We start from the raw sequence: 144,179 nt of genomic DNA on the forward strand, positions 1-144,179 counted from the left end.
AGAATGTATACGTCTGAGAGAGGAAAATTGAGTCTTGAAAAGCATCAGATATTAATTTACCTGTGGTCCTATTTCACAGATTTCTACTTTTTCATTTTGGTGTCAATCCATAATGCGTCATAATTAACATTTGGTCACCTTACACTAGTATATGTTGTATCTTGACCCTATCACATCAACCCAAAGCAGAGGTCAAATGAACTGACAGTAACACATGAGATTCTGCTATTCCAGTTTATTGAAATGAGTAAATTTATAGCTTTCTTTGCATACAGAAAAGTGCACAAGGAAATAAGTATGTACAAAACAATTGTGTGGCTGGTCATCAGTTTCAAAAAATTTGTCCACTTTCAAAAATTCAAACTATCTAGAAATAATTGCCTCCAGTTTAGCACATTTAGGTATTTGGACATATAAAATATTATTTCAAGTTTGTTGATAATAACTGAGTAGAAAGTCAGACATTGCCATACATGATCAGCTATTACCATTCAACATAAAACCATAGGACTTTAGCTTGGACTACTTGGGGCTAATCAACAGAGGTTCATGAGGCCACCATCTTGTTTTGATCCTGAGCAGTCATCCTCTTCTTCCACCTAAAGATAACATTGTATGTGGTTGATTAACACCCACAAGAACCTGAGCACTAGGGGTCAAGAAATAACATTAGAAACCCAACATAAACAAAATAAAACAAAACTCATTATGGCAAGAACAAACCTTTCAGATCTCTGCCAACGACAGGACTGAAAATGAGCTGGAAGAGTTTCCAAGATTGTGAGGAGAAAAATACTGCCTACATTAAATTTTTAATGATAACACCAAATACTTGCTCTACAGAATCCACTCCCCGCCCCCATTTATCTTCTGACTGTGAGACGGTGGCATCAAGAAAGCTTTCCAGTTACTTGATAAAGGTCTGGCATGACCCCAGATAAGCACCTATCATGTTTGGCACAATCACATTTAACTTTGTGATGTGCTTCTCTTAGGAATGCAGTCCTTCATTGCTGAGTAGAGTTCAATTTTTCTCAACATGAACTGTTCTGGAACTTCAGCTCAAGAAGATAGCCTCTTATTCCATAGAAAGGATAAAGGTTGTGTGCATTTGCAACTCTAGTTACTGAGATTAGCGATTACTGAGAAGGTAGAGTATAGAGGCTTCAGACTTGTGAATCATTAGATTTTTTTGCCCCATAAAACTCTATTGTTTATGAAAGAGAGAAGCCCAGGAGCAAAAATGACTGAAAAGAGAATTGGAGGTAAAAGAGATGAAAAATGAGTGTTCCCTCCTTTGCAATAGCTAGCAAGAGATAAGAGAAAGGACAATCTCACCCTTGAGAGAAAATGTATCTTCAGAAAGAAAAGTTGTATCCTTAAAAACATTCGTAGGTGTGTCAGATTCCAAGGAGATTCTCCTAAGGAGAAATTGCACTTGCTTCCATTTTACTTTAAAAATGCTCTGTAAGTGACAGTCTGAAGCAAGATTTAAGAAGGTGTCTTGTTCTACAATCTTTGGGTTTAATGCTCTGAAACAGAACCCCCAAACACTATGAACAGTAGGGATTTCAAAATTTATTCAAAACAGTATAATCTGAGGGGTTGTGGTGGCTGCATCACCCAACCAAAGGGTACATGGGTCACATGGGTTCCAGAAGGTTCCAGGGTCACAATAGACAAGGGTCCAAGTAGGAAAACTACTTCGCTTACATTCGGCTAGCGAGTTTAGGTTCTTAATTTATTTAAAGCCATAGATTCAGTTTAGCGAAACAGAAAGTAGAAGGTATTCTACAAGTGGGAGAGGCAGCAAGAAATAAGGCAATTGATAATATGTCAAAGCTAAAACAAGGGCAAAGGTCAGGACTTGTCTGCCAATTAGCTTTGTCCTTGACTACCAAGGCCAACCTCTTTGTTTCTCTGGACAGTCAGCATGCCAAGTTCCTAGAGAAGTATGGAGAAGAAAAAAACCCATGGTTAGAATTCTGGGGTCGAATATTTAATGTGTTAAACAGTAAGTTATTATCTATGTTAATTATAGTATCTCCTAGGACTGATTCAAGAGGATGAAACAACTGATGTAGAATCTGTAATAAAGTGATTAACTCAAGTGCTCAATAATGTTCGCCGTTTTGTCCCACGGTGGTTCTTCTACTCACTCCCCAAGCTACCATTTAGTAGGTTAACTAGAATTACCCTTCCTTCATGACCTAAAGAAGGAAGGGCTTCCAGAGAGACCTCTAGTCAATTCAATTAGGTGCAAACAATCCTCCTAGACTTTTAGTGCATGTTATTCCTTTTGCTTGGTTCATGGGTGCCTCCCCGGGAGAGGAGGCAAGAGTGAGTCCCTGTTAAGATTCAATATATCATACCATTTTATTACATTGCGATTCATCTGGATACTTGCTAAAATAAAGCTTTTCCTCAGCACCAAGGGGGATTCCTCAGGGCTAGGGCCCAGGAATTTGCCTTTTCAATAATCTCACTCTGTAGCCTATTTTATGGAAAAACATTTTCAGAATGACTGTAATTATAGAAGTGGAGTGAGGGAGATAATCCAAATAAACTCAAATCTTATTGTTAGTATCAAACTTAAGATATGTATCTATTTAAAATAATTAAGTTCTATGTGGGTTGAGAGAGAGTTGGAGTCGAGAGTTTGGTAGTCCCACGTGAATGGGGGCCAGGGGGCAAAACTAGGGAAAAAAAATGGGTTTGGGTTCTTTTCATTCTTCCTATTTTTCTCCTCTTCCAGCTATCCCTTACTTCCTCTAAAATGCAGATAAGCCTCTTCTCCTCCACAAACTGCAATCTTTTAAGATCAGATAAAGTTGCTTCCACTAACTGGTGAGAAAGAAACACACTCGCATCTTCACTCCCAGATCTCAATCTAAGGTGCTGGTGGTGGTTCAGTTGCTAAGTCGTGTCCGACTCTTGCGATCCCAAGGACTGTAGCCTGCCGGGCTCCTCTGTCCCTGAGATTCTCCAGGCAAGAATACTGGAGTGCGTTGCCATTTCCAAGTCTAAGGTGGTAACCCACAATAACTGACTGAGGATAAAACCCACCAGTGGACTCATCTGAATTTGCCTTTCAAGGGGTTACTGGAAGCTGTCACCACTTTGAGATTTAATACCGCCAGACGATTTCAGACCAATTGTGAGGCCCCCTCACAAAGAAATGCATATTGAATTGAATGGCAAAAGTGTAATCATGATTTGTTTGGCTGACCTCTTTGGTGGTTTCAGAAGGCCTTCAGAATTTGAAGCTTCTATAGAAAACTGAGTAGTTACTAGGAAACTTTGCAATCACTTCAATATGAAGATCAAAAATCTAGAAGGCTGTTATGTGTTATATGGAGTTTTACTTCTATACCGAAGTGAAATGTTAAAAACACAGGATAGAAACCTATATCCATGAGTATATTACTATTTTTTTTAATATGTGTAAGAACTCTATTCATAAATGCTCAACTTAGTCATTATTGAATTAGTTAGGCATAGTGTTCCATATCTTTTACTTCTCCATTTCAGAAAAATTTTTTCTTTCCATTTCTAAAATTCAAATTTCACCCTTATTCTCTGTGCCACCCTTTCTTATGAAGCCTAAGCTTAGCAGGATCTTCTACTTACAGAAGTTAGGCGAAAGGATTTCCAAATGGATCTCTATATATATCGGATGATGTGGGTTGAAGAGAAGCCATCTATGGAAACAAAACCAGCTAGTCAATAACTATAATTACAATGATAAGAAAATACCTATAATTAAGACTTCTCAGATTCCTTTAAAAATCGCTTAGGTCACAGACTAATCAGATATTGTATGGGTCTACAATGATTTGTGTTTTCCTGCTTGTGATTGATATATATTTAATATTTACATCAAAAGCAAGATTCAGAATTATGTTTGCTCCTCCAAAATGCAAAATATTATTTTTATGAGCTAAGTAATTTTGCGTTAGGAAATTAAACGTTTGAAAGGTTTTTAAGCATAGTGTTTTGGCTCAGTTTTCTTCCAAAGGGCTTTCCCAGGCTAGATTAAGTGAGAGACAAAGGACTTTTCTATATGATATTTGCTTCTCAAATTCAAGAGAGTAGTTCTTGTAAAAATAATCTTTCCCCAGTTTGAGTTGAGGTTTACACTGCAGTGGTTCTCAGTGATAAATCTTATTCAAATGTCCTTTACCGTCAGAGATACAAGCAAGGTTCATTCAAGAGGTGATAACTCTATGTGGAGTGTACTTTGGAATATCAGCTTCTAATAGTTGGTACTTACAGAGGCTGGTGATGAGCGGAAAGAATCTTTAGAGAAGGGGTTCTCAAACGCATTGTCAGCAGATTTGGTAACTGGCGGGGTACTGTGTCGGGGAGCTGGCTTTGGTAGATCTAGAAGGTGAAAAAGTAGTCAGTAAACAAGCTTTCCTCCAGTGCAAGCCCAAGTCCTCCAGTCAGGCTTATCTTAGAAATTAAGTTCCGTATTTTTGAAACTGACATTGACCAAACAAAGATTATCACACCAAATACCAGGACTCCCAGTGACGATTACAAGCAAATTCATCCCTTATTGGAAAAGGAAGCCAGGCATATTCACTTGAAGTGGAAGAGATTCAGAATTCCCTCACTTAAAAACACCTACATGGCAAAACTTCATTAAGCCCTGAGGCCAACACAGACATAGAGACTTCTAGAGATTCAATTACCTGATAGATTAACTAACTAATAAAAGTACAGCAAGCATTCAAATACTGGTTGCATTTCAAAGCTCGCTCTTTCTACCAGGCCTTTTAACTTCCCTCATTAGATGGGTAGTATGATCCATGCATATCTATTAATGAAAAAAATGAGCCTACAGCCCTACATACCTACCTGCAGTCCTCCGGGTGCCACAACCCATTGCATTCCAATAGCTCTCGGCAGCCCTTTTAAGAGTTGTCACAAGAGGGCAGCACTGGGCCAGTCCTTAGAAGTAGCTAACCAAGGTACCCTGTTAACTCCATAAGCTAAGTGGTTAAGTTGTCTCCATAACCCCTGATAGATGAAAAAAGCAAGAGTACAGCTATGGGGGGTCTGGAGAAGGTTCTGAGAGACTCTCTGGATTCATACGACTGAAATCCTTGTGGGTGCAGTTGCCAGAGAAGTAGGTAGCTTACCATTGATTTTTCTCAACAGTTGATTAGCGTCCAGATCATCATGGTCTGCATTCTCCTGAGGAATGCCAACTTTGCTGTTGAAATAACTGGAGAAGGCACTGGAGGTCCCAGAGGAGTTCTGCTCTCCCTTCCTTGCCGGCACAGTAGGTGGTTGCCGCAGTTGGAAGTCCTTAAACATTTCTTTCACTTCCTTGACTTCTCTGTCCCCAAGAGGGTCCAAGGCAATGAAGGCATCGCTGGGGACATCCTTTGGAGGGCCAGTTCTGGGAGGTGGTTGGGGAGGAGTGACCAGGAGAGAGGAGAGCATAGAAGGGGGCTGGGCGGACACAGCAGGAGCTGGAAACACATTGCTCTGAAAAGGGTTCCCCAGAGGGCTGTTTGCTGACCATGTATTGGGTGTTATGGATGCTGATGTGCCCCAAGCTACAGGGGGTGGAGAGGAAACTGAGACCGCGAAAGAGGAAGGCTGGTTCCAACCCGGAACACTTGGGCTTGTGGTAAAGACGACTGGCTGACTGAATCCTGAAGGCTGACCTGCCATCACAGCACCCGGGACCACTGAAGGGGACTGACTGAAGACTAAAGGTGTTGGGCTCCATGGCGCTGCCTGAGCAGAGAGAACTGGCACACCACCTGAAGGAAGGAAGCGGGGTAGAGGACTTATATCAGAAGACCAGCTGGAAGAGGATTCTTGAGGTCCAGAAAGTCAGCTCTCTGGAGAGCATTGATAGAGAGCATCTACATGCCAACCTTTATTAAGCCTTGAGGCTGACATGGTTCTTATTAGATTAAATCACTCTAAAGATGAATTGGGCTTCCCTGGTGGCTCAGATGGTAACAAACCTGCCTGCAATTCAGGAGACCCAGGTTCGATCCCTGGGTCAGGAAGATGCCCTGGAGAAGGGAATGGCTACCCACTCCCGTATTTTTGCCTGGAGAATTCCAGGGACAGAAGAGCCTGGTGGGCAAAGTATCAGACTCGACTGAGCAACACTTTCACTTTCTTTTCAAAGATGAATTAGCTGTAGCATATATTCAAATGTTTGTTGCACTTTGAAGTCATTTTTTTCTACCACATGTTTTTAAATTTTCCTCATTAGATAGGTAATACAGTCCACAAGTACCAAGTCATAAAAGAAAATGAGCCCTTTTCATACATACATTGATGTAATTCAAACAGCTAGAACAGAGCCTGTCAGTAGTATGAATCTACATGTTGAGTAAATACATTGACATATATAAGCCATGCTTATTATGAAGTAGTTAATTAAGATAATCCATTGGATACTCGAGTCATTGATGTACTCTTTTCATTTGGCAAATGGCTCAGGTTTGGAGTCTTATGGAGACTAGCTACTAGGCATATACATTAGGCTTTAATATGCTTACATCTTGAAGAAACCATTTCAAAGTTTCTTTTCTTTTAAATGTTGCCAAGGTTGACACAGCTATATAAAAGGATAGTAAAATTTGGTTTATGCCAAGATAGTTTTAGACTTTTACATACAAAGATGGAAGAAAAGCTGGTTATCCTAGGAGAGCTGTTTCAAATAAAAGTGCTTCCTGCCATGTGTCAGTCACTAAACTCTGCCAGAAGTTAAGAGGGAGAGGAGATAACATGAAGGAAAAACAAAGACAAAACAAAACAACCCTCCCCCAAACAAACAAACAAGAAGCAAAAACACTTGCAATGTGAGTAACTACACCTGTCCAGGCATCTTCTCTTGGTGGGGAAATGGCTCTATCACCAGACTCCTGCCATTGTTGGTCTGTAATTAATTAAATCACTAAAATCTAGGTCTCTTCAGTGCTCGCCCTCCTCTGTTTGAGAAGCTCATTCCTGACATCTTGTTCTAATACGTAGGACATTTTCTCTTTTGTGTCTTCCCCAGTGTATTAATAATCCAGTTAAACTGTCACCACTAACAGAAAACCTAAATTCAGCCTCATACTGCTTCACAAACGATGTTCTGCTCTCAAAAACCTACTTGCTTTGGGCTTTGGAGCAGAGCAATTCTTTAGTAATGAACACTTTCTAACCAAAGAAGGAAAAGGCCTTCAGACTTGGGTTAGGAATGTTTTTGTTTTCAGAGGGGGAGATATTTTGAAATGGTGTTCAGGGGCTGATGGAGCAAGATATTCTATCTCGAATTTTCTTAGGATTGGTGCTTAATTGATTGGTGTTAATTGATTCAGCTCTGTCATCACAAAGCCCCTCCATCTGACCATGAACACACAAGGTGTACTCATGAAGAGTGAGTGGCTTTCAGTGGTGGCTCATCTTATTAAATTAATATGCTTACTTTTGAGGTGAAGAAATTGGGTAGAAGAATATTAATTATTAAAATTGGGAAGGTCAGTCTGTGATAGAGACCAAAACTCACACATACCACTGATTCCAGTCCCTACTCTCCTGTTCTGTCTCCTTGACATCAAGGAACAGAACTATTTTTTATTGGAATGTTAATTAAAATACTCATTTATTATTCTTGGCCACACTGTGTGGCATGCAGGATCTTAGTTCTCCAAGCAGGGATCAAACCTGTGCCCTTGCATTGGGAGCACAGAGGTGTAACCATTAGACTGCCTGGGAAGTCCCTCAAATACTTATTTACATGTATACAGAAATTAGACTTCATTTACACCAAAGAATATGCACACAGGCAGACCTTGGAGATATTTCAAGCTTGTTTCCAGACTGTCATAAAAGGGAATATGACCATAATGTGAGTCAAGCAAGCTTTTAGGTTTTCCAGTGCATATAAAAGTTATGCTTATATTATACCATAGTCTAGTAAATATGCAATAGTATTATGGCTAAAAAAACAAAGTACATACCTTAAGTTTAAAATAATTTATTGTTAAAAATGTTAACCATCATCTGAGCCTTCGGCAAGTCATAATCTCTTGGCAATAGTAACATCAAAGATCATCAATCACAGATAACCATTTAAGAATCAAATGTTTGGAATACTGCAGAAATTACCAAAATGTGACAAAGAGACAAGAACTGAGCAAATGCTGTTGGAAAAATGGTGCTGATACACTTGCTTCACTTATGGTTGCCATAAACCACCAATTTGTAAAAAAAAAAAAAATCCACTGTCTCCAAAGTTCAATAAAATGAAGTGTAATAAAACAAGGTATGCCTGCATTCCTTTCACAACCAATCAAGGGAACGGTTCTCTTAGATTCGATAATACAGGCTTCTTGAAGTAGGTTGAGTTTGAACAAAAGTTATTGCTATCATTAAAAAAAAAATAATTTAAACTTTATTAACTGAAGCCAGAGTCACTCACTAATAATTTATTCCAACTGGATGTACAAATTGGGTAAAACTGTACATGCCTTTCTTACAACCACCACATGCCGAAGAACAGAGCTGGGCTCAGAACCCTGCAATTTCATTCAGTGCCTTACACTTGATTCAGATTTCACTTACATCCCCTCTGAGGTGTGTATCCCTTCCAAGAGGGGCATTAGTTTAACAGGGGATAATAGGGCTTTGATTTAATAACGACAAGATTACATGGAAGACATGCATTGTTATTACTTTTTCAAATGGAGATGATCTCAACACCATTTCTCCAATGAAAATGGTCTGAGCTTCAGAATCCCTTACACCTGTCTTCAGTAAGCCATGACAAGTCAGTTCAGGTAGGTGCAACACTTGGAAACAGATTTCTTCTCACATGCCAACTCAAGTCAAGAGTTCCGAATGGAGGTGGATCATACAGAAGTAAAAGGGGAAGAAAGGCTCCTTAGGATGCTCAAATCATATGCCCCAGGAATTCCTATGGATATGAAGTGCTTCCTTCTATGAATTACCATCTGATGAAAGCAACAGAGCCAAACCTAACTCCATCTCTAAACACCTACCTAGACCCAGGAGGGGCCCCAGTTGGGCAGGAGCACTTGTTTTGAAGAGATCCAGAGGGTTGGTCTGCAGGGTTGCAGGTTGTCCTGTAGATTGTCCTGGAGGTTCTGAGATGGGAGGAGCAAAGATGTCTGCTGCAAGTAAATCTTTTGCTGGAGACTGATGGAACAGAGAGGGATATGGAGGAGTTACTCAGGAACAGTGAAATACAGCTCCATTCGGTTTCCTAGTCTGTAACTCGACTTTGGGTACACAAAAAGAAAAGAAAACCTTTTTCCTATTATTGATAAATTACTATCAAAAAACCCCCAAAGACAAAACAAAACAAAAAAGACACAGATCTGGGCAATGGACAGAATATTGGATCTTGGTGACTGATATAATGGAGGAGACATAAAGTGAAATCTAATTTGCTTGTTCACACATTTGTATCTGTCTGACCTCCTTATCAGCTAAAAGCTGGACGCTGGCAGTGAAAGGACAACTATAAGTGAGTAGCTTAAATATTTCGGTCATTCTCCTGGATTTAAATCATTCTGCATAAAGATGATATAGTAGTTTAGTCATTGAGCCAGCTTGCATATTCCAATGAGATTTTTTTAAATGAAACTTACATAAACCACATTTTAAATTGCTTTTGAATGAAGTGGTAATAGTAAATATATAAGTTTCTTTTAAGACATTGGATTATTCTGGCATTAGTCAGAGGAGACAGACTCAAGAATTTTATACCACCACCTGGACAGGAATGCAATACAAGGGGCGGGGGATGTGGGGGAGGTGTGGGTTAGTATGGGGAGGGTACAAGGGGAATCACAGGAACCCTGTCCTCCCCTCCCATAACATGACGATCAAACTTACCAGAGGTACAGAAGCATAGCAGCATTAAAAATGGAAAAACTTGTGTTTAGTTAATAATACGTGACAAGACATGCAAACGGAAAGCAGAGGGTGACAAACACTGCCGAGTGAGAAGCTTAAAAAGGGTGCTGATTAGAGGAAAGTGTTCCTGGAGAACGATGTGCCTTATCCCACCTTCTATTTTACAGCCACACAGGAAACTACAAGAGCAGCAGGAAAGAGAGCTTGCATCACACCACCCTTTGGTACCGCACATGCATTCTGCCAATGGCTATGTGGAGAAGACAATTCACCTTAGCAGTCCTTCTGCCTCTTCCGGGTTTGGTACTTTGTGGAGGTGGGATAATGGCTATGGAGTCATGTGGTGAGGACTGGACAGAGCTTTCCAAGTCCTGCTTTACGCCATTCGGGACAGGCAGTCCTTTGGGAGGGCTTCCCACAAAAGGGTTCGGGGAGGATTTGATATGGAAGCCGTTCTGTTCTCTTTCAGATACCTCATTGTGAGTTCTCACTGCTGGCTGTGTTTGCGTACTTGGTAAGGGCCATGGGCCTGCCTGAGCTTCCTGTTTGCCAGTCCGGTTAGAGATCTGGTCAAATTGCTGACCAAAGTAATCAACATCCCCATTCAGGGGCCCATTACTCAGAGGGGTAGACGAGCTACTCAAATTCTCTTTCTTCTGATCTGGAGATTTGAGAGAATCAGACGAAGAGGGTGTCGATTGGTCTGGCTGTGCAAAAGGATCATCACGGAAAGGATCAGGATTAGGGGTGGGAAAGAAGTTGAGATTGGCAGAAAAGGCATTTTCAGGCAGGAAAGATGCCTGAGGCTTTGGTCGAGGAAGAGAGCAGGAGGTGATGCCATTTGTTAAGAACAGATTTTCTTGTAAAGAATTCTGATTGGTGTCGATTTCAGAGTTTAGATCCACTAACAGGATATCTTTGCTTTCCTATCACATTTGGAAAGAAAAAAAAAGAGAAAGGGTTAGTCCATGTTGTGACTTCAAATGAGAAAGCTACATACTGATGACCAGGATTATAACAATTTCCATTATATTTCAGTCTTACTGGTTGACCCTTACCTCCTCCCATCATGCCCCTGAATATATAGAATAGGTCCTCCTTGCACCTCTCAGGCCCTTTTAATTACATTTCCACTTCATTCACCCTTCATTCAGTGACAACTTACAGTTGTTTGTTTTACACGTCTCCCCTCACCCTTTCAGACTGACTGAGCTCATAATCATTGTTTCAATTTATGCCTTTGAAAGTCTTAAAGGGAACTGATTGCAAATCATTGCAAGTGACTAAGTATAATTGAACTTAAAGGAAATGGCCTCAGACACCTAAACCCACTTCATACCTGATGTACATTTCTTATTATACCCCTAGAGTCACCTTTCTCAATAAGTGAATTCACTGGCTCATATATTCATATTTTATAGTTTTGGCTGTGATAAAGTTTAAGGTTAATATATTTTCCTATAACTGGGTTTTCTTCTGGGAGGTGGTAAAAAAATATTGCCCCCTCCCATCACAGTGGGCTAGTTATACCTCTTTAAATACTTAAGGATCTTTTTGAAGGTGCTGCCAAGTTGGATCTCTCATTCTCATCATATGAGTCTCTCTTTTGGACATAACTTTTTGTCTACATCCTTCTCAGAACATGATACTCAAAATACTGATGTAATCTAATAATTATATATTTTTTCATAATACAGCTTAGCACTGCTTGTGTTGTGACAGTAATCTCATCTCTTTTTGTTCAGTTGCTAAGGCGTGTCCAACTCTTAGGGACCCCATGGACTGCAGCCCACCAGGCTTCCCTGTCCTTCACTATCTCCTGTAGTTTGCTCAAACTCATGTCCATTGCTGTCAATAATACCATTAAGTAATCTCATCTACTCAGTGGATAAATTCAACTAATTTTAAAGTCATCTTTAATTCATGTATAAGGTGGAGACATGGGTTTAAGAGTTAATTTGAAAGACACACCAAATTCTGTTCCTTCTCTATCATTTTTTCAGATATGTTAATTATTTGAGTTCTCAATTGTCAGATAAGACATATTCTCAACATAAAAGCAGCAAATTTGATAAATCTGACATGTCTTTATTCAGGTCAATGACACAACTAATTAAGATTCACCCTAGGATACAGATGGCACACTGCACATTGATAGCCCTTCCTTCTGATTGACTGATCACTTAAATACTTAACTATGTTAGCCATAGAAGAAAATAAACAATAAAAATTGCCCAACTGAAATGGACGCTAATTTTCTATCATTAGCCTGGGCAGATTCTTAAATATTTTGGTCATTGGGACAATGATCAAGGCATCCTCAAGGGAATATAAAATCCTCAAACCAGCAAATAAAAACGGAGATTGAATAGGCTTTCTCAGCTTTAAGAGAAAAGAATAAATTTTTAAAAATTTGAGGTCTAATTGCTATTTATTTTTTGGCTTCCTTTACTGTTAGGGATAAAGATACAATTTGTAAAAAGCCATTTTTTCTCCTGATAACCAGAAGAACTTGTCAGAAGAGAGAGCTTGTGATTAAAAAAAAAAAAAAAAAAACTTAAAAAAAAATCAAAGAAATTGATTGGAAGATCTCAATGTAGCGATCTTTAACAATCAAAAGGTAGGACAAAATGTATTACAAAAGCTTGTGATTTCAATATTTATTCATTTATTATGAGCCACCTCTGGATTAGAACAGTTGGGTGTTCACAGCTGGTAGAGTTCTCCTTCAAATACTTCAGAAGAAGTTCTGAGGACACGAAACAGGAGCCACAATGTTAGACTTCTGAATAGTCACCCTATAAGTAAAATGTATAAGGCTCTCCTCAGGTTGCATTTGTTGTTAATTCAAAATTTAAAACCCACTTCTTAGACTACAACTGGAAGATGTAAGAGTCCTCATCTACCGCCTCCATCAGCATTTATTTAATTTTGCACTGGACTGGCAGCTGTAAACACTTCATCCGCTTGGCTGTCACGTAGGCACCTGAGAGATAAGAACTGGTGATATGAACATGAAATATAGTCCCTGCGCTTAAGAGGCTCCAGTGAAAAGGGCAAGCAGGCAACCAAGAAGGTGTCTGTGCAGACCAGGTTTTAGATGCTGAGTTCAGTAGACTAGCTTTTCTTCAGCTAATTCATCTTGCCTAACCATTCCAGCCTACCAAACCCTGGGACTACCTGCTTGAAGCCTTTGGGGACTTCCTGCTGCTCCCCTATATCAAAATAAACTTCATTAACCAGACTTTCAAAATGACCCACAATGGAGGTGGGTCACTTGCTTTTAGCCTAACTATTACTCTCTACTCTCCTACATACTTCAAAGACCTAACTCAAGTTCAGATTCTTTACAAAGCTTTTCCCCACTGGTCCTTCTATTTCAGCTTCACTTGTGCCCACCCACTGCATCTTATATATACATGACACTATGTCTTGTGCCCTGATCCCATCCCCATATCAGATTTGATGGGGGAACCACATCTTATGCCTTTTTTCTTAATAACAAGGCTTTCAATTGGTGAAGTTTTTAAAGTAAAAGGTCATTTTTTTGTTCTTTTTTTTTTTCCTTTCCTTCTTCTTCTTTTGAGATACAGTACAGAAAAATATTGTTCAAGTGATTTTGTGATAAAAATTATGTTGTAGGCATGTCACTTAGTTTTCAGCATGAGTTTTACTTGAAATGCAAAAAAATATTCTTATAAATGTTGGAGGGAGGCACAGATGGGTTAAGAAACCACTCATAAAGTCTAGGTAATTTACATTTCTGCCTCTCTTCATCTCTTTCAGAGCAACTGCTGTGAGATTTCAAAATTTTTAAACAGGTTGGTTTTATCAAGTAGAAATAAATCTATTTTATGACTTATGAATATGGAGTCATATGTAGAAACACACTGGCAAAGTCTAATGAGCACGTAATTAGCACCATTAACATTCTTTTAACAGATATGATCACTTTGATGTTATTTATCACTTAAATTTACTGTTAGTTTAACTAAAACTTGCATTTTATTTCTACAAGCCAAAAATTCCTAGAATGCACAAAGTCTAATATAAACAAGACTTAAGATTACTCCTGTTTTTCTTCATTTTTTTAGAACTTTGTAGAAGTCTACAGAAGCACATTAAACATTCACTGCTTCCCTGCCTGTCTCATCTCAATGGAATTCTACATACATTGAGTGTTTTGACCTCTTCCAATATACTAGTTGTTTGAATGTTGTTGGAAGGAAGGTTGTTCAGATGTCAATTTACTTTGGGAAGGAGCTTCTCATGAAGGAGGGGCAAAGTTGCCTAGCAACCAAACAGCCTCAGAGCAAGGATGGACCTTTCAGGATTATCTAATCTGGTATTTCAAAAAATTTATCTTTACAATAGTAACAAACATTACAAAGGATGAAAGGTTTCACAGACAAATGAGTCAGGACTTCTTGCTTGGAAGAATATTAAATGAGCTTCTCTATTGCAAGTGTTTTAGGGTCGCTAAAATGCTATGTTATGCATTGTGATTCTCATAAAGGTGGGGGTAGAGATGAACATCTGCAGCCTCTGCTCCTTCCCATCTCACTGGGCCTAGGTATTTGTGTGAAATTTCATAAGCATGCCATTCTCTACAGTACTCCACCAAGCAAGATGTTCACCACTTCTCAATCCACTGTTGCTCTAGTTCCTACGACCTTCTTGGTCACAGAGGTTTGCTTGACAGTTCCTACAGGAGACTCCCAGATAAACATTCTTCCCATCATTCTAGACCAGAAACTCACTTACTCAGAGGCATTATGTAAACCTTTAAACTAAATAAAAACCTTGTAAGTAACATCAGCTCTTAGGCTTTGTGATTATTTTAACATTGATCTCCCTACTAGACATTAAACTCCATGATGTCACTGAATTATGAATCTCACTTCTGTGCCCTGCAAGCAGCAAATACTCAAGAAACTATTAAATAAATAAAAAAAGTTTTAAGAAGTCATTCAAAATTACAAGTAATTTCACTTGAAGCCTGTTTTGGAAGGTCTGAGACTTAGGCTTAAGCCTTGAAACTGAACCTCTGCTTGGGTAGATGAGAGGTTTTTTGAATCACCATTTCCTTATTTGTAAAGGAAAAAATCGCTCCATTCTCAGAGTTGTTACAGATCAATAATAAGATTTGATATACTTAATATCCTGTAAGAATGAGCATCTTTTTAAACAAAGACAAGCTTTGCTTAAACATAACTGAGCCTCTTAACTGTTTGGTTTTACTTTATACCAAGCTTATGCTGCCAAATTACAACAAAAGAATTAGAAAAAAAAGGAGAGGCCAGGAGTCTATACAATCAGTCATCTAACACATATTTCCTTCAAGTTGGCTTACACAAAGGATTAATATTCAGCTCCTCGTTCTGATTCTAAGTAATACAAAGATGGACTACATTGCCTGACCTATTGCTCAGAATATGTATCTGATGTAGTGCTGATAAGCTCCTATGGTGATTTAAGATGCAAATTTGTTCTAGTAGCCATTTATAATTTATGCAGAAAAATCAATAGTCACCTTCCAAGTTTCAATGAAATGCTCAAGATTTCTGGTTAATTGCCAATTTGAGTTATAGATGCCATTTCCATTACATTGCAAATTTAAAAACAGACACTTACTGTTGGACTACTTAGGTCAGGAGGTGTAGACATGTCCCCAAACAAATCCATCTGGTCAACACCCTTAAAAAAGTATTTTGATTAGATTCAGATGTGTCTATTAAAAAGGATTATTTTGTATATTGTTGTAATTGTTTCCTAAGCTAAAGTTTAGGAAAATAGTTGTCACAATTGGATTTTCACTTATCCAACATAGATTTGATATTAGGTTAGTTAGGTCCGGTAGTGTAGACAAGTCCCCAGACAAATCCACCTGATGCATACTTTTAAAAAAGTATTTGGATTAGATTCAGAAGATTTTACTAAAAAGATTACTTTGTATACTGACATACATATTATGCTGACGGTTAAAGAGTTGTCACAATTGGCTCTTCATACGGATTCCATACATATTCGGTACTAGCAACATCTTTAGGAAGTAAAACTTGTGTTCAGGTAAGTAAGAATCATAAGAATTCACATACATACCAATTTCAATTTGCAAGGTGGGTCATCAAGATTCATTAGGGCATTACTCCCATTCTGAAAAGATGGCAAATATTAAAGATTCAATTGGTGAGTTTTCTCTATGCAATTTAATTTCCTAGTGTATTAACTTACTAGCAGTTAAGATTTTAGCACTAATCATTCAACTCTACATCTTCTAAGACGAGGGGTCATGAATGCACAGTAATAAGCCAGGAGGAAAGTCTGCTTGGGTAGATGGCAAATGGGGCTTATACATATGGCACATGCAGTTCACAAGAACAAAAGATGCTCTTTTACCTCTACTGTTTTGTTGGCTTCTTCCATCTAAAAAGAGAGACACAAATTCAATGATCTTAATAAATTAGCAGTAAAGTGATTTCAAAGTGAGAGTGACAGTTGCTCAAGTCATGTCTGACTCTTTGCGACCCCATGGACTATACAGTCCGTGGAATTCTCCAGATCAGAATACTGGAGTGGGTAGCCTATCCCTTCTCCAAGGGATCTTCCCATCCCAAGGATCGAACCCAGGTCTCCCACATTGCAGGCGGATTCTTTACTAGCTGAGCCAAAAGGGAAGCCCAAGAATACTGGAGTGAGTATCCTATCCCTTCTCCAGCGGATCTTCCCAACCCAGGAGTCGAACGTGGGTCTCCTGCAATACAGGTGGATTCTTTATCAACTGAGCTATCAGGGGAAGCCCAAAGGAAGTTCAAAAGGAGAATAAATATACCTATGGGTTCACAGGCATAAGGCATAAGAGACTCTTGCATTTGATTTCTGCCCACATTCCCTGCCCTTCCTCATATCAGTACTGGATTTAAATAGAGCTATTACACTTGGTACTCATGTACAGTCCTTGGGATCTATGTGAAACTTATAAGGAGAAAAGACAAGAGTCAGGGACTGGAAATCAGAAGGGCTTAACTATAACACTCATCCATTGCTCTTAGGAAAGAAGAGAAATACATTTCCTTACATTTTACATGTTGCAGAGCCACATGAAAGCCAACTTTCCAGAGAGGACATATGTTCACATAATGTTAGACACAGTCTTGCATATTGTATTAAGTTTAATAAGGTCTGTATGAGACAGTACTTGCCTTTTTCTTTTCTTCTTCCTTTTTCTTTGTATTATAGATAACTTGGAAAAGGTCTTTCAGATCAATGACTAACGGCTCAGCCTGAAGCAAGACAAAGCATCTTTATCAGCATTTTAATCTATTTTCTTCCTTTGTTCCCCATCACTTCTGCTTAGTATTAGTTTTTTCCTTTCTCTTAAAGCTCCTTCCCTCTGGTCTGTGGGAGATCTCCACCACTCTCACCCCTATCCCCAGAAACATAAAGTATATAGATAAAACAAGAAGTATTAATATAATCTTCCAAGTCCTTTCAAACTTTCTGGGAATAATTCACTATTGTTCTAAAATCAGCAATGACCTTATGACAAATTCCATTCTGACAGCCCTGGTGCCACACATTACATGGGTATCAATGACATTGAAAGATCCCTTAGACCAATTAAAGAGAGTCATCCTCTGAAGCATTGTTTAGTCCTCCTACATCCAACTGTTTCCAGCAAGTTCTCCAGTTGAGAGACAGAAACCCTTATGCTTAAGTCCCCCTCCAGGCATACCTCAAGGATCAGAGCTTACCTGTTGCCCTGTTTTTATAGCAAAAAACTGGTGTTGGCCTTCTCCTCCACACACATAACCAAATGCTCGGTTGTCTGTCACATCACGGGCAATGAAAGAAATCTTATTTACTGGATGTTCATGTTCTATTACCTTAAAAAGGAACATCAAAAATGATGTATTGAGAAAACTAGAATCTATTTGCAAGCAAGCATAACTGAGTATCAGATACCTAGGCATATATGAAAAGACTAAAACATCTGAATATTTTTCCCTCCTGGTTGAAGGCCACATTTATCCTTGCTAGGAAGAGGTCAAAATGGGGAACAAACAAATAACAACCAACCAAACCAAAAAAAAAGGAAACTAACAACAAAGCGTAGAAAACAGAAATAGAAAGAATGATCCTTCTAATACTTCTATACTTGAGTCTCTCTATCCCAAAGACATGATGCCAAATTGCAAGGAAGAACTGAGGATTAGAAGACCAAGATTTTCTAAAGCAAAGATGGGGCATATAACCTCTAAAGCATTCCAAGTAGGTCTACTTTCCAAGTTCAGTTCACTTCAGTCTCTCAGCTGTGTCCAATTCTTTGCGATCCCATGGACTGCAGCACGCAAGGCTTCCCTGTCCATCACCAACTGCCAGAGTCTACTTAAACTCATGTCCATCGAGTCGGTGATACCATCCAACAATCTCATCCTCTGTCTGCCCCTTGTCCTCCCACCTTCAATGTTTCCCAGCATCAGGGTCTTTTCCAATGAGTCAATTCTTCCCATCAGGTGGCTAAAGTATTGGAGTTTCAGCTTCAACATTAGTCCTTCCAACGAGTACTCAGGACTGATCTCCTTTAGGATGGACTGGTTGGATCTCCTTGCTGTCCAAGGGACTCTCAAGAGTCTTCTCCAACACCACAGTTCAAAAGCATCAATTCTTTGGTGCTCAGCTTTCTTTATAGCCCAACTCTCACATCCATACATGACTACTGGAAAAACCATAGCTTTGACTAGACAGACCTTTGTTGTCAAAGTAATGTCTCTGCTTTTTAATATGCTGTCTAGGTTGGTCATAACTTTCCTTCCAAGGAACAAGCGTCTTTTAATTTTATGGCTGCAGTCACCATCTGCAGTGATTTTGGAGCCCCCCAAAATAAAGTCTCTCACTGTTTCCATTGTTTCCTCATCTATTTGCCATGAAGCGATGGGGCCAGACTCCATGATCTTAGTTTTCTGAATGTTGAGTTTTAAGCCAACTTTTTAACTCTCCTCTTTCACGTTCATCAAGAGGCTCTTTAGTTTCTCTTCACTTTCTGCCATGAGGGTGGTGTCATCTGCTTATCTGAGGTTATTGATATTTCTCCCAGAATTCTTTATTCCAGCTTGTTCTTCATCCAGCCCAGGGTTTCTCATGATGTACTCTGCATATAAGTTAAATAAGCAAGGTGACAATATACAGCCTTGATGTACTCCTTTCCTGATTTGGAACCAGTCTGTTGATCCATGTCCAGTTCTAACTATTGATTCTTGACCTTAATACAGATTTCTCAGGAGGCTGGTCAGGTGGTCTGGTATTCCCATCTCTTGAAGAATTTTCTACAGTTTGTTGTGATCCACACAGTCAGAGGCTTTGTCATAGTCAATAAAGCAGAAATAGATGTTTTTCTGGAACTCTCTTGCTTTTTCAATGATTCAATGGATGTTGGCAATTTGATCTCTGATTTCCTCTGCCTTTTCTAAACCCAGCTTGAACATCTGGAAGTTCACAGTTCACGTACTGTTGAAGCCTGGCCTGGAGAATTTTGAGCATTACTTTGCTAGCATGTAAAATGAATTCAATTGTGCAGTAGTTTGAGCATTCTTTGGCATTGTCTTTCTTTGGGATTGGAATGAAAAGTGACCTTTTCCAGTCCTGTGGCCACTGCTGCATTTTCCAAATTTGCTGGCATATTGAATGCAGCACTTTCACAGCATCATCTTTCAGGATTTGAAATAGCTCAACTGGAATTCCATCACCTCCACTAGCTTTGTTCACAGTGATGCTTCCTAAGTCCCACTTGACTTTGCATTCTAGGATGTGTGGCTCTAGGTGAGTGATCACACCATCATGGTTATCTGGGTCATGAGGATGTTTTTTGTACAGTTCTGTGTATTCTTGCTACCTCTTTTTAATATCTTCTGCTTCTGACTTTCCCAACTCAGACTCAAGTGAATGGCATATCTAAGCTAGAGGGATGTTCATAAGGATCCTTTGACAATGGCTCAGACAGGTCAGAAAATCATCCTAAGTATTATTGGGACAGTTATCCCCAGGACATTCTGGAAGTCACCAAATTCTGTCACAGTGAGACAGACTATCCTCACTTAGATGTTCATGTCATTATCCAGGAGCATCATGTGAAGGGGGCTTATTGATTTAGTAGTGCCTTCCTCTCAGTTCCCTACTCTAGTTTATCTTGATCCTTTCAAGTAGATAGTAGGGCTCAACTCTTGAGTGCCATTTGTAGGTGCCCAGGATGTACCTTTGCTTTTGTTTCTCAGTAACTAAGGCCACTGAAAGTTCATATTGGGCATATTGGGAGGTTTGGGAATAAGAGAATGCTTGTGAGGGAAACCTGTCACTATTCTCTGGCAGCCTTATGAAAACAAGAGTCAAAAGATCAGGGGCAGTAGAGACAGCAGTGCATGAAGGTAGCAGGGTGGCTAAGCTGTACCAGGATCCCAGGGCCCTAAGTCTGACCAATGGATTTTTGCATATTAAATAAGGGGAATCTCTAGGAAGGGTTGAATAACAATGGAAGATCTCCGCACAGTATCCTGATACAATAAACTATTGTGTAGCAATGAAAACCCGTTTTAAATCAATGAATCTGATGTTATATAGAGTAGAGGGAAGAAAAAAAAATCCCAGAACACTTGAAGTATGATAGTTTTTTTTTTAATAAAACTCATACAAACAGAAATTAAGGAAGACTATTCATGTGCTAGAATAACAGCAACCACAGAAAATGAGCAAGGTTACACCTATGGGGTGAGAAGGAAGGGGAGAGGGAAAAAGAAAGGAAGATGTTTTGTTCATCAAGTTCACCCATGACCAATAGATTAAAATAGACCCATAGATCTATGACAGAATCACAAACAAGGGGTAAGGATTAATCTCTTAGTCCACAAAAATACCTGACTGATACTGGTATCTATGGTATACCAGTGTTGAGGTTAGACTTATTGACTTGAGGTTCACATCTATTACAGGAAATAAATTTCAAAGTAAAGTACGACTCCTCACCTCCTACCCTGTCTGTTTTTTGCCTGTTACTCCTGGAAAATGCAGCAATATGTACTTTTTTTTTTTTTCTACAGAATTTTGAAAAGGGAAAATGGCAGCTGAAATTTATGCCACAAATTATTTGTCAGACTCAGATGGTCAGAAAGGTGCCAGAGAAAGTGAATTCTTACCCCAGTTTTCTCATCAATGATTTTTATTCCAGAAAGGGAAATATTGACCCAGATCCTTTGCTTGTGTTGTCCCTGAGACCGAGCAGCTGCCGCCATTCCCTGATGAGATTGGGAGAACAAGAAAAACTCTAGTTAAAAGCACCCTCTGATGCCTCTGGTTCTAAAATTTTAAAAGACAATCAGCTTTGTTTTCAGCTTGGTTTACCATCTATGAAGGGATTAAGCATCCTTCATAAGAGACAGAAGGATTAAATGGAAGACAGCGAGCCAGGAGATCACTAGTTAGCTATATGAACTTGGGCAAGTCCTTCTAATTTCCTTGGCCATTGAAGAGTCACTGGCAAAGACAAGACGATTGGACCAGAAGATCTTCAAATGTCTTCAAAGATGTATCTTCTAGGCCTTGTCTTATTTAATGAGTATTACTTCCTTAATGGGGTTCATGCTGCTGCTGCTGCTACTAAGTTGCTTCAGTCGTGTCCAACTCTGTGCGACCCCATAGACGGCAGCCACCAGGCTCCCCCATCCCTGGGATCCTCCAGGCAAGAACACTGGAGTGGGTTGCCATTTCCTTCCCCAATGCATGAGAGTGAAAAGTGAAAGTGAAGTCGCTCAGTCGTGTCTGACTCTTAGCGACCCCATGGACTGCAGCCTACCAGGCTCCTCCATCCATGGGATTTTCCAGGCAAGAGTATTGGAGTGGGGTGCCATTGCCTTCTCTGAATGAGGTTCATAGTGTGGCAGTATTTGAATGTAAAAATTTAAATAAACCTAAAGGACTAACACTAAACAGCATTAGTTTCAAAGAAGAGTCCTGAATTTTACCTGAATACCTCCAGGCTCTGAAATTTGATCTGCTCAAAGGACAAGGCCTCTCAGGTACTGCTGTACATGACTGCATGCTAGGTTGCTTTAGTCATGTCCGACTCTTTGCTATCCCATGGACTGTAGTCCACCAGGCTCCTCTGTCCATGGGGATTCTCCAGGCAAGAATAATGGAGTGGGTTGCCATGGCCTCCTCCAGGGAATCTTCCCAACCCAGGGATCGAACCCCAGTCTTCTGCATTGGCAAGCAGGTTCTTTATCACTGAGCTATTAGGAAAGCCATAAGGAAACACAAACTTCTAATACCACTCCCTCTGTTGGACATTTGCTTAACATAGCAACAAATTATGCTTCCCTCCGTTACCTTTAGTTTCATCATGGAATCTTGGCTCATTTTATCTCCTCTTGCATCTGGCACATCATCAATACCAATTAGCTTGGCCTTGTATTTCACACCATCACCTTTGAATCTTGCCCAAAGATATTCATCTGTCTTTTCAGTGCCTGAGAAAAGAAAAAGTTAGAGCATCAAGTTTATACATGTGCTGAAATATCAGCCCCAGGTGTGACCAAAAATGCCATAGAATCTAAAAATCTGAGTTACATAAATCTTGATTATACTACAATTGATCAATGCAACATTCTACCATTATCCTTATTTCCTCTGAGTTAAAAAAAAATCACACTCTGTTAAACTGTGTATGGCATTGGGGTGGAGAGAAAATAAACTCTTAATGATGCATAACAGGCTGAATTATGGGAAAGTTATGGAAATATGTGAGATAGGATTGGGGGATATTCTGGGATATTCTTCATCATAGTTGTAAAAATATTTTTTAAAAAGAATATAAGGAGGATAATACTCTTTCTAATAAAAAGAAAATAAGCCACTGCACAATTTACTAACATTTTCGAACCGTCAATAAAGCAGAAGAGAACTTTGGGTAAATTTCCTTGAAAACCATAAAGATGATTATTTCATCAATATAACTTCTTTTGCTTCTCTTCTCATTCCCATTTCTACAGCATGGATGTGAAAGGCAAAGAAATCATGGCATATTCTCAAACTATGTATGATTAAGGATGCTGACACTTTCTAGTGGTACTTTTGTGTCAAAAGAAGAGGGTCTTATAAAATAAAGATCTTGATTTTTATAAAACAGCTACTTCAGTAAAGCAAAATCATACATAGGTTACTGAAAGATAACCATGTAATACTTAACAGTTGCATTTCCCAACTGAATAATATCTATGAAAGTTTCCCAGCAGGATCCAAGTTGAGGCAATTATTGGATTCGTATATATATATGTCTTATCATAGAGGAATTGAACCAATCTCCTCTGCTAAAGTCTTACTTTCATGTTTAGGAGAACTTGAGACTTGGCTGAGATTGAATCAAGGCAAGGGCCAAATCTTATTCTCCCTTGCAATTCATCCTTCTTCACTGGTAACCACCACCAGCTCCCCTCATAGGGCTCAAGAAGATTTCTCCATACCTTTCTTCTTTTCCTTCTTGGATGGAGCCTTTGGTGCAGACTGTTGGTCAGGCTGACCATTAGTTGCGCTCGTTTCTACTTCGTTAGACATGGCAAGAAGGCAGACGGCCAGCTCCAGCACCAGCAGACTCTTAGTGACAGCAGGCGATCCCTGATGGAGTCGTCTCAAACAAACATAGCCTGCTACAGACGCCTGTGGGCAGAGTTTAGAGGCACAATGAGATCACAACACAGCGAACCCAGACTTTATGTCCTAATAGGCCCACAACCAGTGACTGCCGAGTGTAGTTCTGCAGACTCATTTTGTTCTTACTTCTCTGTTAGACTGAACTCTGACAGCACGGGAGTGGGTAGGACTGTTTCCTTTGTAGTTTCCAAAATGGAAAGAAGGTATTTACTAGATTTTTCTTTAAGTAATTATTATCTGGTAATGTAATTATAGGTACGACTCCTATGTACAAAATACACAAGCTACAGGATATATTGTATAGATGGGAAATATAGTCAATATTTTATAATAACTATAAACTGAGTATAATCTTTAAAAATTGTGAATCACCATGCTGTACATCTTAAACATATAATGTTGTAAATCAACTATATCTCAATAAAATAAAAACTGTTATTATCTGGCTAAGAAATTCGTATCGGAACTTTGGATAAAAACTACTGTTAAAGATAGGGATCAAAATATGTCACATGTAGGGGCTTCCCTGGTGGTCCACTGGTTAAGATTCTGGGCTCCCACTGCAGGGGGCACAGGTTCGATATTTGGTCAGGGAACTAGATCTCACATGCCACAGCTAAGAGCCCACATGCTGCAGCATGCTGCAACAAAGATGCTGCGGGCCACAAACGAGAACCAGCACAGCCAAATAAATAAAAATTACAACAGTTTCTTAAATGTCAAAAAAATGTTCTCACTGAGTGAACATACTTTGTGCTATTATTTAGCATTATTATCCTCTAAACAGCTTCCCAGGTGGCACAGTGGTAAAGAATCAACCTACTAATGCAGGAGACACGAGAGATGTGGGTTCGATCCTTGGGTAGGGAAGATCCCCTGGAATGGTAACCCACTTCGGTATTCTTGCCTGGAAAATTCCATGGACAGGGGAACCTAGCAGGCTATAGTCCATTGGGGTGCAAAGAGTCTGACACAACCAAGCACACACAGGGGTGGGGGCCCTCAAAGCTGTTTAGTTCTCCATAAAGCTCCTCCATGGATCACAGCAGGTAAAACAAAAAAGGGAAGTCATTGTAAGCACACAGAAGTGAATTAACATTTCAAAAGGTTCTGTCACCTCTCAGGAATGAACATTTCTATACTGCACCAGAGAGCTAGGGAAGGTTAACTTTCTATGTGAACTGAAGACAAAAGGCAAAGAAAAGCCACTCACAGTGTGTAATCCTGTGAAGAACACTTATGGGCTCGTCCACTAGTCTCACCCCCAAAGCTAGTTTTATTCTTTGCAATTTTAATAGTCTTTTGAAACACATACGACACACATAAAATCTATGTATGGTTAATGTTATCTGAATTATTGCATTTGACGATTTAATAGTTGATTTTGCTCAAAGACACCTGACTGGTAGGTACCTGGGGAGACAGTCTATTTACAGGTAACATTAGCAGACCTGAAGTCCTATTTACCTATGACTTAGTTGGGGGCCAGGCACTATTAGTTCTTTAACTTCATTAATTCCAGAACTCACGGTAACCCTGTGAATAGTATGATGCAGTATTCTTTCACTTTTCCAGAGGGAAAGCCAAGGCACAGAGGTTTTAAACAACGCAGTTGCTGAGTTAAAACCAGGTCTCCAATCTAGGCTGTCTGGCCCCAAGCCAGAGTTCCTCAAATGCTACACTGATGAGTCTCATACGGGAAACCTCATGTTGGCCACGGAGATGTTCTATTATATACTTGTAGTGTCCCTCACCTCCCTGCAAAAAAGATACACCCAAGTCCTGACCCCTGAACCTTTGAATGTGACCTTATCTGCGTGAAGGTTATTTGTAACTGTCATCAAGTGAAGGCTCTTGAGTTGGGGTCATCCTTGATTTGGGAGGGTCCTAAATTCCATAACAAATGTCATTACAAAAGAAAGGCAAGGGGAAATTAGAAGTACAGAGACACACTGCAGAGGTGAATACAGAGGTAGATATTGGATTGATGCGTCTACAAATCAGGAATGCCAGGATGGCCAATGTCCCCCAGATGCTAAGAGACAGATGTACAATGAGTACTCTCTCAGCACCTTCAGAAGGAATAAACCCTGATGACATAATGATTTGGGGCTTCTGGCCTCCAGGACCATGAGCGAATAAATTCCTGTTGTTTCAAGTAACCTAGTTCTTGGTAATTTGTTACAGCAGCCCTTGGAAACTAATACAACACCTCTGTTTTTGTGTGTGTCTTAGTTGATTTCGAGTGGTTCCAAGATTTATTTTCCAGCAATGTGATAAATCTCCTAGTCATATTCCTAGTCTTCTAATTTCAGGAAGCCAACAATAATGCTCTTCTTTCAAATCAAGAGGATATTTCCCCATGTTAACAACATCAGACAGTGAGACCAAGCTCTGATCTAAGGAGAAACATCAACATCCATCCTCCTGCATCCCTTTCCTTTCTTAGTTGTTCATCGTATCTTAGAAATAAGGAAAACACTTCCATGTGACCCCGCAGTCCTCCAGTTACCACTTCATGATTTAAACATCTAAAATTGGTGCTCTCCTCCTCTCAAAGGACTATTCATCTCAATGCTAATCTCAGAAAGTCAGCTCCAACTGCTAATGGCTCTTCTGACCAAATCCAATTACTCTGCTTTCACTCTTTTGAGTGTATCTGACTGCATGCATCATACATCTATACCTTTTTGTGAGCCCTTCCCCCCCCATTTTTTCGCTCCCATGATAATCTTGAAGCTCCAGTCCACGCATGGCTTATGTTCATTGAATTAGGATAATCTGAATTTTTTCTTAATGATGGCATTCTAAATTTTAAAGTAAAGCTTTCCCACTTAGTCTTGGGGTTCCTCTTGCACTGAGGACAAAGATGAGACGTTGTCATTTTATATTAAATATTTTACCCCTTGTTGTTTCTGTTGTTCAGTTGCTAAGTCGTGTCTGACTCTTTGCAACCCCATGACCTGCAGTACACCAGGTTCCCCTGTCCTTCACTATCTTCCAGAGTTTGTTCCACTTCATACTCCTGCATATCTTTAATATTCTTTTCTTTCATTCTTATATAGAAACCCCAATATTTCTCATCTCTTTCAGAAATTTTTTCCTTTTTGACTCGTTTCCTTTTCGAATTAGCAGAGCTGCCTTATCTCTCATTTTCCTATCCATTCCTGTTACTTGTTTGTCCCTGAAGACTTTCACTCCTTCCTGCCCAATTCCGGCAGGAAAGAACCTCACATAAGAATTTGTTGCCCCATCTTTGAAGTCTAATATCATACTTTTCTGTAGGATATTATTACTGACAAGAAAAGTTTTAGCTCATTAAACATGGCAAATTTTATTCAAAAGTGAGTATTTTAAAGGAATTTGAGAAATGCCACAAAGCATTTTGAGGGGGCTTGGGAGAGGGAATGGTGGTGTGTGGTTTAGTCATAAAAATGATACAAGATGTAACAACTTATAACTCAAGGCCAGGCATTAAATCTGGTGTCAGCAGACAGCTTTCAAAATGGAAGAGGTCTACAGTGAGTGGTGCTACCATGGTTTTACAGCAAAAACTTCCTTTGTTAGACACTGAAGTTCAACATTCATAGCAATAGGATTGTTTTAAGGTACTTGGTATTCTTTGACTATATCCTTTCATGGTTTGGGGATGAGCAGTTACAAGGAGCAGGGGAGAAAAAAAAAAAGGTATAAAATGTTCCTTTAGCATCTTGGTGTAGTTTTTGAAGAAAAGGGATGTGTATGTTGGGTTGTAATAGCCAAGGGCAGGTCTCTATTGCAGGCCATACAATTTAAAAGTTATCTGTGCTCCCTGAAATGATTGGAAAGTAGATTTTGCCCACAGGCTCCAAGACTCAAAGATAAATCTCTTTATAAAGAAACATTAAAGGTTTACCGAAAAATTTTTAGCCAAAGCGTACAACCAGTTATGTGTATAAGAGAGTGATAAACACTCACCTTTCTCCATAGGTTTAAAGAGAAATTCCCTCATCTCAGACCTCCCAAATGCCCAAGTTCCCATTTGACCTGCGGGGAAACAGAGGAAGTCTTGCTTCCAGACTAAGGTCCCTCTGTACGAATAATCAACTTAAATCCAGTGTTTAAAATTCAAATACATACTCCTTCCAACAATGTTACAGAATTGTCAACTGTGCTCATACAACCTCTAATAGGTTTTATAATGAATTGATTTTTGGGAAGGCTTTGGGCCTGAAAAAGGAAGCAGAGGACCAGAAGAGGCCCTACCATTTCCTGTGACTGCTTTCCCAAATTAGGGTATCATTGAAAAAAAAAAAAAAAAAAACAAAACAGTATCTATTTTAAAGCTCTAGTAAGGTAAAAGAGATTTTTAACTTTTATTTTTAAAGGAGAACCACTGGGTGTAGGACAACCAGCAAGGACAGTCCTTCTGACTAAGGACCAAAACTGACTGAGGATCAGGAAACATACACAAAGGATGCTATCATAAAACATGGATTACTAATAAAGTCCAAAAACATAATCAAAAAGTCACATGGACTGCCCCCTCACACCATCTAAACCTAGCTGGTTTGTTATTCTAGTTCTTAGGAATGATCTGTTTACTTCTTTAGAAGCCCGAGAAGAGAAATAAGATGATACATATGAAAACAGATGAAAATCTAAAGTTACTGTATATTTTGACCCCTTTTTAAGGTCTAATACAGAATAGAAAGTTGTAAATGAAAACTATGTTAAGTCAAAAAAATGAGCTTCATTTGAGTGAAGATCTCTAATTTGGACTTTGGACTTCATGCAAACCATGTGGGGACTTCCCCTTTCATGGTACAAAAATCAGATGATCAGGAGACATTTTGCAACATTTTTTGTTTTTTGGTTTCTGAGAAATGTATACCAGAAGACTGTGTGAGTCACCTTAAGATGACTATGTCCTTTGCACTAGAAAACAATCTGTTATAGTTTATTTAGCACTTAAAGTGATTCATGCAAGTATTTAGAGCCTTGGAATACTGAGCAGAGGGACACACTTGTGCAGGGACAAATTTGGCTGGTGCCTCCTTATTCTTCCTCACCTTTTCCATCAGGAGGAATAGTATTGGCATCAGCAACGATTCTAATGAATGCCTACAGGGTTCTAAAGCAACATCATGACACAAGTTTGCCACCTCTCTCCCAGTCTATCTTTTTACCTATTATTCGGAGCAGATAGGAATTTTCCTGGTCAGTCTCAATGCTGGTAAAAGGAATAACTTGAGTTAGAAACTTATTTAAAGGTGGCTCCATTCTACAAATGATAGAGGACCTGTTTTTAATGTTAAGGGGAATAGTACAAACCCCTAACCTACCAAGCCCTTCGAAAACTTGTCCTGGCAGCTCTGTGAATAGAATGTGTCTCCATCTTATGAATACTGAAATAGACAGTAACACAAGATCAATCACTAATTAGCTGATAGGCTTTAACTGAACATGATCTGTGTTCCCTTTCTTTTTATATATGCTGCTGTTCTTATCTTTTTTTTTTTTAATTCCACTGATGTTAACCTGTATTTTTCCGGCTGCTTTCAGAGTCATAATCCCATGGATTTTCACATATCAGTTAACTTTCCAGAAAGAGACACATAAAACAGACACAGGAAAGGGAGTTAAGGAGAATCAAGGACAAAGCAACATCGATGTCTTTGCTAGTGTCCAGCACTTTGGAAGGGTCAGAAGTGTGCTTCCTTGTCCTTTGGAAACTTTTGCTTGTCTCAGCTGAGATACTGAACTAGAACATGTGAAATATTAACCTCTAGGGCACATCTTGGGGTCCAAGAGGGCAGCAAACAGCCTTCAGCACTATCTTCAAAGTAGCCTTTTGAGAATAAGGGACCTTGCCAGAAATGATATAGCCAAGTTTCTGATATTTGGTGCAAAACTAGTCTCCCTTAATTGCTTGAATCTCTATGCTTTTAGGAAAACTGATTCTACCCTGCAAAGACCAAACTGAGTAGACAGTAAGATTTTGCAGACTATTTAATTGGGGAAATGAGACTGTTAACACACATTGAAAAGGAGTCCTTAGGAGATTTTCTTGTAAATGCTGACACTGCTGTAGGGGCCTCAGGAACAAAACGTGCCTGAGTCGAGGAGGTATGTACTGGTTAGGCATTTACAGAGAGCACATATTATTGCCTGTAACCCCTGGGAAGGATGCTGCAGAAAGATAGGACTTAGAAAGCTCTGAACTGGAAAACTTCTCCCAGTCTTTGAAACCAAGTCAGACCAGAGTTAAAAGTTCCCCAGACAGTTAATTTGGGAAAGAGGCCAGATAGTGTAGCAGGTCAGAGTTCAGGCTAAGAAGTCTTTCACATTTTCACTACTTTCTAGCTCTGTGGCTTGAGTCAATCTATCTAATATTCATTTCTTCACCTGTAAAATGGGAATATAATTTGTAGTGTTGTTATAAGAAATCAATAATAACTGATGTAGAGACCTCTGTGCCTTGAATACAGAAAGCTCTCAACAAGTGGCAACTATGATCAAATCATATCTAGGTTTCATGGACAGTTCAGTTCAGTCACTCAGTCATATCCAGCTCTCTGCAACCCCATGGACTGTAGCAAGCCGTGGACTATGTGTCAGACATGCAGTCTTGTATTATAGTTAGTTGACATTGCTTTTCCACACCAAGTGTTTAAATGATTTTAGAACAAGTGGGACCGATAAGTAAATAGCTAGTAAGTAGAAACACTGTTAGAACCACCTCCTGTCCAACTCTGGCTTTGTGACTGTAGAAGGTAGGTTCGGACAGGAATGGTCTTCCCTGGTGGCTTGATGGTAAAGAATTTGACTGAAATGCAGGAGACCCGGGTTCAGTCCCTAGGTTGGGAAGATCCCCTGGAGAAGAGAACTGTACCCACTCTAGTATTCTTGCTTGGAGAATCCCATGGGCAGAGGAGCCTGGTGAATTACAGTCCATGGGGTCACAAAGAGTCAGACATGACTGAGTGAATAACACACACACCTCTGACAGGAATAGGACTATGGGAATAAAAACTACACTAAGTTACCCAGAGAGGCCTGTTCTAATGAATTCTGAGTCAAATCTAGGCCTCCATTATCACCACTGGCAGTGTAAAAGGCCTATCTCACATCCCCTGGGAAACTTTTATGAGGAGGTCTTAAGATGTCCAAGTCCATGACACACCCAGATCCATTAAGTTGGAATCTATGTGGAAAGGGATGCAAGCACCAATATAGTTTAAAGATTCGCAGATGATTCTAATGCACTGACAAGTTTGAGGTATAAGTCTAACTTCCACAATCCTTTGTTGCCTTAAAGAAATAAATACCAAGTGGGTTAGACTACTGAACTGCAAGAAACCTAGGGAATAATTTCGTCATACCCTTTCATTATAAGGATTAAGAAACCGAGGGCAAGAAAGAATATATAACTTGTCTAACTGTTAAACAGCTGGTTGTAGATAAGAGTTGGTACCAGCAAAAATCTAGATCCTAAAATGAAACTAGAGTGTCCTATTTTTAGAGTGTATGAGTCTTCAAGAAAAAAACAAACTATTTTTAAGAAGTTCATACAAGGCCCATTAAATTGAGACTGAACCAAGAACTAAATAATAGATATACCAAAAAACAGGAAGATAAATTAGCAGAATAGCTTGAATAGATGTTTTCTGAACCAAAACAGAAAAAGGCGTTTATGGGGTCTAATGATAGGGTATCACTAGATCCTCTTTTGCTGGGTAGCTGGAGTCCTACCTGGTCAAACTAGCTCACAAATGCTAATTTGGTTAGTTGGAAGAAAGTATTTGGCTAGGCTTGAGACGCAATTCACAGATCAAAGAATTCACATTATTACAGTACATTCTCTGCTACTCAGTACTTGGCCTTTTAGTTATTTTTTCTAAAGCCTGATAGGAAGTTTGAGTTCTTCAGTTGGCAACTTCCAATATTCTTGACTCACTGTGACCTCTCAATTTTGTACCCACCTCCACCCATTTTGTTTTTAAAATAAGTTTTTATTAGGAGTATTTCCTAACAGAGCCTAAAGAACAGTCATCATAATAAAAGTGTTTAGGAGAGATTAAGACTTTAAAAACAGGCTTGCATGTGTCACTTCAGTCGTGTCTGACTCTTTGTGACCCCAAGGACTGTAGCCCTCCAGGCTCCTCTGTCCACAGGATTCTCCAGGCAAGAATACTGGAGCTGTTGCTGTGCCCTCCTCCAGGGAATCTTCCCAAGCCAGGGGTTGAACCTGAGTCTCTTATGTCCCCTGCATTGGCAGGCGGGTTCTTTACCACTAGTGCCATCTGGGAAGCCCCCAAAATAGGCTTAATGTTATTATCTGAATAATAACAGATATGTAAATCTGAGATGTTATTATCTGAATGAAGGCCTATTCCCTAGACTGTGCAATGCAACCAATTCACTAAAAATGTCTAAAAATTACTCACAAGGTGAACTGAAGTATTGTAGATGATCAATTTTATAATCACATTACTTAGTTGTTCAGTGCAATGACTTATTTTGAAGACTTTACTAGGATTAGAAAAGGTAGAATGTGTAGATTCATTGAGTAACTTGTGCAAGCTGGGCACAAGTTAATATGCTTGTGCAAACAAAGACACAGCAAACTGACTCTAGAATCTCTCCTTACACTTAGTCAAACTCTAGGAAAGAAGGTACTGTTGGAGTATCTCTGTGGTCTATGGACCGTGTAGAGTTTTTGTGAATACGGATACGTGATGCTTAGGATTGGATTAATTGACCTTACAGAGTATGCCTGTCTCAACGTTAACATCTCCTTTTACTCATGCCTCAGGAGCTATGTGGCGAAGAGAGGTAATGACTGCCTCCTTGAGCCAAGTTCACAGATGGTTCATTAAGCACCATCTTGAACCACCTTATTAGCTGCTTCTCTATTAGATAACGAATCACCTATGGAAGGAGCCATGAGTGATTCTCATTAATTCTAAGGAGAAGGATTCTCCAGGCAATAATACTGGAGTGAATTGACATGCCCTCCTCCAGGGGATCTCCCCGACCCCGGACGATCGCTTATGTCTCTTGCATTGGGAGGTGGGTTCTTTACCACTAGCGCCACTTAGGAATCCATTGTTCTGGAGGAAAGGAAATTATGCCTTTTGAGGGGGTAGGAGGGGATTGGAAACAAAGGTTACTCTTCTCCATACACCTTGGGCTTTAGGCTCAGAGGTAGCTGGCAACTTAGTAGGTAAATTTGTTTATCAAGGTAAGACATCTGAGAAACGGCCAGTGGATTGAAGTGGTCCAACGTGGAGTGGGAATATAGGGGGAGTTATGGGAAGAAGGGGAGGGAAAAGTCCTTATGTTTGAGGAACAGATAGCCTTCATGCCTAGAGGCCGTGCTCCACAACAAAGGAAGCCACCACAATGAGAAGCCTGTACACCACAATGAACAGTAGCCCATGCTCGCTACAACTAGAGAAAGCACAGCAATGAAGACCCAAACTAGAGAAAGCACAGCAATGAAGACCCAGTGCAACAGCCCCTCTCCCCCACCCCACCCTTCAGAAAAGACCGGGCTCAAATGTCAGGGTCCCTAGCTAACCCCGTCAAGTAGACATGCTGGCACTTTGGGCAGGCTTCAGTACCCTGGTTCAGGAGGCGCTAGTGGTAAAGAACCCACCTCCCAATGCAGGAGACATAAGAGATCTTCCTGGGCTGGGGAGATCCCCTGGAGGAGGGCATGGCAATGCACTCCAGGATTCTTGCCTGGAGAATCCTGTGGACAGAGGAGCCCGGCGGGCTACAGTCCATAGGGTTATGACTGAATAGACTTTTGAACACACAATACCCTGGCTGGTGGGTGGTACGTATGAGCACACTGAAAGAGCGGTGACTTGAGGGCCTGTGGGGACACGATAGAGCCCTGCAGAGCACTTCTCCCCTGACTCTGGGACAGCCTTGCGGGGCCAGAGACAGCAGCCCCTGCCTCAGTCACCAGTGCACTTGCTTCAGGGACAAAAGTCATCACGGTGTCCTGGTAGCACAGTAACTCACCCTGGGTGCTGTTGTAAGGCTGGGGACGCTGAGCTGTAGTTTTAAAATCTGAATTCAGAAGAACTCTACTTCATACTATTAGATAGTAAAGGATACTCTATTTCATTCTGCCTTCCTCCCATCCTAAAGGCAAAAGAAGAGAGTAGAATACTTTCTTTAGAATAGAGAATAAACAATCTATGAAATATTTTTAAGGTTTTTTTTTTTTTCTTTAAGGACCAAACTACTAACATGGAAGCCTCTGAAATTCTATTGCAGGGCTTCTGGGGCAGTAATCTGAGAAGCATGATGGAGCGGATACAAAATCACAGAAACATATGATTTTTACTTTGTATTTGGCACCTAAATGCACAGTGGATATTATGCTTGTCCGTTGCAAGAAAATGTAGTCAAAATACTAATAAATCAGAACAAGGGAAAAGGACTGTTGTACATTTGATTTCTAAGCCGATACACTAACACTATTCACACCTTCTTCAACAACCTTCCCTCATATCTACATATACTTTTCCCAATTGACCAGTAAATACTTCATTGCTCTCATATCTATCCTTCCCAAGTTCATTTAACAAAACTCATCCCTCTTCCTAATTTCAAGCTAGCTTTTAAATAAATCATACAGATGAAACTTAGCAGTTTGTTTCCTAGAACACACAGCATCAAGTTATGCTTTCTCGTTCCCAAATGAGGTAAACCTGAATGAAGTCAACCCAGCACATGGACTTCAGGATACATGGTTTATACATTTGAGCACCTCTGTGATTTCACCTATGATGCTTGTACACATAAATCTTAATTGTTAAACAAGTCCCACTTTCTACTTGAGTGCCATTACAACAGTCACCTTGAGAGTTAGAGGAGTCATTTTGAATGTTAGAAGAATTCAAGAAAAAATACATTATTTAGAAGCACCTGTATTTTATTTATTTACTTTTTTTTTTGCTTCTGCATCTGCTTTATTTTACTCAACATAATATTTATGAAGTTCCAGCTATGTTGTATCTTGTTATCATTACCACATATCTCATTATATGAATATACCAAATATTTTATCCAATTTGGAGCTGTTATGAATTGTGCTTCTATGAACATTCTACTACATATCATTTGATGCATATATGTATGCACTACTTTTTGCATTATTTTATTTATTGTAGTATAGTTGATTTACAATGTGGTGTTAGTATCAGGTGTATAGCACAGTGATTCAGTAAGTTAGCTTATTGTTAACTATTACCTGTGTACTTGATAGATTAGTTATCACTCTAAGGGTGGTGTTTCATGATTTAGCTGATTTCCTTTAGGAAGATCTGGTTGTTTTTAAATAAGATAAAGGAAAAATGAGTCATTTAAAAGTAAAAAGGAATTTTCTATCTATTAATATTTGTTGAATTTCTGGTTGACAGAAAAACAGCAACCTGATAACCAGCCTTCTCCTCTCCCAACATCAGTGATCTACCTTGCTGAAGGTTAGGAAGTCACCAGAATTAAATCTAAAAGGTCAGGGGAACTCATCTGGAAGAAATATGCATTTACACTCATTTGCTTACTTCTTGGTTACTGGCCAAATTAGATAAGTTAACAGATAAGAAATCCCTAGGTAATTGCAGGTTCTGTTAGATAAGCAGAAAGGTGAATCTACCAACTTGCTTTCTTGCTTCTTGCAATGATATATTAATATTACCCAAGTGTTGAAAATTTAGGTGACAGGTTCTAAAAATGGTCTGAAATAGCTAGACCACCTGCTTTGAACTTGTGAGCACACAGATATTCTAAGAAGTTGCTGCAGAGTGAAATGGAGGAAGTAGTGGAAATGCACAAGCATCCTTGAACTAAAGTTCACATTCCATCATTATTCCTTCATCTTTTGGGAAATGTATTGGACCAAATAAGTATATGGGGATAAATCAATGCATTTTTAAACCAAGGGGTGAAAAAATTCTAAACAGCAGCACACTAACTCATGCGAAACGAAATGGTTTGGGGATTTTAATTGCTGGGCAGTTGAAGCAACTACATTGAACAATGTCTGTAATAAAGTGTTCCAAGTATCAAAATATGTGTATATGGTTCATTCACTACAGAGATAGATGAGCACAGGAAGTTCCAATTACAAGAAAAAAAATCTACCACTTAATATCAGACTTTCACTTCTAAAGTCTAAGTAGGTGAGACACTTTGTTTCATGAATTCTATACATAAATCCATGTGAAAGCAGCCAAATTAAACCTGTTACTATTAGGTAAGTCGTCACCATTAACTGGTCCTCCCTTCCACAAACATTTCTAGGCATCTACCTTAGCAATCCTGTTGTATAATTTGCAAGTTGGGAAGAGTAATTCATGGATACTTGTGCCTACTAAAGCCTTTAGGTAAAAGCCACTCCTATATATTCCAAACATTAAATGTTAATAATCTAAAGAAGTTTTCAGGAATTCAATTTCTATTCCACGTTTGGCAATCATTTAAGTGACTTCTGCAAATTAAGTTAAAATAGAGGTGGTATTTCAGTGAACTAAGTTAAGAGTTGTTAGAAAATGAAGATACAGGTTACTGGTTTTCTTTTGGGGTTGTAACAATCAAGGAATACAAGGAAATATCTCAAGTATCATCTTAATCTGTACAGATATCAAAAAGTTTACTCTGGGATTTAAAGAGTGACTTTGAAGATTTTCTAACACATATAGTCCACTGAATTGTTTTCTTAAGTCATCTCTTCTAATATTAAAATCATCCCAGAGCTCAGTGGGTGGGGAGGGAATGACAAATTTGTGCCAGCTGCATTAAAAAAAGGGTACTTAAGAAAATTGTCCTGGTTATGTCATTATATGTATTTTCAAAAGCTCAAGTCTTGAATATTTTATTTACTATTTTCTCTTTTTCAAAAGATAAGTTCCTGAGGTGGCATTAACCAATGATATTTTTCTTGTCCAGTTCCAACATGATTGTTTTTTACTGTTGATATTTATCTGCAAGATTGAAGAAGTAATCAGTGTCTTAACTTTATATTTACATGAAGTAATATTCAATGCAGTATGTTGTTTCCTATAAACCTATACTATTAGCCTGATTAAACAGCACAGTTTGGGTATCTAGTGGGCCTTCCCTGGTGGCTCAGTGGTAAAGAATCTGCCTGCCAATGCAGGAGACACAGGTTAGATCCCTGATCCAGAAGATCCCAGATGCTGTGGGGCAACCACTGAGCCACGGTGACACTGTGTGCCACAACTACCGAGCCTGCGCTCTAGAGCCACAGACCTGCAACTTCTGAAGCCCATGAACCCGAGAGCCTGTGCTCTGCAACAAGGGAAGCCTGTATACCACAACTAGAGAGTAACCCTCACTTGCCACAACTAGGGAAAAGCCCCTGGAGCAATGAAGACACAGAACAGTAAAAAATAAATACATTATTTCAAAAAATTTAAAAAGGCAATAAATGCATTAACTAAATATACCATCAATTCATATACAAGCCAAGGAATCGCTACTTCCCAAAGAGCTTAACACATTTGAAATGATAAATTTATATACTAGGACAATCTATATAATTTTTTTGGCTTTCTGGACTATAAAGACATTTATTAGATCTGTCTCTGTGTCTATTAAAATGTGTTATTCATCTGCAGCTTAAGATAGTGTGAATCTAATACTGGGTAACCCTCTACTCCTTTTCAATTCAATGAATTTGACTTAAGTTAATAGTGGGAGTACTATATTGTCTAACAGTTGTGCTAAAAGCCTGTGAACCGTATCTATTTTCTAGTTCTCAGAGCTTTGACTACAAATTTTAAGAAATTAACACAACATTGTAAATAAAGTATATTTCAATAAAATTTTTTTAAAAAGAAACTGTGTTGAATATTTGTCCTTTGCATTAAGTTATCATTTATAATCTGCCTAGCACTCATAGTTACCAAGTATCACCTCATGGTCAAGCCTTGACTTTAAGGCAAATAATTGGTCAAAAATTTAATTTACTATGGGAAGACTTTCCCAGAATAAGCTGATGAGATGGGACTCCTCCCTGCTCCCAGGCCTGTTGCATGTACACCATCCTTGTTGGTTTTCATTGCCTTCTTAAGATGACAAATCGTGGGTGTGCCACACAGCTATACAGACTTAGCATGAGATGAGCTAACAGGGCTTCCCAGGTGGTGCCAGTGGTAAAGAACCCACTTGCCAATGCAGGAGATGTAAGAGATGTGGCTTTGATCCCTGGGTCAGGAAGATTCCCTGGAGGAGGACATGGTAACCCACTCCAGTATTCTTGCCTAGAGAATCCTATGGACAGAGGAGCCTGGCAGGCTACAGTCCACAGGGCCGGAAAGAGTTGGACATGACTAGAGTGACACAGTATGCACGCACACACTAGTGGATGTGTTTCCTTATCACCAGCCTCTTTGCTGGGCTTCCACTGAAACCTTCTGACCCATTATAAGATATCATATTTATATTCAACTACAAAAAGTTCTGATTAGTCTTCACCGTCAACATCAATGATTCACTGAGCAAGTGGTTTCATTAGCATTTAGAGCAATCTCATCTGTTATCTGAACCATTAACGACCTGTTGCAAAATTGTGTCTGTTAGGCAATTGACATTTAAACACTTAAGGAAATGGCAACCCACTCCAGTATTCTTGCCTGGAGAATTCCATGGACAGAGGAGCTTGGCAGGCTAGAGTCTGTGGGATCGCAAGAGTCGGACATGACTTAGCTACTAAACCACCACCACCACTTAAGGAAAACATGAATGGATATAAGTGATTAGAAAGGGACTCCATTTGTGGCTTCTCTTTATGATCCTTATTATACATGGTCATTAAATAAAAGGAGCTTTAGTTGGTCCTTCCTTGAAGCTTTAGAGTCACTCCTCAGTGGCATCTGCTATTTTCCAGTCTCATTATGTAGGCATTTTTAGCGTGAGAGAATGCAATTAGATCATTTGTTTCCTTAGCCGAACTCTATAGCCCTGTGCGAAGACAAGCCTTTGAAAGCCACTATTAAGTTCCTAATCCAATCTTTATTAAAAAGACTCAATACTGTACACAAGGAGGTTAAGACAAGTTCTTTCAAAAAAAGCAATGATCAAGCTTTTCTATAATCCAATGATGTCTTCTACTGCAGTAAAACTTGAAATTAGAAATATATTTATAGTTTTAATCTTTTTTCTTTTCCATTATGGATAATTACAGGATATTGAATATAGTTCCCTGTGCTCTATAGTATGACCTTGTTGTTTATCTATTATATATATATTAGTTTGTAATATAGTTGTAATCTCTTTAAAAACCAGAATGTATAGAAGCATGTAGACAATGAGTTTCACCAAAGAAAACACTGAGAAGAGCAACAATAACATGCTTTCTTAGTCTCTCTAAGATAAGCAAAGTTTTACTTTTAAGATTGTCAGCTCAGTTGGTAAAGAATCCACCTGCAATGTGGGAGACCCCGGTTCAAGCCCTGGGTTGGGAAGATTCCCCCGGAGAAGGCAAAGGCTACCCACTCCAGTATTCTCCGGGCCTGGAGAATTCCATGGACTGTATAGTTCATTCGGTTGCAAAGCGCTGGACACGACTGAGCGACTTTCACTTTCATCACAAGTAGGATGTGAATAAAATATCTGGCCATTCTCTCCAGAGTTGAGGTTCTCTAACTGAAATTTCATTCTACATTTTCATCTTCAACTAAGAAATTCTCTTAAGAGTCAAATGCACCCCTGTTGACTCTTAAGAGCATTGTGCTTACTCAGAGTGACTTGACAGATGGTAAATCATTGGCTACCCTAGATTTTGCTCTGAAGTCGTGCTACTAGAAAATTCAAGAGGCCTTCAAATACAAGCAGCTTCTTCTTCTTCTTTTTTTTTGCTATTGTTGAAAGTATAAGGGTTTAGTGATTGATACCTGCTCAAAACCATTACAATTTAGAGCCTGGAAACAAAGTTAACCCCGGAATGCCAGTGATTAGTGCCAACAAGTTAATTCATGTAATGAATCTACATCCCTACTATGTGCCAGGCACTCCTCTAGCACTTCAGATACATCAGTGAGTGAAATAAAGATCTATTCCCTTATCGAGTTTATTTATTAAATTTATTTATTTTTAATTGGAGGATAACTGCTTTACACTCTTGTGCTGGTTTCTACCATACATTTAAATGAATCAGCCATAGGTATACATCTGTCCCCTCCCTCTTGAACCTCCCTCTCACCTCCCATCCCATCCCACCCTTCTAGATTGTCAGAGTTCTGCGCTGAGCTCCCTGAGTCATACAGCAAATTCCCACTGGCAATCTGTCTTACATATGATAATGTATATGTTTCAGCACTGTTCTCTCAGTTCTTCCTACCCTCTCCTTCCCGCTGCTGTGTACATAAGTCTGTTTTCTGTGTCTGAGTCTCCATTGCTGACCTGAAAATGGGTTCATCAGTACCATCTTTCTAGATTCTATGTATATGCATTAATAATGCAATGTTTGTTTTTCTCTTTTTGACTTACTTCAATCTGTATAATAGGTTCTAGGATCATCTACTTCATTAGAACTGACTCAAATTCATTCCTTTTTACTTACGGGGTTTACACTCTATCACATGAAACCCATAAATGGACTGTGGGTTTCAGAAGCCGACAGGTGGTCTGGAAAAAGACAGCAGAGTAAAGTAGGTTGGGAGTTCAGGGTTAGGGATGGCTTTAATAGGTTTTTTAGAAACACAGAAGGAATACTATATTTTTAAACATTAAATTTATCGAATATATATTACTTGCCCAGTGTGATGCAATGTATCTCTTATTTAGTCCTAGAAGAAAATATTGTCATCTCTATTTGACAAGTGTGGATGCTGAAGTACAGAAGTCAATCAGTTCCCTGAAAGTCACACGCGTCTAATATCTATGCTCTGAATTTCTCTGTTTTAGAACAATACAGGCAAAAAGAGAATTTTTGTAGCTCTTCTGATAGGTGGAATGAATGTTAGCCAGATAAGACATTTGGGAAAGAGGAAGTGATAGCAATGAGAAAAGGATATTTATGTCATCTTGGCTAGAATACTGGACCCGTGCTGGGTTCTATTGTGAAAAAAAGGTTGAAAAGTCAGATTGGATTAGAGTGGATTTACAGAACTCTCTTTTGTCTACACGGCACCGAGAAGACTTGTAGATTTTGAGCAATGGTGTGGAGGTCGAGGTGGTGACAAGTCTGTGTATGGAGCCACGGCATCAAAGAGCCAGATAGCTTTGTAGTAGGAGAGTTGCATGAACTTGCCATTTTGAGTGATTCAACACTGCCGGTTACTTTCATTTACTTATGTGGCTAATCTTTTGGAAATAAAACCTTTTAATTGAAAGGTTAAGGTCTAACAATCTTAAATGTCAGATTCAAGGTTATCCCATCTTACCAAGCTAAGATGCTTGGTGACCCTCAAACTTCAAATAAACAGTGTGTCCTAAAGATGGCTTAAAAAAAAAAAAAAGGGCAATACGTCTTATAACTTTCATTCTAAAACCTAAAAGAATTCTCAAGTCAGTTTTATAAAAATTTACGTAAGTGAAGTGATATTTGCAATTTGAGCACCTAAAGGGACAACTTTTGTAAAAGGCAACTGTGGACTAAAGTTGTCATGTCGTTATAGCTTCTTGTTTAAAGCAGAATATATAGCATTTTCCCATTGTGTATATGTTTCTCTATAAAACTACTGAGACTAGAAGGATCAATACCAAGGAAATGCTGGCTAAGAAGAGTGACAGTAGGGTGAGAGACAGATTTCTGCTTCTAGTAGATTTAGGATAGTGATATTAGGGTGACATGTGCCTTTCTGTATTTCTAAAATGAAATTCCTTAGAGAAGTGCTAATTTGTCATATAGTAATATTTAAAATGTAGGCAAATCTATAGTCTAACTTGGGCTAAAGACAGAATCATGAAGCTACTCTAGGATCAGTCACCTGCAATTAAACTCAAAAAAAAGCTAAAAGAACCTACAAATTGAACTTGAACATCTCTGGAAGCATGTGGAATGCTGCCCACGGCAAGATTTCCATACTGTCATCTTAGACATCATTAACTGATGTTTACTTATCCAGAGGTGTTGAGGAAAGCTCTTGATACATTAAAACAAATGAACAGTAAGTTTTGAATCAAACGCTCACTATGGCTTGACAAAACTCCTATGCTAGGATTTTTAAAGTTGGTCAGAGTATGGCCTAATGCCAATTTCCAGATTCGTTTCCTTAGATCGAGTGAGGTCTCTGTAGAGACCAAAGTCAGCATTTAAAGAACCTGCTGCTGCTGCTGCTGCTAAGTCGCTTCAGTCGTGTCTGACTCTGTGCGACCCCATAGATGGCAGCCCAGCAGGCTCCCCTGTCCCTGGGATTCTCCAGGCAAGAACACTGGAGTGGGTTGCCATTTCCTTCTCCTTTAAATAACCTAATGGATATCAAATCTTTACCTGTAATATAGTTGCACAGACAAATTAAAACCCAGCTTTCCTTGATTTGAGCAGAAATTGTGCTGTGAAAGGGATAAATAACCTTAATTAGCCAGTACTGAGCCAAAGGTTTCATTTATTTTTCTCAATTTCTATTAGTTCTTTAGTAAATAGTTTGGTGGATGTTTTTAAAAGGAGAAACAGGAGAAGAATAAGAAGCTGTCCTTGGAGGAAATACCAGGTTGAGAACTATTCACCACTATGATTATTACCAGCCAGTGATTGTGTTCATGGGGTCAGATAGATTTGAGGGCCCTGGTGAACATTCCAGTGGTAGAAGTTAAACCAAGGACTTGAAAAGACTATACTATCTGTTAAATTTCAGTAACAGTTTGTTGGCCTTTCTCAGGCCCTGTGCTGATATAACTTAGAGGAACCTAGGGATATTGCTCATTATAAACAACTTTCAAATTTAAAAAAAAAAAGACTCAAAACTATTTTGCTTATACCAAATATAAGGCAAGCTGAAGCTCCCCACTCTGCTCAATTTATAATAAATTCCAAATAATGTTGCAGATGAGTAGCTTGAGTCACTCATTCACCTGGTGAATGTTTATTGAACACCTGCTGTGTACTAAGCACTGTATTATGCTATATATACAGTGACAAAAATAGATTCGGCTCTCAAGGGGCTTACAGTGTAGGCAGGGGAGAGAAAATAAGCATGTAAAATAAGCTGAGTATTTTAGATGAAATATTTCCAATTAGGCTACAAAGTTTTACTGCCATTAATAACATTTAGTAAAAGAAGGTAAATTTAGACTACTTCAAGGAATTCTATAAATTGCTCTCTTTTAAATATTGACCATGGAAAGATGAAAATTTTGTCTAAGAGCATAATTTTCTTTTTCAAGACAGTTTAAAATGATGACATTTACTTAAAACATTAATTAGAGGGGGGATATTTACATTGAATATTTGAGAATATTCTATAACAATATTGGGCTTTCTTGGTGGCTCAGATAGTAAAGAATCTGCCTGCAATGCAGGAGACTCAGGTTCGATCCCTGGGACAAGAAGATCAGCTGAAGGAAAAGAATGGCTACCCACTCCAGTACTCTTGCCTAGAGAATTCCAAGGACAGAGGAGCCTGACGAGTCGGGACACAACTGAGCAACTAACACTTTTCACTGTAATAATATTGCAATCTAGAAGACAATATTGCATCTCTGTGACAGAGCCAGTGGGAGGAAAAAAATCTTGTGATATGTTAGATCATTAAGGACTGTCAACAATGTTTCCTGCAAAGTTATCTTAAAACTAGAGCCCTGAATCAACGCTGTTTTCATAAACATAGGAAAGAAACACCATGCTCCTTTGACAGCAGTTTTGTCACTTCAGGAGCACAAGCAAATCAGAGATGACACAAACCACTATTTCTAGAACCAAAAATAGTCTGTGGCACTCTTAATTACAAGATTTTTCTAAGAGTACAACAGTGTCACTTTCAGATCAGGCCAAACAACTGAACTATGGATGTAAATGAATCAATATTTTGAAAATATAACCATGGGTCCCTACTAGTATCTTTGGTTCTTTAAAGAGCACTACCTCGTTTACAAAAGCATTAGCAAGAGAATATTAGGTAACATTTGGTTAAGGTCAGCCTTCATTAAGAAAATGGCTTTAGTATGACTCAGGGAATTCAAATCAGGGCTTGGTAACAACCTAGAGAAGTGAAAAGGGGAGGGAAGCGAGAGGGATGTTCAAGTGGGAGGGGACATGGATAAACCTACAGCTGATTCATGTCGATTTTTGGTAGAAATGAACACAATACTTTAAAGCAATTATTCTTCAATTAAAAGTAAATAATATTTTTTTTAAAGGAAAATGGGTTCCCATCACCCTGAATAGCAAGGCCCTCAACAAATGCTGGCTGCATGAAATACAAGAATCTGGATCCTAAAGCAGTGCACAGTCGCATCCACTGTTTCTATTAGAGCATTACAGAGTTCTTGTATGGAAAGCTGAGCATTTGTGTCTCTACACACTATCTGGAAACAGAAGTACAGATTTTCTTTTGTTCATGGATATACCTAAAAGATCCGCAATGAAACTAAGATTGTATCTTAGACTGTTCACATATCTACTGAATGTGGCACACTTCTGGCCTTCTATTTTCTATAATTGCTCTTCATTTTTATCTCTCCTCCCTCTCCACCAAAAATGAATTTGTTTTTTACTTACTTCTGGCATTCTTTCCCAATCTTTCCTCATCACCATTCTGAACTCCTGCTTCCAAAGAAGCTGTACTACCTTGTGTCACACACCTTGCTCCTCAAAATTAGCCAACTTTTAACACAGTGCTATTTTTATTTTTTTTTATACACACAGGACTATGTTTTTCCAGTAGTCATGTATGGATGTGAGAGTTGAACCATAAAGAAAGCTGAGCACCAAAGAATTGATGCTTTTGAACTGTGGTGTTGGAGAAGACTCTTGAGAGTCCCTTGGACTGCAAGGAGATCAAACTGGTCAATCCTAAAGGAAATCAGTCCTGAATATTCATTGGAAGGACTGATGCTGAAGCTGAAACTCCAATACTTTGGCCACCTGATGTGAAGAACTGACTCACTGGAAAAGACTCCGATGCTGGAAAAGATTGAAGGTGGGAGGAGAAGGGGACAACAGAGGATGAGAGGGTTGGATGGCATCATCGACTCAACGGACATGAGTTTGAGCAGGTTCCAGAAGTTGGTGATGGACGGGAGAGGCTGGCGTGCTGCAGTCCATGGGGTGGCAAAGAGTCGGACGTGACTGAGCGACTGAACTGAACTGAACTGATACACACAGTACAGGTATTTCAAGGCAGTAGAATATTTGAAGTAAAGAAGCTTTTTGTGGGGTGACTTCTACCTTTCATCTTCTCAAAAGGATCCAATGAGAATCTAAATTGTAAGAGACTTTAGTTGTCCCTGACCTATTTTCATGGTTGAATTCTTGTAGTGGTGCCCTATCAGACCTCAGGGTTTCCTGATTTTGTATTAATCAGGCATCACTGTTCAATTCCTCCATTCAAAGTCAACCTGAGATTCAAAGCCTTGCATAATTAGAATGCACACTAAATATATACATAGCCACCTGTTCCCTGGAGAGGCTGATTGCTTCCATTTACCATGGACACTCACACAATGCCCTCTCTTATTACCTCCCTAGGCTTTAGCATTTGCTGCCTTCACCTACTTGTACTCCTACCCATCATTCAAAGTCCCTCCAAGATGTGTCTACTATGAACAAAATAGATAACTAGTGGGAAGCTGCTATATAATACAAGGAACCCAGCTTGGCACTGTGATGACCTAGAGGGATGGGATGGTGGTGGGGTTGGAGGGAGGCTCAGAGGAAGGGGCTGTTTGTTGTTCAGTCGATAAGTCCTGTTTGACTCTTTGCAGTCCCATGAACTGCAGAACAACAGGCTTCTCCATCCTTCACTATCTCCCAGAGTTTGCTCAAATTCATGTCCATTGAATCGGTAATTCTATCTAACCATCTCACCCTCTGCCACTCCCAAAAAGCAGAGACATCACCTTGCCGATAAAGGTCAGTATAGTCAAAGCTATGGTTTTTCTAGTAATCATGTACAGATGTGAGAGTTAGACCATATTGAAGGCTGAGCACTGAAGAATTGATGCTTTTGATCTATGGTGCTGGAGAAGACTCTTGAGAGTTCCTTAGACTGCAAGGAGATCAAATCAATCAATCCTAAAGGAAATCAACCCTGAATAATCATTGGGAAGACTGATGCTGAAGCTGAAGATTCAATACTTTGACCACCTGGTGCAAACAGCCAACTCACTAGAAAAAAAGAAGAGGGTGTATATATATATATATATATATATATATATATATATACACATATAAAATTATGATTGATTCATGTTGTACAGCAGAAACCAATACAACACTATAAAACAATTATCCTCCAATTAAAAAATAACAACAAAAAATACATATTGTCTGAGGTCTTTACTAACCTCTCACTAGCCTTACTATTTCTCTACACTTAACCTATTGTTGCCCTCTGATCCATGTAGAATTCTTCCCCTAAGTCAATGAAATTTGAGGTCAGAGAATTATTTATCCTACTTTCCTAGCCCCACCCCCATCCCACTCAATATGCCAGCAAATTTGGAAAACTCAGCAGTGGCCACAGGACTGGAAAAGGTCAGTTTTCATTCCAATCCCAAAGAAAGGCAATGCCAAAGAATACTCAAACTACTGCACAACTGCACTCATCTCACATGCTAGTAAAGTAATGCTCAAAATTCTCCAAGCCAGGCTTCAGCAATACATGAATGGTGAACTTCCAGATGTTCAAGCTGGTTTTAGAAAAGGCAGAGGAACCAGAGATTAAATTGCCAACATCCGCTGGATCATGGAAAAAGCAAGAGAGTTCCAAAAAAACATCTATTTCTGCTTTATTGACTATGCCAAAGCATAGTGTGGATCACACTTTGACTGTGTGGATCACAATAAACTATGGAAATTCTGAAAGAGATGGGAATACCAGACCACCTGACCTGCCTCTTGAGAAATCTGTATGCAAGTCAGGAAGCAAGAGTTAGAACTGGACATGGAACAACAGACTAGTTCCAAATAGGAAAAGGAGTGCATCAAGGCTGTATATTTTCACCCTGGTTATTTAACTTGTATGCATCATGAGAAACGCTGGGCTGGAGGAAGCACAAGCTGGAATCAAGATTGCTGGGAGAAATATCAATAACCTCAGATATGCAGATGACACCACCCTTATGGCCAAAAGTGAAGAAGTCCTGATGAAAGTGAAAGAGGAAAGTGAAAAAGTTGGCTTAAAGCTCAACATTCAGAAAATGAAGATCATGGCATCTGGTCCCATCACTTCATGGCAAATAGATGGGGAAATAGTGGAAACAGTGGCTGACTTTATTTTTCTGGGCTCCAATAATCACTGCAGGTGGCAATTGCATCCATGAAATTAAAAGACATTTACTCCTTGGAAGAAAAGCTATGACCAACCTAGACAGCATATTCACAAGCAGAGACATTACTTTGCCAACAAAGGTCCGTCTAGTCAAGGCTATGGTTTTTCCAGTGGTCGTGTATGGATGTGAGAGTTGGACTGTAAAGAAAGCTGAGTGCCAAAGAATTGATGCTTTTGAACTGTGGTGCTGGAGAAGACTCTTGGGAGTCCTTTGGACTGCAAGGAGATCCAACCAGTCCATCCTAAAGGAGATCAGTCCTGGGTGTTCATTGGTAGGACTGATTCTGAAGCTGAAACTCCAGTACTTTGGCCACCTGATGTGAAGAGCTGAGTCAGTTGAAAAGATCCTGATATTGGGAAAGATTGAGGGTAGGAGGAGAAGGGGACGACAGAGGATGAGATGGTTGGATGGTATCATCGACTCAACGCACATGGGTTTGGGTGGACTCCGGCAGTTGATGATGGACAGGGAGGCCTGGTGTGCTACGGTTCATGGGGTCGCAAAGAGTGGGACACGATTGCGCGACTGAACTGAACTCACCCCCACCCTTGCCCCTCCACCCCCAGTCTGGTAAACAGCAGTGCCCTTAAAACATTAGGGGTAATACAAGGTTTCCATTTGTTCCTTAATATTAAAATCTTTACTTTTCTGATTTTTCATGAAATACAGGTTTTTCTTCAACTGCTGAGCAATCGCCACTCAAACTCTTAGTGCCAAGATAGCTAGGTTAATTGATCTGAGTCAGCATTATGGTCTCCTGATTTAATAAAGGGATCTACTGCTTAGCAGATAAAGATCTAAGTTCTTGCCCTGACATCCAAAGCTCAGTGCAATACAGCTCTTGTTTTCGAATCTATCACCTCTGAACCCTCTACCATTTTGTACTTTCTGTTGGTCAGACTGGCCAGGCAGAATTCTTTGGGCATACATCTGCATGATATATTTATGAGCTTCTGCCTAGAATGCATTTTTCTTTCTCACTTTGCCGATCTGACTTCCACCATTCGTTTAAAGGACAAGTCCATCATCACATGAGTCCTTTCCTTTCTCTGGACTCTCAATTATAATAAAACAATATATTACTTGAGTGGTTGTCATTTTCTCTAAATTTCTTGTAGGAAACAATTGTTGACAATTATATGTTCCCTAGTGGGTGCTACCCTTTAGATGCTAACTTTAAAGTTACCATTTAAAGTTACCACTAGAAAGCAGATGTAAATACTTTTATCCAAATTTCAATTACAATCAACAAAAATTTCAGACCAGCTGACAAATCAAAAACCCCAAGAACAAGTTATCAGGCAGCCAAGCAAATATCTATGCATCAATATATCCTTCAGAAGACAGGTTGGACATTAAATAAAACTATCATTTCAATTCAAGTACATGAACACTTCTGAAAAGTTTCAGCTAACAGCTGAACCTTGGTCCAGGGAGCAATCAATATTAAATCTCCATACTGCAAACCACCTGTGGCCAAAAGAGCTTGTTCAATCAGTTACATATTTGTTTTCTACTTTGAAGCTGGGGTTTTATTTAAGATGTCTGACTTCAGAGGCAAAGGTTCAAAAAAGAAATCCCAACACAAAACTCCAAAATCACACCACCACCACTCAATGTTGGTGTAGTAAAGCACAGCTGATATTTTCTTTGAAGGGAGATTTGAGCACCTACTATATGTACCATTCCAATTTCTGATCCTTTGGTCTACAAGTTAAGTTATGTTTTCCATCAGGATTAATGTTGTGTCCCAAAGACAGACTGGTTCAGCAATCTTCACAGGACTATGTGAACCCTCTGACAAATATTCACACACATGTGGCTTATTTCTGCTGCACTAAATGGTGACAAAAAGCATGTTAGAATCTGCATTACATATTATAGAATATTAGAACAGGTCTTGTTCCCTTAATAGGACACTTAAAATATGAAGAATAAGTGAGGTCACTGGGTGAAATGTTTTTTAATAGAACAAGGAGGGCAGTTGCACCCCAGCGCAGGTCCATTAATGAAGTTATTCTTCACTTTCCAGTTCTTTGGGCATAGATTAATGCTAACCTCAGGAGGACTCAACTGCCCTGCCCAGAGAACATTTGAGAGGTGCCTTAAGAGTTAACATCTGTGTGCCTGTATTGGTCTGTGAAGCGTTGCCACATTTTCTTGCTTGACCCTCACGTTTAATAGTTTCATGGTATGTAAGAAAGATGCGCTTCTCGTTTGCAGCCCGAATCCATTCATCTGTAGATTTTAGTTTGCCTAAAGACCACAAACAATGAAAACAGGACCATTTATATCAGCTTAGTTACTTTGGACACAGTCATTTGTGGTTCAGAGCCCAGATTCTTAACCACTAACCTCTGCTGCCTCTTCAGAGTTCCAGTTCTCTCCTACATCACACCCTTGTATCTTTCAATCTAAGAAGCGACCTCTGCTAGACACCAGTCTCTCTGATTAATGCCAGTCAGTCTTAGGACTGTTGTGCAAGGTGAGTGAAGTGACTCAGGGTCAGAGACATTGAGTATCATGCCTAAGAAACAGCCATGCTGTCATTCCACTGCAGGACTAGAGTCTACTCTCTTTCCTTTACGTAACTCAGACTTTCTTCTAGATTCCCACTCACTGGGAGTTCTTCCATTGCTAGCCTAGCCACATACTTCACATAAAGGTATTTACTAAGTATTCTGATAAACATCAAGATTTTAATCATAAAGATTCATGCTTTTATCCTGACTTTACCACTTAACTGGAATGACCTTGGGCAGGCTAATATCTATTGATCACACTGGAGCAAAGAAATGGAGATATTGTTTCTACCTTAAGTTATTTAAAGTGAAAGTCAGATGCGAGAAGAACAGTACTGCATTAACCATAAAGCACTATAAAAAGCAAGTGCAACAGATTCATTTACCATGACGGGCAGGGCTTCATCTGTACTCTGGGCATGGCATGAAAAAACAAAATAAAACGTTTTATAGGTTAGAGAAAACCATCTGGCTCAAGAAGAATGATCTAGTTTGCTGAAATCTTTTTAAAAAAGAAGTAACTGGGACAGTTTTCTAATAAATGGAGATTAATTTTGTTCCTTTAAAACCCCAGAAGAGGGAAAAGAATTTGGAAATGAGGTGGTAATATACAACTAAGGAGTAGATCAGTTTTCCTAGAATCAAAAAAGCAGTACTTGAGATAGCAGGAAAAAAATCAGGATCTGTGCTTTTTCATCTTTTTAAGATTCAGTTAAACTGCCGCTGCTGCTGCTAAGTCGCTTCAGTCGTGTCCGACTCTGTGAGACCCCACAGACGGCAGCCTACCAGGCTCCGCCATCCCTGGGATTCTCCAGGCAAAAACACTGGAGTTGGTTGCCATTGCCTTCTCCAATGCATGAAAGTGAAAAGTGAAGTCGCTCAGTCATGTCCGACTCTTCGCAACCCCATGGACTGCAGCCTACCAGGCTCCTCCTCCTGTGGGATTTTCCAGGCAAGTATACTGGAGTGGGGTGCCAAACTGAGCTCTGTTTAAGTGCTTTGCTTTATTATTTCCATGATTGTAGGAATTCAGTTACTTTGTTATGCTTTCCATTGAACAACTGAGTTATGAAAGTTTCTCTTAGATCATGTGAAGGGTTTGTTGGAATACAGCTGGATGGACCCTACTGCTCATATTTGGTTTAGTGGGTCTGGGATAGGAACCAAGAATTTGCATTTCCAGCAAGTTGCCAAGTGATGCTGATGTAGCTGATCTGGGGACTACACTCTGAGAGTTAGTCTGAGATGAGTTCTTTCTAGTGTGAACTACACACTCTAGCTAAGTGTCCAACATTGAAAGAATGAATGAATTTAACTGTTAAATGAGAACTTCCAGCAGTTTACCTGTTACACAAAGATCTAAGTCTGTTTCAGAGTAACACATTGCTAGAGAGAAATGGGGTCACTTTTTAGCCAGAGGAAACATTCAATCATAAATTCCTCACCCAAATCTCTTCCAGGTTGGAGAATGTTTCAAACCCAGCTTTTCCAGTATTTTTACTTTCAAACCCAGCAGCTCCTTCTCCTTTGTGGTTACCTAAATATCTAAGTGACAGCCTTTATGCATTCTGCCTCCTGGTAACTTCCCTGCAGCTGAACATTCACTCGGGCTGCTCTGTTGACACAAAGTTCTTACCAGTTTGAAGAAGTTAAAGGTCCCTTGCCTCTAGCTATCCTCGAGGCTAAGTTATAACTTATAGCAGCAGAGAGACACTGCCGGGCTGCTTCTACATTGAAGCAGCAGCTTTTATGTTCCTGAAATTTTATAAGTCTTAATGTTGTTTCTTTACTGTGATGATGTAAGTATGAGCTGGAGTTGGACAATTAGGAGTAAAGTTTTGGATTAAAATAAATTTAGAAGGGAAAGATGAGGTAGGTAGAGAGGACATTCTATGTCACTTAAGAAAAAAAAGTGACTTCCATTTTTAGACCAGGAAGCAATTTGTTCAGATTTTGCTTACCCTAAGGTAGCCGGGAGAAATATCAATAACCTCAGATATGCAGATGACACCACCCTTATGGCAGAAAGTGAAGAGGAACTCAAAAGCCTCTTGATGAAAGTGAAAGTGGACAGGGAAAAAGTTGGCTTAAAGCTCAACATTCAGAAAATGAAGATCATGGAATCCGGTCCCATCACTTCATGGGAAATAGATGGGGAAACAGTGGAAAGAGTGTCAGACTATTTTTGGGGGGGGGCTCCAAAATCACTGCAGATGGTGACTGCAGCTATGAAATTAAAAGACGCTTACTCCTTGGAAGAACAGTTATGACCAACCTAGATAGCGTATTCAAAAGCAGAGACGTTACTTTGCCGATTGGACTATGAAGAAGGCTGAGTGCTGAAGAATTGATGCTTTTGAACTGTGGTGTTGGAGAAGACTCTTGAGAGTCCCTTGGACTGCAAGGAGATCCAACCAGTCCATTCTGAAGGAGATCAGCCCTGGGATTTCTTTGGAAGGAATGATGCTAAAGCTGAAACTCCAGTACTTTGGCCACCTCATGCGAAGAGTTGACTCATTGGAAAAGACTCTGATGCTGGGAGGGATTGGGGGCAGGAGGAGAAGGGGATGACAGAGGATGAGATGGCTGGATGACATCACGGACTCGATGTACGTGAGTCTGAGTGAACTCCGGGAGTTGGTGATGGACAGGGAGGCCTGGCGTTCTGCGATTCATGGGGTCGCAAAGAGTTGGACACAACTGAGCGACTGAACTGATTGACTCACTGAAGGTAGCAGGCCTCCTTCCAAGGTAGGAAAAAGATTTTGGAAGGGGAGTAACCATGCCAACCTGCCCAGCTCTATGGGCAAGGACAGTACGGGGCCCTAGGTACTTAGAAGGCTTTTTATTTCTAGTCTTGATCCTCAGTTTAGTACAGGGGTCCCTCCCTTCCCCCTTCCTTGTGCTCCAGTGCTGACTTCTTGGGGAAAGACTGCTCCCCCTCTGTAGGGAGTCTGGAGGTGGGAAGAAAGACTGAAATGAGACCAGAGATCAGCTTGACCAAACCAAACTGCAAGCTCCAGGCAGAGAACAGAGAGTAACTCCCAGTTGGTTTAGTGTAAGCACAGCAAATTCTCTGGCTTTGTTCATATGAAGAGCTTAAGGGATTAACATTTTTCAGGTAGATGGGCGGTGTCCAACTTTGACAAAGATATTCCCCATTCTGCCTATAATTTTCACTAAAGATATGTAATTCAGCAGTTCAGGAGGCAAAATGAAAACAAAACAACGGAATAAAGGAGTCTAAGCATATTAGATTAACAGTCTTCCCAGCAAAACTGTGGATAGGTATTATTCTCTTCGGATAAGAAAGCTTAAGTACAGAGAAGTGATGCAATTTGCTCAAGGTCACACAGGCAGCAGTGCAGTCCCTGGGATTTGAACTGAGGCCATAGGACTGCAGAACCTACTTGCTCACCACCACTCCCTGGCTTAGCTAGGTGGGAGGCAGAAACGGCCTGTGGGCCAGCGCTTTGTGTTCACTCTCAGCATATTTGTTCCTCTCACAGGAAATCAGTGTGTTCTTTGTAGAAGAAGGGGACTCCAAGGCCTGCTTTACTTCTGAGTCACAGGATTAATCCGGTCAGGATACATAACCATGAGTTAGGTTTCCCTTAAATACAGAGATCTGGGGTTACAGCTATTTCAGCTAAATGTGATTTTGGCCAACCTCTGTGCAATTCAGTGGCACAGCTTCAACTTCAGAATTACACAGCAGCACCAGAGAATTTTTAGATATCACATCCTGTTCCTCAGGTGTTTCATACTGTCAGTCCTCATTCTGGTTCTGCTTGGAGGGTGTGTGCATGCTCAGTCATGTCCAACTCTTGTGACCTCATGGATGGTAGCCCGCCAGGCTCCTCTTGTCCATGGAATTCTCCAGGCAAGAATACTGGAGGGGGTTGCCATTTCCTACTGCAAGGATCTTCCCAACCCAGGAATCGAAACTGTGTCTCCTGCACTGGCATGTAGATTCTTTACCACTGAGCCACCAGGGAAGTCCCTGGAGGGTAGAGAGCCCTACAAAGTGAATGAAAGAAAGTGAAGTCGCTCAGTCGTGTCCGACTATTTGCAGCCGCGTGGACTGTAGCCCACCAGGCTGCTCCATCCATGGGATTCTCCAGGCAAGAATACTGGAGGGGGTTGCCATTTCCTTCTCCAGGGGATCTTCCCAACCCAGGGATCAAACCCGGGTCTCTCGCATTTCAGGCAGACGCTTTACCCTCTGAGCCACCTTCCTGGGCCTTAGAGAGCCCTAGGCGTTTGGTCAAATACCAAAACTTCCTCAACCAGAACACTTTCAAGTCTTTTCTCCTTAGGGCAACTTAGCGCCCTGGAGCTCTGTCTTTGGTGGCCTTTTTAAATATTTAAGTATCTTAGATTTGTCTCTAAGAAAAATACTGATTAAATCCTCAAGTTAGGAAAGACTGAGGAAGGGAAACATACGGAACCTTCAAAACTAAGGCTTCCCTGCTGGTCCAATGGTTAAGAATCCGTCTACCAATGCAGGGGACACAGGTTCGATCCTTAGTCTGGGAAGATCCTACATGCCACAGAGCAATTAACCCCATGTGCCACAACTATCTGAGCCCACACTCTAGAGTCCCTGTTCCACAACAAAACAAGCCACTGCAATGAGAAGCCGACACACCACAAAGAGTAAGTAGCCCCCATTCTTTGAAACTAGAGAAAGCCTGCACACAGCAACAAACATAATGCAGCCAAAAAAAAAAAAAAAACTACCCAGGTGAAAAATATCTATGGTAGCTAGTGTAGGTTTACAGACATATGAGGGTAGGATGAGAAATAAAACGGCACTTACTGGCTCTACCACCAAGAGTCCACGTCTCCACAAAGCCTCCTACTGACCAGGAGCCATGACCAAGGCTTCGGTCTTCCCCTCTGTAACAGAGACATGGCTGAGCAGGAAAATAAAGGTCACCCCAACCAGCTGGACAGCCGCTTCCTGGGGTCCCTTCATGCCCACAAGCGTCTCAAGAGCAATTCTGTTCAACCCAAACAAGGTGGTTGAAAGTCATTCGACCTTTCAGGCAAAGCAAGGAGCAAGCCTAAGGCACAGAATTTGGACTTTTAGTTGAATCCACAACTCTAAAAAGTCTTGAGTGGAAATGCAGAAACTAATTGCTGCCCTTAACAATGAGGCAAGGCCTTGAACAAGCAATGGGACCCCCTTCCCTCTCTCACATCCTCAGGAGAAAATCAGCTTGTGTCTAAGACCACCAGAATGGCAGCTACCTATGTGTCAGAGCTGGAAGCTGGGAGACAGTCCTCTACCTTCTATTTTGAAATGGAGGAGGGTAGAGCTTGAGAAGGACTGATTTCTAGGGCATCCATTTGGCTAAGAAGGAAGAGAGCTGGAAGTGGGAAGGGAAGGGAAAATGAAGTTATTCATCATCAACAGGAAAAAGAATCCAGTCTGCCTTAGGAGGAGACTGACGAGGGATTTAGAAGTAATCTGTCCCAGAAATACACACTGGAAAGAAAACCACCAGGCCTCCTTTGTGCTTTTCCGACAAGACTGCACATTGTATTTGGTATAGCCAGATACCTAGCACTTCAACCAAAAGGGGTGAATTCTCATGGCAACAAAGTTTCTTACAGTGTCATGGAGGCCCATCTCCCCTCAAAGAAGAAGAGACAGAACCTGGTGAGAGGTAGGGTGGGCCCCCGGCGCGGAGAAGAGTAGCCTAAAAGATCTGGCTGCTGGTTTAAGAAGCCAGGTGGAGGTGAGACCCAGAGCAAGGGAGACAAGCCTTTTGGTAGCTGTCAAGCTCCCCCATTCCCAGCTAGTTTTTCCCTCACCAATAGCCAGGAGACGCTCCTGTGTGGGGAGCCAACCTCAAGCCTGCAGGAAGATCAATTAAAATCCCATCAAAGCCATTTCGAGAGCCTTATCAGACATTTCGAAGGCATTTTTTTTGCAGCTGCTTTCTCTTCCTCAGCCATTCCTTCTATTTTAGTTACTTCTGTCTCACCTCCTTCTACTCCACTCCCCTGCTTTGTCTGATTAGAGCCAGAAATTTTTTTCATTAAGTCACTTTACAGTGCAATAACAACATTTACTATTCATGAAGTCGCCCCTCCAGAATTTTTAAGTCTTTCCATGTGTCTGGAAGCTGATTTCTGCTCTTCTCGTTTTACAGAGCGCCTCTCTTCCTTCCAAACACAAACTTAAAAAAAAAAAAAAAGAGGATAAGGTGGGGGTGGAGATAACATCCAGATTCTTTAAGCATTTTTAATCCAGTTAGATTTCCCTTTGGACTCAAAGGGCTCCCTGCTAAAACTGACTGCGGACCTGAATTCCTTGCTAAGAATTAAGTCAAGAGGGAAGGGCAGCAGGAACAAATAACACAGTCAGCTCCATGCTATGAACCCGCTATGCTGACTGGGGCTCCACGGTGTTAACCCATTCATTCTTTTCCCCCCTTTCCTAAAATTCATCCTTAATCTTTCTAGATTACAGCAAGCAGGCAAACACCTTTTAAATCCCCGGAGGATTTCAAACAAGTTTGTTCAGTCTCTTGGGCAGATACTTTCTTAAGAATTCGGGTGTAAGACAAAGTTCACATTTTAATGCCACACGTTGTCGGTCACTGGGAAAAAGCTTCTCGTGGGTACAAACCAAGTCCCCAGCCTTTGTCACACGGCAAAAATAAACACTCTTAGAGGAGTTAATTAGGCGGTCAGTAGCCACACCAGTGGGGCTTTTGAACAAGCAGACAGACAGACACGCACACACACAAGGGAGGCGCTTGTTACATGTCACTAGCTGGACATCTGGAGTCCGACCCCAAAGGTAAAGGCTTTCCGTGGAAGCGTTCCTCGGATGTCAGGCCACAAAAGCGCCTGTCTGCCCAAGTATGCCGCCGTCTCCTTAATAAGACGCCCCAACAGTCCCAGTTTTGCATCCCAAGAGGGGAAAAGAGCAAGGGAGGGAGGGAGGTCACCAAAAATGGGGCCAAAGGGAAGAAGGAACCAGAGCTACTCACAGTCTAGCTAGCGCCTCTGCGATGCGAGCATGACTCCTCGGTGCCCGAGCCTCCTGGCTGCCGCGCTGCCCACACGGCTGCCGCGCTTAAATAGCCGCCGGCCCGGGAGCCTCGGAGCCGCGGGCCACTCCCGGCGAGATATGGTTCTAATCAGATGCTGGCAGCTTTGGACTCCCCAGGAATGCGCCGGGATGTTTTTGCTGCCTGGGTTGGGTAACTCCCCCTCAACGTGTCTGCTGAGTCTTCCAAACTTAACTGTTTATTAACTCGAGCTGGGGCCGCGCAAAGCAGCCGGCTCCGGGGAGCCGGGAGCCCCACCAGCGGGGGGCGATCGCCCCGAGCCCAGCGAAGGGGAGGAGTAGGGAGTCGGGGCGCCGTCCGCAGCCCAGGCTCGCGGGGCTGAGGCAAGGGACCCGGGAGAGTGCGCTTAAGGACAGGAAAGGGAAACCCCGCAGGAAAGGGGTGGGACCCAGCGACCTTCATCTCAAAAATTCCTTCTCTGGACTGCCGCTTCCAGTGATGTGGCGTCCCAAGTCATCCGAACCCGATGGGGCCCTTGAAACAAAGGGCTGCTTTTACTCCTGACTTTCCTGGCTAGAGGCAGTGGATGCTAGCTCAGAATCTGCTGTCTCCACAGTTCCACGTGTGATCGCACTCCCACCCCGGTTAAAGGAATTCATGTCTCTTTCATGGCAGATGTGGGTAATCTGTGTGTATATGTAAATTGGTGGGTAATCTGTGTGTATATGTAAAACACACTGCATTTATGTGTGAAATATAATCCTGTATATACACATAAAACAATACTCTCTCTATGAAATTGATACAAACAAAAATGTGCAGGTCTATATAACTTATCTAAGTAAGCTATATATTTGATGTAAACAGAGGTTGTTTACTGGCTTTCCCCACAGAATGGGCATCCCTGTGTAGACACTTAATATGACTTTATCTGATTTCCATAGTGTTTCCTATACCTCTAAGAAAAATCTGAAATATGAGAAATAAAATATTTGAAAAGGGACTTTCCTGGCGGTCCAGTAGTTAAGACTCCACTTTGAATGCAGGGGTCACAGGTTAGGGACCTGTGGGGGAGCTAAGATCCAGAAATCTCACATTCCTGGTGAGGGAGCTAAGATCTCACAAGCCTCCTGGTTCGGCCAAAAGAAATAAAGAAAAAAAAAAAAAGAATAGAAAAAAACTGAAAATATTGATATGCAGTACTCAGCAGTAGAAGGCATTCCATAGTTGTATCTTAGTGGACCTTAACAAGCTGGGGATTCATCTTTTCTATATTTTAAAATCATGAACAATTGTAAAACATCCCCAGAAGCTTTGCTGCTTTTTAAGAATTATGAAATTATCCTTGTGAAAATGAATCTGTTTCCTTCCTTTTTTAAAAAGTCTGAGACAGTGTTTGGCGTGCTGGCTCAGTTGTGTACAATTCTTTGCAACCCTGCGGACTGTCGCCCACCATGCTCCTCCGTCCATGGGATCCTCTAGGCAAGAATACTGGAGTGGGCTGACATTTCCTTCTCCAGGGGATCATCCCCACCCAGGGACTGAACCCAGGTCTCTTGCATCTCCTGCACTGGCAGGAAGACTCTTTACCACTGGCGCCTCCAGTGTGTAGTAAATGTGAAAATGCTAAACTGTGACTTGGATGGGAGGGGGCAATTGATTTTATTGAGTAAGCAACACACTGGATTTGCATTTTATCTCTGGAAACTGGGGGCTCAAATCGGGCTCATGGGACACCAAGGATGTATTTTGTGGTTCCAGCTTAGCCCCGACTGCAAAGCCACTGTGTAATTTGGGACAAATCTGTATGAGTGACAGTCCCTGCTCTCAAGTAGGTCAGATTTGGAACCGCCTAGGAGCTAGGGGTGCAGAGCAGCAAAGCCCGGTAACAATGAGAACACTACCTCTTTGGACCTTTACTGTTTCTGCCACCTGTCTCACCCCCTCACATCTGGGGGGGTAGGGGAAGGGAGGGTGGTGATGACAGTTTTCAATATTCCTCCAAGGTAATTTACTATTATTAAGAAAATGATTTTGTGTGAATGACAAGAGGCATATAAAATTCAGTCTTGGGACTATTTATAACTTTTATGCAGAGAACTTTAATTCTGGTATATCTTAGGACCTGGTGCTTTATTTCTAAGATTCAGGAGTGCAGAAGGTCGGTTTCATTTCCCAAAGCTAAGTAGTTAGAAAAATGACAGCAGATTTCAGGCACATACAGGCTTTGATAATTTGAGGGGGAAAAAAGTTTCTCTCTTTTAACCTCACTATGTAACACTTTCTCAGAAGTGACCACCCACATCTATTTTTTTTAATTGAAAGACTCTTATCAAGAAATGTTGACTTATGTTTGCTCTACTCCACCAAATGGAAGGGATTTGTCTAAGAGGCCAGAGAAAATGATTTCATCTTCCATGAGTTGCAGTTTCAAGAGAAGATTTTGATGAAAACAATTCATTTTTAAGCAGTGGGCTCATACATACAGCTTCAAGTGGACAGCTCTATCATTTCATACAGAAATCTTGAGTCGACAGTAGCTCTGATTTGATTTGAAGTGTGTTTTTATATTTCTAGGGCTCTGATATTGCTTCTGGCAGTAATTCAGTGTCCTTCTCACGTTAAGAAAGAAAGAAAAAAGACAGAGAGAAGAATGAAAATAAACACAACCCTTTTTATCCCTGGTAGGACAGGGTCCCCTGTTCCATGGAAGCTGTTGGCTTTTCAGTGGATCTAAAATGAACACGCTCGCAGCTGGAGAATCACACCCAAGCCCACCATGATGGTAACCCTGCCTAAACCGTGGTCTTTTCTTATCACTCCTGAAATGAATGTTTGGAAAATTAAGGTGAGGAAACTTGAGTGCAGTGCTTGAAAAGCTATGGTCCTTGCATGACTCTCCTTGCACAAAAGCTGCTTGGGAGGGAGAAGGAAGAAAAAAAAAAAAAAAAAAACCCTAAACTGACGACTGTTCCCAGCTGAGGAAAGGGGTAGTTAATCTCGTGATGGCTTGCTGAAGAATGCATGGTTTATTATTAAAGTAATCTCTTAAGATTTTCCTGGAATGTGCTTCCACAGCAACTCTGCCTGTGTGAGCTATCCTATGTGTATGTGTCTTTTCTTCCATAATTAAGCTGGCTTTTTCCCCCCTTCAGCTCACAGACCTAAGGCTTTCTTTCTCCTTTCTCCTGGCCTTCTTCTATCTCCTTCCTTACTGTTCTCATCTTCCTTAAACATTCCATTTTGAATCCTGCCATTTCCCATGAGTTGTAAATGGCTCTTTAGACTTGGCCAAGGGTAAGCCATCTGTACATCTTGGTGCCTTGCTGGATGCTTCCAGATAGTCTAATCAAACAAGGACTGGTTGATGTCTGTGGCTCTAACAAGGTCACTTCTTTTTTTCCTCCCCTCCTCAGTGTTGTTAAAAAAAAAAAAGAAAAGAATGGTTATTGTTCCCAGAAAATGTTCTTTGACCTTCACTTGTTCTGCACCTTCATAGATGCAGATAAACTGGCCCTATCAGATTTGGCTGTTGGCAAGGCAGGGCAAATACTGGAGAGTTTTCTGTATTATCTATCTCTTTATCTAAAATCCAAAATATGTGGAGGATAGTCTCACCGAAGGCAGGCTATTTCTGTTTTGCTTTGTTGATTGCTTTTGTTTGTTTTCTTGGTTATACCTGGACGTGTGTGGCGTGCATGCTCAGTCGTGTCCAACTCTGTGTGACCCCATGGACTGTAGCCCACCAGGCTCCTCTGTCCATGGAATTTTGCAGGCAAGAATACTGGAGTGGGTTGTCGTTTCCTGCTCCAGCACCTGTATAGCACCTCACAACTCAATATTTGTGATTTGCTTGTGATGCGAAACACTAGTGAAATGCAATTGTTCCTGGAAAGCTAGAACGATAACGTGAAGAACATTTAAAAATTCCATGTGATAGATTTACATAGCTTGTTACATTTTGCTAATAATATAAATGTTTATAATGAGAAGTTGTAAAGGGAAAAAGAGTTCTCATGTGAATTACGCATTAAAATACTACTTTATTTGGAAAATAAGTTAGAAAGTTGTTAAAAATAAAAATATGTGTAATCCTGCAAAATGCTAATATCAATTATTATTGTAGCAAATGCTTATACAACTCTCTATCCTGTGAACAAGAATCCAACCCCTAGAAGTAAAACATACCTAAAAAATACAAACATGTTAATTGGTGCAGTGTCCATAGCAGCTGGAATCTAAGAAAAAATTACATCTGTCAATAAGGGAATGAGTGAATAATTCATGATTCATCTGCACTCTGAAATCATATGCAACCATTTAAAAGAATATATTGGAGCTGAACCTTGTAATATGAGAGGATTTCTATTAGGCAGTATTAAGTGAGAATTGCAAATATAGAAAAAATGTAAAATATGTTTCTATTTTAGTAATACAAAAAGCAACATTCATCTATGTAGATTTGAGTGTGTGTGTTTGTGTGTGAGTCTGTATACAGGGTTATCAGGGAGACCAGATACTGGACTGCAGTACAGATTACTGGGGACCCAATGGAGATGAGGATAAACAAGGAGAGGAGATAGGGAGAGTGCTGCTAAAAGGGAAAAATAAAAATAAAAAGAGTCTTTATGCAGATAGAGATCACATTTGTGCATTTAAGTGAAATGATATATGCATGGGCTTCCCTGGTAGCTCTAACGGTAAAGAGTCTGCCTGCAATGCAGGAGACCCGGGTTCAATCCCTGGCTCAGGAAGATCCTCTGGAGAAGGTAATGGCAACCCACTCCAGTATGCTTGCCTAGAAAATCCCATGGACAGAGGAGCCTGGCAAGTTACACCCCATGGGGTTGCAAAGAGTCTGACATGACTGAGCGACTAACACACACAGTGGATATGTGTATAGATTTGCACAATTAAGAAACGTGTACTCCCGGTGGACTTCCCTGTTGGTGCAGTGGATAAGAATCTGCCTGTCAGTGCAGGGGACACAAGTTTGATCCTTGGTCCCGGAAGATCCCACAAACAGTGGAGCAACTGGGCTCGCTCTGCCACAGCTATTGAGCCTGTGCTCTACAGCCTGCGAGTCACAACTCCTGAGTGCTTAGCCCAGACGCCTGGAGCCTAGGCACCATAATGAGAAAATCTTAAACCACAACAAAGAGGCTGTAGCCCTCGCTCACTGCAACTAGAGAAAGCCTGCGCAAAGCAAGGAAGACCCATCAAGGTAAAAAATAAAGGTGAAAAAAATACACCAAATATTTTTCAGATCAGGTAAGAGGAGAGTTGTAGAAGAAACCCTATCAAATAGGATTTCTCTGAGGCGTTTTCCTCAAGGTCTTTCAGAAGTGGGTTCTCATCAGTGTTTTCCTCATCTTTGGCCCCTAGAACAACAGTTTTCAAACTTTAAGGTTTACCACTCGCCTCCTGGGGACTTGCTCCAGGGAAAATTCCTGGGCCCAGCCCCAGAGCCTGGAAAGGTGTGTGGGTGGGTTGGTGGGGGAGGCGAGGCACGCAGTACATGCGAATCTGCATGTTTAACCAGCTCTTCCTGGTCATTTGGAGGCTGTGGTCTTTGGGACCCTCTTGAGAAACACCGTTTTTCTCCTGTGGTCAAGAAGACACTCAGTTTGTTCCTCTCTGAGCCCTGAGAACTGTGTCAAGGGAAAACAGTGAGGGTGAGAGGAAGCCAGTGCTATTGGTTTTTACATTTCAGTTCAGACGCTCAGTCGTGTCTGACTCTTTGCGACCCCATGGACTGCAGCATGCCAGGCTTCCCTGTCCATCACCAACTCCTGGAGCTTGCTCAAACTCATGTCCACTGAGTCAGTGATGCTATCCAATCATCTCATCCTCTGTCGTCCCCTTCTTCTCCCGCCTTCAGTCTTTCCCAGCATCAGAGTCTCTTCAAATGAGTCAGTACTTTGCATCAGGTGGCCAAAGTATTGGAGTTTCAGCTTCAGCATCAGTCCTTCTAGTGAATATTCAGGACTGATTTCCTTTCGGATGGACTGGTTGGATTAGATATGCCGTTTCTCCTTCCCCTTGACTCTCTGCATCCTCAGGTGGTGGACTGGTTCTGGTGGTGACCTCTCCCTGCTGCCTCCTATCAAGACTTGTTTTCAGAGGAAGACCTGATATTAGCCATTCGCATGCACCTATACCCAGGTATTTGCATTTCCAACCCTGACACTGTGAAAGTGAAAGGCACTGGCCAGTGTTAAATAGATCTTCGGCATCCATTAGTGAAGGACAGAATTTTTTCCCTTTTTTGAACAAGTGGAGGTAATTGTCAACTCTGCCCTGTACCCAGTTTAAGGTCATCCATAAAGAGAGAAGATTGTAGGACCTCTGACTCCTGGGATGGCCCTTTACTATCCCTGAAGTCATTTTACACCTTGCCTTCAAAAAGGCCATTTGAAAATTAAAACTATATTTTATGTATACAATTGTTTTTCTGATACAGCAAAGAAATGTGGGATTTAAGATCAGATCTGGAGTAAAGTCCAGGCTCCATCTCCTACTAAACTGCAAATGTCTGTAAGTTTTCTAATTTCTAAAGGACTCAATTTTCTTATGTATAAAATGGGCATGTCCTGTCTTCCCTTCCCATTTTGGCTTTTGGTGGGAAGACAAAGAAGTTATGTACATTCCTAGGAGAAGTTATATATATTCCTTTGGGTAGTTTGAGATTATATAAAAACTATGCATGCATGCTCAGTCACTAAGTAATGTCCGACTCTTTTGTGACCCCATGGACTGTAGCCCACCAGGCTCCTCCATCCATGAACTTTTTCAGGCAAAAATATTGGAGTAGCTTGCCTTTCTGGGGGACATAAAATTATGTAAAAAATACATTATTTGAGGGGACAAGAAAGGTGCTTTTTCCCCAAATTTTTCCCACCACCAATATCAGAAATTCTATTACTAGTAAATCATGTGTTTAGATATTGATGCTCCTCTGACTGCAGTGAATTTTCCTAAGACTGACCCCTTGGCTAATCCTAGACCCTAACTTTCTAGCAAATTAGTGAGGATTACTTTAATGGATCAGTTTTATCCTCTCAGAGAGAGATGAACGAATTTCTGCTGAAATGGAGATATTAAAGGGGAGAGGGGGAGGCAGAAAATATGAAAATGGGCACCAAACTCTTTCGCTTTGGAGATCTGTAGACAATTCAATACAAAAAAATTTCCACTCTGCTGCAACTATGGCCGCGTGTTGTGCTGGGGTTCCTGGGTTGGCTTAGTAACCTCAGTTCTAAACTGGAGCAACCACTTGGGAAAGAAGGGGGAATATTATTTGTTATACTCATTTAGTGTTCAGGTTCAATATCATCTCTTAATTAAAGAATGAAGAGAAACTGTGTCTGGTCTCCAGGGTAATTTTTTCCCTAATTATTCTGAAACTTAGGTATATGCATGGGTCCATGCTTATGTGCATTTTCTGAGGAGGTGAACCACAGATTTCACTGGATAATCCAAGGACCCCATGGCATAAAAGAAAATTAAATTCTATTGCATTGTGGTTGTTTAGTCACATTCTTCCTGTTCATTTTTATCTGAGTGTTTTGTACCAATCTGATATGTGTTCTCACAACACCATTGTTAAACAAGTTAGGGCAAGCATTTCTTTTTCTAAAGGTTAGGAAATTTAAGCACAGAAACCTTGATTTACTTCTGTTTACAAAGTTGGAGACAGAGCTAGAACTATTACTCAACTTTCTTGAATGATCTAGAACGTATGGCTGATGTAGTCATGACCCAGTCATAACAATAGTGGTTAGGACAACTCTTAGGGTTTACTTGGAGAAGGAAATGGCAACCCACTCCAGTATTCTTGTCTGGAAAATCCCTTGGACGGAGGAACCTGGTAGGCTTCAGTCCATAGGGTCGCAGAGAGTCTGACACGACTGAGCTACTTCACTTTCCTTTTTCTTTCCTTTAGGGTTTACTGGATCCTGTACTGCCCTATCCAATATCTGTTGTAGATATTCCTTCATGTAAAAGACATTGGCAAATGGAAGGGTGCCCAGAGTAGAGCTGCTTGGATAGTGAGTGAATTTTCTTGGTGACTTAGAACTACTGGGTGCTCAGCCAGCATGGCCTGACTGAATTGGGCACATGTGGCCAGGGGTCAGGAGTGGAGATCTATGTATAGTAGAGCGCTTTCCGAGTATCAGGAGGCTTGCTCTGTGGAAAGTAGATTAGATTCTTCTCTTCGGCCGCGGATGATAGAGGGGAACCTTTGCTGGGTTGTATAGTGTTCCCCCACATAAGATTATGTCTACTCTGGAACTTCAGACTGGGTCTTATTTAGAAAGAGGGTCTATGTAAATGTGATTAGTTAAGATGAGGTCATACTGGATTATATGAAATCTCATCTCCTGCAATTAAACTTTTTTTATCTGCTTTGTGATACTTTTCAGTTAGAATTTCTTGGCTTTTTGTTTACCTCATTTTCATTTAACACAACTCTGAAACTGGGGGCTTCCTTAATAGCTCAGCTGGTAAAAAATCTGCCTATGATGCAGGAGACCCCAGTTCAATTCCTGGGTTGGGAAGATCCACTGGAGAAGGGATAGGCTACCCACTCTAGTATTCTTTGGCTTCGCTGGTAGCTAGATGGTAAAGAATCTGTCTGCAATGCGGGAGACCTGGGTTCAATCCCTGGGTTGGGAAGATCCCCTGGAGAAGGGATAGGCTACCCACTATAGTATTATAGCCTGGAAAATTCCATGGATTGACTAGCCCATGGGGTCGAAAAGAGTTAGACATGACTGAATGACTTTCACTTACTTACTTACTGGAACTGGTGTATCTAGGTGTGAATCCAATTGTGAGATCTAAGAATTGCTGAACTTACCCTCAGTAAAGTTAGGGAAAGAACATCGTACACAGTGTTGTTATAAGGATTAAAGATGAATCTGTCAAAAGACTTGCAGTAATTGTTAGCATAAGTGCAGTGCTGATGATAACATGATTTTTGTCTAAATATCTTAAAAGAATAGTTTTTTGTTTTGTCTTTTGACCTCAGTGTGTGGTATGTGGGATCTTAGCTCCCCTCAGTTCAGTTCAGTTCAGGTCAGTCGCTCAGTCGTGTCCGACTCTTTGCGACCCGGTGAATCGCAGCACGCCAGGCCTCCCTGTCCATCACCATCTCCTGGAGTTCACCCAGACCCACATCCATCAAGTCGGTGATGCCATCCAGCCAACTCATCCTCTGTCATCCCCTTCTCCTCCTGCCCCCAATCCCTCCCAGCATCAGGGTCTTTTCCAATGAGTCAATTCTTCACATGAGGTGGCCGAAGTATTGGAGTTTCAGCCTCAGCATCAGTCCTTCCAATGAACACCCAGGACTGGTCTCCTTTAGGATGGACTGGTTGAATCTCCTTGCAGTCCAAGGGACACTCAAGAGTCTTCTCCAACACCACAGATCAAAAGCATCAATTCTTCGGTGCTCAGCTTTAGCTCCACTACTAGGGCTCAAACCTTCCAGTGAAATCATGAAGTCTTAACCACTGAGTGACAATAACCTTAAAAGAACAATTTTTAAAATATCAAGTAAATTTGAAATAAGCTTACCTTAAACCTCAGAAACTTCACTTTTAAATCAGCTTAGAACTCTAACTCATTTGCTAAGAAATACGTCCAAGAATGCTTAGAATAACAAATAGTAGAACAACTTAAGTGACTACCGACAGGAGAGCAGATAAATAAATCATAGTGCAGGCATCCATTGGGAATACTCTAACAATAATAGGAATGACTTGGATATATGACCCAGAACTGCTTATATCAACACAGATGAATTGAGTAAGCAGAATAAGGAACAGATAAATACGTAAAGCACAAAGCCTTTACATATGGTTTAAAATATAAAAAATAAAATTATGCATTACTTAAGAGATACAACTATTCATATAAATGAATATAAAAATGCTTCAGTTCAGTTGCTCTGTTGTGTCCAACTCTTTGTGATCCCGTGGACTGCAACATGCCAGGCTTCCCTGTTCATCACCAACTCTGGGAGTTTACTCAAACTCATGTCCATTGAGTCAGTGATTCCATCCAACCATATCATCCTCTGTCGACTCCCTCTCCTCCAGCCTTCAATCTTCCCAGCATCAGGGTCTTTTCTAATGAGTCAGTTCTTCACATCAGGTGGCCAAAGAATTGGAGTTCAAGATTCAGCATCAGTCCTTCTAATGAATATTCAGGACTGATTTCCTTTAGGATGGACTGGTTGGATCTCCTTGCAGTCCAAGGGACTCTCAAGAGTCTTCTCCAACACCACAGTTCAAAAGCATCAATTCTTTGGTGCTCAGCTTTCTGCATAGTCCAACTCTCACATCCATACATGACTACTGGAAAAACCATATCTTTGACAAGATGGACCTTTGTTGGCAAAGTAATGTCTCTGCCTTTAAATATAATGTCTAGCTTGGTCATTGCTTTTTTTCCAAGGAGCAAGCATCTTTTAATTTCATAGCTGCAGTCACCATTTGGAGTGATTTTGGAGACCAAGAAAATAAAGTCTCTCACTGTTTCCATAGTTTCCCCATCTATTTGCCGTGAAGTGATGGACCAGATGCCATGATCTTAATTTTCTGAATGTTGAGTTTTAAGCCAACTTTTTCACTCTCCTCTTTTACGTTCATCAAGAGCTTCTTTAGTTTTTCTTCACATTCTGCCATAAGGGTGGTGTTATCTGCATATCTGAGGTTATTGATATTTCTCCCGGAAATCTTGATTCCAGCTTGTGCTTCATCCAGCCCAACATTTCCCATGATGTACTCTGCATATAAGTTAAATAATCAGGGTGACAATATATAGCCTTGATATACTTCTTTCCTGATTTGGAACCAGTCTGTTGTTCCATATACAATTTTAACAGTTGCTTCTTGCATACAGATTTCTCAGGAGGCAGGGGCTTAGGGATGATGAATCTCAATTTCAAGATTGAGATTTCTTTTGAGAGAAATAAGAGGAATAAATAAAAGAGAGCTCCAGTCATGATAGTAATTTTTATTCCCTGAGACTTGATGCAGAGTACATGGGTATCTATTATTTTACTTTTATGGCTTTTTAAAATAGACTGTTTTCTAAAAACTTTATAGACATTAATTTACTTAATCCTTGTAATAATTCTGTGGGTTAGAACTTGCATTATTATTTCCTTTTTGCAGTTTAAGAAGCTGAGGCAACTGATTATCATCACAGAGCTAATAAATGGCAAAGCAGGCTTCAAAGCCAGGTAGTGTGGGTCCAGGGTCTGTGACTTAACTCCTATGCAGTCTTGACTTCCCATAGAATTTATGAAGAAATGAAAAAGCTGCCAGAAATGAAGTGAAAAAGCTACTCTCCAGTAGGGCTCTGGAAGCCGTGCCCCTTTCTTCCACCTCCTCATTCCTGCCTCTGCTCTGAGTCCTCTGCTTTCCAGACTTCCGGTCCTTCTGTGCTCCAGTCTGGGTTCATACCTCAGTTCACCTTGTTCTCTCCTTCTTGGATCTATGGTCTCACGTGGGTTCAATTTTCTGTCTTTGATCATGACCTTAGCATCCTTTCCAGGCCATCTCTAGTGTCTGGACATTGACTATAAATGGAAAGTTCTGTCTTGACTTTAAGCCTGGGTCTGGCCCTTTTGGACGAGGGTTATGAGAGGGGAGAAGAGAAGAGAAAAGGGGAGATTTTGCTCTCCAGCTGAGGACTGCAGTGTCAAGGCTGTGCAAGGAGTGTTTCTAAGAAAGGTTTTAAGAGAGACTGGGTAGAAGTAGAAATAGTAGCAGATGTGTGTGTGTGTGTGTGTGTGTGTGCATGTGTGTATGTGTGTGTGCATGTGTGTGTGCGTGTGTGTGCGCGTGTGTGTGTTGGTTCAAGATGCAAGCTGCTGATTTCTACAAGAAATACTGGTAGAAGATACAAGATATGGGGATGATTCAAAAGAACCAGTAACCCTCAAACAATTTGTACCTGGTTTTCAGAAGTCATCACCCCATCTGATTGGAGGTAATCTGATTTTTGTTTTTCCATGGCAAGGAAAGCATACTTATTTTAGTTAACACTCAGGCTGATTGCTCTTCTCAGTTTCTCCTTGGCGAAAGACATTCTTCCAGGCCAGCCAGGCAATAGGCCAGCCTCTGCTATGGCTTTGATTTTCCGTGGAGGAAATGAGCCCACCAAGGTGAGCCTGCTGGAGAAGTCCCACCAGCCAAGGCTAAGCTAGGTGTGTCTGGGTGGAGGAGGAAAGCTGGTCTAGAACTCTGCAGCTGCAGCTGACTGTGTCTAAATCCTAAAGTCATTTTGTTGAGGTTAACTGGAAAACGAGTAATCATAAACTTTAAATGCATTTATCTGTCAAGCGGACACTTCGTTATTTCATTTTATATTAGTCAGTTTTTAAACTACTGTTAGACATTAACTCTACCTAACAATTTGATAACAATCTCCTCTCTCTCTCTCTGTCTCCCCCTCCACACTTTTATAGTTAGTTGTGATTGGAGTCTGAGTTATAGGTAATAGTATATTGGTAAACCAGTTCTCTGAAAAAGAAAGTTTGTTTTTATTTTGGATAGTAGATTTTCTTTTGTGACTTAATGTTTTTCCTTTTTCACCTTGTATTTTGTATAGTTGATTAGGGTGTAGCTGATTAACAATGTTACGGTTTCAGGTGAACAGTGAGGGGATTCAGCCATACATACATCTGTTTCCATTCTTCCCCAAACTCCTCTCCCATCCAGGTTGCCATGTAACCACTGAGCAGAGTTCCATGTGCTATAAGCAGGTCCTGTCAGCTATCCATTTTAAACATATTAGTGTGTAAATGTCCATCCCAAACTCCCAACCAGCCCTTCCCTCAGTCCTTCCCCTGGCAACAATAAGTTCATTCTCTAAGTCTGTAAGTCTGTTTCTATTTTGTATTACTTTTTATATTATTTTATTTCATACTGAAGCATAGTTTAATTTACAACGTGGTGTGAGTATCAGGTGCATAGCACAGTGATTCGGGGGAAGGAGTAGCTGGGGAGAAAGCTCTGTTTTCTTATGTTAGCTGATTTGCATGGAGTAACTACCTCTCTGCTACCTCTTGGACTGTACAGTCCATGGGATTCTCTAGGTGTGTAGTTACTGTACCAGTACAGATCCATTAAAACAAACAAGACCAAAAAGACAGTGTATATACTGTTTAATTTAAGGATTGAATTTCTAGTAAGTCTAGAATATGGGTGTGCTATACTTGGCATGTTGGAGAAGGAAATGGCAACCCATTCCAGTATTCTTGCCTGGAGAATCCCATAGACAGAGGAGCCTGGTGGGCTACAGTCCATGGGCTCACAAAGAGTTGGACACGACTGAGTGACTTCGCCTATACTTGGCATGTAGGCAGGCCAAATTGATTTCTGCCATTTGGTGCTTTTTCAAAGATTCCATGAGATGCTCTAGGAAGTATTCAGCTAACTATGAAGTACATTTGAAGTAGACTAATTCTAAACAATCCTCTAGCTACATCTACCAGTTTAGGGAAGATATACATATAGGGGGTCGAGTTAAATGACACCACTTGATGCGAAGAGCTGACTCATTGGAAAAGACCCTGATGCTGGGAAAGATTGAAGGTAGGAGGAGAAAGAGACGACAGAGGATGAGATGGTTGGATGGTATCACCAACTCAATGGACATGAGTTTGAGCAAACTCCAGGAGACGGTGAAGGACAAGGAAGCCTGGAGTGCTGCAGCCCATGGGGTCACAAAGAGGCGGACACGACTGAGCTTCTGAACAACAACAACAACCAGTCATGAGCCAAATACAGAGTGTGGCACATTCTATTAAAAAGCCTGCTTTTTCCAACCAGTCAGCAGTATTAATAAAATGGAGGGGGATGGTAGAGAGGCCACAATAGATTTATGAAGGCAAGGAAAGTACTGTGCTATTTTGTGAGTCTTGTATATATTCTGATTCTAGCAAACAAATGTTAAAAAATATTTTTGAGACAGAAAAATTTGGATTTTAGAAGATATTAAGGTGTTACTAGTTTTGTCAATTTGTGTGCATGTATTGTCCTTATAAGTTAGAGATGTTAAGTGTTTATGGTAAAACGATGTGGTATCTTGGATTTTCTTTAAAATATTAATAATCCATTCCCCAAACTGAGGGAGAATAGACAAAACAAAATTCTTAAAGCAGAATGATGGGTATATGAGGGGGTCTGTCTACAGTTCTCTCTGTTCCAGTTTATATTTTTAAATTTCCATAATAAAAAAATTAAAAATGACTGCTACCATTAGGTATTCCATGGAGTTTATTCACTCAGTTTTTCCATGTTCTAGTTGCTGTGGAGTTACAAATGGGTGCTGTGGATAAACAAGGCTTAACTTACTCTTAAGATTTCCATGATTTAGCTCAGAGAGCTTTTCATGTGGAACTTTCATAGGAAAATGAATATTCTGTCAGTGTTGAGCTCAGAAATCAGACTCTGGATATAATAGTACCCCTTGTCTGGAAGGTGACTGTTTTACCCTAATTCCTCTCTGGAGGGGACCCAGACATCTTTGTGATGGAAGAGTGCCTTCTGGGATCAAGGATCAAGTTAATCATATGCATCACTCTCCACTCAATATTAGGCTTTATCAGCAGGCCCAGACCTGGCCCCTCTTTGATGCCTCTACGCTTCCACGCTTTTTTTCCTCTTGGTTACTGATTTCAAGCTGGAGTCAGATGATTTGGGAAATGACCTCGTCTGTCCTGTGGGCTTCACACCACAGGGGTGAAAACAAATAGGTACAAAGTCTGTTTGGCTTCTGAGCCCTAGAAAGAGGCCCATATTGCTGTCATGTGCTGGTCTGATAAGATGTTCCCGAGTTTGTTTTTTTCTTTTTTCTGACTTCATTAAGTCAGGAAATTGCTCGACAGTGCTTCAAGTAGATCTGCTTTCAGGGGTGTCTTTGGTAGTCAGGATGCAGCTACCAAAGCATTTCTACCTCGTGAAGTTACTGCTGATATTTGGGGCAGGGAGAGGGGAGACTTTGCTTCTCTTCCTTATTATTCTGTTGCTCAAGAGTTGTGGTACCTCTACCAAGGGCAGAAAAGGAGTGAGACAGAACTTGGGAATTAGTTTGACTTTGATGAAGATAATGCTGGTTATGCATTTTTATGCATGTAACTCTCTAATTTAGTAAACTTTCAAATATATTCTTATTTGATCCTAATAGCCATCTTGCAAATTAAACTGGTTTAATTGCCTCCATTTTAAAGATGATAAAATTATATCTCAGAAAACTCAGGGAATGCCTTCCAGTGCAATTAGATTGCTTGTGAAGGTGCCAAGATTCAAATCAATCCTTCTAAGTCTTATTACCCCACCCAGTGACCTTTCAAATACTCTGTATGACCTCTTAAACATTTGATGAAAAACAAGGAAGAGGAATATAGATATTAGAGTTTTAAAATTATAATGTCTCCATAGCACAGATGCTATGAACTTAGCTATATTTTATCACTTTTTTTTTCTAGATACATACTCATTTTAATTTCCAAGAATCTATGGGTGTTTTAATGTAAAATCAGTTTTCTATTTCACCTAAAATATTTTCATTGGATCAGAACATTATTTTGGTACGGTATATATGGCACAATTCAGGGCTGTCTTCAAAAAAGTTGATTTCTTGCTGCACAAAGGTAGGATCCTTGTGGCTTATGCCCGCTATCAATATAGGAAAATTGTCCTTAGTTATTTGGATTAACGTTAAGTCTCAGAGTAACTGGTAAGTCAGCACACTTGTCCTCTATGAAGTAAGATTGCCCAGAGGACATGTGAGGGGAACATTAACTTCTCTTCATGGCCATCTGGTTCTTTTTAGGTGAGGAATGCTCGCTGATCATGGCAGTCCTAAGCAAAGCCTATAGGAAGAGGCAGAGTCTTCCATCCAAGCAAGGAAAACAGCATGAGGTTGGCAGAGAAGTGTTAGTCACACAAAAAATAAAGCCTGAGATGAATCAGGTAGAAAACTTACTGTTTGGACTGGGAAAACTTTGGGGTTGAAATCATGTTTTTGAAGAATTTGTACTCTTTATTATTATTGAATAGTCTCCAAGCTGAACTATTAATAAGTCCAGACACAACAAAAATTCAAGGATTTTTTTTAAAAGAAACAATAAAAGTACGATGTTAAGTAAAGAAGTGAGTTAAAATACTTGTTATTTATCTGAATAGGTCTTCTTAAAGTATATTAGTAGACACTCTAAAGAACACAAATGGTAATGAGGACATGAAATCATAAGATAGTTTACTTGTAACAAGGAAGGATGAAGTTTGAGATTTCTCAGTAGAAGAGATACCCTTTTTAGATCAATAGAAGATACACTGGGCTGAGGTAGAGCTGATGTGGTGATTAATATCGACCCAATTGCTACTTTGTGTCCTATAGCAAATGACCTGTCTCTATATGTGACATTCTTCAATTTGAAAAATACCTGTCCTGCATATCATGATAAAATAGATAAAATCAATCATGACAGAAATTATATATAAAATTATTCTATTGTTATGCATTTTTGATGTGAAAGGAGAATTAAACATATCAAGTTTGCTTTTGCTTTCAACTGATATATGTAAATCATCAAAATTTTAAATTGCAGATAATCTGACAAAACTCTGAGTCTTGTAAGAGATCATCTTACTTTTTAGGGCAAGATTTTTGTTTATTAACCTTTCTCCAAATTACAAATGAAAGACCAGACAGAGGAAGATACTGGTAATGCATTGAATATGCAGTATGTCTACAGAGTCAATGGCACCCTACTCCTCTACTCTTGCCTGGAAACTCCCATGGACGGAGGAGCCTGGTAGGCTGCAGTCCATTGGGTCGCTAAGAGTTGGACACGACCGAGTGACTTCACTTTCACTTTTCACTTTCATGCGCTGGAGAAGGCAATGGCAACCCACTCCAGTGTTCTTGCTTGGAGAATCCCAGGGATGGGGGAGCCTGATGGGCTGCCATCTCTGGGGTCACACAGAGTCGGACACGACTGAAGCAACTTAGCAGCAGCAGCAGCAAATAAATACATGTCCCAAAGCAACCAGCACAGTGAAATTGAAAGTGGATTGCATGCATGCTAAGTCTCTTTAGTTGTGCAACTCTTTGCAATCCCATGGACTGTAGCCTGCCAGGCTCCTTTGTCCATGGGATTCTCCAGGCAAGAATACTAGAGTGGGTTGCCATGCATTCCTCCAAGGGATCTGCCTGACGCAGGGATCAAACTCGAGTTTCCTGCGCTCCTGCATTGCAGACAGATTCTTTACCACTGAGTCACAGGGAAGCCCTGAAAGTGGATTATGGCTCTTTTAATAATGATATGAGATAATTCACATTTGTCTCCTAGCAACTAAATACTATGGATAGGTAAAGAGAAATTCTGAATACAACTTTAATCATCATGATTATTATCATATCAGATGTAAATAGAGTATTTAAAAATGTATTCAAAATACCATCTCTTTTCAGTTATAAGCATTAGGGCCTCCTTGGTGGCTCAGATGGTAAAGAATTTGCCTGCAATGCAGGAGACCCACCCCTGTTCTATCTCTGAATTGAGAAGATCTACTGGAGGAGGGAATGGCTCAGTTCAGTTCAGTTCAGTCGCTCAGTCGTGTCTGGCTCTTTGTGACCCCATGGACTGCAGCATGCTAGGCCTCCCTGTTCATCATTAACTCCCAGAGTTTACTCAAACTCATGTCCATTGAGTCAGTGATGCCATCCAACCATCTCATCCTCTGTTGTCCCCTTCTCCTCCCACCTCCAATCTTTCCCAGCATCGGGGTCTTTTCCAATGAGTCAGTTCTTTGCATCAGTTGTCCAAAGTATTGGAGTTTCAGCTTCAACATCAGTCCTTCCAATGAATATTCAGGACTGATTTCCTTTAGGATGGACTGATTGGATCTCTTTGCAGTCCAAGAGACTCTCAAGAGTCTTCTCCAACACCACAGTTCAAAAGCATCAATTCTTCAGTGCTCACCTTTCTTTATAGTCCAACTCTCACATCCATACATGACTACTGGAAAAACCATAGCCTTGACTAGACGGAACTTTGTTAGCAAAATAATGTCTCTGTTTTTTAATATGCCTGGAACTAATGTGAGGGAATGGCTACCCTCTCCAATATTCTTGCCCAGAGAATTCCATGGATGGGGGGCCTGGCAGACTATAGTCCATTGCAAAGGGTCAGACATGACTGATGCAGACCCAGATACTGGATGTGTAGCAATGAAGTCAAGTATTCCAATTCATCCTTCTAGTAAGTAATCAAATTAAATAGATTCTTTTTATCTTAATAAGTCTACAGGCAGATATGAAATATTGAATAGACTTTTTAACTCTTCTCACAGCTGTAGGATTCTTCACAAAAAATTTTATTCTGCCTCAATTCCCAACTTTACTCTTTTATGCTTTCCTCTTTGTGTCAATAGAAATTAAAGTTTGTAATAACCAAAACCAGAGTTTCTCTTAAAATTGTCAGATTTTTATCACAAAACATGTATGATGTAATCACACAACATGATATAATAGAATAAGAAACATTTTGATCCTTGTGGATACTTTTTGGAAGCTCAGTTCATTTGCTCAGTCGTATCCGACTCTTTTCTACCCCATGAATCGCAGCATGCCAGGCCTCCCTGTCCATCACCATCTCCCGGAGTTCACTCAGACTCACATCCATCGAGTCAGTGATGCCATCCAGCCATCTCATCCTCTGTTGTCCCCTTCTCCTCCTGCCCCCAATCCCTCCCAGCATCAGAGTCTTTTCCAATGAGTCAACTCTTCGCATGAGGTGGCCAAAGTATTGGAGTTTCAGCTTTAGCATCATTCCTTCCAAAGAAATCCCAGGGTTGATCTCCTTCAGAATGGACTGGTTGGATCTCCTTGCAGTCCCAGGGACTCTCAAGAGTCTTCTCCAACACCACAGTTCAAATTACCAAATACCAATCAGTGTGTCAGAAATTTTTGATTTAAATTTCAGGATTTACTTCCTCTTCAGCTTAAAGCTATTTGGGTGGTGGGATGGAGTGGAGTGGGATGGGGAAGGAATATTCCTTTAAGAGTTTCTATAGCAATACAATTTATCTTTGAAACTGCAAACATTAATGAAGGCTTGGAAGGTGACACCTTACAGAAATATTTCAGTTATTTTGAATAAGACTGGAAACAACATTTCTACATTTAACTCTGGATGAAAGCAGGAGGCTTGGGCATACAAACAATGCTGCTTCTATTTGAAAGCAGCCCAAAAATGAGCTAAAAATCATACTTTCATTGCCCTCCCCCATTCTTTCTTGCTCTATCACTCAAAAGACAAAAAAAGAAGAAGAAGGAAAAAAAGCAAAGAAAGAAAACCAAGCTGAATCAAACAAAAACTGTCTGGACATTTTTGAGGAATGTTGCATGCATATGTGAGTGTGTTTATGATCGTGTGGGTAAGTGTATGTTGAATTTCAGCTAGAGAGTATTTTCTACATCTCTGCAATTTCTACACCAGCTTGAAACCAAATAATATTTAATCACTTCCATAAAAATGCCAAAATAAGAAAAACATGCATGAAAAAGGCAGGATTAAGAAGAAGGCATGCTATATATGTTATAGCTGACCACAAACGTCATTCACAAAACAAGCAAGTGGCCTAACTAGGAATTTTCCAAATGCTTTTTTTGGGTGAAGTTAACTCCCATACAGAGAGCTTCAAAATAGAAGAGGAAAATGACAGGTTAGTGTAGACCCTTTTTACTGATTTACCCCTAAAATAAAGACCACATCTTGAATTAAAATGCCAGTCACCAGAGGGTGCTTATGAGAAAGCTTCATAAATACAAATAATAATTTAGCACGCCAGCCCTTTTCAAAGAAATAAACTCTACTTCCGACTAGGAGGAGACCTCTGTGTAAGAGGCTGGGCCTCCTAGTCCAACCTGGCTCAGCCCTCCTGGTTTGGGAAGATTTTTATTTCTGTGTCTGTTCACGTCTCCTTTCGGTGTTTTAGAGAATGATAGAGTTTATCCAATAGGAAATATTGGAATAGTTTTTGCAATACCTTTATTTCTCCACCACTGGCTTGAACAAGACTATCATATGGTGGTGCTGAACTTTGCTAAGAGAGCTATGAGGCATTAAATGTAAAATCAGTTTAATTTTAGCTACATTTGGGGAAAATTGAAATAGTCTGCATAGTACCCAGAACCACAGATTTTCAGGATCTTAAAGAACCCCACCCAGTCCCATCTCCCATCTAAGTCTTATATTTCTTCTACCATCCCCTTCACCCCAAGAACTCACCCTAAAACACTCTCAGCAAAAGGGATTTCCTGAAGACTCTGTTGTGTGTATTCAGGTAAGTTCAGTTGCTCAGTCATGTCCGACTCGTTACGATCCCATGGACTGCAGCACGCCAGGCCTCCTTGTCCATCACCAACTCCTGGAGTTTACTCAAACTCATGTCTATTGAGTGGGTAATGCCATCCAACCATCTCATCCTTTGTCGCCCCTTTCGCCTCCTGCCCTCAATCTTTCCCAGCATCAGGGTCTTTTCCAAGGGGTCAGTTCTTCCCATCAGGTGACCAGATTATTGGAGTTTCAGCTTTAGCATCAGTCCTTCCAATGAATATTCAGGACTGATTTCCTTTAGGGTGGACTGGTTGGATCTCCTTGCAGTCCCAGGGACTCTCAAAAGTCTTCTCTAACACCACCATTCATACTTAGCTTAAATACCTTTTCTGCTTGATCCTCAGCAAAAGCAGATACAATAGAAAATTCAGTCTCCTTTTGCAAGTTTGTTTGCCTTTTTAAAAAGACTCAGAGACACTGCATAAAACCAACTCAGATGTCAGCTGATGTATTATGAACTTAAAGTGGGAACCTTGAGTTCTTTCCTATCTCTCTGTGGATTCTGGAGGGGAGTTTATTTACAGTTTTCTTGGCTGACTTGGAGCTTGTGTTTCTGCCACTTTTTTTTTTTTTTTTCCAGTTCATGGTTCACCCTGCTGTTCCTTGTCTGACATCTCTGTTTTGTACCACATCAAACTCAACATCCTTCCTTGATCAATTCACACTATGCCATATGAAACACACTTAAATAAAGATTTTTGTGAGTACAGTGGTCTTTTCTGAAGGTGTATGGAAACAAAATGGGATTTATTTTTTTAAAGGTTTTCTTTACTTTTGTTCTCTTAATTGTGTTGAGATCTCATTGACATACTGGACTCTATAAGTTTAAATTGTACAGCAGAATGATTTTACTTGCACCATAAAATGATCATCACATACATTTGGTGAACATGCATTGTTTCATACAGATACAAAACTAAAGAATTAAAAATTTTTTTTTCCTTGTGATGAGAACTCTTAAGATTTACTCTGAACAACTTTAATACGTAACATACATACGACTTTCATACATAACAGATAGCAGTGTTAATTATATTTATCATGTTGTACATTACATCCCTAATGTAACTCATAACTGGAAATGCCTTCCTTTTGACCACCTTCATCCAATTCTCCCTCCCCCTCCTCCCTGCCTCTGGGAACCACAAATTTGATCTCTTTTCTATGAGTTCTTTTGTTTGTTTTCAAAGTATAGTTTATCTATAACACTATTTTAGTTCTTGTCACACAACAGAGTGATTTGATATTTCTGTACATTTCAAAATGGTCACCACAATAAGTCTAATTATGATATGTCACCATACAAAAATATTGCATACTTTCTGACTCTGTTCTTCACACTATACATTTCATGTCTGTGATTCATTTACTTTGTGGCCGGAAGTTTGTACCTCTAAATCTCCCTCATTTATTTCTTTCCTCCCACCTCTCTCCCCTCTGGAAACCACTTGTTTATTCTGTGTATCTATAACTCTGTTTCTGTTTTATTATGTTTGTTCTGTTGTTTTGTTTTTTTAGATTCTACATATAAGTGAAATCATACAAAATTTATCTTTCTGTTTGGCTTATGTTGAAATATATATTTTATTTGACACACATATATTAATTAAATATGTATTATATACCTTGCGTGTGTGCTAAGTCACTTCATTCATGTCCAACTCTTGCAATCCTATGGACTGTAGCCTGCCAAGCTCCTCTGTCCATGAGATTCTCCAGGCAAGAATATTGGAGTGGGTTGCCACTTCCTTCTCCAGATCTTTCCCACCCGGGAATTGAACCTGGGTCTCTTACATCTCCTGCATTAGCTGTGGGGTTCTTTACCACTAGAGTCGCCTGGGAAGCCCCATTATATACCTTAATAGATATTAAAATGCATATATATATTTTGACATATATACAGCACAATGTATATTTGAATATTAGAATCCTTATTGTTGAAAGTCTTATTCTTTGGTCCTTTGTAGAGTCATACTCTTTTTCCTAAGCCCAAATTCCTATTCTTTTCACATGAAGAGTATTCAGAAATCTTTTCTGTTTTCTTCCTAGAGTCTCTGCAACCATAAAACTAGAAGAGAGCACAGGCAGAACAATCTTTGACATAAATTGTGGCAGTGTTTTTTTGGATCTGTCTTCTAAGGCAAAGGAAACAAAAGCAAAAAGAAACAATTGGAATCAAATCAAACTGAAAATCTTTTGCACAGCAAAGGAAACCATACACAAAACAATAAGAGAAGGTATTTGCAAGTGATATGACCAATAAGGAGGTAATATCCAAAATACATAAATAGCTGATACACAAAATATCAAAAAAACCCAAACAATCCAATTAAAAAGTGGGCAGAAGATCTGAATAGAGTTTTTTCCAAAGAAGACATACAGATGGCCAAAATGTACAGGAAAAGATGCTCAACATATTTAATCATCAGAAAAAGGTGAATCAACACCACAAGCGAGGGATCACCTCCTACCTGTCAGAGTGGCTATCACCAAAAAGACCACACGTAAAAAATGCTGGTGAGGATGTGGAGAAAAGCGAACACTTGTAGGCTATGGGAGGGAACGTAAATCGGTACAGCCCTGTGGAACGCAGCATGGAGGTTTCTTACAAAAGTAAAAACAGAACTACCACGCGATCCAGCAATTCTGTTCTTGGGTGTATACCTGAAGAAAATGAAAACCCTAGTTTGAAAATGTACATACAACCTAATGGTCATAGCAGCGTTATTTACAATAGCCAAGATTTAGGAGCAAACTGTGTCTCAACAGATAAATGGATAAAGAGAATGGAATACCACTTAGCCATAATAAAGAATAAAATTTTGCTATCTGCAAAACATGGAAAGATTTGGAAGGTATTATGCAAACTTCTAAATTCTTGTTAGTGACATGCTGATATATCTTTCTCTTTTACTTCAAACCTCTCCATGCCCTTAGGTTCTTTTCATCCATCCCAAAGGTTTATCAAGACATTTTAAGCTATCCCCTAACTTCAGAGAATAAACATATTTATCTGAATTTTTTTGAGTGTCTGAGAATCTTTCCAGGTGTTGCTCCATTTAGAGTGCATTTATTGAGAAAGTTACAAGGAAGATGGAAAAATTCAAACAATTGAGCAAGCAAATAGTGAGTTCTGGATAAATTTTCTGAACGTACTACAAAATGCAGATTTTTAAGCCTTAGGTGTTGGTTCACTTGTGCTGTGCCATATGTGAAAAAGTAAAAAGATATATCCTTCTGAGCTAAGAGTGGAAAAGTTGGCCCTTATCTAGATTAAAAATACATCTAAGTCTGAAATTGAATGTACTAATTCCTTGGAGTATTGGTGAAACTGCTCTGGAGGAAGAGAGTGAGAAAATTGAGATTGAGAGTGAGAGTTTCCTGGGTTCAAGTATTTCTGATGAATTACTGTTCTATTCTGGCTTATGACTTTAGAAAATTTAATTAAGGCCATAAAAAGTATGAAAATGAAGCATTTTCAACTGAAAATGTTAATTAGGAGCTATGATTGTACACTTCTAATTTTTCAGGGTAGCTCTGATTTCAAATGTTCTGCCATTCTGTCTCTCATAATGTTCTTATCATGCTTATTAATTTACAGTTCAGAAAATATGTTTATTCCATATGTAAGCTTAAGAAATTGAGTTAAAATATTGCAAATCTAAATTGCAAATATAGCATTCAGTTAAAGAAGACAAATTGAACTCACATGTTACCTTCCCAAACCCCCACTAAACTATTATTAAATGAGTAAAAGGCTATACATTAAAGAATCTGCCTGCCAGTGTAGGAGATGCAAGTTCACTCCCTGGGTTGGGAAGATCCCCTGGAGAAGGAAATGACAACCTACTGCAGTATTCTTGCCTGGGAAATCCCATGGACAGGGGAGCCTGGCGGGCTACAATCCATGGGGTTGCAAAAGGATGGGACACGACTTAGAGACTAAACAACACCACCACCACCAAAAGGTGTAAACCCCAAAGGACAAAAAGAACAGGAGAAGGCTTCAGCAGGCAAGGTATTTGAACAAACCATTGATTGATAGATAGCGAGATGAAGGTGTAGATATTGATTTCTTAAGGCAGAAGAATCTAGACCTCACATATTGCAGGTAGCACAATAATCACAAAGCTGCAGCTGATGCTGCAGAACCCTGGAGAGACTTACCTCATGGCAGTTGCTGGTGAGATATCCGGAGGGTAGGGGCATGGGACTGGATCAGGGAAATAGATGATAAGATAATATAAGTTGATTATCTCTCCAGGGAATAAAACACTAACAATCAGGTCCTTCCAACTCTCTAATGCCCACCATGGACAGAACATTCATAACTACAACATCCCCGATTTTGTCCATCATTATCATAAGACACCAGGCACAGTGGAGGATGAGCGAAGGTGAAAAGTCATAGTTCAGCACAAGGAAACTAATAAAATCTACTCTCTTAGGAAACTAATAGAATAGTTTTATCCCACCAGTCCCCTTTTCCTGCCTATGCACACAGTATCACAATCAGGAAGCTTTCTCCAAGACAAGAGATTAGGTGGTCTCTAGAAACACTGAAAAACCCCCTACAGGCTAGTGCTTAGGAAGCTCTAGCAGAATGGCCAGCCGCCTACAAGATCTACCTGGAGGGAAATCGGCTAACTCTGGCCATGTGCCCTGAACTTCTACTCAGGTCTTGAAGCTCCACTCTTAAATAAGAATGAACAACCTTGGATCATCAGAACATAAAGAATTGCTATTATGTTTAAGGATGGAGAGAGAAAAAACAAAGAAAACAAGGTAAAAACAGAGAGAGAGAAGGAAATGGAGATAATGTAGGGGTAATACATATGCTAAAACTCTTTAATTGTGTTCTTGGGGAAATGTGAAAAGCTATTAAGTTTAGAAATAATAACAGATTGTTGTAAAAAGAAAACCAAAAGCGTTCTTAGAAATTAAAACTAGGATCATGCTATCTCTTCCATAAACAATGAGTATTAGGACTAGAGGATAAATTCTAGGAAATGTTTCCTGAAGTAGAACCATAAGAGGAAGAGAAGAAAAATTTGAATAAGATAAGAATCACAGAAAATCAATTAGGGAATCAGCAATCTAAGTTGCAGAAATTTCAGAAAGAAATACTAGAGGAAGAAAATGATAAAGAATGAAAGGAAATTTATCAAAATGGATAGATAGGCCTCTCTAGAAGGCAGAAACAAAACTGGGTATTCAATACAATCTCAGTGAAACTTCAGAAGCCAAGGATAGAAAGATTACCCACTTATTCATGATTAATTTGATTCTTATCAAATACAAAGTGAAAGACAAAGTAAAGTAAAAGGTTAAATTGATCTTGTTAGTTTATGCTTAAGACCTTCATTGGCTTGCCAATGTCCTCTGAATCTATTTTCATCTCCTCCGCACAATAGGCAAGGCCATTCACCAGCTGGTCCTAGATCACCTCAGTTATTCCTGTTGTATAGTTTTACAGACACCTCTGCATTTGCCAGAACACAGTGTTAAATTTCTCTTGCTGCCTTGTCCTTTCAAATGGCTAACTCTTCTCATTCATCTTTGAGAGTGTGGCCCGGAAGCTGCCTTGCTCCATTGCTCTCCATAACTTCTGTATTTTTCTTATTTTTTAATTTTTTTTTAACTTTACAATTCTGAAAGGCTGAATAAGGTCCTTTCACTGTGTTCTCATGGAGTTCTATGCTTTTGGCTAGTATGGTGATAGTCACTCTATCATAATTTTCTAGCTGCTTTCTGTATCCATTTCCCAAACCCAAACTTCTTAAGCTCAAAGACTCTCTCTTATTTATTGCATATCCTCAGTATGTAGGTACTGAAGACATGCAATAATACATGGTAGGCACTTTTTTTGGTTTGAGTAATGTAAAAATCAAATGAAGGAAGAGATAGGTAGGGCTGTAGGCAATCAATAAATCAAAATGAAAGATAGTAGTTCTGCCTTTATAAGGTTATTTAAAGTTATTCCCTTTTTATCTTGCTTTAAATTACTATATATAGTTCATTGATCCCAAGACAATTTTTTTCAAGTTTTAATATTTCTGGAGTTGGACTATGTCATGCATTTGATGGCTTGCATAGATTTTTAAATTGGTAGCATTATCGATCTTTTTAGTGGTAGATAAATTGGTGCGTATTCCAATCAAGAAGTCATAGAGTTCATGAATCATGGCACATATAAGTTAAATATATGTATATATGACATGTGTGGGGCTTCCCTGGTGGCTCAGATGGTAAAGAATCTGCCTGTCAAAGCAGGAAATAAGAGGTTTATCCCTGGGTTGGGAAGATCCCCTAGAGAAGGAAATGGCAACCCACTCCAGTATTCTTGCCTGGGAAATTCCATGGATGTAGAAGCTAGGTGAGCTATAGTCCATGGGGTAGCAAAGAGTCGGACACGACTAAGAGCACATATACACATGACATGTAAATGAAATCTGGGAAGGAATAGAATGGGAGTCCTGAGTTGGACTTATGGAGTGTGAGGAATAAGGACTGTAAGAACTTGGAGCTATCAAGATTTCCTGGCTCAGAGAGAAAAGAGGAAACATAGTCACAGAAGAAGAATGGGAGCAGTGTAGAGAAGTTCTGGGGGTTTCCTAAATAAAAAAGATATGTTACAGGTTGATAAAACTCCTTACCTCAATACAGTCACCTAGATCTATGATAGAGTAAGTTGTAAAGCTTAGGTTGAATTATTGTTTAGCAGTGTTGGAATAGCAAGTTTTAACTACGTTTCACAGGCCACCCTCCCAGAAAGGAGAACAAGTTATTGAAAATAAAAATAGGATTCTTGTTTCAGGATGCGTCATCAGTCAGTTAAGAAAACTTGGAAAGTGGAAACCCTCCATGTTCTTATAGGCCACAATGCCAAACCAAAACCCAAATTAGCCACTGTTGGGCAAAACCCCTGATTTTGCAAAACCTAGTCCCAAACCAATTCTGGCTGAGTACAATCAAGTGACAGACAATATTTAGAAAGTATTTTTTAGAAGAATAGCAAAATGTTCAGTCCATGAGGAAAATACACTACCATTGAACCCCTACTGAAATTTAGTTACAGCAGGTTGCAATAATATTAGATACTTGATTAGGCTAAAAATATATATATTTTGGCAATTTGTGAGCAAATTAATAGTATATATTTCCAGATAAGCAGCACTTCCATCAATAATCTTTGTTAGTGAATGATGTAGGACATATAGTAATCTATATTACTTAACTTGGGACAGAATTTCATTGCTATTCTGACTGCTTTCACCATCATTTTATTAAGGTCTCTGATCTTTTACATTTTGTCTAGATTTTGTTTAGTTCTCGATGTACACCTATGAATAGTTCTAAAAAAATAAATCATTAAGTGGAAAACAAAGAAATAACCAGCAAACACTTTGTAATCCATGAATCCTAGGACTTCCCTGGTAACACAGTGGATACGAATCTGGTTGCCAATGTAGGGGACACAGTTCAATTCCTGATCCAGAAAGATACCACATGCCACAGAGCAGCTAAGCCCGGGTGTCACGACTACTGAGCCTGCGCTCTAGAGCCCCAGCTCCTCAATTACTGAGCCTGTGTGCTGCAGCCACTGAACCCCATTCGCCCTACAGCCAGTGCTCCGCCAACAAGAGAAGCCCTTCAATAAGAAGCCTTTGCACAGCAACCAAGAGTCACTTCCACTCGCCATAACTAGAGAAAGCTTGTGCAATGCAACAAAGATCCAGTGCAGTAAAAAAGAAATAAATAAAATAATTCAGTGTTAACAAGTGTTTTAAAAAACTGTGAATTCTAAAAGGGCTAAATAATATCTCTTTTTAATGTTGAGTCCACTGATCTTTCGCAATAAACAGCTCACCCCTAGGAACCAAATCAACTGCTCACTGGTAAAAAAATTCTGTTAAAGTATAGCAGAAGAGGCCCATGATTGAGTGCTCCTTATCCAGTGGGATATATCATTAACATGCTCACAGATTGTACAACCATTAGCTTTTATCACAAGTCAGTCATAGATATCATAAAGGTAGAATGTTTATCTTTTATGTGATACTTTTTTTTAATCCCTTACTGTGAAGTTATGATTCCAGACCTTAATTATCAGGGAATATTTTCTTGAAATCACAGAGATAATGAAGAAATGGTATCCTTTACAACTGATTAAAGAAAAAGGGTAAATTGAAACCCTCAATTTTCTGAGCTACCTCACTGTACAACTGGGTGGCAAAAATCCTTTGATACAGAACTTCATTTTTGCAGTACATTAGGTTTGATTTTCTGACAGTTTCTGAAAAGTCCAAGTGACTCATGATTGCACTTTCCTATAGGATTTCTGAGAGTTCTGGAGACATTTCATATTTCCAAAGAAGCATCATTGTTGTTTCTGCCCAGGTATAAAGAGTTTTGTGTGAATTGGTGCTGCAAGCAAACAACATGTGTCTACAAATTGTCAGTGTCTCTCAGACAAAGATGGCTATTGTAGCCTCAAACAAGTCCATTTATTTGAGTGAAGGGAATATCCTGTGAAGGAATGACAAGCTGACATACATTTATTAATGTCTCTCATACTGTGTGACAAAATCTGGCAGAGTAACTGAATGGGACAATTTGTCATGATTTTATGGAATCCTTTCACACACAGCATTCATGCCTTTGTTCAAGCTGCCTAAAGTGTTTAAATTTTCTAAAAGATTTCTTGGGCAAAATTCCCACAAAACTTCCCCTTTTATTTTCAAGGCTTTCAGCTCTTCCATATATACATGAGATAACTTTCCTGTTTTTAACATTCTCCCCAGGAGAATATGTGTCTTCAGGAATATCTTGGAAATAAGATGAGTCTTCAAAGAAAAGCTATAGAACGTTTAAATTGAATGTTTTCTTAATCATGTTAACCAAATTACATGATGAGTCTTTTCTATGCATGAATGTATTTGAAAGGATCAATGGCAATAAGAATGTGACCACTTACTGTTTTTTAGATATCTGATTGCTTGTATAATCAAATGCTTTCATTTTGGCATTTTTCCTTTATATGGTTACTACTTTTGTTATTTTGATATTTAACTCTAAGAAGTCGTTGCAACTGCCATTCAAATAAGACATGGGATGAAGCCCAAAGAGTCTCCTGATATATTGATAGTTGTAATATAAATGTATTTTTAATATATTTTAATACATTGTATAAAATATGTATTCACACACATACATATACACATATATGTACACACATGTACTTTAAAATATTAAATCTTCATGTAATTATGCAAAGCTTAATGCAAAGCTTAGATGTCTGATTACAGACAGATTGGGGAAAATTTTAGGAAGGCAAAATTTGGTTCAGTATCTGCTTTCTAACCATCAGGACTGCCACGGCACACAAATGGCAGCTTAAGAGAGCAGTAGGTTTTTCATTCCTAGAGGTGTTCACATAGAGACTGGGCTTTTTGCTGATACTGTCAAGCACTGCAGGCAAACACAAAAGGATCTCTAAAGTCCCTTTCATTTCTGAAATTCCATGAAATAAAAATATTTTTTGAGGGAAATTGAGTTTTAACTTCCTGTTCTTTTCAACCAAAAGGAAGCCTTCCAAATAGAGGAGGGAAGCATTATTAAAATTAATTGAAAGTTGAATGCTGAGATTTGGACAATCAGTTTATACAGCATGGTATTTGTTGTCCAGATGTTTATCTCAGAAGGAACAAGGACCATAAATAACACTTCATCATCCTTGCATCACTGAATTAGTAGTCTTTCCTTATTAACAAATTTTTAGGTTATACTCTAAGCACGGATGGCTATATCCTTCAGTTATGGGTTGAATTATGTCTCCCCAGAAAGATATGTTGAAGTCCTAATCCCCAATACCTCAGAATGTGATCTTATTTGAAAATAGGATTGCTGCAGATATTAAGTAAAATGAAGCTGTTCTGGATAACATGGACAACTCTAATACAATTATTATTCTTGTAAAAGAAGACCACATGAAGAGTTGAAGGCATGGGGAGAAAGTCATGTGATGATAGAGGTAGAAATGGGATTGACACATTTAGAGACCAAGGAACACCAAGGATTGTCAGCCTTCAGAAGCTAGGAGAAGGGCATGGAACGGATCCTCCTTTGCAGAAGGAATCCAGAAGGAATGAACTTGGCCAGCACCTTGATTTCTGACTTCTAGACTCCAGAACTTTGAGAGAATAGATTTCTGTCATTTTTTAAGCCTCCCAGTTTGATAGCAAATTTTGTTATGGTACTTCGTTACAGCAGCCTTAGGAAGCTAATACATTTTTCTTATAGTCAACCACCTATAAAAGGCATGTATTTATGTTCTTCCAGAAAATTCCTATGCATAAGCACACATAAATATCATTTTTTCTTTCCAGTATATGTTGGAAGCATATCATAACAGCTCTATACTTGGCCTTAGTTTTAAATTAACATAATCGAAGATTTTTCAAAATCAATACATGCAATGTTACTCTGGTCTTTTGAGTGGCTGTGTACTAAGCCACTGCATGGATCTAATAATATATTTGACTTGTCCTTTACTGGTGGTCATTCCAACTCTTCAATTACAAACAATGCTGCAGTGGACATTCTTGGATAAATGTCTTTGTGAACTCAATCAAATACGTGTATATGATAAATTCCTGGAAGTGGAAATGTCAAGTCGGTTTTTTAAAACATGACAGTTTTTGGCAAAACTACTAGAACTACTTCCAAAAAAGTAAGTAGTTCTAGTTAACATTTTAGCTACATATGACAGTGACTGTGTCTCACTGAATCCACACTTTTGATTTTTTTCCCTGTCTTTAATGATGAGTGAGATTAAGAACGTTGTCATATGTTTTGGCTGTTTGCATTTTTTTCCTTTAAAATTGGCTAATTTTTTTCTAATGGGCTCTTCTTATTTATAAGAGTAGTGGTAGGATTAGGAGTTCCTTTAAAAAATTTATTTCTTAGCCCTCTTATATTGATATAAGGGATATAATGCAGGTGGCAACTATTAAGTGTGAATATTTTTGTCTTGAAAAGAGTTTTTGTATGTGAAGTGAACTGAAAGCCAGTCAGTTGTGTCCAACTCTTTGTGAACCCATGGACTGTAGTCTGCCTGGCCCCTCTGTCCATGGAATTCTCCAGGCCAGAATACTAGAATGGGTTGCCATTCCCTTCTCCAAGGGATCTTCCCAACCCAGGGATCAAACCCAGGTCTCCTGCATTGCAGGAGGATTCTTTACCATTTGAGTCATCAGGAAAACCCAAGAATATGGGAGTGGGTAGCCTATCCCTTCTCCAGTGGATCTTCCTGACCCAGGAATCAAACCAGGGTCTCCTGCATTGCAGGTGGATTCTTTACCAGCTGAGCTACCAAGGAAGCCCTATTCAGAGATTCACTTTTGCTTAAAAATGTAGCATTTAATCTATTAAAGTTAAAAGTCTGAAACCATACTTAAGCTTTTATTTTTTAAATAGGGTTTTCTTTTTATATAATTTTGTTGATTTATTTTTGGCTGTGCTGGGTCTTCTTTGTTCCTGGGTGGGCTTTCTCTATTGCAAGTGGGTAGGAGCTACTCTCCAGTCAGGCTTCTCATTGCAATGTCTTCTCTTGTTGCAGAACATGGGCTGTAGGCATGTGGGCTCAGTAGTTTGGGCTCTGGGGCTCTAGGGCTCTAGAGAACAGGCTCAATAATTATGGCACACAGACTTAGTTGGGCTTCCCTGGTAGCTCAGCTGGTAAAGAATCCTCCTGCAACATAGGAAACCTGGGATCAATCCCTGGGTTGGGAAGATCTCCTGGAGGAGGGCATGGCAACCCACTCCAGTATTCTTGCCTAGAGAATTCTATGGACAGAAAAGCCTGGTGGGCTACAGTCCATGGGATGGCAAAGAGTCAGACACGATTGAGCAACTAAACACAGCACAGCACAGGCTTAGTTGCTCCATGGTGCATGGGATCGTCCTGAGTCAGAGGTTGAACCTGTGTCTTCTACACTGGCAGGCAGATTCTTTACCACTGAGCCACCACCCCTTACTTAGACTTTTAAATTCAGTTTACAGATTTATTATTCTATTTTTAAATCTGGATAATTTTAGTAATGATTTTTAGGGCAATTTTGAATGTGTATAACCACATTTATGCACTTAGTTAACCAAATTCCTTCATATATTTTAAAGTTAATATTGTAAAGTTCATCTGCTTGACTTCCTTTTCAAGTATCTCAAATGTCTATAGAAAAAACTTCCCAAATACTTAATATTTTAAAAAAATCTTAAAAAAAATCTAAGCACATAAACATAGTGAAATTTAATTTTTTTCATACTCCAAAGTTTTTATATATAGTATATGAGTTAAAATTGCAAGTCTAGATCAACTATTTCATTACACATTTTAAATTGCAACTACCCACCTCATTTCTCATTTTAATATGCCAAGTTCCTTCTAAACATGGATATATCACTTAATCAAAAACATTAGTAAGATTGTTTTGATCCTCTTAAATACTTCTATACTTAATTCAAAGTTTTTCGAGAGTTGAAAGATGCTTAGCTACTAAGGGAATTATGTCATCTAATATCACTTTTGGAGCTGATTTCTCAGCTTAACTGAGGCTGCTTAACAACCAGAAATTTAGGTCAGGACATTCACTGAATTCTGACAGAACATACTGAGTCCTGTTTAAGAGTTCATAACAGGGACTTCATAATTTGAAGGCTGATATTTTAATCCTACCTTGTGTAGCAGAGATCTATGGTCTGTTGAAAGGATTCCTTATCTCTCATCCACTTGATTACTTGAGAAATTTAGCCATTTTTTGGAGTTTTAAGATAGAAACTAATGGAAATAGTGAGAGACTTTAATTTGGGGGCTCCAAAATCACTGCAGATGGTGACTGCAGCCATGAAATTAAAAGACGCTTGCTCCTTGGAAGAAAAGCTATGACCAACCTAGACATTATATTAAAAAGCAAATAAATTACTTTGCCAACAAAGGTCCAACTGGTCAAAGGTACGGTTTTTCCAGTAGTCATCATGTATGGATGTGAGAGTTGGACTATAAAGAAGGCTGAGCGCCGAAGAATTGATGCTTTTGAACTGTGGTGTTGGAAAAGACTCTTGAGAGTCCCTTGGACTACAAGGAGATCCAACCAGTCTATCCTAAAGAAAATCAGTCCTGAATATTGATTGTAAGGACTGATGCTGAAGCTGAAGCTCCAATACTTTGGCCACCTGATGTGAAGAACTGCCTCCCTGGAAAAGAACCTGATGCTGGGAAAGATTGAAGGCAGGAGGAGAAAGGGACGTCAGAGGATGAGATGGATGGATGACATTACAGACTCAATGGACATGAGTTTGAGTAAGCTCTGGGAGTTGGTGATGGACAGGGAAGCCTGGCGTGCTGCAGTCCATGGGGTCACAAAGAGTCGGACATGACTGAACAACTGAACTGAACTAAGTTTTCCTACCTAATTCTATTAGAGTTATTTTATAACTCTATAGGTTATAAAACTTGGTGGGAACCTGCATTCTTTATATATACTTCCAAGTATAACTCTTTTATATATTAAAATAATATCAACTGAACCTGTGTATTATCTCACAGCTGTCCTTTGCAACCTCAAAGGACAATCTTCTGACAAGAAGGCTGAGTGTTGGCTTCAACCCATCTGAATCTTCATTATCTTTGTTTAATTACTTATGATTTGATTGAAAAACCTCATATATCTTGATAATACGGTCACCAAATGAAGGTCATATATGTGTCATATATACATATTCAAATGTATCCACAAAAACACACATCTAAAAATGTGGATGGCAGTATTGTTTATATGAAAAGGATTGGCATCAATCCAAAGGGCCACTGATGGAGGATAAGTTCTGCTGCTGCTGCTGCTAAGTCACTTCAGTTGTGTCTGACTCTGTGTGACCCCATAGACGACAGCCCACCAGGCCCCCCATCCCTGGGATTCTCCAGGCAAGAACACTGGAGTGGGTTGCCATTTCTTTCTCCAATGCATGAAAGTGAAAAGTGAAAGTGAAGTCGCTCAGTCGTGTCTGACTCTTAGTGACCCCATGGACTGCTGCCTACCAGTCTCCTCTGTCCATGGAATTTTCCAGGCAAGAGTACTGGAGTGGGTTGCCATTGCCTTCTCCAGGATAGGTTCTACCACCTATTAAAAGGCACTTAGAATTCTGCTGCACATTTCAGGACTAAAGATGACATATTATTTGGCTTTAATGCTTTAATTTCTGGCAAGCTCAGCACCAAACCCTCCTGACTTCAAGATTCTTGGCTTGCAGGAAAAGAGTCTGAACTGCTGATATCATAGTACAGAGAAGTATGGAATGTATTTGGATGGAAAGAGTGATCCTGATAATTATGGCCCCACTACCACTATATTCATCTGATTTACTTTTCTGCAATGTGGTGTTTGTGACGAAAGAATACATGGTATTTGGAAAGCAGTAAATCTGAATATCTTTTACCCACAATGGGCAATGTTCGGAGCCTATAAACAGGAAAGTCTGTTTTTCTGAGTATATACTTCAAGTTTTTTTTCTTTTTAATTTTATTCTTTTCCCCTAGGATTTGTGTTTTAATTTTTTAATATTTTAAAAATATTTACTTATTTATTATTTTTGGCAGTGCATGGGCTTTCTCTAGTTGAGGCAAGCAGGGGCTGCTCTCTAGATGTGGAGCGTGTGCTTTTCATCTCAATGGTTTCCTTTGTTGCAGAGCACAGGTTCTAGGCATGTGGGTTCAGTTGTTATGGCCCATGGGCTTAGTTGCTCTGAAGCATGTACGATCTTCCCAGACCAGGAGTTAAACCCATGTCCCCTGCACTGGCAGGCAGACTCTTAACACTGGACCTCTAGGGAAGTCCATCTGCATATATACTTAAAAATAGGGACTATCGAGGCACTAGGCACAACTTTGACTTCAGAAATTTCTGATCAGAAGGAAGAATGTTTATCTATTCTGATAAAATTTTATATTATGAGAAATAAAAGGTTAAAGCCAGAAGAAATCATAAACTTCCTCTTTGCATGAATAAGATAGAACCTAGAGAGCCTAAATGATGTTCTCCAGGTTCTACCAGTGGAGGTAGTACTCTGAGTGCACTCAAGAACCATGGGACACGAGTGAAAATAATCCATTCTGAGGATGGTGTAGACTGAGGATGAAGAGAAAGTCCAATTTTTTCTGAACCATAGGTCTGAATCCAACCAATCCAACCAATAGTGACTGAATCCAAACAGAGATAGTTGAAAAAAAAAAAAAAAAGAAATCTAGAACCTATAGCAAAAAGATAAAGAAAAGCAACGGTCTCCCTGCTCTCCCGCCCCCGTCGCTTTTTTTTTTTTCCTCCTTAAAAGTTTGTGAAGTTGGTTTGGATGAGGTAGGATTTCAGGAGTCAACTGATGAGAATGACAGGATGAGTAGCATGGTTTGGGGTTGGGCAGACCAGGGAGCCACATTTCCCAAGCTTTTTTAAAAGCAAACACAATACAGATGGATTTCTTAAATACAGGGCAGTAAATAAAATCTTGAAATGTTATGAAACTTTTACGTTCATGTGAGTGGTTTTCATCTGGGTGGAAGATCCACAGTTTAAAAAAGATGCCGAAAGGTCAGTGGAACTGGAAACAGTTAGGCAACCATAACGATTTCCTCCTAGATACTTTGACTAAAATTCTCTGCTTGGCGAGGAATACGGCAGCAAGAGGTAATCCTTTCTAAGACGTAGACCACTGTCTCTCAAGGTTTAGTCCACAAGTCAGTCAAGGCTCATATTTTTTTTCCTATACAGATTGCAACTTTTTCATAAAAAATTAATATTTCAACAAGGATAATTGCAAATTACTGTTTCTACGAGCTAAAAACATACTGACATGACATAATACGAGACATAAGATGAGACAGTGGGAGAAATTATTTAATTTCCAACAGCTACATTGGAAATAAATAATTTCCCTCAATGAATTTTACCATCATTAGTGTTTATATAACCCATAGGTCATCTCTCTTTGTACTTAGAATTTGAATGCAAATGGGTTCTACTCTCCAGTCCGTATTCTTACTGTTCCTCTAAATACATCCAGAAATTGGTGGTGTGGTAGAGGAAAGCTTAGGTTTCCCTTCCTGTCTCATTCAGTGAAGCTCCTCTTTTCTCTCTGTTCCAGGCCGTTCTAAGCTTGAATTAAGCCTGTTACTTGGTAATTTTCTAAAGCCTTGGTGCACACGTGTGGAGCAGATTTTTTTTGATGGTTTAGCGCAATGTGGGGGATTTCCATCGCGGCACTACAGATGGTTTTAAATGGAGCATTAATGCTGCTGTTCACAAATGACCTCCAGTCCCCCACCCCTGGACTTTCTCATGGAGCCCAGCTTCTGCAGGATCTGCTGCCTATTGTGTTTCTGAGTCCCTTTTTCCTTCTCTTAATTTTCATCCCTCTTTTCTCTTTGTCCTTATCCCAATCACTAAATAACGGTTAGCTGTTTATGAAGAACAATTTATCTAACTCTTTAAAAGTACTCTCATTTCATACACCATGTTTTGGAAGAGGTCTTATTTTCTCTACCCAAAGCAAACTTTCAAGGTATATTCTTAGACAAAACTAGTTGATCTCTTTAAGTGACCTCTTGTTAAAATTACATTTGTAGGACTTCCCTGGTGGTCCACTGGTTAAGACTTCACTTTCCAATGCATGGAGGTGTAAGTTTAATCCTGAGTTGGGGAGTTAAGATCCCACATGCCTTGGGGCCAAAAAACCAAAACATAAAACAGGAGAAATATTGTAACAAATTCAATAAAGACTTTTCTTAAAAACTTTTTATTTGTATTGGAGTATAGCTGATTTACAATGGTGTGATAGTTTCAAATGATTCAGTAAAAACTTAAAAAATAGTCCACATTAAAAAAAAACTTTAAAATATAAAATTACAATTGTACATATAATTTTAATAAGAAAAATAAATAATAATTTTAATTTTTTTTTCATCATGTTACCCTTAACTTTCCTCTTTACAACCACGAATTTCTTATTTCTTCTCACCTTTTGTTTATCCAGCTGTACTATTTGGTATGTTAACATTTCCTTGCTTTCATCTAATGCTTGGTTTTGAGACCTCTTGAAGGTCTTTTGAAACCTCCTACTGTTTCTCAGTTCTCAAAATTTACATTTCTCTGTCAGAAATAGAGTTGTCTTATGATCTTTGGGAAGCCTTGTATTTATCTTTTCTCTACACTTAGAGTACCTTGAGTTTTTTTTTTTTCATTTTTCTTAGCATGATCAGAAAAGTATGGGGGAAAAGTCTTACTCTCTACATTGCTAAATCCAACCTCCAAACCTTAGATGCTTTTCAATTAGGAGAAAGCAGCCAATAAACAACAGGGTTTCCCAGGTAGTGAAGTGATAAAGAATCTGCCTGCTAATGCAGGAGACCCAAGAGATGCGAGCTTGATCCTTGGGTCAGGAAGAGCCCCTGGAGGAGGGTATGGCAATCCACCCCAGTACTCTTGCCTGGAGAATCCCTGGGACAGAGGAGCCTGATAGGCTACAGTCCATGGGGTCAGAAAGAGTGGGACACGACTGAGTACACTCACACACACAGCCAATAAACACGCGCCTGACTCATCCCTTTTACTTTTCCTCTCCCCAGAGTATCAATACTTGATTTGCATTGCAGTGTCTTCTATAATTCTATATCTTTAAAATAAACTTTGATCATTACTTTGGGGCGACATCTTGTATTCTCTGAATGTTTAAAAACACATGCTAAACAAAGTATAGCAAATATTTTACACTGAATCACCTGATATCCCATGGATATAAGCAGCTTGTGATGTTCTCGAGATGTCTGAGAGGTTGAGATTTCAGGTAAAGCAGTGTGGCTGCTCTGGAGGACTAGAGACCCAGAAGATGTAATCGGGAATGAATTAGCAAGCCTTTCTAGGATTTTCAGATAACAGGAGGAGATGTGGCTCTGGGAATGGCAATGAGAGCACTTATGAAGGCAATGGTGTTGAGAAGGGGTTTCCCAGCAGGAGGAAGGTGATCCTGATGAGATATGGTGAGAACCACAGGGTTAGAAGTGTAGCGTCTGGACTAAAGAAGAAGAGGTATGAGCTACAGAAACCACATGTTGTGTTTGGTTAACTAACTGAACACGGAATGCCAAAAACAGTAAGAAGCTGAACATTTCTCATTACTTGAAAGATAATCCATTACTCGCTTTGGTAGGGTACAGGAAATGGAGGATGAATTGTTAAAGCTTTGTAGTTTTCCGGGTTAGTTGATATTTGTACACTCATTTCAGACAGTGCATCAAACATGACTGATTTTCTGGGGAAATTTATGTATCTGAGAGAAAAGAGTTTCTAATTACAGTCTGTTTCACTTAGACCATATACGATGCAAAGACCATTCAGGCAATCTGTCATGTGTCCTAAATTATTTGAAAAGCTGTCGACATTAATCAAATTAATTATATAGGGCTAGCCTTTAGATTCTTAGAATATTTTTAAACACACACACACAAAATGTTTCTCTTTGTTCTTTAAAAAGTCTATTTTTTAAAACATGGTCATGTCTACTGACTTTTTTTCTCTTCAAAATCCTGTGTGTAGAACAATCACTGATGGCTTGCAATAAATCATTTCCAACTTCACTCTCTTCTTAGGCAACATTATCCAAACCTGTGGTTTAAAAAACCATTTATATACCAACAGCTCCTAAAGTTATTTCTCCATCTCTAATCTCTCTCCTGAACTCCAGACTCAAATACCTGCCTCCTCTTATACATCTCTATTGGGAGGTCTAAGAGGCATTGCAATCTAACAGGACCAAAGCAGAATTCCTAATTCTATCTGTTTCTCCTTCTTCAACTTGCTTCTTCCTAATTTTTCTCAATTGATAATGACAGGATCCACTTGGTTGCTCAAAAATTTACAGTCATTTTTGGTCTTCTTTTTTTCTCTCATTCTTAATTTTGACACTACTAATGCATTGAGTTTACTCTATCTAAACATTCTTTGTGACTCTTCCCACTTTTCTTCATCTCCTTAGCTGTTATTCTGGACAATCTTCCCTTCCAGTACTGAATCCAGAGTAACTGTAGCCAGAGTAATCTTTGAATCATATTTGTTCAAATCAAATCAAATTATACCTGTTTATCTCTCTCACACTTAGAATAAAAGCCTATGTGAACCTGCATTCGTTTGTCTCTCTGGCTTTAATCGATCATTGCCCATGCTTACCTGATGATACACTGGACTGTCTTATGCTTCTTAGAAAGTCCAGGGTTATTCACTCTTCATGGACTTGCATATTTATCAGCCTGGACTCTTCTCTTTCTAGAGCATCATATATCTGGATCCTTTTAGCTTTCCAGTTCTTATCTTAAATCTTGCTTCTTCAGTTTAGTCTTACCTGATCCTCTGTCACAGTCAGAGTCTACCCAGGAAAATGAAACTGCTCTTAAATATTTTAAAACAGGACATTTACACACAGTATTGTTTACATATACTGTAAACAATATGTGGTGGAAGAGCTGAGAAAACAAATAAAAGATGGAAGAGCAACCCAGAGCTTGGCAACATCAGAAAGCTACTACCAACCCTAGGTTGGAGGGACAAAAAGAGGAGGTAGTTTTACTGAAGTCCAGGAGCACAGAAGAGGCTAGAACCACATGACTGACAAGAGCCAGGGAGGAGATGAGATGTAGTCTCCGATGGAGACATAACCTGAGGCGGGGACAGAGGGACAAAACACCCTGGTTTCTCCCTTCTTGCAATGCTCCAATCTCAGTGGTTCCATTGATTAAACCTAGCCATGTGTTAGCTGACATAGGGGCCTATAGAATGTAACCTGTAAGGTCAGTTCTACTCGGATACTGAGCAGAGTAGAACAGAGGGGAGAAATTAATCTGAATGGAATCAGATGAGAGATGGTTATATCACCCATCTTAAAGTAGTCACCCTTCCCCAGACACATCCTAACCCATCATTCTTTTTTCATCAGAGCATATACTCATTCTCAAAAGTTTATTTGTTCATTTTCTGTCATTTGTCTTTCTTTTGTTCACATCCAACCCATCATCTGGCATACTTTATGTGCTCAAAAATGAATACAGGGAGGAGGAATTTTTCTCTATAAGTTTGCAAAAGGAAAGTTACATAAGGAAGTCCTCTAATAACGTTCCAAATTTGTGCACAGTGTAACTAGAAATCAAAGCTGGGTTTTTCATTAAATCAGTAGTAGATACACATTCCTTATGGATTTTCTATCTTAACAGTGAAGGATGGTGCTATATATTTCGAGAGAGATAATTATAATGCTTTTAAAAATAAATACTTGTTGATTCATTTTTAGAGTTTCGTTTTTATCAGCTTTCTTCTTTAAGGAAAACTGTATGGTATAATATGCTTTTAAAATACTGTAGAATGTTTTTCAGTTCAGTTCAGTTGCTCAGTCATGTCCAGCTCTTTGCGACCCCATGAATCACAGCACTACAGGCCTCCCTGTCCATCACCAACTCCCGGAGTTCACTCAAACTCATGTCCATTGAGTAGGTGATGCCATCCAGCCATCTCATCCTCTGTCGTCCCCTTCTCCTGCTCCCAATCTCTCAGCATCAGGGTCTTTTCCAATGAGTCAACTCTTCACATGAGGTGGCCAAAGTACTGGAGTTTCAGCTTTAGCATCAGTCCTTCCAATAAACACCCAGGACTGATCTCCTTTAGGATGGACTGATTGGATCTCCTTGCAGGCCAAGGGACTCTCAAGAGTCTTCTCCAACACCACAGTTCAAAAGCATCAGTTCTTCGGTGCTCAGCCTTCTTCACAGTCCAACTCTCACATCCATACATGACTATTGGAAAACCATAGCCTTGTCTAGATGGATCTTTGTTGACAAAGTAAGGTTTCTGCTTTTGAATATGCTGTCTAGCTTGGTCATAACTTTCCTTCCAAGGAGTAAGTGTCTTTTAATTTCATGGCTGCAATCACCATCTGCAGTGATTTTGGAGCCCCCCAAAATAAAATCTGACACTGTTTCCACTGTTTCCCCACCTATTTCCCACGAAGTGATGGGACCAGATGCCATGATCTTTGTTTTCTGAATGTTGAGCTTTAAGCCAACTTTTTCACTCTCCTCTTTCACTTTCACAAAAAGGCTTTTTAGTTCTTCTTCACTTTCTGCCATAAGGGTGGTGTCATCTGCATATCTGAGGTTATTGATATTTCTTCCAGCAATCTTGATTCCAGCTTGTGCTTCCTCCAGCCCAGCGTTTCTCATGATGTACTCTGCATATAAGTTAAATAGGCAAGGTGACAATATACAGCCTTGACGTACTCGTTTTCCTATTTGGAACCAGTCTGTTGTTCCATGTCCAGTTCTAACTGTTGCTTCCTGAGGTTTCTCAAGAGGCAGGTCAGATGATCTGGTATTCCCATCTCTTGAAGAATTTTCCGGTTTCTTGTGATCCACACAGTCAAAGGCTTTGGCATAGTCAATAAAGTAGAAGTAGATGTTTTTTTGGAATTCTCTTGCTTTTTTGATGATCCAGCGGATGTTGGCAATTTGATCTCTGGTTCCTCTGCCTTTTCTAAAACCAGCTTGAGAATGTTTTTGGTTATAGGTAAATATTTATAAAATCAAGAAACTGTAAGACTTAAAAATATAAAAATTTCTGAGTTCCTCCTTTTTCTTCAAATTATCGATTCCTCTAGTCAGTTCAATCACTCAGTCGTGTCCAACTCTTTGTGATCCCATGGACTGCAGCACGCCAGGTTTTCCTTTGCATCACTAACTCCTGGAGTCTGCTCAAACTCATGTCCAGTAAGTCGGTGATGCCATCCAACCATCTCATCCTCTGTCGCCCCCTTCTCCTCCCACCTCCATTCTTTCCCAGCATCAGGGTCTTTTTCAATGAGTCAGTTCTTCACATGAGGTGGCCAAAATATTGGAGTTTCAGCTTCAGCATCAGTCCTTCCAATGAATATTCAGGATTGATTTCCTTTAGGATAGACTGGTTGGATCTCCTTGCAGTCCAAGGGGCTCTCAAGAGTCTTCTCCAACACCACAGTTCAAAAGCATCAATTCTTCAGCACTCAGGTTTCTTTATAGTTCAACTCTCACATTCATCGGAGAAGGCAATGGCACCCCACTTGAGTACTCTTGCCTGGAAAATCCCATGGATGGAGGAGCCTGGTGGGCTGTAGTCCATGGGGTCACTAAGGGTCGGACACAACTGAGTGACTTCACTTTCACTTTTCACTTTCATGCATTGGAGAAGGAAATGGCAACCCACTCCAGTGTTCTTGCCTAGAGAATCCCGGAGACGGGAGAGCCTGGTGGGCTGCCGTCTATGGGGTCACACAGAGTCGGACACGACTGAAGCAACTTAGCAGCAGGAGCAGCAGCAGCTCACATTCATACATTACTACTGCAAAAGCCATAGCTTTGACTAGACGGATCTTTGTTGGCAAAGTAATGTCTCTGCTTTTGAATATGCTGTCTAGGTTTGTCATAGCTTTTCTTCCAAGGAGCAAAAGTTTTTTGATTTCATGCCTGTAGTCACCATCTGCAGTGATTTTGGAGCCCCCCCAAAATAAAGTCTCTCACTGTTTTCATTGTTTCTTCATCTATTTGCCATGAAATGATGGAACTAGGTGCTATGATCTTAGTTTTCTGAATGTTGAGTTTTAAATTAACTTTTTCACTCTCCTCTTTCACGTTGGTCAAGAAGCTCTTTAGTCCTTCTTCACTTTCTGCCATAAGGGTAGTGTCATCTGCATATCTGAGGTGATTGATATTTCTCCCAGCAATCTTGATTCCAGCTTGTGCTTCATCCAGCCTGGCGTTTCTCCTGGTGTACTCTGCATATAAGTCTATTTCTTCAGTTAATATTAAATACGTACATCCATGCTGCTTATAACACCTTCAGCTCAAAGATCGCAGAGCGAGTGCAGATACAAAGTTACTGCTCTCCTATTTTTCATTGAGAAACATGAGATTTAGGGATACCAAGCCATTTTTCTCAGAATTACAGCATCAGAGGACCAAAGGACCCTTACCAAGATAATCAAATCCACTCTCTTTGCTTCTAAAGTATGCACTGAATTATTGAGCTAAAACAGGATTATATCTAAATCCTCATTGGTTAGCAAGGGCTCTTGGGGAAGGAGATTGTAAATGACCCCATTTTAATAGCATTTACTGTGCATAAATGTTTCCTGATATTTATTCTATATCCCTCACACTATAATTTAAGCCTATTTGGTCTCACTCCTTCCTGACCTCCCATAATACTCTCAATTTTGAATGGCTTTTAAACTTTTTCATACACAAAAATCTCATCTCTATAACAAGATCATCAAAACAATTACTTTGCTTGACATTGGTTCAGTTTGCCCCAGAGTGCAGGTTCAAGGATGTGTCAGCTAGCTGATGGACTGTAGTGTTAGAATCTATTTCGAGTAGAGAAAGTGAGTAATTGAGTGATGTTCACATGATATTGGGGCAAAAGAAGATGTAATAATAATAATAACAACATGAAGAAGAAGCAGAAGAAGAAAAGTTAACCTCTACTGGGTTCTTGTTATGTGCCAAACAATCTTCTAAGCCCTTTTACATATTTTAACTTGGTTAATTTTCACAATGACTCTGTGGGTTGGCATTATTATTAGCCTATCCTAAAAAAAGAAAGCTGATGTACAGAAGTGTTAAATGTCCAGGAACATGCGGTCGATAAGTTGCAGTGCTGATGTTCAAATCCTAGAACCCATGTTCCTAACCTCTAAACTACAGCTTCTGTGGGGGAGGGGATGGGGACTTTAATAGGAAGTGTCCAGGAAATGGCATATGGTGGTTCTGGTTTCAGTTCTCACTACAAGAAGAAGTGACTGTTGCTTGCGACAGCAGACAGAAGACCGCTGTTCTCCCAAAGGAAACACAGCTGCCGGGGAGAAGACACATACAGACACAGAATATAGTGCAGCAAAACCATGGTCAGCATTTGAGGGTGAGCAGAACTTTATGAAGAATTTCATCAATAAAGAGTAGCTATGGCATGAATAGTGACCTTGACTAAGAAATAAGGACCTGGCAGAAGAAAGGAATGGACGTTCCAGCCCAAACCAGACATCACATTGTGCAAATAAATGCATACACACAGAAAAGCATCAGACAAGATCAGATCTGTTTCCATAGCCCTTAGCCATGTAGACAAGTCTTATGACTAGTTGCTTAGTAGAACAAGTTGACTGCCTTCTATACATCATCATTTATAATCAAAAAACTAAAGTCCATAAGATTCTTATTTAAGGGTGTGTATGCTTTCATTTTAGGTACATTTTTTTCATCATCTAACAAAAGCTCCAAGTCAAAGGAGTCACTTTTTATATTGCTAGATATGAGTTCCTGATTGGAAGAGTAGAATGAACACACATTCTAACTGCAGAATTCTTTTATTGTTAACAAGGTTTCCAAGCTACCTGCTACAGATATACAATATATGTTAGTATTATCACCTGGTGTTAAGCTTGAAACGGAAGTTTCAACAATTTCCCCAACTAATTAAATAAACATGCCTGTACATACACACATATAACCACACACACACATATATAACCATACATACATACAACCATACACTATATAGCCATACATTTTCCTACAACACACTGACCTCTCTCATTCTTATCTACTCAGTTGATTGTCAAACTCTTCTCATGGTCCTGTCCCACTGTAATGAATAGATACTATTTTACAATTTTTCCATTATTTTCTGCAGATGCAAAATGATGCTAAGTCATCCACACCCCTTCAGCTTGCTCTTGTTGCTTTGGCCAGGATTGACCTTCCAATTTCCAGATTTATGCAAATCCAGTTACTCTTTAAGTCAAAATTTCTCAAGTGATTTTCTCTATAAACGCCAATCCTTCCCATTTCTGACCTCCTTTGGTATCTCCTGTGAGTGACACTTCGGTTATCAGTCAAATGGCAGTCTGCACATTGCTCTATTTCATGTATGTAAGACTTGTCTGACAAATCAATCATATACTTATTGGACCTAGGAACTGACTCTTAAACTTCTTGCCCTTGCACATGTCCTGGGACAATGGCAGATACATAGCTGACTCTCAGTGCACAATTGTTGGAGATAAAATGAATTGAAAGTACTAAATTGTTCTTTTTCAGACTAACTGATGTCAATAAGTAAAGTATTTTTGAAGGATTGTTTCCCCACTGTGTTCTAGAAGGACCTGTGGGGCATGCTATATATCAAAAAGAGTCAGAGTTCCCTTTAAATCCACTGCATGTTCAATGAGATCAATTGAGTATGTCCTCTTCTTTCCACATGCTTCTTAATCTGGGTAATTTATGCACCTATAATGTTGGACAAAAAAGCACTTCACTGGAAAAGAAATAGAGGGGGACAGTCTCATTATTATAGAAGCATGCAATCATTTGAGAATAAACATGTTTTTATGACATTTCTATAGCTGAATATTCCCGCATGGAGTTAATGCTTAAGTCGTGAAAGTTTGAGTCTGCTGTGTTCAGAAATTGGTGCAATTCTCTTTTATTGGCATTGGTATTTGTGCAGGCAGCCTGAATGGATTAATGAGAAATAATAAGCATAAAATATAAGATCTACCCAATGGGTTAAACTCAATGATCGTAGGCCACAGTGGTATTTTCCAACCTCAAACATGCTAATCCACTTTGAGAACTGCAATACCTGTGAGTTCCATCAGCTATGCAGTTACCTAAAGCATTTTTCAACTAATGTGTTCTTTTAGTCTCCTAAATCACCTCCTGGTGTGATAAGTTTAGTAATACTTATATCGCCAGCAGATAACATTTAGGAAATATAATAGACCTATAATTATCTCTGTTAAAATCCTTACAACAACCCTGTGTAGAGGGTACTATTACTACTCTCTATTAGACATTCTTTGGACTTTATCTTTTCTTTCCTCAGTTTTCAGTATTTTGAGTGAAGTTTTAGGAGATGATCTCTAACCCTCAGCAATACATTATTTCATTTGCATGTCTATGGTGATTTTTCAGTCCTTTATGTGCTTCTTAAAAAAGGTAGGCTAAAAGGAGAATGATGTTAAAATCACATTTAGAGAGAGATGTTGTTTATCATTGTATGGGAAAGAACTATTTTTCACATGTTCAACACTGTGCTGGCTCCCTCAACCTCTAGTTTTATTGAGATAAAATTGACATTACTTTGCATTAGTTTAAGACGTACAACATAATTATTTGACATATGTATATATTGTGACATGATCACCACAGTAAGTTTCAGTTTAGTTCAGATCAGTCGCTCAGTCGTGTCCGACTCTTTGCGACCCCATGAATCGTAGCACGCCAGGCCTCCCTGTCCATCACCATCTCCCGGAGTTCAATCAGACTCACATCCATCGAGTCAGTGATGCCATCCAGCCATCTCATCCTCTGTTGTCCCCTGCTCCTCCTGCCCCGAATCCCTCCCAGCATCAGAGTTCTTTCCAATGAGTCAACTCTTCACATGAGGTGGCCAAAGTACTAGAGTTTCAGCTTTAGCATCATTCCTTCCAAAGAAATCCCAGATTTGATCTCCTTCAGAAAGGACTGGTTGGATCTCCTTGCAGTCCAAGGGACTCTCAAGAGTCTTCTCCAACACCACAGTTCAAAAGCATCAATTCTTTGGCGCTCAGCCTTCTTCACAGTCCAACTCTCACATCCATACATGACCACAGGAAAAACCATAGCCTTGACTAGACAGACCTTAGTTGGCAAAGTAATGTCTCTGCTTTTGAATATGCTGTCTAGGTTGGTCATAACTTTTCTTCCAAGGAGTAAGTGTCTTTTAATTTCATGACTGCAATCACCATCTGCAGTGATTTTGGAGCCTCCCCCAAAAATATAAAGTCTGACACTGTTTCCACTGTTTCCCCATCTATTTCCCATGAAGTGATGGGACCGGATGCCATGATCTTCATTTTCTGAATGTTGAGCTTTAAGCCAACTTTTTCACCCTCCTCTTTCAGTTTCATCAAGAGGCTTTTTAGCTCCTTTTCACTTTCTGCCATAAGGGTGGTGTCATCTGCATATCTGAGGTGATTGATATTTCTCCCAGCAATCTTGATTCCAGCTTGTGTTTCTTCCAGTCCAGCGTCTCTCATGATGTACTCTGCATAGAAGTTAAATAAGCAGGGTGACAATATACAGCCTTGACGTACTCCTTTTCCTATATGGAACCAGTCTGTTGTTCCATGTCCAGTTCTAACTGCTGCTTCCTGACCTGCATACAGATTTCTCAAGAGGCAGGTCAAGTGGTCTGGTATTCCCATCTCTTTCAGAATTTTCCACAGTTTACTGTGATCCACACAGTCAAAGGCTTTGGCATAGTCAATAAAGTAGAAATAGTTGTTTTTCTGGAACTCTCTTGCTTTTTCCATGATCCAGTGGATGTTGGCAATTTGATCTCTGGTTCCTCTGCCTTTTCTAAAACCAGCTTGAACATCAGGGAGTTCACGGTTCATGTACTGCTGAAGCCTGGATTGGAGAATTTTGAGCATTACTTTACTAGCATGTAAGATGAGTGCAATTGTGCAGTAGTTTGAGCATTCTTTGGCATTGCCTTTCTTTGGGATTGGAATGAAAACTGACCTTTTCCAGTCCTGTGGCCACTGCTGAGTTTTCCAAATTTGCTGGCATATTGAGTGCAGCACTTTCATAGCATCATCTTTCAGGATTTGAAACAGCTCCACTGGAATTCCATCACCTCCACTAGCTTTGTTCGTAGTGATGCTTTCTAAGGCCCACTTGACTTCACATTCTAAGATGTCTAGCTCTAGATTAGTGATCACATCATCATGATTATCTGGGTCGTGAAGATCTTTTTTGTACAGTTATTTCGTGTATTCTTGCCACCTCTTCTTAATATCTTCTGCTTCTGTTATGTCCATATCATTTTTGTCCTTTATCGAGCCCTTCTTTGCATGAAATGTTCCCTTGGTATCTCTAATTTTCTTGAAGGGATCTCTAGTCTTTCCCATTCTGTTGTTTTCCTCTATTTCTTTGCATTGATCACTGAAGAAGGCTTTCTTATCTCTTCTTGCTATTCTTTGGAACTCTGCATTCAGATGCGTATATCTTTCTTTTTCTCCTTTGCTTTTCGCCTCTCTTCTTTTCACAGCTATTTGTAACTTAACAGTAAGTTTAGTTAACATCAATCACTACACGTAGTTACACACTGATTTTTTTTCTTGTGGCTTTTTAAAAAATTCAGGTACACACACTTACCAGTGACCTTAAGGAGCAATGACTACCACAACCCAGTCTAAAATAAGTGCTCACTAATTATATGTGAAACAAGAAAGAATGAGGTAAATAAATATTTTCTGTTTCCTTTGCTTGAGCCCTCCATTATTCACTCACAACCATTCATTCCATAATTGTAACTGAATCCATGAGACTGTACCCCCCAGGCCTCACATTATTTCTGAACTCAGTGAATGACACACCATCTTTTCAGTTTTTCAGACCCGAAATCCAGGGGCCTTCCTTGATACCTCTCCTTTCTTTGTCTCTCTGTCCTTCTATGGTTTTGCCTTTTAGATTTCTCTTAAATCATTCCACTTACCCACAAACCAGCTTCCCAGATAGCCCACCCACATCTCCTCCTTCTTCTCCTCCACATCCCAATTCAACAGGTAGAATATCTATTTTAAAAACAAATCTGATTGTGATACCCTTCCCACTGGCTTAAAGTACTCAGTAGTTTCCCTTTGACCTTAAGATAAAAGCGAAACCTCTCAGTTGGTCTCAGAACTCCCTACCTTGCTTAGGTTCCTATCCCATCTTGCATGGATGACTCTATTCTCTCTTTATGACAACCACCCCAGCCTGCTTGCCTTTATTCATATGTGTCATGCTTCCTCCCTTGCACATGAATTCCCTGCACAGTCTTCCCTCCTTTCTTCACTCAAAGAACATCCTTCAGAAGTTAGTTTTATTTAAGGTCCTCTTCCTTGACAACTTTGACTATGTCATATCCTTCTACATTCATTCATTCATTCATTCATTCATTCAAATAATTCAAGAAATATCTATTGAGCAACTTCTCTGTGCCAGGCTTTGTGCCAAGGGCTGCAATACAACAGGAAGCAAGGCACGTGTGGTTCTTAATCTTGCTGTCCAAATAGAAATCAGAGCACAAGTCTGTCTTCTTTCACAGGACTTATTGCAAGCACAATTTAATGCCTATTTTTATTATTAGGCTTGCATCTGTTTCCTGTGTAGACTGCAGGCTCCATGCTGGCAAGAATTTTTCCCCACTGTTTTGTTTCTAGAATCTAGCACCCTATCTGAAATATAATGTGCACTCAATGAATATATATTGGTTGAAATAATTTTAGAAATGTAAATGTAAATACTCACATTAAAATGTATCTACCACATATGCACTTCCTAAATCTTAAAATATTTATTTTTTGTTAGTCTTGTCATTTCATAAATTGTGGTTTTATGTCAGTCACATTTTTATTAATTTATTTTTGTTTATTTCATTAATTTAATTTTGTATTAATTTATTTTAGAATGATTATCTATCACTCACTGATCAAAGCTAAGTCATTTCTATCTATAATCTCCCCATCTATCTGCAATGCAGGAGACTCAAGTTCAATTCTGGTTTGGGAAGATGCCCTGGAGAAGAGAATGGCTACCCACTCCATTACCAGAGGAGCCTGGTAGGCTATAGTCCATGGGGTTGCAAAGAGTCGGACACAAATGAGTGACTAGTACTACTATGCGTACCCACTGAGTTTTCTATTTTTAAGCCTTATTTAGAATTTCTTATTCATATCTAAACACTGCTTCCAATTTCATACTGACTGAAATTCTAAAACAAATTTTACAATGACTTTCAAAATCTAAAGATATTATATATACTTGTTACTTCCTTTCATTTCTTGCAAAAACAGTACTTCTCAATTTGTGTTCTAAGGGTTCCATGGTCAAATACTACTGGCTTAAACACAGCAGAAAAAATTTTTGCTGCAGCATTTTATAGAGTCCTAGACCAGTTATTTTGCACTGTAAATTCCCAAATGTGCGTGTGTGGCAAGGACTGGAGGGAGTGTAGTATTACATATTCAGAACACCAGCTTTTTCAAAAACATTTGAGAACTGGACTCCTCTTTCCAAGAGCTCTTGTTCAAACACTTTGGGAAATGCTACTTTTAATTCAGCATGATTCTAGATGTGGGATAAATGTTGGCAGATCACTCTTTTGATTATCATTAAAATAAATGAACTTTTGCAGTTTTCTCTGGAAGTCAACTGACTCGTGAAAGAACATGTGTCCAATTCCACCCACCAAATGGTTATTGAACATCTTTTGTCTGATCATTTAGTACCGGCAGTACTCTTGACCAAGAAGACCACAGTGATATGCCTGCTTCTGTGGATGCAGAAGAGAATATTTGGGGGACTGAGTGCTTACTATGTTACAGCCTGCTGCAATGCCAACACATAGCACTCCTACATGTGGAAGTTCTTATTCTCTGTGATAAGACACGGGATGCTCAGGTCACACAGTTAGCAGACAGGAGAGCTGAAAATCAAACCAACGCCTCCTTGCTTCTAAGCCTGGTGGTCTCTCTTTCTTGGCCATAGCATCCTGACTTATGTACAATTTTGTATGAGAAGTTCACTAAAAATAACGTGAATACTGTATAAATAAATGAGTCCTAAGGAAAACATCAGGGCTGTTTTCCTGTTTCCAACAGATGGTATTCTTCCCCTTCCCTAGACTGTGTTTTTGCCCAGAATTTGAAGAGTGTTTTGAAGAAAAATGTTGCTAGCAAACGTCTCCACTGCTCTGTCTCCTTTAAGTAAATTGTGAAATTTCCATTAATGCAGAAGTAGAACTACTTCTCAGCAGAAATTCTTAGCTTGTGTTTGTGGTTTAGGTTGGTGGCAGATGTGATTTCCTTCATAAAATCTTAGAGCTGGAAGGAAGTGAAAAGATTGTCATAAGGTCCCACTCGTGTACAACCAGAACAATTGAAACCTGGAAAGAGTTAATGATTTGTCCAGAATCACATAGGAAATAATAATACAAGTAAACATTAATGAAGATGCCAGGATCATTACTTTTGTATATTGAGAATATACCGTTATAAGGTATGTATTATATAGTATATATTACCCCTATTTTCAGATGGGGTATCTGAGGCTCAGATAGGTTACATGACTTATCCAAGGACACACAGTTAATAGGTGGTAGAACCTGGGCTGAAACTGTCAGTCTGACTCTAAGGATGAGGCCCTTTCTGCCACACTGCTTCCAGTCTCTGCACTGCGGGCTCATCAAGATAAGCAATATGGAGTAATTCAGTCTAATCTCACTCAACCTCAAATCAAATGAAAAATTTGAAGGGCCCAAGAAAGCCTTAAAATCACATCATTTACATGAGGTATGACTGAAGAAAAATGGACCTGGATTAAAAAAAAATGATGTCAGAGGTCATTGATCCAAAAAGGGCATTTGCTTTCCACACTCATCATTAATTGGATAGATTCATTTCAGCAGTAGTGCCACAGCCTGAAACCATTTTGAACTTTCTTTTTATGCAGTTATTGTTGTAACCTGCTGTATGTTTTTTTGCATAACCTCATTAGAGGTTTGAGAGCAGGTTTAATTTTTCTCATTTTCCTTTGAGAGCAGGTTTAATTTTTTCCAATGTTGGAACTCAACTTTGTGAATAAGTGATAATGGTCAATATCATATGATGAAGCCAGTTTTCTTGAGTGACTTGATCTACAGACTCAGAAGGTTTTATCTAAAGTTAAGCTTGATCCTTTGAATGAACAGCAATGCCAGTGGAATCCAAGACTCAGATCTGCATGGACTCTGAGAGAGTTTATAGACTCAGCTTATATGTGCTGTATGAAAACAAAATAATTGAAATCAGGTATATATAAATGAACAAATTCTTTATTATTTTTTATTTTAAGTAAATGTAAGATTATGATGATTATTATAGTCATTTAATTTTTTGTTTGTTTGTTTAATTGGCTTCTTCTTTTGAAATTTTACCTATGTTTGAAAAGCCCAGCTGTATCCTACTTGGTTCAAGACAACACCCTTCTAAGAAGAACCTCTGAACCATTACCACATTTGCTCTCTGTTCCAATTTCTTAGAATCGAGTCAAATACTACACGGCATTTTTATATCACCTTTCATGGTGTCTGTCTTACCTTCCTACAAAGACTATAATATTAATACTTTTTAAGGAAATAAGCAATTCAGTTTTTAAAGTTCCTTTGTTTTCTTACTTTGTTTTGATTTGCCCTGTGGTAGATGCACGGTAAAATGAATGTTTTTAAGATGCATCACTTCCTTGGTTTTGTGTGTCTGCTCTCTGGGTATAAACTGAATTCCTGGGAGAGTATCCATGTTCAATATCTTCTTCCCTTTGATCTTTCTCACTCTGATTTCAGTTTTCCCTGAAAAGTTCCATTTGCTAACATTTCTTTCTTTTTTTTTTAATGTGAGGAAACTGGAATGACTATGGTTATATTCAGTGGTTGACTGAAGTATAAATTTGAGCTATGTTCAAGGGTTTTTGGTCAATGGACACAGACTTCATCACTAATTTAAGCCCAATCTTCTACAGAAAGTCTGCGTATTCAAACCTGGAAAGTTTTCTGGGATAAACAGATCTTCTTTTCTACTGGATTAAGAGGCAAGCCTTTCTTGAATTTATGGCCTCAGGACCGTCTGCCACACGGTCTGTTTTTGCTGTTTGATTAAGACAGAGGTCAAATCAAAGGTATTTGTTGAAGTGTGTTTATAAAACACCTACTTTCTGCTCAGCACTTGTAGGTATTCTCTTTTCAGCAGCTCTAGGTTGACTCATAGTTATAATTCCATTCTAAGAGAGCCTCAGAACAGAGCAAGGCAGCATGAGTGAGCACCCAAATCCCACAGTTTAAAATCCATCAGCTCCAGGGAGAGGGAGTCGGCAGTGAGAGGGAAGTGGACTTTTCCGCCAGTGGATAAGTCTTCTCACTGCAGAGGAAGTGTGCTTGGTTATAGAAGAGTGGGGGAAAATGCAGAGAGGATGTCTTTCTACTTTTTCCTTAATAGATAAAAAGTAAATTGAGAGGCCTAGGACACCACAAATAATAAACTATTGCTGGCCAGTGGCAATTAGACACATTTGGAAATCGGGAAGTCAACCTTCTGTTCCAGCAGTGGTGTCAGTGAAGGACACTCCAGCCCTGAAAGTCCTTTGGGAGAGCAGGGAAGTCTGTAATGCTTGCTAATAGGAAACCTTCTGAAGAGTCAGCCCCAGGGGAGAGACTAGAAAAGTGAGGTGATATATTATAGTAGAGATCTATAATGAAACTCAGTTTTTAGAAACCTGATATCTTTGTTTTTCCTCCTGGTTCACCATAAAAACATGCATGAGTGTTCATAGAATATATCTAGCAAGGAATTCCAAAAAGCCAACACACAGATTTATAAGATCAGTCTTTATCAAAGCAGGCTTACTACCTCGTAAAAAGTTGACAGAGAAAAACCATCTGGAAAGTTAAACTGGAGTTGTGTTGTATCAAGCAAAGTCACCCCTTCATGGATCATAGCCTTGTTGTGGTGGAGGGGCTTGCATAACTCAATGGAGCTATGAGCCATGCCACGCAGGGCCTCCCAAGACAGATGGGTCATAGTGGAGAGTTCTGTCAAAAGGTAGTCCACTGGAAGAGGGAATGGGAAACCACTCCAGTATTCTTGCTGAGAGAACTCCATGAACAGAATGAAAAGGTAAAAAGATATGACACCAGAAGACAAGCCCCCCAGGTAGGAAGGTGTCCAATAGGCTATTGCAGAAGAGAAGAGAGCAACTACTAATAGCTGCAGAAAAAATGAACTAAAAAGACTCTTGATGAGAGTGAAAGAAGAGAGTGAAAAAGTTGTCTTAAAACTCAACATTAAAAAAAAATAAGACTGGGCTTCCCCAAGGGCTCAGTGGTAAAGAATCCACCTGCCAATGCAAGAGACATGGGTTTGATCCCCAATCTAGGAAGATCCCACATTCCATGGAGAAACTAAGCCCATTCACCCCAGCTATTAAACCAGTGCTCCAGGGCCCAGAAGCCTCAACTAGAGCGCCCATGTGCTGCAACTACTGAACTCCATGCACCTACAGCCCATGCTCCACAACAGAAGAAGCCACTGCAGGGAGAAAGCTGTGCACCTCAACTAGAGGGTAGTTCCCGCTTGCTGCAGCTAGAGAAAAGTCTGCATAGCAAAAAAGACCCAGAATAGTCAAAAATAAATAAAAAATAAATAAAGGAAAATTATTAAACAAACAAAACTAAGATCATGGCATTTGGTCCATCATTTCATGGCAAATAGACTGGGGAAAAGTGGAAGCAGTGACAGACTTTATTTTCTTGGGCTCCAAAATCACTGCAGATGGTGACCATAGCCAAGAAGTTAAAAGATACTTGCTCCTTGGAAGAAAAGCTATGACAAACCTAGACAGTGTATTAAAAAGCAGAGACATTACCTTGCCGACAAAAGTCTGTCTAGTCAAAGCTATGGCTTTTCCAGTAGTCATGTACAGATGTGAGAGTTGGACAATAAAGAAGACTGAGTACCAAAGAATTGATGCTTTCAAACTGTGGTGCTGGAGAAGACTTCTTGGACAGCAAGGAGATCAAACCAGTCAATTCTGAAGGAAATCAACCCTGAATATTCTATTGGAAGGACTGATGCTGAAGCTGAAGCTCCAATACTTTGGCTACCTGATTTGAAAAGTCAGCTCATTGGAAAAGACCCTGATGCTAGGATAGATTGGAGGCAAAAGGAGTAGGGGGCAGCAGAGGGTGAGATGGTTAGATAACATCACCAACTCAATGGACATGAATCTGAGCAAACTCCTAGAGATAGAGAAGGACAGGGAAGCCTGGCATGCTGCAGTCCATGGGGTCCAAAAGAGTCCGACATGACTTAGTGACTAAACAACAGCAACAACAATCAAAGTGAAGGTGATATTCTCAATAAGATTGAAAATAGTCTGACCCAAATGGCACAACTTAATAGAGGATTCATTTTAGCAAACCAAAACATGAAGTATTAGAATTGTTCCAGAGTTTGGATGGTATAGTGAAGAGATTTCCCATAAAGTATCCTTAAAATACAGACTTCTGCCCCTTATCACCACATCACCAAACCCCTCCTTCACCAACGCCCATCCTTGATTCAGCTTCTGTATTCAGGAATCTGTTTTCAAAAGCATTTAAACAGCCATATTTGGGAACCACTGGTCACAGCAACAAACCAATCAGGATAATTTCTGCTGGTAGGATTCCATTCTGAATGCATGTTGAGTTACTTGGGGGCACTTTTAATGATACCAATGTTGGAGATTTCTCTCCCAGAGATTTTGGTTTAACTTCTTTGAAGAGCAAATTTCTTGAAGCCCTTCAGTTAATCCTAATACATAGCCAGGATGGTGAACCACTGACTTAAGCCAAATCAGACCCCAAACTTCCGATTTTGAGACTTTCTGACCAACATTCATTTTATTTTGAAAATAGTGACATCCATTAAAAAAAATTTCATACATTATTATTTCTACCTTTGATCAAAATCTCAAACTATTATAAAGCATGCATTTATCTTTTAGCTTTAAAATTAATTTTGCTATTAATGACTTTTCTTGGGATATCGCTTGGTTGTAGTAGCAGCAGGAGAGGGAGCGTCTGTGACACAGGAGTTTCCCCCCCCCAAATGTTTAAATTTCTCCTGAAAATTCCGTATACTTTTGTTCAGCGAATGCACCTGCCAAAAGATAGACCAGGTGAGGAGACCTATTCAGAATAGACAGAAGATCCCCTACACCCAAAAGGCTCGCCAGGAATAGGAAGACTGAACAGGAATGGCTCAGGCAACAGAGACTTCTGGAGCGGCAGTACAGGTCTTGCCTGGAGCTGTTGAGCTCCTCCAAGCCAGGCTCTGCTTCCTGACTCATTTGACTGAAATCCACTATGCTGCCCCATACATTATCCAAGACAACACAGCCCAGTTAAATCTGCATTTAACTTAATCTGCAATTAGAGTTTTTGCATCTTCTGTACTACACCTGAGTCCTGGAATCCTGGGTTCTGCCAACAACCTGACTACGTAACTTCTTATCATTCTATTCTAACATCTGTAAGATATTATGGAAAAACCCTAATGAATGTCCTGGCCAACCCAAATTTAACTTATCTGATTTCATGTTGACTACCTGAAGAGTATAACCCCCTCCTACACCAGTGGCCAGTGGAATAAGACCCAGCATAGTAAAATGGATGTTCTGGACTGTCACTAGATGGTTTTACCATTCTCTTTAGTTTTTATTTGATTTGTCCAGGTCATGGTAATGACTGGACGGGAGTTTGAAAATGTTAACCATTACATGGTAAAGCCTTTGTGGTTCTGAACTATTTCAGAGTTCAAGAAGAAATTCTTGTCAGAAACTTGTAAAATGCATGTTGTGAATGAAGTAGTTGGAATAGACTTTTTTTGACAAACAAAACCTCAAAAAGTGTTTTAGGAAAGGGAGGGTATGGGAAGGGAAGACAATATTCAACCATCCCAAAATAGCTGGTTTATTACTACAGGAAAAAGATAAGGCGAAGGCAGATTAGTCATATTTCCTTATTTGTTATTGTACCAAAATTATCCAGTGAATTGCAACATCATTTTATATTACTATTGAGACTTCTTAAATGCATCAGATCACCCAGAATGGAGTGGAAGAAAAAAAATTACTTAAAGCACAACTTTTTAAAACAGTGAGTGACTCAGGTCAGTAATTTGTAATCCTTTTTTTTTGGCAACAAGTCCAGCCTTGTTATTTTAGGATATCTGGCTCACTCCAAAGCTGCAGAGCTGACAATGAAACCAACGTTTGGCCATCTTAGCTTGCTTTCATCTTCTTTGCTATTCTCATATACATACAGATTTGTTTTGGATCTTCTTGGCCTATAAGTGGGACCTTCACTTATTAATATATTCATTCAACATGTATTTATTAATCATTTATCTGTGCCATGTGACACCCTGTGATTTTTCATCTATGATGACATCATCTTCTGCCATGGGAGTGACTCATATACAATGGTGATGTCTCCAGCTTCCATTTTGGTTCTCTATTAAAAGACGCTTACTCCTTGGAAGGAAAGTTATGACCAAAAGATAGCATATTCACGAGCAGAGACATTACTTTGCCGACAAAGGTCTGTCTAGTCAAGGCTATGGTTTTTCCTGTGGTCATGTATGGATCTGAAAGTTGGACTGTGAAGAAAGCTGAGTGCTGAAGAATTGATGCTTCTGAACTGTGGTGTTGGAGAAGACTCTTGAGAGTCCCTTGGTCTGCAAGGAGAGCCAACCAGTCCATTCTAAAGGAGATCAGCCCTGGGTGTTCTTTGGAAGGAATGATGCTAAAGCTGAAACTCCAATACTTTGGCCACCTCATGTGAAGAGTTGACTCATTGGAAAAGACCCTGATGCTGGGAGGGATTAGGAGCAGGAGAAGAAAGGGACAACAGAGGATGAGATGGCTGGATGGCATCACTGACTCGATGCATATGAGTTTAGGTGAACTCCAGGAGCTGGTGATGGACAGGGAGGCCTGGCGTGCTGTGATTCATGGGGTCACAAAGAGTTGGACACGACTGAGCGACTGAACTGAACTGAACACTATATGGCATTGACTTGTGCAAGGCACAGTTCCAAGTGCTTTACATATGTTAACTTCTTGATCCTCCTGAGAACCCCATGAAAAAGACTTCATTTTTATCTCTATTTTCCAGTTTGTTGTTCAGGTGCTAAGTTGTGTCTGATTCTTTGTGACCCCATGGATTGCAGCACACCAGGCTTTCCTGTCCTTCACCATCTCCTGGAGTTTGCCCAAGTTCATGTCCGCTGAGTCAGTGTTGCCATCCAACCATCTCATCTTCTGTCACCCCCTTCTCCTCCTGCCTTCAGTCTTTCTCAGCATAAGGGTCTTTTCTAATGAGTCATCTCTTCATATCAGGTGGCCAAAGTATTGGAGCTTCAGCTTCAGCATCAATCCTTCCAATGAATATTCAGGATTGATCTTCTTTAGGATTGATTGGTTTGATCTCCTTGCAGTCCAAGGGACTCTCAAGAGTGTTCTCCAGCACCACAATTCAAAAGCATCAATTCTTTGGTGCCCAGCCATCTTTGTGATCCAACTCTCACATCTGTACATGACTACTGGAAAAACCATAGCTTTGACTATATGGATCTTTCTCAACAAAGTGATGTCTCTGCTTTTTAATACACTGTGTAGTTTTCTTATAATTTTTCTTCCCAGGAGCAAGCATCTTTTAATTTCATGGTGCAGTCCCTGTCCACAGTGATTTTGGAACCCAAGAAAATAAAGTGTGTCATGATTTCCATTTTCCCCCCATCTATTTGCCATGAAATAATGGGACTGGATACCATAATCTTAGATTTTTGAATGTTGGGTTTTAAGCCAGCTTTTCGCTTTTCTCTTTCACCTTCTTCAAGAGGCTAGATGTTAAATAATTTAAAAATATATCTGAGTATAGCACAGCTAATAAGTGATACAGTTTGATTTTGAACCTGGGCAGTCCAGCATTAGAGGCTGTATTTTTAACCACTGTGGAATCTCTGACTTCATCTACAAAGCCCTCATTAGTGGAATATCTCTGCTTTGACTTAACCCTTCATGGAAGTGTTTCCACTTGACTCATTCCACTCTGAAGCAGAGCTCAGAAAGAACATTTGAAATGGAAGTCTTGCCCATTGCATACTTTTAGCCTTAGTTACAAAAGTAGTTCTGGTAAATATAGTAATTTTTTTTTCTAAGCTAGTTTTTTTGTTTGTTTGTTTTTTCAAAGTGTTAATTAGAACATCTGCTTTTTTCCAAGAGGCTGTAGTTTCTGCCTATTAAGATATTGTATGTCCTCATCCCAATTAATTCTAAGATGATTTGTTTCCCTAGTGTCAAATGTTTCTTAAATATGAGGTCTTTCTGTGTATTTAATTTTTCTTGGCTAATGTTCAGCATAATCACTTACACATTAAAAGAAGTGAAAGTTTTTAATTCAAGGTCAAAGCCTTTGGCACACATTACATTGAGACAGCCCCATTTGTGGCAGAAATGATGTTGTTTAACTCATAATCCAAAGATGGCACATAGGCCAGTACCAAGAGGCTCATGAGCCATTTGTCATAACCACTCATTTCTTTCCCAACACTTCTTTGACTTCCATGGACCTTCTCTTAGAATCACCAAGATTCCTCATCTTCTACTCATGAAATTATACTGATTCACAGTCTCTGTTTTCTATCTTTTATTTTGGGATTTATTGGGATATAAATGAATGATTGAAAGGTTCTATATTTAAAAAAAAGTGTACTAAATAGAGTCCCTTTTAACATTTCATAGCAACAAATAGTTTCACAATATCCAGAAAATGGTCACTTAAATCATCTATAATGAGAAAGAAAACGAAGACTTTAAACTTAATGAAGGTAACAATGATTGCTTGTGTGGTGTGTTTTGGTAGAGAATGTATTTGAAGACTGTAGAAATTCCTGAGATCTTGTTGGGAAATAACAGGATAGCAGGAACTAGGATCTCCCAGATAGCACCCTCACCCCATTACACTCTCACTTTTGATTCTCCATGAGTTGCCAGGGTAATCCTACACACACACACACACACACACACACACACACACACACACACCCACCATACACCACATATGTATGCTTCTTTTTCCCTTTCTTTCAGCAAGGTACACCACTTCCTTTCTTTCCAAAGTAGGCGGAGGAGTAGGCATTTAATTTCAAATGTCAGTCTTACTAAACCTATCCCTTTATGTGCTAATTTGATAAAATATCTTCACGTGGAAATATATTATGGTCCAGATAGGAAATCAGGAGGTGACATTGTAACCTCACCCTCAATTCATTGATCTCTGGAGACAAATATGTTGAATAATTCAAAATGGAACAAAAAAATCACTCTGAGAGCTGAGTCATGCAGTTTGTATCATTGATCCAATTAACTGGACGGATGCCAAATTGCCATTTTATTTTTTGCTGTGAATGCCTTTTTAGTCAGTATATCTTGTGAAAGTACTTTGTGGTTCCTAGGGTAAAGTCACTCTGTGGTACTATCAGCAGTTTTTCTTTTTCTGACTTGTTAGGATAATAACTTTTGTTTTTACAGTCAACACTTAGAAATTCAGGATAACATAAAATGCTCTAAGCTTATGACCCAATTTTTATAGAACTATCCTGATTTGAAATATTTTATCTTACCATCCCCATAAACCACTGAAGTTCTTACAAATGTTGTCCTTGGACCTGAATGGACTGAAATTTGAATCACAGCTCTGCCACCCACTAAGCTGTGTGAACTTAGGTAAGATGTATTACACTTTGAAGCCTCAATCTTTTTTCATATGTTCTTCCATTTTAGAGTTTAAGTGAGGATAACATAAGATCATGCATGCAAAGTTTTAGTATAATGGCTGTCTAGAAAATTCTCATAAATATTAGCTTTTATCATTGGTTAATTCAAATATTTTGGGTCATACTGTTTATTCTAGGTTGACTTTTATATCTTGAAATGCTCCCCAAATTATTTTTGAAACCTAACATTTTTTATTTGTAAACTATGATGACTCTACCTAAAAAGAATGGAGATTATTTTAAACAGATAATCACCATGTCTGCTTTCAATTAGTATCTTGAACTTTCCTTTCCTCAGTTACAATGAAATGAGCAACTGAATTGATTTCCTTGAGACTTCTATTATTCCTCCTTTGACTATTGATGATGTTTTATGAAACTGTTAAGTGAAATAGTGCAGGGAAAGAAAAGGTAAATGATTCAAATAGCAAATTGCATGGTTATTTCCTAAATATTTAGATAAGATAGAACATTTCTTCCAAAGTGTTACAATAAATCCCTATTTGTTCTAATAGCAACTTTGCAATCTGATGAAAGGTAGGAAAGATTAGCCAATTTTATAGTAGGGGAAACACTGAATATGGAAATTCCCAGAAAAGTCACTGCTTATTAATGCTGCTTCCTACAATCACTGAATCATGTTGTCCATTGGCTGATTCATTCTTTTATTTCTATCAGGCAAATATCTATCAAGCACTTTCTATATGCCAGGCACTGTTCCAGATGTTAGGGACAGAGAAGCGAGCAAAGAAGGCCCAAAGCCCTTCCTTTGTGAAGCTGCTAAAATAAATAATTAAACTGCTTATTAGGTTATATATGCATACTATAGAGCAAATTAAAACAGGAAAGCAGGATGGAGAGTAGGGTTACAATTTTAATGAGAACAGTGATAAGCAAGGTGCTCCCTGATCAGATGACACTTGAGGCAAAGCTTGGAAGAGATGAGGGAGAGCCATATGGGGAACTGGGAGAACAACACGGGCCAAGGCTTTCTTTCAGTAGGAGTGTGTTAGTTGCTTGGTTGCGTCCGACTCTTTGTGATCCCATGAACTGTAGCCCATCAAGCTCCACTGTCCCTGGAATGGAACTAAGTTGCAAGGGTACTTGGAGGTTTCTAAACAGAGGAATGACATGATCCAACTTAAGTTTCATTGGGATCACTCTGTCCTGAGTGGAGAACAGAAACTGGGGACCAAGGACTGAAGCAGGAAACCAGCTAGGAAACTATTGGGATAAGCTACTCAAAGCTCTAGCAGAGGAAATCGTGAGAAGCAGCAAGGGCCGACAGACTTGGCTGAGTATTCTGTATGAGGTCTGTGAAGAAAAGAGAAGAGCTGAGAAATGACTCCAGGGTTTTTGGCCTGAAAAACTGGAAGGGTTGAGTGGACACCATTATCTGAAAAATGCAGTGTTTTTGGCCCTGAAATAAAGCTGCAAATTCAATCAATGGTAAAATCATTTTATTTGCACTGTACTCATTTGCAATGTGTAAATTTAATTTGAGCAAGGGCTGACATAATATCTACCATTGCTTTTTCTGGAAATAATAGATGGTCTAAAGAAATAAATCACATGAACAAGACTCCAGAAAAGGCTCTTTGGATAGGAATATGTTTCAAAATTTAGCAAACAGATTTTTAAGCAAGAATATTCTCCTGGATCCATCACAGGCTTAAAGATAATGGACAGGGTGGGTCCCAGGTTTGGGTGTTTTTAAAGTCTCCCTAGGTGATTCCAATGACCAGCCCACTCCTTCCCCTCACCACCCCTTCCCTCTTGTCTGATGAGAATGATTGCATTCTGTGAAGATGATATTTTAAATAAGTACAAAGTAACTTGCAAAGTGCATTCCTTAAAGTGGGTTCCTTCAAGAGCTCTATCTGCATATTGGAATTACAGTGTGCCAAGCATCTTTGAAATCATTTTATTACCATCCACAGATTTAATGGTGTATGTTGAGGCTGAGAGACTAATGAATATTTATTGGAACTCTGTGCTAAGAAACATTTTGAGGGTGTTTCTGAGGCTAATAGTCAACTAATTGAGTGACTTTGCATGCATCACTTATCTGCCATCCCAACTTGTTCCAACCTCTCATTTCAGGGAACTTCACCTGAACCCCAGAGACTGTTAGGAGTCTTAGTGCTTGGTTCAGCGCAGTCCACATGCTAGGCCATCTACATTACCCTAGAAAAGAAATGCCCAGATACACACACATGCACCTATCTCTAAGAGCCTCTACAGCTCAGAATCCAAACTTTCCACTAATCTAGACAGATCTGAATCACTGAATTCTACTGTATATGAAGGTCAGTTTCCTTGAAAGAGCCTTTCTATTATTTTTGTTTCTTCCATTCATTTTATTTTAAAAAAATTTATGATTTGTCATGAAGTAGAAACAATGAAATAAAAATTATATTTTATAGACTACAGTGCATTTACAGCTAAAAGTATGATCCACAAAACCAGGCATAAAGAATTTGTGCTTTCTATCTCCAGGGCCGTGGAATGTAAAGGAAAGGGCAGAACAGCAGCTGCAAACAATTACTAAGCATTTTCAATGGTCTTGCAAAATGCCATGAATTCACAGCACCCCACCAGAAACCTGGACTGCACCCCTCTGAAATAGCTCCCTGTCATTGGCCAAACACATATCCTGCCCCTCCTTGGCAGGGTCTCCCCATCAGACTTTATGGAGGCTCTGTCTCCTGATACCTTGAAATAAAGAGCCCCTCTCTCTTTTTCGTCTCGAACTCCTTCTCCTTGCCTTGCTTTCATCCTTTCTTCCAGAATGTGTTCCTTACAATTTCTTTAGTTTCAGCACATCACAATTCACAAATGCAGACATGGGCCACTGGAGAACCACAAAGCACCCTGCACAGGCAGAAGGAAACTTTCCTTTCGTCCTGTCCAACACTAGTGAGCTAATCGAGAAAGGCTGCCCTCATGAACTTTCTTATGACTGCGCTGGGGATTCCTGAGTTTTAGTCAAGGAGAAGAGAGACTTTTCTGAAAAAACTTAACTCCTTAGACTGACATGTGAAATCCACATCATAAAATGCACCTAGAATGTGCATGGTAAACTCTGGTAGCATAGCCAACTTTTGTCCAGAGAGAAAATACACCATGGGTGATTGGTAGGAGATATAGGAGTTAGAGGCTGAAAGAAACTCCAGGGACTTAACTGAAGATCTAGATGGAAAGACTGGATGAACTGATCCCTTTCAGGCCTGTTTGGAACTCTTAACCCAGACTCTGATGACTTGTGCCTCAGGTCACATCATAGAGACTGGAGAAGGTTAGCACTTATGGACTCACCTGGTTTTTTGTTAACAATTTACCTTTCTGCCATGGCCACAGTGAAAGAATAACTTTGCAGTGTAGTTATTCAATCCAACTAAGCCAGGATCTGGATAAACTGAAAACCGACAGAGGCTTTAGAAAAGACACTTTGATTTTTCTCCCATAGTTTAAAGGAGTAAGTAACTGGATGGACTGTAAGCAGTTTTTTGACTACCATATATTCAGGTGTCCTACATGTAGGAAATAGGTCAGATAAGGGCTGGGTTTGTTGATTCTCAGAAGGAAAGGCTAACTTTGTACTCTAGTCCAGAGGTCCCAAACCCCACGGCAGGATCATTTCCTGTATGTGCTGGGTGACCAGCAGTCTGCACAGAATGATGAATCCATTCTCACACCACGATTTTGGGTAATGAATGACCTCTGCGTTTTTTGTTTTCAAGCAGTTCACATTTTAAAATTTAATAGGCCGTCCTTGTAAGGAGAAAATAAACATCATAAACATCTGCCCTATGATTGTAGATGTTATGAAGACCGACAGGAAGAGGACCAAAACAATAACTGAAGAAATATAAGTGGACCCTGCCAAAAACCAGAACTGTTTAAGCTCAAGTAACTCAGGCTGGGTATGTTGCGTTATTATTGAAAGAGACTGAAGTCATAAACATATATTTCCCCAAGAAAATAAAGTAAAAAAAATTGTAAAGAAAAGTTTTTGGCTCATAGTTTGCCTTAATTCGGGGAAAACAGCTATGCTCCTAATCTTAGAATTTAGTTTCCTAATTTTGGAATCTTCCTACATCAGACTTTGACTCCCAAATGTCATTGCCATTCCAACCAAGTGTTTGACTCCTCAGTATAGATCCTAATTTTCAGACATCAGTCAGCTAGTCTTTTCAGAATATTATCTTTCTTTTAAACTTTAAATTCTTCAATTATGAGATATGAAGTACAGTCAGAAAAAAACAGAAAGTTTAAAACTAGGGTTTAGCAAAGAGGTGATAAACAGAATATCCATGCCACTATCACCCAGAACCGGAGAAGGCAATGGCACCCCACTCCAGTACTCTTGCCTGGAAAATCCCATGGATGGAGAAGCCTGGTAGGCTGCAGTCCATGGGGCCGCTGAGGGTCGGACACGACTGAGCGACTTCACTTTGACTTTTCACTTTCATGCGTTGGAGAAGGAAATGGCAACCCACTCCAGTGTTCTTGCCTGGAGAATCCCAGGGACGGGGGACCCTGGTGGGCTGCCGTCTATGGGGTCGCATTGAGTCGGACACGACTGAAGTGACTTAGAAGCAGCATCATCCAGAACAGACATGTAAAACATAACTCACCTGAAACCACTTTCCTCTGAGTTTGCCTCATCATAATATCTTCTGTCATCAACCATAATAACTTATAATATTTCTTTGATTTTCTTTATAATTTTGCTAAATTATATGCATCCTTAAATAATATAGTCTTGTTTGTCCTCTTTTTGGACTTTACATCAAGAGAACCATACTATATTCATTTACTCAATATTGTGATTTATTCATGTTGGTTAGTTACAGTTTTCTCATTTGCTTTTCAGTATAGTATTTCAGTGTATAAAGACATCCTGTGCTACTGTTGGTCAACATTTGTGTTGTTTCCAGTTTGAGGCTATTATGAACATGATATGAGCATTATGAACATGATATGAGCATTCTTGTTCTTGTGTCCTGGAATACAGGTCACACATTTCTATAAGGTATATGCCTTGGATAATGTGCTATATCATAGGCTTCAACTTTATGATAGTGAACTGCTTTCCAGAGTTAGACAAATTTATCTTTCCACCTGCAGTGCATGAATATTTCTCTTGTTCCACATCTTCACCATCACTTGAACTTTCTAGCTTTGCTCATTTAAGTATTCCTTATCATAGTTTTAAGTTGCACTTTCCTGGCTACCAAAGAAGATGAGCATCATTTCATACGTTTATTGCTAATGCAGTTGCCCTTTTCCTGTGATATGTCTCAAGTCTTTTAATTATTTTTCTATAAGATTGTTCTTTTTTGCTTACTGATTCGTAGTTCTAGTCAAGGCTATGGTTTTTCCTGTGGTCATGTATGGATGTGAGAGTTGGACTGTGAAGAAGGCTGAGTGATGAAGAATTGATGCTTTTGAACTGTGGTGTTGGAGAAGACTCTTGAGGGTCCCTTGGACTGCAAGGAGATCTAACCAGTCCATTCTGAAGGAGATCAGCTGTGGAGTTTCTTTGGAAAGAATGATGCTAAAGCTGAAACTCCAGTACTTTGGTCACCTCATGCGAAGAGTTGACTCATTGGAAAAGACTTTGATGCTGGGAGGGATTGGGGGCAGGAGAAGAAGGGGACGACAGAGGATGAGATGGCTGAATGGCATCACTGACTCGATGGATGCGAGTCTGAGTGAACTCTGGGAGTTGGTGCTGGACAGGGAGGCCTGGCGTGCTGCAATTCATGAGGTCGCAAGGAGTCGGACACGACTGAGCGACTGAACTGAACTGAACTGATTTGTAGTTCTTTATATATTTTAAAATTTAGTGCTTTGTCAGAGTTTTTATATATATTATAAAGTTATACATATACACATTATATATATTATATGTAAAGGTCTCTCAGTGCACGAGAATATATATTTTATTTATTCATTTTATGCATATGTGTAATTTATATTTTATATTTATATAATCTCCAACCTTTTCTTCAGTGAGCTTTAAGAATAAGAGGGTGGGATGTGCACTAATATAACGATTGGCATGGATTTAGAAGACAAAAGAGTGTTCAAATCTACACTAGCTTGAAGTTAGTATTGTACTACTTTCTTATTTACTATTGTGCTATCAGTCCATTCTGAAGGAGATCAGTCCTGGGTGTTCTTTGAAAAGAATGATGCTAAAGCTGAAACTCCAGTACTTTGGCCACCTCATGTGAAGAGCTGACTCATTGGAAAAGACTTTGATGCTGGGAGGGATTGGGGGCAGGAGAAGAAGGGGACGACAGAGGATGAGATGGCTGGATGGCATCACTGACTCGATGGACGAGAGTCTGAGTGAACTCCGGGAGTTGGTGATGGACAGGGAGGCCTGGCGTGCTGCAATTCATGGGGTTGCAAAGAGTTGGACACGACTGAGTGACTGAACTGAACTGAACTGATTGTGGTATCATATTCAGAGTATATAAAATCATTAGCAGAATATATTGTGCACCAAAAGAACAAAAGAAGATTCTAAACCTAGAAAGCACCCTAGAGGTAAATATAGACCATCATAAAATCCATGATGCTGATTTAAAAATATAGATTAGCTGTGGTTCATGAAGTGCCCAAGAACTCAGGGTCATAAGTCATACATAGGTCTTGACTCCTCCTCCAGTGCTCTAAAGAATTGCTAAGTGTTATGAAGAAATCTTCCCACAATTCCAGTCAGCATAGGTCTCCTCTTTGAGGTTTGCTCCCTGAAAACTGTTTTTAGTATTAAAAGAAAATCAGAGTCTTGAGGAGATGATAGCAAATGTAGTTGCTCTCTTACTTCTTCTTTAAAACAGGAAATACTCAGGGAGCAAATGTCCCTTATTTATTTCCTACAGATTGCTGGTTTTTCAAGCTTTCCGGATCAGGCTTCCTGCCTAGAGGGCTGGATCTTAAGTCCAGAAATCTGCACTGTCACTCAGATGCAGAATCCATCTGTGGTTGATGGCTGCTGGGAGGCCCAGTGCCTCTGACCTATACAAGCATCATCCCTCTCGACTCGCAGAGCTCCAGGCAGTGTGTTTATTCAGGACTTTGGCATTTATGTTTGTTTGCTTGGCACATTCAGTTCCGTGGAATCTTTAATGGCCACTCCGACTAGTCAGTGCCAACTCCAAAGCTGGGCCTCAAAGGAGAGAAATAGAAAAATAGGGCTAGAACTTGGTAGGAAGGAAGAAGACAGCTCAGAAAAACTGACATTACATTTTTTTCATGTTATGCTTTCAGGAGTTATTCTGTTTTCTTGATGGCATCAATAGAAACGTTTGTAGGCTTATGCTTGAATCTTTACAAACTGTATTTTATATGACACTAAAAATGAAACAGAGCAATAAAACTAATTTTAAACTTGCTGTATCCCCCTAGAGCAGAAAAAGGATGTGGTAACGTATAAATGAAGCCCGAGCTGACCGTGACAAAATAATAGAGCTGTGTCATTTTAAAAAGCAAGCTCTCTATTGGGATATATAAACAGACATAAACTGGCAGTTCTCTAAGTGTGGTCTGATGACCACTGGTGGCCCTTAAAGATCCTCCAGGTGGCCTTTGGGCTTGTCTCGTAATTTTGGTACTTAAGTATGACCGGCTTTTATACTTTCTCTGTAGTCTAGAATTAATGGGTTTATAACTCTCATTAATGTCTCTTTAAAAACAGCATCTCTAAATCATTTTGGTCAGGATATGTGGTCTCTGATGCCCTGTGCCAATAGGAAATGGTCTGTGGGCCAGAAATACAGAAGATGCCCTGGAATCACATGGATGGACACTTTAGGTAAGCTAACACTTATTGCACGCTCAATATATGAGAGGAATTGTACCAGGTGGTCCTAAAATATGATTTATATGCCCCCAACTACTCACTGCTCTATCCCAAATGCATGATGGAAAGGAATGAGATCTAGAAGGGTTAGGAATGTAGGCTTTAATTCTTTTATAATCTTCTGAGTATTCATGTTTCTTCCAGAAAATGTGCATTTATTACTTATAAAAATGTTTTAAAAATATAATGCTGTCTAAAGTTAATCAAGTGTTTAGCCCATGACAGCACTAGTCTAAAGCCTTAAGTATATTAACTAATTTATTTTAATTTTAAAGAATACTAAGTCTGGTGTATTATTTTCTCCATTTTATAGTTGAGGAGGGTTTCTCAGGTGCCTCAGTGGTAAAGAATCCACCTGCCAATGCAAGAACCGCAGAAGATGCAGGCTTGATTCCTGGGTAGGGAAGATTCCCTGCAGGAGGAAATGGTAGCCCAGCTGAGGAAATTGAGGTATATGAGCTTTTCTTAGGGTCACACAATTAATAAGTGATGGAGTCAGAGTTTAATCTCAAAGGTCTGACTATAGAGTCCCACACCCAACTGAGACTTTGTATTGACTTGGTTCTTTAAGGATTTTGTATTGGGGCGGGGGGGAATTAACAACACAGAAATTTAAGAAATAATGAGATATAAAAGTCTACTGTTCCGTGAGCCACAGCTACTGAGCCCACGAGCTGCGACTACTGCAGCTCGTACACCTAAAGCCTGTGCTCCACAGCAAGAGAGGCCACGGCAATGAGAAGCCTGCGCATTGCACATACAGAGTAGCCCCCGCCCTCCGCAACTAGAGAAAGTCTCTGCAGCAACGAAGACGACCCAGTGCAACCAAAAACAAAAAGACAAATACTAATTAATTTTTTAAATACATTAAAAAAAAAGTCTACCATAATCAGCATTGGGTTCAGGGATGTTTTTGCAGATTCTAGCTGGTGATTCTGGTGATAGAGAACCATGGATTTTACACTCTTACGGGCTCAGGGCTCATTTGGATATGAGACAATGTGTCCAAAAGTTTACATCAAAATCTCACCCTGACATGGTTGCAAAGTGTCTTACTTGGGGGAGTGCACTGCTAGGGTTTCATTTAACTGTTTAGAGCTAAGTGGCATATTAGTACCTCTGGGGGGCCCTGGATTCATGCCACAAGCACAGAAGCAGTGAGTAGCAAGTGCTGCAAAAGTGTGGGCAGAACCACTGAGAGAGGAGGTGGCCACATCCAGAGAAGGCTGGACGGTCCAGGGCTGCTTCTGATTTGAAGATCTGTGAGTATCAGGGCCTCCAGTCAAGCATCAAGGCTGCATCAGGAAAGCAGGTACAGGTATAGAAGTTATCATGGGGGTTGCTTGCTCCTTGGGGTTCTCCTCTCTCCCCATCAATTCTCAGGTGGCTAGTAACCCACAGGTGTCAGTCCTCTAGCTTAATATCTGAGAAATAGTTTTTAAGAGCAACCTAGGATCCCAGGAGCATATATACACACAGAGAAATTCCCTAATGTACATTTTCTCATTCATACAAGAGAAACAGAACAAAACGGCATATGGCTCGTTAAAAGCATTCATAACATGGAAGAGGAGATTTAACTAAAGGCACTGTGGGAACAAGCATTTGCAGAAATGAGAAATAATTTTACAAGTACCTGCTTTGGTTCTTAGTAAAAATCAAGAGCATATGGACTTGTGAACTAAGATGTTATATATGAAGTGATATGACAGCAGACTGGGATTTCAAAACAGAACACGACAAAATGTTTCTGGCTGAGAAGGAAATAGAAATAAATAGGGAACTATAAAGGGGAAAGGGAAAGTGTAAGAGAAAATCAAACTATGATAACAGGATTTGTGTCAGCAACCCCATGGACTGCAGCACGCCAGGCTCTCCTGTCCTTCACTATCTTCCAAACTTGCTCAAATTCATGTCCATTGAGTTGCTGATGCTATCTAACCATCTCATCCTCTGTTGTCCCCTTGTCTATTTGCTTTCAATCTTTCCCAGCATCAGGGTCTTTTCCAATGAGTTGGCTTTTTGCATCACGTGGCCACTGTATTGGAACTTCAGTTTCAGCATCAGTCCTTCCACTGATAACATTTACATTAGAAGAACTGGCACAATGGAAACTGTAGGAAATAAATGGAATAAGTTGGAGGACACAGATGGAAATGGGTTCCAGAATCAGAAGGGACAAAGAGACAAAATGATTTCAAAAGATACTTGATATAAAATGCATGGAAGGAATTCCCCAAATATGAATAACATATGCCCCAAGAAAGAGATCAGAATAAATAAGAGGGAACAATGGCAAATATAATAGAAAAAGACAAATCTGATCCTGTAGGTTGAGTGTCTTATTAGGTTTCTGGTAAGATCAGTTCAAACAGCAACACTTTAAAGGGCTTGTTTCTTCTGCCCATTCCCCTCCTTGAATTCTTTTGAACACGGGAGGACCTCTTAGTAGGGTTCAGTTGCTGCTGCTGCTGCTAAGTTGCTTCAGTCATATCCGACTCTGTGCGACCTCGTGGTCTGCAGCCTACCAGGCTCCTCTGTCCATGGGATTTTCTAAGCAAGAGTACTGGAGTAGGTTGCCATTGCCTTCTCCTGTAACTGCATAGTGATACACCAATTCAACTTACTGCTATGCGGGAAAAACACCATTTAATGAGACACGAAGACAAAGCACAAACCCGACTAAGGGGACACACGCTGTGGACCATAGCAGGGCTATGACCAGAGCAAGTGGGGGGACGGGGGAGGGGAGATGGATGGGTAAACTACAGCCTTGGGGGCCGGGGGTTCAGTTAAGGAAAGGTAAGATAAAAATAAAAAGATAGAGGTGAGCTCTCAGACATGGCTTGTGTTCCAGAATACTAAAGAGGGATATAATTAATATGTAAAACAGATGGAATCTCATGTGTTTGTGGGTATATTAGCTCCTCTATTCATAGGGATTCTCTAAGCAAGAATACTGGAGTGGGTTGCCGTGCTCTCCTCCAGTGGATCTTCCTACCCAGAGATGGAAACCAGGTCTCTCACATTGCAGGCGGATTCTTTACCATCTGGCTTCCCTGGTGGCTCAGTCTGCCTGCAGTGTGAGAGACCCAGGTTCAATCCCTGGGTCAAGAAGATCCCCTGGAGAAGGAAATGGCAACCTATTCAATATTCTTGCTTGAAAAATCCCATGGATCAAGGAGCTTGGCAGGCTACAGTCCATGGGGTCACAAAGAGTCTCCGACTCTTTGTGAGAAAGAAAGTGACTTCACTTTCTTTCTTTTTTTCATTCTTTACTGTCTGAGCCACCAGGGAAGCCCAATAACCTAAACACAAAAATTAATTGATCTTCCATTTTGTTTAGCTAAGAGCAGAGAACAGGCCACGTAATCAGAAAGTTGGAGCATGTAGTCCTGAAAGTGAAAGTATCAGCTGCTCAGTCATGTCTGACTCTTTGCGACCCCATGGACTGTAGCCCACCAGGCTCCTCTGTGCATGGGATTCTCCAGGCAAGGATACTGGAGTGGGTTGCCATGTCCTTCTCTAGGGGATCTTCCCGATCCAGGAATCAAACCCAGATCTCCTGCATCGCAGGCAGATTCTTTGCTGTCTGAACCACCAGGGAAGCCATGAGCCCACTGCTGGTTCAGTGCACAGCTACACGTTTCCTTTACCCTCTTTTTGCCTCACTTTCCTCCTCTGTGAAACTGGAAGACAAAAACTGTAATAACAATGACCTTCTGCAAGATGATGCTATGAGCAGGTGAACAAAGCCACACATATAACATTTTTCCACAAATGTGAAGTTACTAGGAGCACAAGGACCATTAAGTCAAAGCTGGTAGCTGGACTGCATCTCTCAAGGTGAAGGAGCCATGCCAGGTGATTCTCTAAGAAGAACCTAAATTGAGAAGAAAGCTCTCGGCTTTGTGGTAAAACAATCTTCACTTGTTAAGAAAGAATCATACACTAACCTAAGCAATTGCATTTCTACATTCCCAGACACATCAGATACAAATCATTAAACATACATCAATCAGGTTGAATAATAGAAACAGGCTTAATAGTGGAAAGTTTTTACAGGATCCATATCTCTTGCTTTGAAAATAAATGTGTCAGCTTCACGTCATCATTTATTTTCCATAATGTTTTCACTTTGCTTGATCAGCATTCATATATCAGGAGGAGATTGCTATCTCAGAATAAACAATAACACATCTCTCAAGATTTTCTCTTCATTGTACTTTACGATTTTATACTGAACTATAACAGCACCGCACAACAAAACTCAGTACAAGAACAAATCAATAATGTTATAGGGAATGTGTCTTTTCAAATGTCTTCCATAACATTCCTAGAAGGTTCCACAGAAACACAGCTACAGGAAGAGAATTGACATGCTGTTGTCCTTCTGATTTCCAGCACTACTGACTCTGGTACAAGGGAATTTATTATTAGAACCCTGTATCTTCACGGCTATATTAGTGCTTCCAAAGAGCTTTGGCTGTTGAGGCCATGACAGAGAGAGGGCAACGACTGCACAGTCTTTGAGTATAACCCTGCTGATCAAGGCCTGAACAAGGGCAAGATCAGGGAGTCACTTGCCTGGGGACAGAAAAAAAGCTTAGTCATCAAGATAAATAATATTTGAATATAACACTATGAAAAACAAAACTGGATACCAAAAAAAAAAAAAAAACTATGATGAACAAAATCTGGAGGTGATCACTGTATCAAAATTTCAAATGAAGACAAGATCATAACATCACTTATGGAGCTGAAATCAAATCACAGTGAGCAAAGGACAGTCTTGAAGAGGGGATAAAGTTAGGAAAGGACAGACCAAGGAAAATGTACTGCAGAGAGCATGCAGATACTTCTGATTGAGTGATGGTGAAGGGGTTTTAAGACTGATTAACAGCACATTCACCTCAGGAATGCTTTTTACCCCTTACTAGACAGAGTCACAGCCTAGTTACCAAGACTCTTCCTTTTTTTAAAAAACGTGATTTAATTAATTTATTTATTTTTGGCTGCCCTGGATCTTTGTTGCTGCTTGCTCTGAGCTTTCTCTAGTTGAGGCAAACACGGGCCACTCTCTAGTTGCCTTGTTGGGGCTTCTCATTGTGGTGGCTTCCCTTGGTGCAGAGCACAAGCTCCAGGGTGTGTGGGCTTCAGGAGTTGCAGCACGTGGGCTTAGCAGTTGTGGCTCTTGGGCTCCAGCACATGGGCTCAGCAGTTGTGGCACAGGAGCTTGGTTGCCCTGCAGCATGTGGGATCCTCCCGGACCAGAAATTGAACCCATGTCCCCTGTGCTGGCAGGCAGAATCTTTACCACTGAGCCACCAGGGAAGGCCTCAACCAGACTCTTTCAAAGCCTAGAGTTTAGGAGGAGGTGGAGGGGGCATCAGGCTTCCTCTGCTTCAAAGCAATTGATAGATTTCTTTGGAGGCAGCAATGTGCTTTTGTGTTTGAGGGACTGGGTGGATATTTAAGTGGATGTTAACCCAAGAGGATAAATGTTTATTCTAAAAAAAAAAAAAAAAAGCTGGCCTTAGCCACACTTTGAAAAAAATCCTTGCTACACAGATGCTGGCCAGTGGGCGTGGGTGGAGCAATGTTCCTCTCCAGAGGGGACAGTGAGCTCCTCTGGGGGTAGCTGTGCTGCCCCTGTGCGTGGTTGCTGGCAGGACTGCAGGCCATTTGGCTAATGTATGCATGGCACCCTGCCACAGCCAAGCAGGTCAGCTGCCCGGTTACTGGGGGGGACGTCATTCTCCCACCCACTCCCAATCTAAAACAGTTATGGTTGTTCTGGACCTTGATTCTATCCCTTTCCCTCAGCAAAAAAGAGAAAAGTGGAGAAGAATACAGTTAGTAAAAAAAAACACATCTCGAGCTGAGAAGTGCATAGATGATTCAACAGTCTTCCAAATTCTTTCTACTGCCTTGCTCAAAGTAAATGGCACAGATTTATTTTTCTTCTGCTGCTAAATTCAAACGTGCGTTATATGACTTTCTGGGTGGGCAGTTTATTTTTCGGTCCACATTCAGTTTTAGTTCATACCTTAGTACTGGAATACATATGTGTGTTCCAAAATTATCGTTGATAATATCCACCCAGACCAAAGTGTTTAAGATCAAACTCAGTAACAAGAATCACAGTGATATTTGTTGTTGTTGTTCAATGTCTGACTCTTTTGCAACCTATGGACTATAGCTACCAGGCTCCTCTGTCCATGGGACTTTCAAGGCAAGAATACTGGAGTGGGTTGTCAGTTTCCTCATTGAACCCAAGTCTCTCACATTGGCAGGCAGATTCTTTACCGCTGAGTCACTAGGGAAACCCTACAGTGATATGCAAACCACTATTCCAGCCAGTAAAGAATCGGGTGAAAGCAGTGACAAATTTTATTTTATTGAACTTCAAAATCACTGCAGATGGTGACCAGAACCATGAAATTAAAAGACACTTCCTCCTTGGAAGGAAAGTTATGACAAACCTAGACAGCATATTAAAAAACAAAGACATCACTGCCAAACATTTCTCATAGTCAAAGCTATGTTTTTCCAGTAGTCATGTATGCATATGCAAGTTGGACCATTAAGAAAGCTGAGTTCTGAAGAATTGATGCTTTTGAATTGTGATGCTGGAGAAGACTGTTGAGAGTCCCTTGGACAGCAAGGAGATCAAATCAGTCAATCCTAAAGGAAATCAACCCTGAATATTCATTGGAAGGACTAATGTTAGAGTTGAAGCTCCAATACTTTGGCCACCTGATGCGAAGAGCCAACTCATTGGAAAAGACTCTGATGCTAGGAAAGACTGAAGGCAGGAGGAGAAGGGAATGACAGAGGATGAGATGGGTGGATGGCATCACTGACAATGGACATGAATTTGAGCAAACTCCAGGAGACAATGAAGGACAGGGAAGCCTGACGTGCTGCAGTCCATGGAACTGCAAAGACTCAGACTTAGCAACTGAACAACAAAAACAACAAAAGGATGAGTGGTAGAATTTAGAACTTGTCCCTGGGCCTTTAGCCAGAAGGAAGCCTGTACTCATTGCCTAGCAGTAGAAGTGCTGCCGACTGCCTCCAAGCATCAGATGAGGTAGAAACTTTGAATATACATAGTCACTGAAGCTTGTTTTATCACTCTTTCTTTTCTATCAATATGATGAAACAGATCTGTAAGAACTGAATGATTGGAAAATAGAATTTTTATAATCTTAGGTTAGGAAGGGCTGATAGCTATTGTTTCTCATTCTCTATCTGGAATGCTTTCCTTCCAAGAAACTTTCCCTGCCATAGTTGGTGCTACAGGAAAAATGTCATATTCCATGTGGCATTTTTATACTGCCTTGAATTCCAGTTACCTGTGAATATGTCATCTACACACATATATACGTATGAATTTCTAGAGGGAATCACTGAATCCTATTTATTCTGGAATTCCTTGCATAGTGCCTTGAATATACTGTTTGTTAAGTGTGTTGAATGAATGAATAAAACTATAAAGTTTCATAAATTTAAGTTGGCCAACATGCTATTAGACAAATAGATATATATATTTTAAAAATTTGGACCCGTAGAGTATAATGCTCCCCAAATTCATCTACATATTCACTATAATCCCTATCAAAATTCTGAATAGCTTTTGCAGAAATCAACGAAGTGGTAATAAAATTCACTTGAAAGGGAGCTGCATAGTTAAAATCATCTTGAAAAGGAACAAAATTAAGGGATTCATACTTTTCAATTTCAAAACTTACTACAAGGCTGTAGCAGTCAAGACTGTGAGACATTGGCAAAAAGATCAACAAAAAGGTCAATGGAATAGAACTAATAATATAGAAATAAATCGTATTTACAAGCAAATGATCTTTGGCAAAAGTACCAGGCAGTTCAATGGAGGACAGAATAGTTTTTTCAACAAATGGAGTTGGGAAAATTGGATACACACTTGTGAAAGAATGAAGCTGGACTCCTACCTCACACAATATACAAAATTTAAAAATGCATCAGCACTCTAATATAAGACAAAAACTATAAAATTCTTAGAAGAAAATATACACTAAATCTTTCTGACTTTAGATTAAGCAATGGTTCCTTAAGTAGGATACCCAAAACATAAGCAACAAAAGAAAAATATAAACTAGACTTCTTAAAAATTAAGAAAGTGAAAAGACAACCCACAGAATGGTTTCTCAAATCCTCCAACAAAGAAATGAATCTTGAAGCAAAACACTCCTTTATAACTATTAGAACAAAAGCTTTTGAACAGTTATACAATTTGGATTTGGTGACTGTGGGAATATAGATGCTGCCTTTATTCTCTGTTGTCTTTTAACAGAGTGCTTAGGCATTGCCTATCAAGATAAAACTCTAAAGTTCTTTGCTCTCTAATCAGAAAGTCTACCTCTATGAATCTACTCTAGTGAATTATTCAAAAAATCACAAAAATATTCAACAACTAAGGTACAAGGATGGCTATTGAAGAATCTTTTATGGTAGCAAACATGGAAATAACCAAAACTTATCAATGAGGAGAATCTTAATAAATCATGATACAGTCAACATTCATAGGATGGCTATGTAAATTGACATTCAAAGTCATTTACAATAAATACAGTGAAAAAATTCATGATATATGACAATATGTACAATGCCTTATTTCGTACTAAACATAAAACAAAGCTTTTATGTTCATTTTTTCTCAAGAATAACCTAAATATTATTAATTAAATATATACTTGCTGTAATTTATCTTGGCTTATGCTGTAGACCAGTGCTCACAGGAGAAGCAACATGATCCCAAATAAAAATACATGGAATTCAAATGTTTGCTCTTTTCATGTTCAAATTTGGAGCAACATTTGAAGCTGCTCTTTATTTTAACTAAGATGTCTTCAAGTATATATTCCAAATTTGGTGAATAGTCATCGAACCAATTTCACATGATATAGTAAAAGACTAATAGATGGAAATATGATTCACATTTAAAGATATGCACAAATAATAGGCTGGAAATATCTATACAAAATGATTTTCAGTGGCAACCTCTTAGAGTATGGATAGAAAAAATGGAGAAATTAATAGCACAGGGGACATATTTTACCTTTTACTATCTCCTCTTCTATAGTTGAATTTATTATTGGCATTTAATACTAAATTTATAATTTAAAAATGAAGAAAAAGTGAGATAAATATACATAAATTAAAATTACTAAAGAATTAAAATACAACTACATTTGGAAGATAGTTATTTTTTTAAACAGTGTTGTTCGCCTTCTTAAAAAAATTATTTTCCTCTGTTCTTGGAGCAGTAAAAAAAAAATAAATAAAAGTTTACTTCTTGAGTCCAGTTTTTCTCCCTATAGATTTGTCTCTTCCTAGTTAAGTAGTATTGAGACAGACTAGTGTAAACTTTTATTTAAAAGCCCCAGCATTTTCCAGTCTCTCATATGTGTTGCGTTCTATCTCTCTATCAGAATAAGATCTCATTTGTGTTCAACTCAATACTCACTTTTCATTATTCTGTTGGTTGGCCTGACTTTGTTTAAGATTACGAGAAAAGATGTGCCAAATGGCATGACCCATTATTAAAAATTTAGAGCATTCCAAGTTTTGAGACTTGCACCAAGTGTTTTCAGTATCACTTACTGTTTTTTGTGTATGCTTGTCAAAAGCAATTACTCCTGATTCAGCAAAATTCAATGCTTTCTAACAAACGATCAGGAGGGTAAACAACTCATTTACATGGGGAGGTTTATATTTTCAGAAATGCCTCAAGGGAACCTTTCCAAGAGGCCAGAAAGGAATTCAGGGAAAAGGAAACAGCAGGAGGATCCTGTATTTCTCTGCAGTTCAGCAGTACTGGTTGCCAACACCAACATCATAACATTTCAGAACTCAATTTTCCATATTTTGAAACTTCATACAGAGATTCCATCAAGCAAGTCAATCTGCTATCAAACTCAGCTTTGTCTGTTAGTTGCTGAACTTTCTACTTCATGACTTCCAAGCTAAGCTGTAAGAGTTTTATATCCTGAGAATAAATCAGAAATGATGGGGATGCGTATTATTAACTCAGTGGTTCTTAGACTTTGGCGTGCAGCAGAAATTGCCTGAAGGGTCTGTCAAAACGCAGATCGCTGGGCTCAACCACAGAGCTACTGATTCCACTGAGTTTGGGAGAGAGCCTGAGAATTTGCACATTTTTAGGTGATACTTCAGTGATTCCTGGCACCACACTTTGAGAGTCGCGATATTAACTCTTTAGGCTCCACAAGCGTGCTCAGTCATGTCTGACTCTTTGCGACCCCATGGTCTGTAGCCTGTCAGGTTCCTCTGTTCAGGGAATTCTCCGGGCGAGAACACCGGAGTGGGTTCCTGACCCAGGAACTGTGTCTCTTGTGTCTCCATATCTCTGTGGTGCACTGCGCCACCTGGGAAGCCCCTTTAAGCTACTAGGGCCCCAGTAACTAGATATTTTAGCTTACTAAAAGGTGTCCTGCTGGCTTTCAAATTTTAAGGAACCCAGATATTAGTGACACAGTCTCTGAATCTGGTTATTCTAAGAGAAGAGAGTGATGCATGTGGCTGCAGGCTTTCTATAAGAATTCGTCTAAAGAGTTGGGAATACCAGACCACCTGTCCTGCCTCCTGAGAAATCAGGAGGTCAAGAAGCAACAGTTAGAACTGGACATGGAACAACAGACTGGTTCCAATTTGGGAATGGAGTACGTCAAGGCTGTATATTGTCACCCTGCTTATTTAACTTATATGGAGAGTACATCATGAGAAACACTGGGCTGGAAGAAGCACAAGCAGGAATCAAGATTGCTGGGAGAAATATCACAAGAGAAAGTGAAGAACTAAAGAATCTCTTGATGAAAGTGAAAGAAGAGAGTGAAAAAGTTGGCTTAAAAGTCAACATTCAGAAAACTAAGATCATAGCATCTGATCCCATCATTTCTTGGCAAATAGATGGGGAAACAATGAGACTATTTTTGGGGGCTCCAAAATCACTGCAGATGGTGACTGCAGCCATGAAATTAAAAGATGCTTGCTCCTTGGAAGAAAAGCTATGACCAACCTAGACAGCATATTAAAAAGCAGAGACATTACTTTGCCAACAAAGGTCCATCTAGTCAAAGCTATGGTTTTTGCAGTAGTCATGTATGGATGTGAGCGTTGGACTATAAAGAAGGCTGAACATCAAAGAATTAATGCTTTTGAATTGCGGCACTGGGGAAGACTCTTGAGAATCCCTTGGACTGCAAGGAGATCCAACCAGTCTATCCTAAAGGAAATCAGTCCTGAATATTCATTGGAAGGACTGGTGCTGAAGCTGAAACTCCAATACTTTGGCCACCTGATGGGAAGAACTGAATCATTGAAAAAGACCCTGATGCTGGGAAAGATTGAAGGTGGGAGGAGAACAGGACGACAGAAGATGAGATGGTTGGATGGCATCACCGACTCAATGGACATGAGTCTGAGCAAGCTCCGGGAGTTGGTGATGGACAGGGAAGCCTGGTGTGCTGCAATCCATGGGATTGCAAAGATTTGGGCACAACTGAGTGACTGAACTGAACTGAGGAGCTGGTGAAAATGATTCAACATCGCTGGGATGCAGATTGTCTTTTATAGGGGTGCTGTTTATTTCATTGTAAACAGCCTCTCTCACCTTTGTTTGACAAAGTTGAACTGTCGGGAGTAGAGAAAAGTGAAAGTGAAAGTTGCTCAGTTGTGTCCAACTCTTTGTGACCCCATGGACTATACAGTCTGTGGAATTTTTTAGGCCAGAATACTGGAGTGGGTGGCCTTTCTCTTCTCCAGGGGATCTTCCCAACCTAGGTCTCCCGCATTGCAGGTGGATTCTTTACCACCTGAGCCAGAAGGGAGCGGAGAGTCTGGGCTTAAATGTGGGTATGATGCTTTAAGATTTCATGATTTTAACATTCCAAAGTAGTGGCCTCTAGCCCTATGTCAGTCTTCACTGGAACTATCCACAGCCCTCAGGGACAGTGAAGAGGAACTAAAAAGCCTCTTGATGAAAGTGAAAGTGGAGAGTGAACAAGTTGGCTTAAAGCTCAACATTCAGAAAATGAAGATCATGGCATCCGGTCCCATCACTTCATGGCAAATAGCTGGGGAAACAGTGGGAACAATGTCAGGGACAGTATAGAAAAGCGAAAGATGCTTCCATGTCACTTCATTAGGCTTTTGATCATATAGATAGTTTTTTAGTCTTTAAATGGAGAAAGAAATTTCCAGCATTCTTGCCTGGGAAATCCCATGGACAGAGGAGCCTAGTAGGCTACAGTTCATGTATCAAAGAGTTGGACACAACGGACCATGACCACGAGCACGAGTTAGTCTTTAAATCAAGATCTATGTATTTCTGATTTGCCGTTCAGCAAAATCACCATACTGGGGACTGGGTTCTTCTGGTGTGGAAACTCTGCTAGTTAGTTAATTATTCTACTATTAACTAAAAGTGAAGTCTATTAGTATTACAGCATAAGCTGGCTCTATGCCAGGAAAAGTCGAACCATATAAATACCCAACTGAGTCAGCAAATTCAGTGTTCCAGAGGCAGTGTTAATTGTTTTATATATACTTCAGTGTTTTCTTTTTACTATGTTTTATTGAAATGGGCAGATCTTTTATTTTACCACCAATTTAGTCAAATCAATTTTCAACTGAATCATACTCATTGGCACAGTTTACCAGAAAGCTGAGGTTTGCCTTATAAGAAGCCAAAGGCAACTCCAATTTTTGCTTGAACTATCACTTAATGTGGGAGGAAGCTGTGTGAGCCGTCCCTCCACACACACTGAGGCTGCAGGAGGAATATGAATTCATCTTCTCTGGGAATTTGGGGGATTAATAAAGTTGGATCACATTATTAAGTTAATAATGATATTTAGTATTTATAAATGTTTTCATAGCATTTTAATAGCTCTGGGATCATTTAAGCATTTTTGTAAAAGTATAATTGTCATTTCCATTTTACAGTGAGGAAAGATGAAACGTAAAAAGGTAAAGAGGTTTCCTTAGGCCCTAAAATAGCTACCTTGTAATAGAAGGGAGGGTGGGGGGAAATGGCTGGGGCTGGGGAAAAGTCAGGAGAGAATGGACTTTTTAGTCAAAAACAACTGATTTTGATTCCAGTTTTTGTCCTTATTAGCCACATGACAGTGAACATATTACTTAACCTCAGTGAGTCTCAGTTTATTTATCTGTAAAATGGCACAATTATCTTCTTACTTTACACAGTGGTTGTAAATATTTGGGCTAATTTGTGTAAAGTACCGAGCACATAAGTATCCAAAGAAATGATGATTATTAGTGCATATTGGGTATTGGGATTACAAATGGTAGGTTCTGTGCAGCCAAGAAACAAGACTCCCTTGCTCACTGTATCTCCAGAATCTACCAAAGTGCTTGACAAAGAAGACAGTCATTGAATACGTGTTGAATGATTAATGTACCACAGCTAGTAGCTACTTGCAATTTAATTAATCACAAGGCTTGACATGGCCATCCTTACCCAGATTTAAAATGCTAAAGATGCCATTCCCGTGGACTGATTACATCTGCTTGTAAATGAAATCACGGAACCATGATAGAGACTGTTTACCATTAGAGTTTTTACTGAGAAACCTGGTGGATATACAAGTAGAAAAGCATTTGCAGGGGGCAGGGGGGTAGGGGGGAGAGACGGCGGGCAAGATTCTGAGCTATAAAAGAACACTCAGATAGATCCCTAATTCTGGGATGGGAATGCATGGTCCAGGGTTAGCTGTTATGCAATAGACCCCATGTCCAGACTTCTGAAGCCCAGTTCATTAAGGGCAAGTCACATCTTTAGCTTGTGCACAAATGTGTGTATTCATACCTAGAAGCATGTAAAGTACTCAGTAGTATGTAAGGAAGAGCATCTTCTCAAACAGATTTTGGAATGTGCTTGGTGGCCCTCCTCCCCTATACTGGTAGCCAAAATTGATCATGTATGATGTAAGTGTATGGGCCAGACAAGTCTGGATTTGCAATCTGGCTCTTCTACATTCTAACTCTTTAAACCTGTGCAAATTGCCTAACCTTCCTGAGCCTCAATGTACCCTTCCATTAAATGGGGATGCTGACAGAACCTAGGCACCTAACAGGGCCGTGACTATTAGATGTGATAATGTACGTAACGTGCCTGCAAAGAGAAAGCACCTGGTAGATACTGGCAATGGTGATAATGACAATGATGATGATGCATAAAGTTGGAAAGGGTCCTAAACATGATACACTGGTCAGGAAGGCTTGGTTAGAGCTCAGGATACAGATGGGTGAACAAAGGGGAATTCGTGGATATCAAAAGTAGAGATATCGGCAACCCAGACGCATTTTCATCTGTTTAACAATTTTACTTGAAGATAACTCTGAAGGTTATGACTATTAGTGTCAACTGCCTCAGTGATTGCACTTGAAAGGTCAAGATTATCTAGGCTTTCACTTTTTTGCAAACTCAGGATTGGTTTGAAATATGAATTTCTTTGCATACCTTTGCAATCACAGCATAAGTAAAAGGCCAGAATATGGTCAGAGATGATGCTTCTGTTGAGTTCTTGCAGAGTAAGTTTCCCATCACCATCCATGTCACTGATGATGTTGCAACTCGTGTTTTTGATTCCCTGTCTTGACTACAAACAAACTTGGAGTTTATCAGTTCTGATTCCTCTCACTTCCAGGTGTCTTGTGATTCCCAAATGACATTCTTTCCCCTCCACCAGGAAAAGGAGACTGATAGCCTCAACCACACAGGATGTTGGTCAGGTATATATTATTTCTCTCAAACGATTTGCAAGTTGAAAAAAAGAAGCCTGGAGAGGCTAATCCTCACCTCGAAGGGATTAATATTTAATGATGGAATTTGGGGCTTTGCAGTACATAATAATGAGCATGCGCTGAGGTAGGAACAGTATATACATTGGGGAAAAAAAGCTAGAGTGGTTTCTTCTCATCTCTACTATATTCCCCCAATTCTGTATGTCTCTGTCACCCCCATTCTAGGTTTCACACTTAATTATTGGAGGGAAAATTCACACAGAATTTGAAAAGGTTGTGTAGACAAATATATTTAAGAAATACTGACCTGTGTAATTGTTCAATCCCATGTATTAAAGTTAAAAGATTAAGGTAGAGCACAGGTAAGATTATTTGATATAGTCATGATGAATTTCTGTGAAGATTCTAATAAGTAAATGACAACAAATTAAATTTCAAAATAACACTTTCAGTTAAGATCCAAAGTAGTCATTTTCTCAACCACTAGTAGTGGGCAACGTGTCTTTAGTGAAGGAGATCCTCAGTATCAGGCAGTATTTACAAGGGTTCAATACACTATGAAATATACTCTATGAGGGTACATTGTTGTACAGTTGCTCAGTTGTATCCGACTCTTTGCAACCCCATAGACTGAAGCATACCAGGAAGGACAGTTTTCCCTGTCCTTCACTATCTTCCAGAGTTTGCTCAAACTCGTGTCCATTAAGTTGATGATGCCATCCAACCATCTCATCCTCTGTCACTCCCTTCCGCTCCTGCCCGCAACCTTTCCCAGCATGAGGGTCTTTTCCAATAAGTAGCTCTTCACATCAGATAAAGTATTGGAGCTTCAGCTTCAGTCCTTCCAGTGAATATTCAGGACTGATTTTCTTTAGGATTGACTGGTTGGATCTCGTTGCTGTCCAAGGAACTCTCAAGAGTCTTCTCCAGCACCACAGACTTTGCTTATTTTCTGTAGAATTTATAGTATGGGACATGGTGCCCCACACGTAGTAAAGATTTGTTTAATAAATGAGTGAACAAATGCAATCTGCAAACTTTGGTTCTGATGACACTTTTATTAATTAAAAAATTTCAATTGTGGTTAAAAATATAAAACTTATCATTTTAACCACCTTAAGTGTGCAGCTCAGCAGTGTCACATATTTTCACACTGTGGTGTCATGGGTCTCTAGAAATTTTTTACCTTGCAAAACTGAAACTCTACCTTCTTAAACAACAACTCCACACTCCTCTTCTCTCCAGCCCCTGATAGCCACTATTACTTTCCGTTTCTCTAGATATTGACTACTTTAGATACCTCACATAAGTGTAGTCACACAGTATTTGTCTTTCTGTGACCGGTTTATTTAACGTGACATAATGTCCTTGAGGTTCATCCACATTATAGTATATGTCACAATTTCCTTCTTCTTTTTTTTTTTAAAGCCTGAACACTACTCCATTGCATGTCTCTAATACATTTTGTTTACCCACTTATCCAGTGAAGGACACCTGGCTTGCTTGCACCTCTTGGTTATTATGAAGATGACTACCACTTAGTTCACCTGCAGTGAACATAGGTGTGCAAAGACCTTTTTGAAACACAGTTTTAAATTCTTTGGACTATATGCCCAGAAGTGAAATTTCTGGATTATATGGTAGTTCTATTTAAAATGTTTTAAGGAAGCTTCATATTGTTTTCCATAGTGGAAAACAATTTTATATTCTCACCAACAGTGTACAAGTATTCCAATTGCTCCACAACTTTGATGAGGCTTTTATTGACAGAGAGTGGTGGACATTAAAATGTGTTATTCGAGTCAACTCTTGTAGGGAGCCTAACTGATGGGGGCTTTCAGCTGCTGCCCATCTGGATCCATCATTGTGTTTGTGCTGCTGTCCTGCTTCCCAAGCGCTGCTCCTTGTCATGACGGAGCACAGCGTGTGGGGAGGGGATGGGGAAGATTAGTATAGGCTAATTTCTGTGAGGCAGAGGACTGCCCACCAGGCCCAAGGAGTTCCCATTGGCCTGGCCAAAACTATCTTGACATTGCACTGCCATCTGCAACTCTTCCACCCAACCCTCCTTCTTTTCCCCTCTCCTTCTGGTAGCAGGTCTGTATCCCCTTATCAAGGATCTCCTTGCCTTTTCCTGCTTCCTCCCTCAGTAAATCTCTTACACATATAATTCTGTCTTGGCATCTACTTCTAAGCAATCCTGAAATAACACACAGATATACAGTGGCCAATTCACAGAGAGACATGAAAAGGCCTAAGCCATGAATAGTTTAAATTTAACCTGTGCAAATCCAGCTCTGTAATTTTTTTTTAAAGAAATGAATAGGCAAATACATTTCATCATATCAAAACTGTCATTAGTCTCACTCAAGTGGACTCAGTGTCAACCTTTTTTCCTAGAAACATCCTCTCTCACACAATCACAAGAAGGTTACCCAATAGATATGAACTGAGAAAACTATTAATCAGAATATACATTAGAAGCAACAAATGCATTTATAGAACCCCAGCAATTTCAGATTTAAATGAAAATCCATCCACGTACGTTAAAAAAGCAAGGACAGAATTACTTACATGTTAAACTTAATGCTTCATATCCCTTCACAGAATCCAGCATTATCTGAAAACCTGGCATGTGAACCAAAGCTTAGTTTTATAGCTGGGCTTAAAATCCCCACTTTGAGTGATTTCTGACATAGAGACACTATGTGCCAAATAAACTTACAAATGAGAACATCACTTGGAATTTGAAAGTCTACCTAATTTTGACACTTAATCATGTATCAAATCTTACATGAATCAAGAATTGTTGGCTGTGTATAAGTTTTTCTTTCCTATAGAATGCTCATTTCAGATAATGTTTGTGCCATGCACAGAGAAAGATAGGCATTTGATATCTACTTGTAGATGAATATATAAAAAAATCGATTGCTAAGCTATACAAAGATTCAAATGGACATTTTAGTATTTAGGTCAAGATGTCTTCAACAGACATAGTGGGTTAATAAAACACAACAACTGAAATGTAAAAGATGATATTTGTTTTTGAACTTAAAAATGATTCTTTCCAGCAGGCAGGGAAGGCTATTACCCTGAGGACCTGCCTTGCCAGGTCCAAGCCGTTCCCAGGGATCTCACAGCAGCCAGCAAGCACAGTCATGAACTGGAATAACATTTACTGGAATGGGATGGAGAGGCCTCTTTCTGGATGACTAGAGGGTGATTCACAGGGACAATTTATAAAATTTTCACAGGGTCTCAAATTCTTTCTTGTTTTGAAAAATATAAATATTTCTACACATAGGGCAAAGGAAGATAAAGAGGGGAGCATGCATTCCCTGTGATTTCAATGCAGTTCATCGTCCCTGGTGATTTCAGTGAAGTCCCTATGGTGTTGGTTGCTTTTTATTTTTTTAATGTTATCCAAAAGACTAAAGGAAACACAATCCATCAGCTGTGAAAAATGACTAAGTGCTAGCTAGCTGTTTGCAAAGGTATTACCCATGTGACTCCCACACTTTGATGGTTAAGAAAAGCCAGCGTGGGTTTCTTTTTCATGCCTGTGTGTGCTCGCGTGCATGTTTTAGGCTGGGTCTCGTTCACTCTTGGCTGAGGTCTGGCCAGCTCCGGTTTCAGCTGTAGACAGCCATGGACAATCTGCCTCTTTATTCTGCTTGGAAGTTCTGCTGATAGAATTGTTTAAAGGGCTCAGGTGCTGACAAGCTGGGCGCTGTCAGTATCTGGGATTACAGGAAGTCCATCAAATCTTAGAGTTGCTTTCACTCCACACAGTGGAGAAAAGAAATGAACGTATCATTGTCTTCTTTCCTTGCTTGTCTGTCATCGGTAGCCCCAGTGCCTTCTTCAAA

At 39.7% G+C, this 144,179-nt stretch overlaps 1 protein-coding gene across 4 annotated transcripts; it reads right to left on the bottom strand.

Annotated features, from left to right (window-relative positions):
* Window positions 1-220: 220 nt before the first annotated feature.
* Window positions 221-57,005, bottom strand: DAB2 (DAB adaptor protein 2). Of its 4 annotated transcripts, XM_040262469.1 has the most exons (16): window positions 56,594-57,005; window positions 23,415-23,607; window positions 22,282-22,421; window positions 21,093-21,191; window positions 17,661-17,792; window positions 17,109-17,189; window positions 16,306-16,332; window positions 16,009-16,062; window positions 15,541-15,603; window positions 10,179-10,832; window positions 9,027-9,183; window positions 5,148-5,780; window positions 4,274-4,383; window positions 3,631-3,701; window positions 1,909-1,944; window positions 221-599 (listed from the first exon to the last, which is right to left on the bottom strand). In XM_040262469.1, the coding sequence occupies exons 2-14, from the start codon at window positions 23,503-23,505 to the stop codon at window positions 3,636-3,638; spliced, it is 2,307 nt and encodes a 768-aa protein (XP_040118403.1). In that variant the 5' UTR covers window positions 23,506-23,607; window positions 56,594-57,005; the 3' UTR covers window positions 221-599; window positions 1,909-1,944; window positions 3,631-3,635. The 4 variants fall into 4 exon arrangements, with proteins under 4 accessions (XP_040118403.1, XP_040118402.1, XP_040118404.1 ...); XM_040262468.1 differs by having other exon boundaries at window positions 221-1,944; XM_040262470.1 differs by lacking the exon at window positions 15,541-15,603 and having other exon boundaries at window positions 221-1,944.
* Window positions 57,006-144,179: the final 87,174 nt, after the last annotated feature.

Source organism: Oryx dammah, unplaced genomic scaffold (assembly GCF_014754425.2).
Source record: "Oryx dammah isolate SB20612 unplaced genomic scaffold, SCBI_Odam_1.1 HiC_scaffold_20, whole genome shotgun sequence".
Lineage (NCBI taxonomy): Eukaryota > Metazoa > Chordata > Mammalia > Artiodactyla > Bovidae > Oryx > Oryx dammah.

Coding starts and splice junctions, on each gene's coding strand:
- DAB2 (XM_040262469.1), bottom strand. CDS start 23,505: ATGTCTAACGAAGTAGAAACGAGCGCAACTAATGGTCAGCCTGACCAA. Junction 22,422..23,414: donor CAAGAAGGAAAAGAAGAAAG/GTATGGAGAAAT, acceptor TTCTTTTCTCAG/GCACTGAAAAGACAGATGAA. Junction 4,384..5,147: donor ACTGTTGAGAAAAATCAATG/GTAAGCTACCTA, acceptor TTCACCTTCTAG/ATCTACCAAAGCCAGCTCCC.